The sequence below is a fragment of the Pseudophryne corroboree genome, chromosome 4 (genome assembly GCF_028390025.1).
Source record: "Pseudophryne corroboree isolate aPseCor3 chromosome 4, aPseCor3.hap2, whole genome shotgun sequence".
Lineage (NCBI taxonomy): Eukaryota > Metazoa > Chordata > Amphibia > Anura > Myobatrachidae > Pseudophryne > Pseudophryne corroboree.
In genome coordinates this window covers 537,568,200-537,712,378 of record NC_086447.1, presented here as the reverse complement: position 1 = coordinate 537,712,378, position 144,179 = coordinate 537,568,200, and positions in this window count along the sequence as shown.

The following is a 144,179-nucleotide window of genomic DNA, read 5'->3' as shown; positions in this document are numbered from 1 at the left end:
TACATTCTTTGGCAAGTTACTCTCTTTACATGCATAATCTGATTGCTCCTCCATCTGCTACACTTTGGGCTTGCCAATGATTGAAAGACCTGACTGGACAAGTCTTCTGACCCTTCTGGAATTACCTCCATGGCTTGAGAAACACGTTTTTTGGCAAACGGTACATTGATCTAAGAGAGGTCTGAAGAACCCATTTTACCATTCCGAATCCGAGGATACCTGAGGGCTATGGTACTGATTGTTTGTTTTTCTGACATTCGTTATATTTTCCATGGTTTCCTCATTCGGAACTATTTAATCTGCAACCTGATTTGTTTTCTAATTTTCTACATATTTTTAAACTTTATGTTTGTGATGCTTATACTTATTCTCTCCCAATCAACATCAAAGTCTCTTTCTCGATCTCCAGATATTTTCCTTTTTATGGTCTATATCTGTTGATACCTCACCTCCCTTATTGGGGTGTATCGCCACTAAAGTAAATTTTCTATGGTTAGATGTTAGATTTTTGAATATCGCTGTTTATGCAATACCTTTACGTTGTGATGTCTGTATGATGTCTAAATACTCCATTTTTGTTAATTGCTCTTATTGGGCTCTGTTAGACATTGACTCTCTCTACCCCCTACCCACACTTCTGTATTATGATTATCTGGAACATTGGATTTTTTTCCATTGTATCAGATACAGGTGTTTCATTGTGATTGTTTATGATTTTGTTCTCTGACTGTTTTCTCTTTCACTTTTTCTTCCCTCTATCTTATTGCTTTCCCCTCCCCCTTGTTTTGTCTCAGGAATTAATTCTGACTTTCTTTTTCCTCATTAACAATGAGTTCTACTGACAAGCTCATAGTTTCCTCAATCAATGCTCATGAACGTCCCGAAAAAGAGATCTTCATTCAGTCTTTATCGATAGAAAGGGCCGACATAGCTATGATCCAGGAAAACTCAGTTTAAACATGGTTTATAGGACCCTTTTTTACACAATTCTTGCTTCCTCTTTGATTTTTTTTGCAGCAATGCGGAAGTGGTAGGGCGTTGCGATTTTGTTTATCAAAATACTCCCACTTACTCATGTCTCTGTACATAAGCTAGTGCCAGGACGAATCCATTTAATAACCCACCAGATCTTTAATAAAGCATTTACATTTCTTCACATACTAGCTGTTCTACACGTTCTTCGCAAGGGAGTTTCTAAATTTTCACGGTTGTAAATATAAATGAGTGTTAAAAATTTGTTGAATCTATAGAGGTAGAAATTTGAGATGTCTTAATGTAAGTAAATATTAATCCATGGTTCTTGGCATTACCTGAGGAGCACCTGTAGCAGATACGGTAAAAAGTGACAGAACCATTTTTGTAGTTTATGAAATTCTACATACTGGAGGTGCAATCCCAATTGTCCATTTGGAGGTTATTGTTCACGCAACACAAGCCACACATCGGTAATAACGTCATTATGTCAACCCCCTTTTCAACCCCTTAGGGGAGGTTTATAAAAATTCTAATTATGTAGTTTTTTTTCATTAGTGATGAGTTAATCAGTGAGTGAGTGAGGGAGTGAGGGCTTTCACATTTTTTGTAGTTTCTTAAATTCTACACACTGGAGGTGCAATCCAAAATTTTGATCCGATTGTCTGTTTGGGCATTATTGTTCCTGCAACGCAAGCCACACATCAGTAATGATGTCATTATGTGAACCCCCTTTTCATCCCCTTAGGGGAAGTTTATTAAATTCTAATTACATAGTTTTCCTGTTTCCGACCTGAAGAATACCTATTTTAAATTTCAGCTTCCTAACATATGGGGAAGTAAGAGAATTAGTGATGAGTCCGTCAGGCAGTCAGCCAGTGAGTACTTTCGCATTTATATATAAAATATGCTCCCAACCAAGCTCAACACACTTCTTTAAGTACCACCTTGACCCTCTTGAACCCGCTGTGAAGGGTATTACTGTCTTCGGAGGGGATTTTAATGGGACATTGGACCCTGTGGTTAATACCTCCAATAACTCCTTAAGCTTTTCCAGTGCTAGGTACCATCAAGTGAAACAGATCATTCATGATCACCAGCTGGCTGACTCTTAGAGAATCTTACATTCTACTGGTCATAATTACTCTTTTTGCTCATATCCCCACAAGGTTTATTTGTGACTTTACTCTTTATTTTAAAGCCATAGGCATCTCCACATCCTCTTGGATGCCTCTATCGAACCGATCACCTAGTCTGACCATGCCCCTTCTCTATGATCTTTTCCTTACAGAAATCATCTCCCGGATAATGGACTTTGCATCTCAATGAGGATCTTCTCCATTATGCTTTTTGTAAGATAGAAATTGAATTGGCTCTGACTGATTATCTTGCACAGAATGATATGCCTGATATTTCTCAGATCACACTTTGGGAAGCCCATGAAGTGTCCTCCGTGGCAAATTCATTCAGCTGGGCTCTTTTATTAAAAAGCAAAGATGGCAAGAATAGCTGCCTTACTCCAGCAGATTAAGCTCCTCGAGACCTCCTATAAGTCCTTTTTGTCCGGAACTGTCTAGCTTGAGCTAGTGGAGGCACGTGCATCTCTTAACAAGCTGTACTAAATCAAAATATCGGGCCGACATTGTAGGAACTGATTCCACCAGTGGGGGAACAAGCCAAGTAGATTATTGGTCCATACTTTATGTGCACAACAAGCAACTGGTTTTATTCAAACTATCAAATACAATTAGGTTATGCTTCATTCACAGACATCTTGGATTGCTTCTTGCAATTTTACTCTGCATTATACAATCTAGCTGCTTCCTCCCTTCCTTGGTTGAATTGCCCTTCTACTCCCCTAGAGGTTCTGGATTACCTCTCCTCTGACAGTTTTTCAACTCTTTACGCTTCTGATAGGGACTCTCTGGAACCTCCTTTTGCCCTTGCAGAGGTTGAACATGCTATCTCCTCTTCCAATTCTAGTAAGAACCCTGGTCCTAACGACTGTATAGCTTTCTACAAAACCCTGAAAGATAAACTTGCCACTATGCTTCTCTGTACTTTCAATGCTATCTCCAAGGACACACAATTTTCTAATCCGCCCTTAGAGGCCTACATTTCTACTATTCCTAAGCCAGGTAAAGACCCCTCCTTGTGTTCAAATTACAGACTGATATCACTCCTTAATGTTGACCTTAATATATATGCTAAATGATGGCAAATAGACATCATTCTATTCTCCAAAAATTAATTCATGAGGACCAGGTAGGATTTGTTCGAGTTTTTGAGGCCAAAGACAATATAACTAAGGTACTCAACTTGATTTGAGTGGCTTCTCAGAGTGCAGCTCCTTTGGCAGGGTTAGTTGGACATTCACAGATGCTGAAAAGGCCTTTGACAGGATTAGTTGGACATTCTATTGTTCTATTGTTCTATTGTGCTATATAGAATTCTAACACTCTCTACAATCCCATTGGCTCAAGTTCAAGTGCATGTTACCTTGTCAGATTGCTTCCTTATCAGCAATGGCCCCCATCTGGATTGCCCATTGTCACTATTTATATTTGGTATATGTATAGAAGCCCTAGTGAGAGCTACAAGAGCCAACCCTCATATTTCTAGTATTCAGGTGGGTGATGTAGAACACAAATTAGCTTTATTTGCTTACGATTTGTTATCCACAATCTCACATCCCACTACCTCCCTCCCCCCAATTAATGCTAGAATTTGAGAAATTTGGGATCCTGTCTAATTTTAATTAAATTCTCAAAATCTGGTGCTCTAAGCATTGATTCTTCTCCAGCTATTGTACAAGGACTACAACATGCATTTCCATCTCATGGAACCCTATATTACATATCTAGGGATTAAGTTAACTAGAAATTTATCACAATTATTTCACAGAAACTTTACTCCACTTCTAACCTCTATTTGTGCGTATTATAATATCTGGTATTTAAGACAACTTTTCTGGTTAGGCAAAATTAGTGTTGTTAAAATTAACAAGCTCCCAAAATTACGTTATGTTCTCCATATTCTACCAATCCATGTGCCTACATCTTGGTTCTGTTCACTATGCCTCCTAATCCAGCAGTTCATCTGGTCCCAAAAACGCTCCAGAATTAGGCATAAAATACATTCTCACCGGAAGCATATGGGAAGTCTACAAATGCCAAATATATAATTGTATTATCAGGCTATACTTTTCAATAGAGTTATTGATTGGAGCAGATATAGGGACATAAAGAAATGGTTCACATTGCAGGGCTTCTATATGAAGCAATTTCCTGAAATAGTTTCATGATTACTCTTTTTTCCTAAGATCTGTCCCCAACCAATGATTTCTTTCATGCTTTATACCTGGAAGGAACTGCAACACCTTTTTTTCTCTGCCTTTGGCTGGCTAACTTCTTCATTGGCCAACCCTCGTTTTCCCCAAGGCATTTTTCCCACTCACTTCCATAGTTGGAACTCTGAGGGTCTTTTTAGAGTCGACCCACAGGTGACTGCTTCCTGTATCAAACAATTCTCTGAGATCGGGGATAAATGGGATTTCAGATGTTTGGAAGTACTGTATGTGCAACATAGACATTTTATTACAATGTCCAATAGAATAAGTCTCGCTAATAGAGATCTTACTTCCTTTGAGTCGCTGTGTCTCCCTTAAATTCCCCTCTCACACAGTTTACGCCCTTCACAAGCTGCTACTAGAAAACCAATTCACTTCCATTCCTTCTTACATTAAGACTTGGGGAAAAGATCTAGGCCTAGCTTTATCTAGACTGAACTGGAAAAATATCTTCCTCAAAGCTTCCTCTAGCTCTATCTGTGTGACAATTAGGAGCTTAATCTGCTAGAGTTAGGCATCTGTTCTTGCCATCTTTGCTTTTTAATAAAGGAGCCCTGCTGAATGAATTTGCCACGGAGGACACATTCATGGGCTTCCCAAAGTGTAATCTGAGAAGTATCAGGCATATCATTCTGTGCAAGATAATCAGTCAGAGCCAATTCAATCTCTGCCTTACAAAAAGCATAATGGAGAAGATCCTCATTGAGATGTGAAGTCCATTGTCCGGGAAATGATTTCTGTAAGGAAAAGATCATCGAGATGGGGCATGGTCAGACTAGGCGATTGGTTCGATAGAGGCATCCAAGAGAATGTGGAGATGCCTATGGCTTTAAAATAGTCAAGTCACAAATAAACCTTGTGGGGATATGAGTAAAAAAGAGTAATTATGGGGGGGCGTGGCTAGAGGCCTAACTGAGCAGAGGTGTCCCGAGGGAGCTCCTACCGACTTAAACCCCGTTAACCCCTCAATCCAACTTTTACCCCACCTATCTCTCCCCCATATCACCCCACAGTTGCCCCTGTAAGACAGGGCACCAAGGGAGTGAGCTGCGGAGCCGGAGCGCAGGCTAGCCCTGTGCTTGCAGGTTGCGGCCTTCCCTGTAAAGTGAAGCCGGGGCCTAAATTTATTGCTGCCCCCGCCTGTGATCGTCCGCTGCCCGGCCGCTAAAATACTGCCCCCAGACTTACCCCGCCATCGCAGCCTGTGCCCCTTGCCTGGGGAGACCTGACAGGGCAGCAGTGAAGAGCCTGAAAGCTCTGGAGGGTGCAGGGCTGGAGCCGAACTGAATTACGGAGCTCCGGTGGCGGCGGCCATCTTGGGTGTGGCGTCTGAAAGAAAACAGGCGCTACACCATCGTGAGAAGACCGCCGGACGCAGTGACTGGTGGGGGGGGCGGACGAAGAGTGCTGAGGGACCTGGGGGCACTCAGAAGTAATATAAACCCCTGGGGGCACCGCTGTGAAAGCCCAGCAGAAGTCCCTCCACACATTTTTGATGGCGGCCATCTTGGAGGTGGCAGGACAGACACATTTCATCCTACCTGCACTCTGCTGCCCCTGCTGGAGCAGTGAAAATTCAGTCACCCTATTAACACAAGGAATCCAGCTAAAATCTCTACCCTGCGGCTGCTATTTATCTTTTATTTTTTTTTATCTCCTACACTACATCTTATACAACCACGGAAAGGTGTGTTGTATATTAGGTCGCTCTCCCGTGGACCCCTCTCACCATCTTCATAGATTAATGGGACCTTGGTCCTATAAATAATGTAATTTCACGGATGCCTGACTTCCCCCTCACCCGGACCAACTGTTAAGCACGTAACGTACAGGTGGCCCAATCTTGTTACCACTCCTTAAACGAACGTTCTACTTTCACCAGATATTATGAGCAGAGCGAACACCAGAGCAAAAAAATCAGGAGCTTCACAAGATATCTCACAACACTTCTCACGCCGAGAAAAACCATCAGAAGCTTCGTCTCCGTCCTCAACGATGCCCACCCCCATCATGGACCAGACGGATGCACCCTCAACCAAGGCGGACATCCAGTCCCTCCAAAACATGATACTAGACCTCAAGAGCTCATTTACAACAGCTCTCCAGACAGCGATCGGGGAATTAAAATCCGACATGGCGGCACTGGACTCCCGCACAACCGCACTAGAATCACGGGTGCACCACCAACAAAATCTCCACAAACAGGTGGGGGAGGACATGAGTTACCTATCCAGCGAACTGGAACTCCTTAAGGATAAAGTTGAGGACAGCGAAAATCGCGAAAGGCGGAACAATTTACGCATCCGCAATGTTCCTGAATCTATCACAGCCTCTGAATTGGAACCATACCTCCAACGCCTGTTTCTACACCTGGTCCCGTCACTTTCAAATTCTGCCATCTTAATAGAGAGAGCCCATCGCGCCCTGAGACCTAAACCAAAGGACTCGGAACCTCCCCGTGATGTTATCCTCCGATTTCTGTCCTTCAAGATTAAAAATAACATAACTCTGGCGTGCAGAAACTCAACCTCAATTTTATTTGAAGACTCCCGGCTTCAGATTTATCAAGATCTGTCACCAGTGACCATTGCTAAACGACGCGATTTACGCTCTGTCACCTCCACACTGCGCGACAATGGTTATAAATATCGCTGGGGATTCCCTTTCCGCCTCATTGTGGAGATTGATGGCAAAATTTACACCATTCGCTCTCCTGATGATGGGGACAAATTGCTTCGAAAATTGCAGCTGACACCGGCTGCTACCTCATAGACGTGAAGCTCCTTTCGTTTAATTTTAATGTTTTTATAACGTTTAACCTAACTAATCTTGTTCTCAATCTTGCTCAACTGATATGTAAACCCTGTTTTAGGTACCGCTCCATACACAAATGCTCATTAATTTCCTTCTTAGAAAGTTCTTGTTGGCGGACCCTTAAGCCTCACGTAGCACTAAGTTGTTGTCTCGCTGTGCTAGTTGGCGGCTTGGAACCATTGCCGTATAGATAAATTAACGGATTGGATTTTTTTCTTTTTTTTTTTTTTTCTGAAGCCATGAGAGCTGTCTATGGCTGCCAACCTGTCCAGCGATCATACTATTGGTTTTATTGTTGTTACTAAAATGTTATTATTTGTTATATGATCACTGATATTATCGAGTTTTACATTTAGGAATATTTCGCCCCTAAAACAGGTTTTAGTGGGCTACACAATGGTCCACCCGTTCTGTTCGTTAGTGGTTTTGGGTGGGGGGCGTCAGTGCTTTATCTTGATACCTCCTCCCCCGACTCTTAGGGATTAAAGTTATTATCAAGCATAGAGGGGTGATACCCTCAACTGTTATATTGCATTTGTGTCCCGCCAGTGAGCTCTCTCATTTTTCTTTTCTTTGAGAGCTCAACCTTGGCAGCCGAGTATCCTGCCTACTGGATACTACATCTGCTTTATTCGCTTTTGTTCCTCTTTCTTCTATTCCCCTCCTCTCTTAGACCCCGGTTACAGTACAACTGTGTATCACCATCCTTGTAATCACAGAAAGATTGATTTATTTAACTAATATTGTTCGTATACAAAATCATACACTCCTATTTTATTCTTTTTATTCTATAGTTATTCTTTTTTTTTTTTTTTTTTTCTCTCTTCTCTCTGTCCCTCTTGTTCATATTAGCAGAGTCCGGGACCCTAGTGATCTCCAGCGATTTACCCCCTCCTCAGCTTCAATCATGCCGCTAAAATGCCTGTCCATTAATGTCAAAGGGCTGAACACTCCTCAGAAACGCTCTCATCTCCACAGATCTCTCAGGACATTGAAAGGTGACGTGATTTTCTTACAGGAGACACACTTGAAATCAGATTCCCATCCCTCCCTGACATCTAGACAATTTCCTATGGCCTGGTATTCCAATCATACATCAAAAAAACACGGGGTGGCTATCTTAATAAGGGGGTCCGTCCCTTTCCAACTCCTAGACAGTAAACACGACAATGCAGGCCGTTATGTGATGGTGAGAGGAAAAATTGGACACGAGGAGGTTACCTTGGCTAACCTGTACTCTCCAAACACTGCCCAATCCAAATTCTTTCGTAAGTTTTTCCACGACCTTTACTCCTATAGACGAGGTAAAATACTCGTGGGTGGCGACTTCAATATGGCTCTCACGGGCATGGACAGGTCCGGCCCCTTGCGTAGTAGTCAAACCCCGAATTCCTCCGTATTACACAGGGGGATGGCCGAGGCTGGTTTGTTCGATGTCTGGCGATTCCTTAACCCTACCACCAGGGACTATACCTTCTATTCCAATCCGCACGATGTGTACTCTCGTATTGATATGTTCCTTAGTTGTGCACCTCTCTCCCGCACCGCTCGCTCTTCCTCTATAGTCCCACTCACCTGGACTGACCACGCAGCTTTAATTGCGACATTTGACATTTTTGATATCCCTGACGGTAGACCGACATGGAGACTAAACGAGACACTATTGAAGATCCCTAAGTTCCAAGACTTAATTAAAACAGAGCTTCGGGATTATTTTGCGGTTAACGTAGAAGGCGACTGCAGTATAGCCACTATATGGGAAGCCCATAAGGCGGTTATCAGGGGATCCATTATCCAATTTGCATCCCGCCGTAAGAGAACCCGAGAAAACCAAATTGCCCTGTTAATGGATAATATTGCAACATTGGATCAGGAACATAAACGCACACACTCTAAAAAAACTCTAACCGAACTTTCTAAAGCACGTGATGACCTACAATGTCTCTTGGCAGAGAATATTGAGCGCTCGCTTCGATGGGCCAATCAATCATTTTACGATAAAAGTAACAAGGCACATACCTTATTAGCTAACCAATTACGAGCCAAAAAAGCTAACCAATGTATCCATACTATTAGACAACCCTCAGGTAACATCACCTACGACCCCAAAAAAATTAATAATATCTTCTTTGACTACTATAGGACACTCTACAACCTTGATCCCCCGTCCGACCCCTTAGCACAAGCCGACCAGGCACAACAATACCTAGATTCATGCGCTCTTCCTCATATAGACGAGGAAACTAACTCTACTCTCAATGCTGATATTTCTGCTGAGGAAATTGAGGAGGCTCTGAAAACCCAGAAACCTTCAAAAGCACCTGGTCCGGATGGCTATCCGATGGTGTATTACAAAACCTTCGCTCCTCAACTCATCCCTCATATGATCTCCCTGTTTAATAAAATATTACGGGGCACGCCCTTCCACACTGACTCCACGACGTCCCGTATTATTGTAATCCCGAAGCCCGGAAAAGACCCCTCGCATTGCACAAATTACAGACCCATATCTTTGATAAATACTGATCTTAAACTTTTTGCCAAAATACTAGCAACTCGTCTGAACGCGGTGTTGCCATCATTAATAGATCCTGATCAAGTGGGATTTATCCCTGGCCGTCAGGCCTCGGACAACACCTGACGCACTATTGATTTGATTCACCAAATAAACTCGTCGAAAACACCAGCGATTGCCTTGGCACTGGACGCCGAAAAGGCATTTGACCGCATTTCCTGGCCCTTTTTGTTTTCCACTTTATCTTCATTTGGCCTCCATGGTCATTTCATCACTGCAATAGAAGCCCTCTATTCCAACCCCTCATCTATGGTCCTGACCAATGGATTGAGCTCACCTCGATTTAGTTTGAAGAATGGCACTCGCCAGGGCTGCCCTCTTTCGCCCCTACTTTTTGCTCTATGCATCGAACCTCTTGCGGCCCGTATTAGACTTAATACGGACATTGGGGGGATTACAGTAGGGCAGAGCTCATACAAAATATCTTTATTTGCGGACGACGTGCTCTTGACTTTATCTAACCCTTTGATCTCTCTTCCTAATCTACAAAAAGAGTTACTACTATACGGTTCCCTCTCGGGTTATAAAATAAACCACACCAAATCAGAGGCCCTTGCATTTAATATCCCACCCCAGACCCACTTGATTCTAACCTCCTCCTTCCCTTTTCTTTGGAGACCCTCGGCTATCAAATACCTCGGCATATTTATTACTAAATCCTACACCAGCCTCTACCAGACTAATTTTGTTCCTATGATTAAAACTCTCACCCAAGACTTGGATAAATGGGACAGATTATTAATTTCATGGATTGGACGGATTAACGCCCTGAAAATGAATTTCCTTCCCCGTATTCTTTACCTATTTCAGACCATTCCGATAATGGTGCCCCGAGTGACTTTGACCTCATTGCAATCATTGTGCAACAAATTTATTTGGGCTCATCGTAAGTCTCGATTAAGACGAACACTGTTGACTAAGAGTGCTACCTTGGGCGGACTGGGATATCCTAACCTTCAAGCTTATTTTTATGCCTGTCACCTTAATCACATGGTGTCCTGGCATTCCCCTCATGGGAACAGAAAATGGGTCGATATTGAGAATTCAATATATCAGGGCGTCCCCCTCGACTCTTTTCTATGGCTCCCCAGGTCCTGCAGGCCAGCCTCGGCCTATTCAATCCCCACGATTAAATTTACCCTTGGATTGTGGGACAAACTCCGTAGCACCTATAATTTATCCTCACACCCCTCACCTTTGACACCTATCTGGGGACACCCTGCCTTTCCCCCAGGCTGCGAGCGAAAAATAGCAGCCCCATGGCAATCTCAGGGTATCACGAGATTTATTCATGTTAAAGGCCACTCAGCACCGACCTCCTTTGGGGATTTTCAGGAACGCCTTGGTTTGCCATCCTCGTGTCATTACCATTACATCCAAATTCTTAGCTTTCTCAAATCTCAGCTTAAAACTACCCCTTTGAAACCACCCACCTCCTTTGAACATATGTGTATACTTTCAATTGGCAAAAAGGGTAATATCTCAACAATATACAACTCGATTCTGACCCCAGATCCCCCTGCCCGTGAACCCCATGAACTAGCCTGGGAATCAGATCTCTCCCATTCGTTGGAAGATGATCAATGGGAAGAGATCAGAATGCGCATCGCTAAAGCCTCCATTAGTGTGGCACTCAGAGAAACATGCTATAAGATCTACACCAGGTGGTACTTAGTTCCCTCCAGACTTCATTCCATTTACCCCACGACATCAAATCTGTGTTGGAGACTCTGTGGAGAGGAGGGCACCTTTTTCCACATATGGTGGACGTGCCCGTCTATTCGCCCTTTTTGGAAAATGGTAGGAGCACTTATTGCTCAAACATGCGGACATAATCTAGACCTTTCTCCTGAAACTGCGCTACTGCATGCTCCCATACCGTCACTACCTAAAACCCAAGACAAGCTTACCATGCTACTTTGCATGGCGGCTAAATCTCTGATCGCTAAATGCTGGAAAGACCACAAACCTCCCCCCAAGGCAATGCTGATATCCAAAATTAACTATATAGCCAACATGGAATATATTACAAGCCTGAGGAATAACACTGTGGCACAGTTCCACAACATTTGGTCTCCTTGGTACCTCGCTCGGTCTTTATTGATGCCCGGACTAGGTTGATACTGCTAATACTGCTGACTCTACTGATACCTCCATCACCTCTGTTGTCTCCCCCTCTGTTACTAATACAGAGAACTGTTCCTATTTTCTTATCTCCTTATTTGTAACACCCCCAATATTTCCCTTTTATTATGATACATTCTCTAGCTTCTTCTCCTCCTTCCTTTTTTTTTTTTTCTTTCCTACTTTTACTCCCCACAAGATTACACCAAGATTTGGTATAAATTTTATACTATATCATTAAAAGAAAACGAGAATGGTCAGATACGCGGCTAGAGTTTTGCAGGGTGCATGTTACTAATGCCTGTTGGCCTATAATTCATGGAAATGTCTCTATTGTTCTGATCTGATATGTAAAATGTTTGTTTTCTTGTTCAATATCCTTACCCTGCACAAGTTTGTTCTTGTTAATGTTATGACTTCTGACCAATCTCAATAAAAATTCTAACTTTAAAAAAAAAAAAAAAGAGTAATTATGACCAGTAGGATGTAAGATTCTGTGTGACCATTAAGGAGACAATACAAAGTTCTCATTCACCGGTACAGTGTTAGGATCCTTGTACTCACTTGGCATGAAGACTCTTGGACTTGCATAGAATAGTGGTTTTGGACTTAATGAGTAAGGAAAAACTTGGACTAGATGTAAGTGAAGATATTTAGATGTGATGAACAAGAAGATACTTTGATTTGATAAGTGTGCAGATGTTTGGGCTTGCAGGATGTTGCGGGGAGCATCTTTTTAAAATAAAAATAGAATTTACAAAAATACAATTTACAATAAATAAATAAAAATCATAAATCATGTACATACTACGCAGCACCGGGCATCGAGGGGATTAATATAAATATAAGTAAGATTAAATTACATAAAATGGAAGGTAAAGGTGGCACTGTCCAACCGAGCTTACAATGTAAACTGTTTGTGGAAAAACTGAAACAGGTAGTGGAATAACAACTGTAGCTGCTGGTGGGAGAAGAGTGTATGAGACGGCTATAAGACAGAAGCATTATCAGCTGCCTACAGTGCAATAAAGCTGCCACATACTGTAGCTGTGGTATGGTTAGAATTGTAAAACCTTTCAGACTTAAAGCTGCTGACACCCATTATCAAACATGGGCCCTCATTCCGAGTTGATCGGTCGCAAGGCGAATTTAGCAGAGTTACACACGCTAAGCCTACGCCTACTGGGAGTGTATCTTAGCATCCTAAAATTGCGACCGATGTATTCGCATTATTGCGATCAAAAACTACTTAGCAGTTTTAGAGTAGCTCCACACTTACTCTGCCTGTGCGATCAGTTCAGTGCTTGTCGTTCCTAGATTGACGTCACAAACACACCCAGCGTTCGCTCAGACACTCCCCCGTTTCTACGGCCACTCCTGCGTTTTTTCCGGAAACGGTAGCGTTTTCATCCACACGCCCCTAAAACGCCGCGTTTCCGCCCAGTAACACCCATTTCCTGTCAATCACACTACGATCGCCGGAGCGAAGAAAAAGCCGTGAGTAAAAATCCTATCTTCATAGCAAAGTTACTTGGCGCAGTCGCAGTGCGACTATTGCGCATGCGCACTAAGCGAAATTTCACTGCGATGCGATGAAAAATAACGAGCGATCAACTCGGAATGAGGGCCCTAACTAAATATATTTCTGTTTCTATTTTATTTGAATATGTTAGCTAATATGAAGTATCATGAGAAAGAAGTGACTTGTGCATGGACACCTTTAAAAAAGTCTTGGCTATTGGCCTAGTTTTATTGTAGGGAAAGAGAAGAGAAATGAGCCTGAGAGACTAGAATATCTTGCCAGATCTCAAGTAGATAGGTTGGAATTAAATGCAGTAAGCTCTTACTTCCTTTTCTACAAGTAGGCAGCCAAACAGTTAATAACACTAGTTTGTAAGTCTTCTTATTACCTATTATGGTATATGACTGAAAACAAAAATGTGTGACATACCCGGTGAAGCACTTAATTCCAATCATTAGAAGTTTTACAGGACATAACTAAGTGTACAGTCTAACAATTTGCTCAAGCTGGAATAGATGAAATCATAGGCACCGATTCCGTCGGTGCTCCCAAGCCCAAGCACCCACGTACAATCAGGAGCACCCATGGAACCAGCCGCTGCCCCAGTTACCGTTATCCGCCGCAGCACCCGCAGTGAGATGCGCTGGAGGCTGCGAAAGTGGTTGCATACAGTGCAATGTAAAAAAAAACCCACCAAAAATGGCCGCCGCCAAGGAGGAGACAGACACTAGAGGTCACATTTGACCTCTAGCACCTGTCTCCTCGGCGGCGGGCATTTTAAGGTATTTTTTTACACAGCTATATACGGAAGTGCTTCTGCAGCCCCCAGCGCGTCTCAATCCACTGTGGGAGACTGCAGGAGCCAGCAGCAGTGGCCATAAAGTATAGTTATGATCTGGGAGCCCGCCTCTAAGGACAAGGTAAAATGTGCTAAATCTAATTTAATAACGCCGGCTGTATGGCCACTCCCCAAGGACTCCCTGCATGTGTGTGTCACCATACCCCCCCTCCCCCAGGACCCACTGTATGTATGTATGTATGTATGTATGGGTGTATGACACCATGCACCCCCCTTCCCCCAGGACCCACTGTTTGTGTGTGTGTGTGTGTGTGTGTGTGTGTGTGTGTGTGTGTGTGTGTGTGTGTGTGTGTGTATGACACCATGCACCTGCCCTTCCCCAGGACCCACGGTATGTATGTATACATGTATGTATGTATGTATGTATGTATAAAAAACACAAACAAACAATATCACCACTTTATCCTTCGGTGCTTTTAGATCGGATGAATGACAGTTTCTAAACTCTGGCTCCTCAGGTGTTTCTCCAAAGCGGACAAATTCTCACAGCTTCCATATGCTCAAGAGATAAAGAAGAGGAAATCTCATAGTGTATCACCCCTTCAATAGTTTTCACACACAGGGTTAGTAATATAGCCTCCTACCTGATTTGGTGGTCTACTGACTAAGTAGACAATAACACTTTTACTGGAGCGGCTATAGCCTGTTATGAATCCCCTCCTTCCTTTAATATTCTTTCAATACTCCTCCATTGCATATGGAATAAAAGAAAAGCTTCCAATAGTGTAATAAATTTAATAAAATCCAAAAAAAAGAACACAGTGCAAATAGCAAATTATGGATGGACTCTCACCCGGTCATATGGTCTACCATGTAAAAAGTAGACATAAGCGTATTATTAAACAGTGTCACAGGCGTCCCCGAATACCCACTGTACCATCTGACCTCTGGAGAGCTTCACCAAAACAGTCCTATTGAGGGGGTGATTCACTATGAGATTTCCTCTTCTTTATCTCTTGAGCATATAGAAGCTGTGAGAATTTGTCCGCTTTGGAGAAACACCTGAGGAGGAAGAGTTTAGAAACTGTCATTCATCCGATCCAAAAGCGCCGAAGGATAAAGTGGTGATATTGTTTGTTTGTGACAGTCAGGAGTTTCCAGCATAGTTTGTGAAGATACTCCCTCTTAAGCTCACACTTTGAAAAAGGTGAGGGAGTATCTAGAGTTAAAGACCACACAACGAACATACTGGTTATCCTTTATTGTCATCATTTTAAACACATCTTTGTAAACACTATGGGGTATATGCAATTCACGGCGAATCGCGGCAAATTATCGCCGTTTTTTAATTCGACACAATTCGACAGGTGAATTCCGGCAGGTGGCTGCCGGAATTCACCATATTCAATGAAAAACGGATTCGACATTCCCGCGGGCGAAAAGCGGCCGATTTGCCGGATTTTGCAGCGATTTTAAAAAACGGGGAAAAATGGCGTCGGGTCCCCCCTCCAAAGCATAACCAGCCTCGGGCTCTTCGAGCTGGTCCTGGTTCTAAAAATGCGGGGAAAATTTGACAGAGGATCCCCCGTATTTTTAAAACCAGCACCGGGCTCTGCGCCTGGTGCTGGTGCAAAAAATACGGGGGACAAAAAGAGTAGGGGACCCCGTATTTTTCACACCAGCATCGGGCTCCACTAGCTGGACAGATAATGCCACAGCCGGGGGTCACTTTTATACAGTGCCCTGCAGCCGTGGCATTAAATATCCAACTAGTCACCCCTGGCCGGGGTACCCTGGGGGAGTGGGGACCCCTTCAATCAAGGGGTCCCCCCCCCAGCCACCCAAGGGCCAGGGGTGAAGCCCGAGGCTGTCCCCCCCATCCAATGGCTGCGGATGGGAGGCTGATAGCCTTGAGAAAAATGACAAGAATATTTTTTTTCCAGTAGTACTACAAGTCCCAGCAAGCCTCCCCCGCAAGCTGGTACTTGGAGAACCACAAGTACCAGCATGCAGGAGAAAAACGGGCCCGCTGGTACCTGTAGTACTACTGGAAAAAAAATACCCAAATAAAAACAGGACACAGACACCGTGACTTGTACAACTTTATTACATACTGCCGACACACACATACTTACCTATGTTGACACGAAGCAGTCGGTCCTCTTCTCCAAGTAGAATCCACGGATACCTGAAAATAAAAGATAATTATACTCACCTTCCAGCGTCCAGAGATACATCCACGTCCAGAAAATAATCCAGGTACTTGGCAAAAAAACAAAATGCAATGACCCGATCCTGCGGACTGAAAGGGGTCCCATATTCACACATGAGACCCCTTTCCCTGAATGTGCCGGGACACCACGTGACTCCTGTCACTGAGGTCTCTTTAGCCAATCAGGAAGCGCTACTACGTGGCGCTCACCTGATTGGCTGTGCGCTGTCTGTGCTGTGACAGCGCATCGTAAAGCCTCTCCATTATATTCAATGGTGGGAACTTTGCCGTCAGCGGGGGGGTTACCCGCGGTCAGCCGCTGACCGGCGGGTGACCCCACCGCTAGCCGCAAAGTTCCCACCATTGAAAGTAATGGAGAGGCTTTGCGATGCGCTGTCAGCTCAGACGCGCACAGAGCCAATCAGCAGAGTGCAAGGACGTTGCACTCGCTGATTGGCTGAAGAGACCTTTCTGTGACAGCTGTCACATAGAGGTCTCTGCATTCGGGGAAAGGGGTCTCATGTGTGAATATGGGACCCTTTTCAGTCCGCTGGCACGGGTATTTGCGTTTCTCTGACGTCCTAGTGGATGCTGGGGACTCCGTAAGGACCATGGGGAATAGCGGCTCCGCAGGAGACTGGGCACAAAAGTAAAGCTTTAGGACTACCTGGTGTGCACTGGCTCCTCCCCCTATGACCCTCCTCCAAGTCCCAGTTAGATTTTTGTGCCCGAACGAGAAGGGTGCACACTAGGTGGCTCTCCTGAGCTGCTTAGTGAAAAGTTTAGTTTTAGGTTTTTTATTTTCAGTGAGACCTGCTGGCAACAGGCTCACTGCATCGAGGGACTAAGGGGAGAAGAAGCGAACTCACCTGCGTGCAGAGTGGATTGGGCTTCTTAGGCTACTGGACACCATTAGCTCCAGAGGGATCGAACACAGGCCCAGCCATGGAGTCCGGTCCCAGAGCCGCGCCGCCGGCCCCCTTACAGAGCCAGAAGCAAGAAGAGGTCCGGAAAATCGGCGGCAGAAGACATCCTGTCTTCACCAAGGTAGCGCACAGCACTGCAGCTGTGCGCCATTGCTTCTCAGCACACTTCACACTTCGGTCACTGAGGGTGCAGGGCGCTAGGGGGGGGCGCCCTGAGCAGCAATAAAAACACCTTAGCTGGCGAAAATACATCACATATAGCCCCCAGGGCTATATGGATGAATTTTAACCCCTGCCAGAATACACAGAAAAACGGGAGATAAGGCCGCCGAGAAGGGGGCGGAGCCTTTCTCCTCAGCACACTGGCGCCATTTTCCCTCACAGCTCCGTTGGAGGGAAGCTCCCTGGCTCTCCCCTGCAGTCACTACACTACAGAAAGGGTTAAAAAAGAGAGGGGGGCACTAATTAGGCGCAGTATTAAAAATACAGCAGCTATAAGGGGAAAAACACTTATATAAGGTTATCCCTGTATATATATAGCGCTCTGGTGTGTGCTGGCAAACTCTCCCTCTGTCTCCCCAAATGGCTAGTGGGGTCCTGTCCTCTATCAGAGCATTCCCTGTGTGTGTGCTGTGTGTCGGTACGTTTGTGTCGACATGTATGAGGAGGAAAATGATGTGGAGACGGAGCAAATTGCCTGTAATAGTGATGTCACCCCCTAGGGGGTCGACACCTGAGTGGATGAACTGTTGGAAGGAATTACGTGACAGTGTCAGCTCTGTATAAAAGACAGTGGTTGACATGAGACAGCCGGCTACTCAGCTTGTGCCTGTCCAGACGTCTCATAGGCCGTCAGGGGCTCTAAAGCGCCCGTTACCTCAGATGGCAGATACAGACGCCGACACGGATACTGACTCCAGTGTCGACGGTGAAGAGACAAATGTGACTTCCAGTAGGGCCACACGTTACATGATTGAGGCAATAAAAAATGTTTTACACATTTCTGATAATACGAGTACCACCAAAAAGGGGTATTATGGCCCTCATTCCGAGTTGATCGCTCGCAAGGCGATTTTAGCAGAGTTACACACGCTAAGCCGCCGCCTACTGGGAGTGAATCTTAGCTTCTTAAAATTGCGAACGATGTAATCGCAATATTGCGATTACAAACTACTTAGCAGTTTCAGAGTAGCTTCAGACTTACTCGGCATCTGCGATCAGTTCAGTGCTTGTCGTTCCTGGTTTGACGTCACAAACACTCCCATGGTTCGCCCAGACACTCCCCCGTTTCTCCGGCCACTCCTGCGTTTTTTCCGGAAACGGTAGCGTTTTTTCCCACACGCCCATAAAACGGCCTGTTTCCGCCCCGAAACACCCATTTCCTGTCAATCACATTACGATCGCCAGAACGATGAAAAAGCCGTGAGTAAAATTACTAAGTGCATAGCAGATTTACTTGGCGCAGTCGCAGTGCGAACATTGCGCATGCGCACTAAGCGGAAAATCGCTGCGATGCGATGAAATTTACCGAGCGAACAACTCGGAATGAGGGCCTATGTTCGGTGAGGAAAAACTACCTGTAGTTTTCCTGAATCTGAGAAATTAAATGAGGTGTGTGATGATGCGTGGGTTTCCCCCGATAGCAACTGATAATTTCTAAAATGTTATTGGCATTATATCCTTTCCCGCAGAGGTTAGGGTGCGTTGGGAAACACCCCCTAGGGTGTATAAAGCGCTCACACGCTTGTAAGAACAAGGGCTCTACCCTCTCCTGAGATGGCCGCCCTTAAGGATCCTGCTGATAGAAAGCAGGAGGGTATCCTAAAATGTATTTACACACATACTGGTGTTATACTGCGACCAGCAATCGCCTCAGCGTGGATGTGCAGTGCTGGGTTGGCGTGGTCGGATTCCCTGACTGAAAATATTGATACCCTAGATAGGGACAGTATATTATTGCCTATAGAGCATTTAAAAGATGCATTTCTATATATGCGTGATGCACAGCGGAATATTTGCCGACTGGCATCAAGTGTAAGTGCGTTGTCCATTTCTGCCAGAAGAGGGTTATGGACACGACAGTGGTCAGGTGATGCGGATTCCAAATGGCATTTGGAAGTATTGCCTTATAAAGGGGAGGAGTTATTTGGGGTCGGTCTTTCAGACCTGGTGGCCACGGCAACAGCTGGGAAATCCACGTTTGTACCCCAGGTCGCCTCTCAACATAAGAAGACGCCGTATTATCAGGCGCAGTCCTTTCGTTCCCATAAGGACAAGCGGGCAAAAGGTTCCTCATTTCTGCCCCGTGACAGAGGGAGAGGAAAAAGGCTGCAGAAATCAGCCAGTTCCCAGGAACAGAAGCCCTCTCCCGCCTCTGCCAAGCCCTCAGCATGACGCTGGGGCTTTACAAGCAGACTCAGGCACGGTGGGGGCCCGTCTCAATGAATTTCAGCGCGCAGTGGGCTCACTCGCAAGTAGACCCCTGGATCCTTCAGGTGATATCTCAGGGGTACAAATTGGAATTCGAGACGTCTCCCCCTCGCCGTTTCCTAAAGTCGGCTTTACCGACGTCTCCCTCTGACAGGGAGGCAGTTTTGGAAGCCATTCACAAGCAGTATTCCCAGCAGGTGATAATCAAGGTACCCCTCCTGCAACAGGGAACGGGGTATTATTCCACACTGTTGTGGTACCGAAGCCGGACGGCTCGGTGAGACCGATTCTAAATCTAAAATCTTTGAACACTTACATACGGAGGTTCAAATTCAAGATGGAGTCACTCAGAGCAGTGATTGCGAACCTGGAAGAAGGGGACTACATGATGTCGGGACATCAAGGATGCTTACCTTCATGTCCCAATTTACCCTTCTCACCAAGGGTACCTCAGGTTTGTGGTACAGAACTGTCACTATCAGTTTCAGACACTGCCGTTTGGATGGTCCACGGCACCCCGGGTCTTTACCAAGGTAATGGCCAAAATGATGATACTCCTTCGAAGGAAGGGAATTTTAGTTATCCCTTACTTGGACGATCCCCTGATAAGGGTAAGATCCAGGGAACAGTTGGAGGTCGGAGTAGCACTATCTCAGGTAGTGTTGCGGCAGCACGATTGGATTCTCAATATTCCAAAATCGCAGCTGATTCCGACGACTCGTCTTCTGTTCCTAGGGATGATCCTGGACACAGTCCAGAAAAAGGTGTTTCTCCCGGAGGAGAAAGTCAGGGAGTTATCCGAGCTAGTCGGGAACCTCCTATAACCGAGCCAAGTCTCAGTACATCAATGCACTTTCCAGTGGGACCTGCTGGACAAATGGTCCGGGTCGCATCTTCAGATGCATCAGCGGATAACCCTGTCACCAAGGACAAGGGTGTCTCGCCTGTGGTGGTTGCAGAGTGCTCATCTTCTAGAGGGCCGCAGATTCGGCATTCAGGACTGGGTCCTGGTGACCACGGATGCCAGCCTGCGAGGCTGGGGAGCAGTCACACAGGGAAGGAATTTCCAGGGCTTATGGTCAAGCCTGGAGACATCACTTCACATAAATATCCTGAAGCTAAGGGCCATTTACAATGCTCTAAGCTCAGCAAGACCTCTGCTTCAAGGTCACCCGGTGTTGATCCATTCGGACAACATCACGGCAGTCACCCACGTAAACAGACAGGGTGGCACAAGAAGCAGGAGGGCAATGGCAGAAGCTGCAAGGATTCTTCGCTGGGCGGAAAATCATGTGATAGCACTGTCAGCAGTATTCATTCCGGGAGTGGGCAACTGGGAAGCAGACTTCCTCAGCAGACACGACCTCCACCCGGGAGAGTGGGGACTTCACCCAGAAGTCTCCCACATGATTATAAACCGTTGGGAAAAACTCGACAGGTATTGCACCAGGTCAAGGGACCCTCAGGCAATAGCGGTAGACGCTCTGGTAACACCGCGGGTGTACCGGTCAGTGTATGTGTTCCATCCTCTGCCTCTCATCCCCAAGGTACTGAGAATTATAAGATGGAGAGGAGTAAGCACTATATTCGTGGCTCCGGATTGGCCAAGAAGGACTTGGTAACCGGAACTTCAAGAGATGCTCACGGAGGATCCGTGGCCTCTACCTCTAAGAAGGGACCTGCTCCAGCAAGGACCCTGTCTGTTCCAAGATTTACCGCGGCTGCGTTTGACGGCATGGCGGTTGAACGCCGGATCCTGAAGGAGAAAGGCATTCCGGATGAAGTCATCCCTATCCTGATCAAAGCCAGGAAGTTGCGCGGTGCGAGGCCAGTAAGGCCCGACGGAGGAATTTCAACTGGGTCGATTCCTACATTTCCTGCAAACAGGAGTGTCTATGGACCTGAAATTGGGGTCCATTAAGGTTCAAATTTCGGCCCTGTCAATTTTCTTCCAAAAAGAACTAGCTTCAGTCCCTGAAGTTCAGACGTTTGTAAAAGGGGTACTGTATATACAGCCTCCTTTTGTGCCTCCAGTGGCACCTTGGGATCTCAATTTAGTTTTTGGGTTCCAAAAGTCACATTGGTTTGAACCACTTAAATCTGTGGAGTTAAAATATCTCACGTGGAAAGTGGTCATGCTGTTGGCCCTGGCCTGGGCCAGGCGCGTGTCAGAATTGGCGGCTTTATCCTGTAAAAGCCCTTATCTGATTTTCCATTCGGACAGGGCGGAATTGAGGACTCGTCCTCAGTTTCTCCCTAAGGTGGTTTTCAGCGTTTCACCTGAACCGACCTATTGTGGTGCCTGCGGCTACTAGGGACTTGGAGGACTCCAAGTTGCTAGACGTTGTCAGGGCCCTGAAAATATAGGTTTCCAGGACGGCTGGAGTCAGAAAATCTGACTCGCTGTTTATCCTGTATGCACCCAACAAGCTGTGTGCTCCTGCTTCTAAGCAGACTATTGCTCGTTGGATTTGTTGTACAATTCAGCTGGCACATTCTGTGGAAGGCCTGCCACAGCCAAAAATCTGTAAATGCCCACTCCACAAGGAAGGTGGGCTCATCTTGGGCGGCTGCCCGAGGGGTCTCGGCTTTACAACTTTGCCGAGCAGCTACTTGGTCAGGAGCAAATACGTTTGTAAAATTCTACAAATTTGATACCCTGGCTGAGGAGGACCTGGAGTTCTCTCATTTGGTGCTGCAGAGTCATCCGCACTCTCCCGCCCGTTTGGGAGCTTTGGTATAATCCCCATGGTCCTTACGGAGTCCCCAGCATCCACTAGGACGTCAGAGAAAATAAGAATTTACTTACCGATAATTCTATTTCTCGTAGTCCGTAGTGGATGCTGGGCGCCCATCCCAAGTGCGGATTGTCTGCAATACTGGTACATAGTTATTGTTACCAAAAATCGGGTTATTGCTGTAGTGAGCCATCTTTTCTAGAGGCTCCTCTGTTATCATGCTGTTAACTGGGTTTAGATCACAAGTTATACGGTGTGATTGGTGTGGCTGGTATGAGTCTTACCCGGGATTCAAAATCCTTCCTTATTGTGTACGCTCGTCCGGGCACAGTATCCTAACTGAGGCTTGGAGGAGGGTCATAGGGGGAGGAGCCAGTGCACACCAGGTAGTCCTAAAGCTTTACTTTTGTACCCAGTCTCCTGCGGAGCCGCTATTCCCCATGGTCCTTACGGAGTCCCCAGCATCCACTACGGACTACGAGAAATAGAATTATCGGTAAGTAAATTCTTATTTTTGTTTTTTTGCCAAGTACCTGGATTATTTTCTGGACGTGGATGTATCTCTGGACGCTGGAAGGTGAGTATAATTATCTTTTATTTTCAGGTATCCGTGGATTCTACTTGGAGAAGAGGACCGACTGCTTCGTGTCAACATAGGTAAGTATGTGTGTGTCGGCAGTATGTAATAAAGTTGTACAAGTCACGGTGTGTGTGTCTCCTGTTTTTATTTGGGTATTTTTTTTCCAGTAGTACTACAGGTACCAGCGGGCCCGTTTTTCTCCCGCATGCTGGTACTTGTGGTTCTCCAAGTACCAGCTTGCGGGGGAGGCTTGCTGGGACTTGTAGTACTACTGGAAAAAACAATATTCTTGTCATTTTTCTCAAGGCTATCAGCCTCCCATCCGCAGCCATTGGATGGGGGGACAGCCTCGGGCTTCACCCCTGGCCCTTGGGTGGCTGGGGGGGACACCCCTTGATTGAAGGGGTCCCCACTCTCCCAGGGTACCCCGGCCAGGGGTGACTAGTTGGGTATTTAATGCCACGGCCTCAGGGCACTGTATAAAAGTGAGCCCCGGCTGTGGCATTATCTGTCCAGCTAGTGGAGCCCGATGCTGGTGTGAAAAATATGGGGGACCCCTACTCGTTTTGTCCCCCGTATTTTTTGCACCAGCACCAGGCGCAGAGCAGAGGGGATCCTCTGTCAAATTTTTCCCCGCATTTTTAGAACCAGGACCAGCTCGAAGAGCCCGAGGCTGGTTATGCTTTGGAGGGGGGACCCCACGCCATTTTTTCCCGGGATTTTACCATTCCATCTATAAAAAAAAACAAATATTATTTTTAAAAATATATAAATAATACTTGTGCCTCCAAAAAAGACAAACCAAGTACCTAATCCCTTCTAATATAAATAGATCTGATATTACCAAGAAAAAAAAACACAAAAAAAACATGTTTTAATTTTTTTTTATTGGTTTCACCCTCCAAAGTGTGGCGGATTGAAAATGACGAATTTGCTGTCTAAAAGCACTGTTGTCGAATTTCCAAACTTGAATTGAATACACTTTGGTCGAATTGCAGCACTTGTATCATTGCAGAAAAGTCGAATTTGCAAAAAGTCGAATTTTGAAAGTCCGTTTTTTTGACGGAAAGTACTGAATTGCATTGACGAAATTTTTTTTTTTTTTGGCGAAAATGTCCAGAAATTCGACAATTTCGGGAATTCGACCGCAATTGCATATACCCCTATATGAGGAATTTTATGTGAAAACTGTATTTGTTTTAACATGTGTTATTAAAACAATTTTTGACTAATTGGCCTTGGGCCTCTTGTTTGGGTGACCATCTTGGTGAAGGGTGTCCGTTGCAGGTTCCCAGATACAAATCTTCTCCAGTATTCAATTCTGACTTATGGAAAAAACACTGGAAGAATCATTGTAGATACAGTCTTATTTAGCGCACTTGGGAAACTGTTTTTTATTCTGTATGCTATTGAGGTCCTCCAACAGGGACCTCTCCCATTGTGCTGCTTTGAACTTGGCGCAAGATAAAGATACTGTTGTGTTTTATGTATGTATGTATGTAGGTTTGTGCATTTCTATCACCATGCCCCCCTCCCCCAAGTCCACTGTGTGAGTGTTTGCCACCAAGCCCCCCGCCACCCCCAGTATATATATCACCAAGTATTACGGTGTGTGGCTTAATGTGTAATGGGCATTACGGTGTGTTGCATAATGTGTAATGGGCATCACAATGTGTTGTATAATGTGTAATGGGCATTACACTATGTTATATAATGTGTAATGGGCATTACAGTGTGTTGTATAATGTGTAATGGGCATTACAGTGTGTTGTATAATGTGTAATGGGCATTAGTCATTGCTGCGGCTGCCCGTTCATTCCCGCTGCCGCCTCCTGTGGATGCAATACAGTAAATCGAAATCTAGAACAAACAGCACCAAAGCTAAAATGTAGGTTGCAATGATTTCAGTTATAGCATACTGCAGAAGTGTTATTCTTCTGTTTATAAGCAAGTCTTCTTTGTTTATTTGTTTAGACACCTTTACTGTAAATAACATTTTTTGAAATATATTAATTTTCAAGAATAAATAAACAAAATGTTACAAAAAAGAGACTATAAAGCCTGAGAGACATATTTGGTCATAAGTAAAACAACCTTGATATAGAGATCAAATCTTGAAAGGGCATAATCCAGTATGAATCATGGGGAAAGGTACAGTAATAACCTGCGTGATACAGGCATTGTGGAGATTCCGACAAGTCTTCCTAATGTTTTAAAGTTTCAATCATTTAAAAGCCGAACCAATTTGATTTAAATTTTTAAATGTATTGGACAGACATGCCGCAATATCGACAATGCTTGTATTGCTCAGGCTATTATATTTCCCCCTCTATGTGTGTTTGTGCTTGTGGTTGTTTTGTTGTTTGTTTTTGTTTTTTGTATATTTCTACTTTTAGTTTATATACTTCATACTGTACTGAAATAATTTGGAGCTGCTTAACATCATAAAAAATGTAAAAAAATGTTTTATGTTTTGTAGATTATATTTCACTGCCACCATACTTTAGTTTCCAAATGCATCACACAACTCTCATGCACTATAAGTAATAGTTTCCAAATACAGGATTTTGACAGCTTTCCAACTATACTACAAAGCACTATATATATAGTAAAGCTAAACGATTACCTTAAAAAGTGCTGAAATGTCTCACAGTGTTCTCAGTCAGTTAGTATGGTCCTATAAAATCGATAGAAGTTCCCAAGACATTTTTCTACTAATATTTGCCATCTTAAAAATGTGTTAAATCATTAACTGAACATAATTATTTGAATTAAATATGTTTTGTAAGCTACTTTCACACTAAGTACATAACAGTGATGAAAATTACATTCATTCAAATACATGTGTTCCAACATCCCTTCCTCATTTCTCAAATATAGCATGATTAGAATCTGTTCTTAAACATGATTGAAGAGCACAAGCAATTTATATCCTTTGAGTAAGATATTTTAATGATGTTGATGAGAGGCAGATTTTTTCTTTTACTTTTACTTTATAAGGTATTGCCTTCTGTTCCATCACAAAGAGGAGCCTGAAGAAATAGTATTACTGGAGGCCTTTCCATCAAGGTCATTATGTTGGACTGGAGACAAGTCTGGTTATTGCCAGTTACTTAGACGTTTTTAAGCAGATCTGGAAAGTCTCACCTATTGCAAGACAGCCTAATTTATAAACAACAACACATAACTTACATACTAAACAGAGTGTCTGAGATTCTGAGGATTATCGGGCTACAGATTGTATTTTTATTTGTTAAATTCCTGTCCTTGAACTACATACTGTAATAAATGGAGTGCTGATCCATGTGTTTCTATATGTATTTTAGAATTCTACATTCCTTATTTAGTAATTCAATTTAAAATCTGATGTTCAGGACTATATTACAATTAGATATGGAACTGAATAAAGATGGAAGTTTTATTTTTTACTGTACAATCAATCTGAAAGTACAGGTACTGCAAATCATTACCATGTTAATTATCTATATATATATATACCCACTATTAAAATATAAACACATTAGAAATCACTGATCACATAAAATATATTCTTTAGTACAGGACACAGAACTTCAGAGTCACTTCTATGATATTTTTTATTCTTCAGTAAGCAGATAAATTATTCCTTATACTAAAAATGTCAGGTGTCTTTCATCCATCACTGCTGTTTATATATTGTACTTTGGCCCATTTTCAAACTGAGTCATCAAACACATTTCATCATTATTATTCAAATATACAGTCATTTGTATTTAATAGGTATACAGTAAGAAGGTGTGATATGCAATCCCAGCAATCAGGATGGCAGCGGTCAGAATACAAACACAGGCATCCCGACAGTGCTTTGTAAGGAACGTCAGCCTAATCCATACCCTCCACCTAACCCACCCTTCCCGCTGCCTATCCTTCCCCCTTGCAGCCTAACCCTCACCTCCTGCAGCCTAACCCTAACCCACTTCTCCTGCAGCCTAATCCTAACTCACCCTTCCAGCAGCCTATCCTTTCCCCTTGCAGCCTAACCCTAACCCTCCACTCCTGCAACCTAACCCTAACCCACCCCTCCTGCAGCCTAACCATAACCCATCCTTCCTGCAGCCTATCCTTCCCCCTTGCAGCCTAACCCTCCCCTTCTGCAACCTAACCCGAACCTACCCCTCCTGCAGCCTAACCCACCCTTCCCGCAGCCTATCCTTTCCCCTTGCAGCCTAACCCACCCCTCCTGCAGCCTAACCATAACCCATCCTTCCTGCAGCCTATCCTTCCCCCTTGCAGCCTAACTCTCCCCTTCTGCAACCTAACCCTAACCTATCCCTCCTGCAGCCTAACCCTAACACACCCTTCCCGAAGCCTATCCTTTCCCCTTGCAGCCTAACCCTCCCCTCCTGCATCCTAACCCTAACAAACCCCTCCCACAGCCTAAGCCTAACCCTCCCTCCGTGCAGGCTAACCCTAACCCTCCACTCCTGCAGCCTAACCCACCCCTTCTTCAGCCTCAGCCTAACCCTCCCTCCCCGCAGCCTAAGCCTAATCTCCCTCTCATACTTACATTTGGGATGTTGGCTGATGGGATTCCAGCATGGGTATTCTGACTGGTGTCGGGATTCTTCTTTCCATCAACATACTGAGTATCAGGATGCTAACTATATCCCCTATAAAATAAGTGATGACATCACTAATAATAAAAATTAAGAATAGATTTTGTAGGATATTCTTGATATACTCTTTTGAGTTGTCTATAGTTAAGGGATATAGTGCCTGATTCAGAGATGTACTCTAACCCAATAGTTAGCGCACATCTCTGATGGTGGGAGGACTGCGCATGAACAGGATATGTCCTGCACATGTGTAGCCCTCCATCTGCGAGTTTATTCAGTGTCTCCCAGCCACAGCTTGATTGACAAGCTACAGCATTTGGGTAGCAGAGAGGGGTTGATCCTGGCCAGCGTTCCCGGAAACCCCCCATTTTCTGGGAGGGATGAGGCCAGGGCTGCGTGGCTCCACGGATATTTCCTGGCCTGCAGGCTGAAAGGAACCGGCCAGGCTAATGGTCGTGATAGGCATCCAAGGAAGTGTCTACGAACGCTGCACTCAGAACGCAAATGCAATGCAGGAGATATCTATTTCATATAGACTCCTCTAGCGGTATTTGTATTTTGGTGGACTGAATTGCAAAGCCGTCCATCTCTGAATGAAGCCCATATTTCACATCAATTATACAAATTTACAACATAATAATACACAAAAACAGCTTTCGGAGGCCTTTAACAGTGAAAAGGGAGACAAGGTGTCATTTAAAAGGAGGTTAAAGGACAAAGGTGCCCATTATTACATTAATCTGTTTAATAGCTATCTAATAAAATGTATTTCAGGTGATTCAAAAACTGTTCAAATGTAGTGTTTTCATATATTAACCACATTTTAGATATAATTTGTTAACTCCTCTACATACAGTATATTGAACCCATGTGCATGGGTCTGGTATAGGTTTCAGGTGTCCTACTAGTGCTAAGCAATTTGCCTAAAGGGTTTGACCCACTGATTGGATTCATTTCCCCCTGACTCTATAATTACGGTTTGTTGTTCATCTGTGCACTGCCATAGTATCAGGTCTTTTCCAACAGGCAAATCATTTTGTTCTGCTGATACTGTCTCTGGCTAGACGACCTTACATCTCAGTTTTGTACCATGCACTCCCCTGCATTTACACCATTAGCCACCCCAACCCCTGATATTACCTGCACTCAGCCCCTGCTCATCTTACCCGGCTGTCAAACACATTTGGCCTGACAGGAAAAAACAAACACAAATGCCCCCTGTTAGAATAAAATAAAGCACAATGGCACAATGGCCCCTGACAGAAAAAAACAAGCATATCTGACTCTACAAGAAAAAAATCAGTTGCCCCAATCACCCAGACAGAAACGCATCTGTCACTAGCACTAAAGAGAAGAAAAGACCCCAGTCCCTCCCTTGCCTTCAGCCGCGGGCAGCACCAGGAACTGTTGCAGCAGTACAGCTCCAGTGATAAAGAGTACTATACAGGGGGGATACGCATGCGGCAGCATGTTCTATGATGTCATTACACTGGGTTACCCTAGGTCATGGTCTGGGCCCCATCTGAGCTGCCTAGAAGAGCCCTATGCTATCCGGACCTGAAGGTTGCTTGCTGCAGGCAACTGGCACTGCAGTCTTGATCAGTCCGAGACCCCAGCAGCAGTCTCTCTGTGATTGCACCACTAACTCTAGAAACAGCATTGAGTCTTTGTTTCACGTTTTAAGTGATATTGTATTATTTGACAATTGCAGTGTAGCGTATGATTTAGCATGTCTGTGATTATTAGTCAGCATTACTGTTCTGGTTATCCTTGTGATTACTCCAGTGGCATCAGGAGGGGGATGACACCAAAATGACGACTCCTCTGCAGTGACAGGAGCCAGGCGCTGCAGTGTTAAACTCTCCTGCAGCACCCGGCTCATGCCATAGAAGAAGATCCGATGGTGCAGTTTCCAAGTGCAGTCCAGCATCTCCAGGGATGATGGGCTGCTCCCGGAGTGATGTCATCAGGATTTCCGAGATACCACATCCCCTCCGATTTAGGCCACGCACCGTTTTCACCACGGGCGTGCCTCTGGCTTGCCAAGTGATACAGAGTGCGCACTGGGGGTCACCAGACCTGGTGATGCCTCTGGATTACTCCCTAGGTGCTTAGCACCGGCAGTGCCACTAACCTCTTTAGGCTTTGTCTTTTGCCTAGAATACCTAAGCTTTGGTTAGGCAGTTCAACTCAGGTAGATTAACCAGTTTAGTTTTTGGTTAGGCATTTTGCTTTTGATTAGGCATTTAGGGCATTTTTTGCCACTTGCATTGTTTAAGTGAATTGCATGTAACATCTTCCATATTTTATGTTACTCCTCGCCAATTGCCTACTATAGGGGCCGCAAACTGATCAGTGAAGCAACCAAGCCTTCCAGCCGCATGACAGGCTCAGTGGTGAATACATTTACCAGCTTAGAGTTCATGGCCTATAATAGGCAGAGTCAATATTGGTAGGAGCACGCGTGAAGGGGGGGAGGGAAGGGATTTAAAGTACCTGGAAACTCCCTTTGGCCACTGATCTATCACACAGCAGGTGACCGATTTGTTTATTTATTTTTATACAGTAGTCTACGGTCCTGAATGCCGGAGCTCAGCCACGACTGCAGCAGCTCCATTATATACACTGAGAGGCTCGCCGCTGGCATGTAGGGGGAGCAGCTCCTCTCAGTCAGGCTATTCTCGCGTGCCTAGCTTGAGTGGTAGCAGCGCTGTCTTGTGTGGTAGCGGGATGGCGTCTCTGTATATGCCTGGGGTGAGCAGGCGAGCCAGTAGGCTATAAAAAATGATGCTCTTTGACCAGGATGACCACTGGGAGTAGAGGCGGGGGAGTGGAGGGGTGAGATGAGGCATGTTAGTGATTGTGCTGCTGTCTATGGAGGGCTGGGGGTACTGGGTTGGGAATGATCATGGTGGCTTAGCTGTACTGTCTGTATAATGGAAGGGAGCTGGTGGGGGGGGAGATTCTGGGGTGTGAATGGACTCCATGTAGCTTCCTCTCTCTGTTCATGTAGCTCTCTCTCTCCATGTTACTCTCTCCATGTAGTGCTCTCTCTCTCTGTAACTATCTCTCCATGCAGCTCTCTCTCTGCCCGATGTAGCTCTCTCTCCACATGTAGCTCTCTCCATGTAGCTTTCCCTATTTCACTCTCCCTCTCATCTCTCTCTCTCTTACATGTCACTCTCTGTCGCCATGTCTCTCTCTCGCTCTTGTCATCTGTCTCTTGCTCTCGCCATGTCTCTCTCTCGCCATTTTGCACCATGTCTATTTCTTCCCATGCTTCTCTCTCTCATCATGCCTCTTTTTCTCACTCATGTCTCTTTTTTCCTCCCGTAATGTCTCACTTGCTCTCTCCCATCCTTCATATTTGCACAGATCTGGAAATCCCTTCCCCCCTTCCCTAAAAATAATGTGTTTTCCTCTGAGGAGGTTGCTCGGTGGCTCATTATTATAAATAACTAGCTGAATACCCGTGCTTCGCTACGGGATGAGGATGGTAAATAAGAATTATAGTTGTTTGTTAATTTACGTTGGTGGGAGATCTAGCATATAGGCATATCTTGCTTCCCTGACCCCCTCTGTGTAGTGGCCGTACCCCTTTTTGGTCCCCCAAAGGACCCTGCTATTCCCACTATACAACTCTCAGTCTGTGGCTTCCTACTGCCTCCATTCCCCTCCTCACATCATGTCAGTGACCATGTGAAATGATCGATTTATTTACAGTTTCTTACATAGCGCAGCACATTATGCATCTCCTGATATACTCTGTGCTGCTAGGTGACCCTGCTACTTCCACTATATAACTCTCAGTGTGTGGGTTCGTGCTACCTCCATTTCCCTCCTGACATCATGTCACTGCCTCTGTCACATGCAGTCCTGTCCTGCCTGACATATCATGCATCTCCTAATATACTCTGTGCTGCTGGGGACCCTGCTTCTCCCACTATATAACTCTCAGCATATGGCTTCCTGCTACCTCCATTCCCCTCCTGACATCATGTCACTGCCTCTGTCACATGCAGTCCTGTCCTGCCTGACATATCATGCATCTCCTAATATACTCTGTGCTGCTGGGGACCCTGCTTCTCCCACTAGATAACTCTCAGCATATGGCTTCCTGCTACCTCCATTCCCCTCCTCACATCATGTCACTGCCACTGTCACATGAAGCCCTGTCATTACTGACATATCATGCATGTCCTGATATAGTCTGTGTTGCTGGCCCACCCCTAGGGGTGCTAGGGGTGTGTTACCCCCACAGTGTTTGTTCCCAGATTGTAAATCATATGTGTACCAAGTTTGGTGTGAATTGCACCAGACATTCCAGCGTTATGCTGTCTGCTGAAATACTCTGTGTTGCTGCCTCACCCAAAGGGTCTTAACCCCACAGTGTCTGTTCCCTGATTGTTAGTCATATGTGTAGCAAGTTTGGTATAAATTGGTCCAGGCATTCCAGAGTTATGCTGTCTACGAGAAAACTCTGTGCTGCTGCCTGACCCCTAGGGAAGCTAGGGGTGTGTTACCCCCACAGTGTTTGTTCCCAGATTGTAAGTTATATGTGTACTAAGTTTGGTGTAAATTGCTGTAGGCATTCTGGAGTTATGCTGGAACATACATATACACATATACACATACATACATACATACATTTTTGGCGATTTCCGTGGATTGCACAAAAAGTTATGAGGAAGGTGCGCAATTAAATAAAAAATGCAGCTCACAGTGTGCAATTAGAGTAAACATCCAAATTACTCAAAGAAATACAAAGAAAAATAGAAATATACACACCAATCAAGCGCATAAAAGATAACAAATGTATGCATCCGAAACGCGTTAGAATAGTTTTTTTTCAGATGTGCTGCCAGTAACATCAATTTTATCTCCGCCTATGTGAGGATATCCATTTGTAGGACACCAGAATTATTGCTACGGAATTGTCATCTACTGTATGGTGATATAAGCTTTTCCTATAGGTGTAACCATTGTCTTAAAATCATTCACACATTGGTTATCTTTTATGCGCTTGATTGGTGTGTATATTTCTATTTTCTTTGATTTCCGTGGATGGACAGTGACATTTGTAAAACCGGTTCTTAGCAAGCACCATATAGTCCAAGAAAAGCTAAACAGTGATTTCAGTTCATTTGGGGCCAGTAATTTTGTTTTGTGTTATTGTCATTAGGGGCGGATTGGGATGTAAAACCAGCGTAGGATATTTATGGAAGCAGCCCTACTGGGGTGCGGCCTGATGAGGAAGTGGGGTCTGTGGAGGGGTGCTGGAACCCTCCTCATAGGTTCTGATTGTATGCAGTTCCTTGTATCTTGTACTTCCTTGATTCTTTTGCTGCAGTTGTGTCTGAGACTAGGGACGGATTGGGATTTATAAGTGGCCCTGTAAAATTTTGTAGAAATGGCCAGCGCAAGCAATATAACATACTGGGGGGTATTCAATTGTTTGAAAAGTGAGTTGAGTGTCTGTTTTTTCCTATCTAATAGACAGGAAAAAACAGACACCCAACTGACTTTTCAAACATTTGAATTCCCCCCACTGTGTAGCCATGGCAGCATCACTGTATGGCAGAGTTGTACTGCAGAGATGGAATAAATGGGGACAATGCAGTGTACTGAGGGCCCGATTCAGACCTGATCGCTGTTAGACGAAATCGCACAGCAGACGATTATCGAATGACTGAGCATGCATATGCACTGCAATGCGCAGGCGCATCGCCAAGCAGCAACAGGATTGTGCAAAAATTTCGACCGCATGGTTGTTCGCTAGGCGATTGACAGGAAGCAGACGTTTTTTGGGTGGTAACTGCCCATTTTTAGGGAGTGTCAGGAAAAAACGCAGGCGTTCCCAAGCATTTTCAGGGCATGTGTGTGACGTCAGCTTCGGCCCTGATCAGCCTGTTTCTATCGCACTGTAGAAGTAAGTGTTGGGTTACGCACGGACTGGAAAAAAATGCAGATCTCTGCTGTCTGGCACAGAACAGGTTTCTACTCTTCCTGGGCGGCGATTATAAGATTGCAGACCTCTGCAAATCTGCAGCACAGCGATCAGGTCTGAATTAGGCCCTAAGCGGTGGGCTCAGTAGCGGATCTTGCTACGGGCAAGCAGGATTTTTGTCCAGGACGCCGCCTTCCGGAGGGCGCTGCCACCGTCCAGGGGGAGCCACCGCCATGGCAAAATTCGCTACTGGTGCCACCCAGTGCTGTGTAGATGCGGTGCTGTGCGGTGCGTGATGAAGTCATCGTGCACCGCACTGCATTGTAGGAGTGGCACATAGACGCTAGAGGTCATAATTGACCTCTAGCGTCCATACAGTGCTATACGGAGAGACGTCATGACGTCTCTCCCATAGATCCGAGGAGCAGCGTTGGTAGGGGGCACAACTCTACAGGGGGCACAGTACTGGGGGCAATACTACTGGGAGCACAACTCTACATGGGGCACAGTACTGGGGGTAATACTACTATGGGCACAGCTACAGGGGGCACAGTACTGGGGGCACAACTACTGAGGGCACAGCTACAGGGGGCATAACTGACCACGCCCCTTCTCCATGAAGCCACCCCCTATTTTTTGCCCTGGGCACCACAAGGTCTAGATCCGGCCCTGGGTGGGCTGCCTGTCATGTGGGGGGTGGGGCCACATGACAACACACAAAACAGGCCCCACAGACACGTCTATCTACCAGGAATCTTCATGGTGAGCCTTATGGCCAATCCACCCCTTGCAGATACATCTATAATTTGGTATTTTGTTGACATTTTCTTATTCCAGCGGCCAATCTGGGAAACAATAAACAGAACTGCACTTACGTAGCTATCTCTCCCAGCAGGCATATACAGTACCCTCTTGTTTTATTCCAAGTAAGCAGGAGAATATCTTGACATTTTTACTGTGTATGCATCAGATTAAGTTAAACTGATTGGCAACAATTTGTTAGTGTAAGCTACTTTAGGAAAGACAACTCTATTAATGACTGCTAGCAAAGTTAAAATAACTGGAAGTGATTTTCAGATTTTGAGACTAATAACAGTATATACTGCATTCAGCAAATCAGACCATGTATTTTCACATCCTAAATAATGCCAATGTAATTCTTATTTTCAAGCCCCCTGGTGGGTCCTACTCCCTAAGCACCCACCCATTAACATTATTATACTGCACAGAGCTATTGTGTATATTCAACAGTGCATTCCTTTTATTAACCTGGTACTTTATTATGCATATAGTAGCAGTTTTTACTGTATATATATATATATATATATTTATCAAGGGGCCCAGACAATGCACTCCCTAATTGTTAGTAAAATCTCTCAGGTGGCTGACCACAACCCTTCTGGAGACACCACTAAGCATGTGCCCCTACCACTGCATTACCCTGGTGGGCCCTTTTTTTCCCCCAGTCCTGCACTGAACCTGAGTATTACCATTAGTTCTAGTGCCTTGGTAAATAACAATGGGGATCACTTGTCCCTCTATGTAATAAGAAATTGCAGCCATGTCAATCCACTATTTTCTGAGTTTGAGTTGTTTTTATTGTTCGTACATACAGTATTTGTCAGGAAATCAAATCACAGTCACCGATAAGTGATTGCAAGTTATTATATCATATAGAAGTATGAGTAGATAAGTGGTGCACAATGGTAAGGAACAACAATGTATAAAAACACAACTTTATTAATACTGTACATACAGTACTGTACATACTGTATAAGGGTCCAAATCCAGTTGGAGTGAAATTTTGGTTGCAAAGATTTCTGCAGACCATGTGACCAATTTTTAATTACTAGTTTGAAGATGGTGTTATCGCAAGGCTCCCTCCATAATTATTTAGCAATTTGAGTTTAGTAAATTTTAGCAAATCACATTTTCCATAATAAGTGTGAGAAAATGTGAGCTGCTTCTCAAACAAATGTGATATTAAGAGTTTGGATGAGAATTTTGCGAATTCTCTTCCAAATGCCCCTAGTACTTTCCTTTGATACTAAAATAGAATAAAGGTGTGAAACATTATTTTTATATATGTCCGCTAGTCTCTTCCATTGTGCTCCTGATGAAGTTGAAAAATGGAAACCAGTTGAGTGGAAGTCATCAACTGTAAAATATGCAGTATATAGAAAGGCTGATATAATAACTACAGATGGGTCCATGTTTATCTTGGCCTTTAATGGAATAAACTGAGCCAGGTCAGTCAGATTTAATCCCCTGCTGTAATGACTTAATCCCCTGATGTATTGTTCTCTGTATTACTATTGCATCTGAGAACAATAGATGAAGGTTTTATGTTTAGAGATGTGCACCGGAAATTTTTGGGATTCTGTGTTTTGGTTTTGGATTCGGTTCCGCGGCCATGTTTGGATTCAGACGCGTTTTGGCAAACCCTCCCTGAAATTTTTTTGTCGCATTTGGGTGTGTTTTGGATTCGGGTGTTTTTTTTTCAAAAACCCCTCAAAAACAGCATAAATCATAGAATTTGGGGGTAATTTTGATCCTATAGTATTATTAACCTCAATAACCACAATTTCCACTAATTTCCAGTCTATTCTGAACACCTCACAATACTATTTTTAGTCCTAAAATTTGCACCGAGGTCGCTGGATGACTAAGCAAAGCGACCCAAGAGGGCGGCACAAACACCTGTCCCATCTAGGAGTGGCACTGCAGTGTCAGACAGGATGGCACTTAAAAAAATTGTCCCCAAAAAGCACGATGCAAAGAAAAGAGAAAAAGAGGTGCACTGTGGTCGCTGGACGGCTAAGCTAAGCAACGCAAACACCTCATTATCACAGGAATTATTCGTTCTAATCAATGGTATTATTGGTCCAAATCACTGGAAGAAAATGACAAAATCACTGGAATTATTTGTTCTAATCAGTGGTATTATTGGTCAAAATCACTGGAAGATAATGACAAAATCACTGGAATTATTCGTTCTAATTAATGGTATTATTGGTCCAAATCACTGGAAGAAAATTACAAAATCACTGGAATTATTCGTTCTAATCAATGGTATTATTGGTCCAAATCACTGGAAGAAAATGACAAAATCACTGGAATTATTCGTTCTAACCAATAGTATTATTGGTCCGAATCACTGGAAGAAAATGGAATGGATGGATACTTGCAGTGACACAGAGCTGCAAGATACAGCAATGGCTTACTGTACACAACTATATACTGTTGGGTCACCAAAATGCTGCACTTTAATACTATATATACTGCTCACAAAAATGCTGCGCAGATATAGAATGGATACTTCCAGTGACACAGAGCTGCAAGATACAGCAATGGCCTACTGTACACAACTATATACTGTTGGGTCACCAAAATGCTGCACTGTAATACTATATACTGCTCACAAAAATGCTGCACAGATATGGAATGGATACTTGCAGTGACACAGAGCTGCAAGATACAGCAATGGCCTACTGTACACAACTATATACTGTTGGGTCACCAAAATGCTGCACTGTAATACTATATATACTGCTCACAAAAATGCTGCACAGATATGGAATGGATACTTCCAGTGACACAGAGCTGCAAGATAAAACAATGGCCTACTGTACACAACTATATACTGTTGGGTCACCAAAGTACTGCACTGTAATACTGTATATACTGCTCACAAAAATGCTGCACAGATATGGAATGGATTCTTGCAGTGACACAGAGCTGCAAGATACAACAATGGCCTACTGTACACAACTATATACTGGTGGGTCACCAAAATGCTGCACTGTAATACTATATACTGCTCACAAAAATGCTGCACAGATATGGAATGGATACTTGCAGTGACACAGAGCTGCAAGATACAGCAATGGCCTACTGTACACAACTATACTGTTGGGTCACCAAAATGCTGCACTGTAATACTATATATACTGCTCACAAAAATGCTGCACAGATATGGAATGGATACTTGCAGTGACACAGAGCTGCAAGATACAGCAATGGCCTACTGTACACAACTATATACTGTTGGGTCACCAAAATGCTGCACTGTAATACTATATACTGCTCACAAAAATGCTGCACAGATATGGAATGGATACTTGCAGTGACACAGAGCTGCAAGATACAGCAATGGCCTACTGTACACAACTATATACTGTTGGGTCACCAAAATGCTGCACTGTAATACTATATACTGCTCACAAAAATGCAGCACAGATATGGAATGGATACTTGCAGTGACACAGAGCTGCAAGATACAGCAATGGCCTACTGTACTGTACTGTACTACTATAAGTATAATTAATTATATACTGGTGGTCCCCAGTCCCCACAATAAAGCACACTGAGCACAGATATTTGCAGCACACTGAGCACAGATATGGAGCGTTTTCAGGCAGAGAACGTAGATATTTTAAGCACACTGTGCACAGATATTTGCAGCACACTGAGCACAGATATTTGCAATACACTGAGCACAGATATTTGCAGCACACTGAGCACAGATTACAGAGCTTTTCAGGGAGAGAATGCAGCCACGTCCTCTCCGTTCAATCTCCAATGCACGAGTGAAAATGGCGGCGACGCGCGTCTCTTTATATAGAATACGAATGTCGCGAGAATCCGACAGCGGGGTGATGACGTTCGGCCTCGTTCGGGTTAACCGAGCAAGGCGGGAATATCCAAGGCTGCCTCGGAACCGTGTAAAATGGGTGACGTTCGGGGGGGTTTGGATCTCGAGGAACCGAACCCGCTCATCTCTACTTATGTTAATAAACAACGATGATAGTCAAGATAAATATGGACCCATCTGTATGTGATGTTATCTGGCTAATTCATTAATAATATTTTCATGACTAAATTTTGCCTTGCAACTACTATTACAGAAAGCACACTACCTTTTCTCAGGTTGGGTATGAGTGATCAAAAGTTATCATGTCAACATTCATTATATCTACATGGATGATATGTCCACATGATGAATGGTCAACAAACAGTACCTGGTGGTCTAGGGTTGTCTGTCCTTGTCCTGGCAGCTACAGCATCTTTTTTGGGTTCCTGGTGGACGTGAGGAACAGGGCCGGATTAAGGTTAGTGGGGGCCTAGGGCAATGGAGGTTGTAGGGGCACCCACCAGTAAAGATGCTGGCAAAGCCCCGCCCCCTGCCAAAAACAAACACACTCACTCACTCTTACCTGGCTTTAGAGACACATACAGCCCCCAGTGTCCAGCAGCACCGCACTACAGTGGAGGAGCTCTAAATAAAACTACAGCTCCCAGCAGCCCTTGTTTCCAGCAGCAAGGGCTGTTGGGAGCCGTAGTTTTATTTAGAGCTCCTCTACTGTGTAGTGCTGTGCCGCCGGAAACCGGCACTACCCCAGGACACCGTCGCTAAGCCCCTGTCACTCACGAAGCAGCATGGGATCATGTCTCCCTGAAACAGTAGCAATCTCCCTGACTCCCTGAAGAGTCTAGTACTCTCCCTGATTGCACCCAACCCCATTATGTAGCTGTAATATAAAGTACATGGAAAAAAAGAAAATCACAGCTATATACATTCAAACGGGATCATCAGTGTCAGTTTCCTGCATTGGTTATAAAGCACAATGATCCTGATGGCCACATGCATTTTCAAATAAGGGTTCTCATTCTCATGGCCACATATATGGAACCACATATGAGTAGAACACAATACATGATCAAATCCTGAAATGTATCAGTCTCTTTCATCGACAAGAAATTATTTTGAGCAACAATGCTAATGCTTATGCGCAGCAGTACACGTCCACTTTACCATCATGCTCATGGGTATTGCTTTCACAATCTCCTTGAAATGCTTCCTACAAAAGTAGGGAAATACTGTATAGCAAACATATATATGTGACCTCACCAACACCCCTCCTTGGTATATTAACAGTATATCAACATTTTAACCTTCTAGATAACTTTAATAAACATCTGAATTTCCCTATAAGGTTTAAAAGATATAAACATATTCTCTTTATTCGATTACTTTATGTAAATGCTTAGAGGGATCCCTTCTCTATTGATTACATTTACACTAAAATTCATATTGTGCTCTATACACAAGGGAGTGACGAGAGTTGTCAGTAGGGTATGTGTGTGTTAGCCTCCTGTACCACTAAAATCAACTGTGTTGGCTGGTTACCACATGATTTGAATCAATAATACTCCACCAGGCAAAGCTCCAACCTCCTTCAGCTCCAGTCGGGATCCTGCACCATGCTAACTCTTCTCTCAGAGTCGGGAAATTCTGCATGTTGGACCACCTCAGAACGAACTATCCAGCGCTGTCAGACTGCTGTGGTGATGTCAGGAGACCACGCCCCAATGCATTTTGTAAATCACTCCATCAGAGGCCCTCTGACGAAGTGATTTACGAAACACGTTAGGGCGTGGTCTACTGATGTCACCGCAGCAGGCTGACAGCGCCGGATAGCTCAATCTTCCCGCAGCAAGATCTGCATCCATCTACTCACATGCTGGGGCCCGCCCAACAAAGGGCAATGCTGTCCAGCATGTGTGTGGCATTGCCTCATAATGTTTCTGCAATTTAATTTTGGACGCATCGATTTGAGGTTGATTCGTGCCTGCACAGCTTGGCTGCACTTGCAGGCAGTCCAGCACCATTTCTTTCAGCACAGTTGCCTGTGACATCTTACAGCCATCCCGAAAATGCTCCCGATACACCCCTATTTAGCCCACCATGCCCCTGCAAGGCCCTGAAGGCCGCCGCTGTCAATCACCAGAAGGATGTGACTGCAAGGTCTACGGTTGCGCACTCACACTGCGGCCAGTGCGCAAGCACACACTCTCCAAATGCAGCCGCTGTATAGATGTGAGGCTGCGTTCGGGTTTAAATGACCCCCTAAGTCAAGCACAGCTTTCAGCACATTGAATTACCAACAGCATGTTCTTTATATGATTTTCTCTGAACACTTTAGCAACTAGACCAGGTTGTAGCTGATTACTCATTAAACCAAGTTAAAGTGGTATTAAGTAACACTTCTAATTATAACATCTCATTATAGACTACCATATAATAACCTAGTGAAAAGCCGGCAGTCAGAATACCACTTGGGTGGTGGTCCACGCCACCACCCAAGGTGAAATAGATTAGTATGGTGAACATAGGTCGCCACCGGGCCCAAATCGTGGCAAACGCAGGGCCCTGCAAAGCTGCGATTGCCGCCAGTATTCCGGCAGTCGGGATTCCGGTGTCTCTCTGCTAACCTCCGGGAACTCAAGAGCCGGGATATCATACTGATTCTGTCTGGAATGGTTTTCCTCTCTAGATTTATTATCAGAGTTGCAGTATTTGCCAGATATATTAGACAGCAAAATTAGGAACTGCATCACTTTGCTCCGCCAGATGCTAATGTTACTTTTTGGCGAAGCCTCAAATGTTACTTTTAAGCTGATACAGTTAATAACAAAAGAAAATATCCCGCACCAGAACTATTGATAATTAATATTAATGGAAGGGATTGTATGTTACATTTTTAATATCTATAAAATAACATATATTGAAACATTGGTGCCACCCACTGATCCAAAAGAACGTACAGAAAAAGAAAATGTGGCAGGGATCAGTTTATTGGGTGCACTCAATCCCATTCACTCATGTATGTCTGAGAGATCTATCTCTCAGACATACATGAGTGAATGGGATTCAGTGCAACCAATAAACTGACCCCTGCCACATTTTCTTTTTCTCACAGTTAATAACAGCAAAGTTTCCTCACTGTTTTGTTCCAAAATGTTTTCCAAACAGCTTTGTTATAGGAATGATGTCTGCCCTAGGGCTTACAGGAGGAATGTCTTCCATGCTATACCGTGTGCTGAATAGACGCATGTAAGGTATATTATGCTGCCTTAAGTAGAGCATCTGTATGAAGTAAGATTGTATTATGGATTAAAATTATTTTGCACTTTACTAAAAAAATGGATGTGCTGGTCCTCAATCTCTGGTTTGCTGCAAGGCTGCTGAAGATAACTATATTGAACAGTATATATATATATATATATATATAGGATATATGGTACCAGTCACTCCTTCTGACAATTGTTAATTACCCAGGTGCCCTCCGCAGTCTGCAGTACACATAGAGTTGAAATAAGGCAGCGCCACTCCTGGATTTATAAACATGAAAAAACTCTTATTGGAAACTCACATAAATTCCAACGATTCAAGGCCCATAGCCCCTTTGTTGGTTCACACCTTGACAAAGGGGCTATGGGCCCGACACATTGGAATTTATGTGACTTTTTCAATTAGAGTTATTTTGCATGTTTACAAATCCCGGAGTGCCGCAGCCTTATTTCAACTCTCTCTCTCTCTCTCTCTCTCTCTCTCTCTCTCTCTCTCTCTCTCTCTCTTTATATATATATATATATATATATATATATATACAGTATCTCATCCCTCCCTGTTCTTTACTGTTTTTAGACTCTCTCCCTCATCCATCTAATGCGTCTGTGTCTGTTGCCCACTTTACTTATAGAGGGGCCAGTAATATAATGTAGGGTATAGAGAGGTCAGTAATGTAGTGGTGGGTATAGGGGGGTCATACATACCGATGTGTCCTTATGCCTCTTTGCTGCAGGAGGCTGCGTAGTGTGGCATTGCCGAGATCCTTAGGATCTCGCAGCCACAGTTTCTATTGTTTTGCTAGTGTTCGTGGGAGCGAGCATACGCACACTCCCGTGACCACTGCCGAGCACAATTATCTGTAATTACAGGTAGCGGGAACATACAGTAGCTCCCAACTACACATGCCCACTAACTTCCGCCTGCTCCCCCTCACTGTTTAGGGCATCGGGAGCATTGCTCACCCACTGCCTGCTACTGCACATACTTTTTCTCCTCACTGTGTAGTGGGAGTGTGCTTACGGATGTAAGCCATACTACACCAGGAAACACAGCTCACATGCAAAATCTGTAGGGCCTGATTCATTCTTGTAAGTAAAGCAAACAAGCAAGCAACTGGGCAAAACATAGCAGGTGGGGCAGATTTAATGTGCAGAGAGAGTTAGATTTGGGTGGGGTGTTTTCAAACTGAAATCTATATTGCAGTGTAAAAATTAGACTGTCTAACATTTGTTGGCTACATGCAAATACAGCCAGTATTTACCCTGCACAGAAAAAAATATAAATGTATTTGCTTCCCTTGCATTGCAGCATGGTTTGTTCCAGACATAAAAAGTTACTTACTTGCTTTGTTTGCTTTACATATAAACATGAATCAGGCCCATATATCCAGATGTTACTTAATATTTGCAGGTACCCCCATTTTCCAGCAGTATATACTGTTGCCCCTTTGTATAATTCCCACATAAGCCGTATTGCTAATATAGTGTGTCTCTGGTACTTACCAGTTCTTCCTAGTCATTTACCTCACCACACGTCCCTGCTAAATATGCAATGAGACTTGTAAGCATTATATTTGTTTATAGCTCTTTGACAAAACATTTTTTATTATAATGTAGGTCATTGCCTAATTTAGCCACACCCACATTGTATAAACCACACCTACATAATTTTTTTATCCCAATGCACAAGGGCCTATTGCTTGTGTTTGCCTCCAAGGCTGAAAGTTCCCAGTCAGCCCCTACCAGTAACCTTCAAGCAGGATCCCCTACTAAGCCCCTTTTATGGGTAGAATAAGGTGATTCTCTGACAATATTCTCCAGGGGTTCAGTATGAATTACTGGTGGCCAGGATGCCGGCCGTCAGTATATCGACAGCAGCATCCCAGCCACCAGTATGCCAGCAGCGGGGTTAGCACTAGAAAGCCACTTTCTACGCTCAATCAGAAATTAATAGGGAAGTCCAGGAGCAGAGTGTTGTGTCCCTCCTGGAGAGGGTCATGTCGGGAGGTATGTAATACTCTGGCACTGCTCTAGTGCCAGAGTGGGTTTTAAATAGGATGCTAGGTTTGAAATCAGTGCAAACACATCAGCACCCACATCACCACATACAAATTTAGAAGACAGCCGTGTGTCCGCACCTACAGACAGCAAGGCGCAGACTGTGTAAAAGGAGAGCCGAGTACCCATATGGCTCAGTGCAGGGAGCTGTCACAGAGACCAGTGCGAAGACCAATGCTGTGAGACCCTGAAAATAAAATCACAGCTCTTTATTTTGCGTTTTTGTAGCAGGATTGTTAGAAAGGCCCTACACACTGGGCGATATTAGTGAAAGATATGAACGATCTTGTTCATTAATGAACGAGATACCGTTCATATCTTTGAGTGTGGAGGCACCAGCAATGAACGATGTGCGGCCCCGCGCTCGTTCATCGCTTGTGCCCCGTCGGCTGTGCATGCAGGCCAATATGGACGATTTCATCCATATTTGCCTGCACTTCTATGGAGCCATGTGACAAGGGGAGTGAAGAAACTTCACTCCCCCCGTCACTGCCCCCCCGCCGCCGGGTCGCTCGTCGGCCGTATCCGCAGTCGGGCAGCTCAGCGGCAGATCGTTAAATGTTTGGGCCCATTATCTTTGTGATGGGTTCCAAACCTGTCATTTGGTATGTCCTGTGGTTTGTATCAGAAGTAGTTTCTACCACCGGCTGTCCATGAAGTAGGAAAAGATGACTGAGGAGACCCATTAATTACAATGTGAGTGAAACAATGGGCTACTGATACAAATGGGAGAAAACAGTACTGAACAACACTGATGTAGCTGCTCTTGTATCCACTAACACAGTAGCTATTAACACAATGCATTAGGTAGAGATGAGTGGCCTTTTTCAAGTGTATTGACATGCTGGATCAATCAGCAAAAAACTGTGAACTATGAGTGGATATATAAACTCAAACGGGTATGGATACATAGGTTAGAATGGGGTCACTTTAGCATGTATTGCATGCTTTGAGCTTTCATAACATTTCAGATATAGGCCCTCATTCCGAGTTGATCGGTCGCATTGCGAATTTAGCAGAGTTACACACGCTAAGCCGCCGCCTACTGGGAGTGAATCTTAGCTTCTTAAAATTGCGACCGATGTATTCGCAATATTGCGATTACTAACTACTTAGCAGTTTCTGAGTAGCTCCAGACTTACTCTGCCTGTGCGATCATTTCAGTGCTTGTCGTTCCTGGTTGACGTCACAAACACACCCAGCGTTCGCCCAGGCACTCCCACCGTTTCCCCGGCCACTCCTGCGTTTTTTCCGGAAACGGTAGCGTTTTCAGCCACACGCCCCTGAAACGCCGTGTTTCCGCCCAGTAACACCCATTTCCTGTCAATCACATTACGATCGCCGGAGCGAAGAAAAAGCCGTGAGTAAAATTACTTTCTTCATAGTAAAGTTACTTGGCGCAGTCGCAGTGCGAACATTGCGCATGCGTACTAAGCGGATTTTCACTGCGATGCGATGAAAAATACAGAGCGAACAACTCGGAATGAGGGCCATAGCTTTTTATCCTCATTGAGTAATGGGCCTTTATGCAGAGATGATGATAAAGCCAAGCGTTTTTCAATCATAGGATCACGGAAACAATGAATAAAAGTGCTTGCAGATCACACAGTCAATTGTAGAACAAGGGGACAGTTATAAAACAATTGTTCATATTCTAATCAAAATCATTTTCAAATTCTAATTCAGATAAGTTACCATAAAAGCCACAATATATGCAAGAAATGGTGTAATGTGCAGTTTGAAGGTGAATTATGTCAGAAATAGAATATTCTTGCTTGTCAAAAACCTTCGGTCTAAACATAATCTAATTAGTTTCCTGCTATGTCAGTCAATTTCCAGCTGTCTCCAGGGGTTTATTAGCAATCAAACTGTTCATTTAGAAACAACAGCAATAAGGTGTACCCAGCTGTGCATAGCAAACGGCACAGTTACCCATTCTCTATCATGTACGGTGACACGTCATTTGTAAAATAATATTATTAAAATCAACAAAGAAGTAGAATCAGAGAAGACAGTATACCAAATGGAGACATGGGGGTATGTGTAGTAGAGTGCGATTTCTGGGAACCGGTGTGATTGTAGGGCAGATGTATGGTACTAAGGGGTCTATTTACTAAGCCTTGTATGGAGATAAAGTAACAACCAATCAACTCCTAACTGCCATGTTACAGTCAGGGTTTGAAAAATGTCAGTTAGGAGCTAATTGGCTGGTACTTTATCTCCGTCCAAGTCTTAGTAAATAGACCCCTAAGCCTTGCAAAGTGGAGCAACCAACCAGCTCCTACTCTAACTGCTACTTTTCAAACACAGCCTGTAACATGGCAGTTAGGAGCAGATTGGTTGGTGTTTTATCTCTCTCTCCACTTTCTCTCTCTCTCTCCAAAAGGGATATTCAATTCCATCCGATGACGCTTCAGGTGAAATTTCCAGATGTTTCATCAATGTTTTTTCACCCAGAAAAAACATCCTTTTCACCTGAATACACGCAGGTTCAGCGAAACCTGTGCGTTTTCGGTAGAAACAGTCCCACTTTCATGGGTGAAAACGGGGCTGTTTTCAGGGATTTTGCTTCCCCTGCTGCAGGCAGGAGAAACAAATCCCTGTAAAGCCCACTTTATCGGGGCTAATTTGATAGCCCCCCCCCCCCCCCCGGTGATACTTTTACATCCACAGTCAATGCGGGTAATTGAATATACCTGAGAGGCTTAGTAAATAGACCCTCGAGTCAATTAAACCCGTAGATTTAAAACGGCAATAATTTAAAGCCAAACTATTCAAGATGTGTCAGTTTGGAAATCCGATTATGCAGCTTTGCAAAAATCACACTACCAGTTGATTACTAAGGTCGATGATTTGGAAAATCGCTCAAGGAGATGTAATATCCTCTGTCTTTCTGAGGACATGAAAGGTCCTGCATTATTTACATTTTTTTTTTTAAATCGCTTTTAGACTTGCTGGACATTACTGACTCTTGCACTGGGATTGTGATTGAGCGGGCACACAGATTGGGTCCTCCCCGCACTACACCTAACAGTCTCCCACGTGTTGTGATTTTCAAGTGCCTCAGCTTTGTGCATAAAGAACTTATATGGACAGCATCCAGACGCCACAGGGACTTGCAGTGGGAGGGTTCTCACATCTCCATATTTAAGGATTACTCGTCTGAAGTGTCCAGAGCTAGGAGAGAATTCTCCCCACTTTGCTCCAGGCTAGCCAAAGCAAATAGAAAATTTGCACTACTGTTTCCAGCACGCCTCCGCTTATTCGACGGTTCTTCTTTCAAAGACTTCTCCACTGTGGTGGATGCGGAAGGATACCTCCTGAAGTCCTCTGGGGAGGATCCGTATGCTACACCTGCTGCTTGCTCTCCTACCCATGATTTATAGCTCTTGCACCGCAAGTATTTGCTGACATTGAATCTTCCCTGTTGTCATTCTCAACGCTAACTATTTTTTGCCTCTCATATATGTCTGATTGAGGTTAAAGCCGCTATATTATGGGTTTTTTTTATATTCCTTATGGGTCTGCTGTCCATCCTATCTACCTCTCTGTATAATACTACAGCTGGCCCTGTTGGAATCTCTGCTGTTAGAGGTACTTTACTCATTTCTTTACTGGGTGTTGTATCAATCAGCTCACCATACTATAGGCCTTGTGCCCATTTATTAAATCACTGCAATGCTGCTTGCCTGCAGTATACTGCTGCTTTAGGATGGTCCACTTTATTGTTTTCACTGTATTATTCTCTTTTATAGCCAGGGGATGCCTAGAGCACCCCATATTGTTACTCTTCTGTGATTTGTACACGGATTAGTTGCTGTGTACATTATTGATACCGGTTGTTATACGCCTATGGTGTAGAAATGTGTGTCCATTTCTGGTCATACATTCCTATATGGTTTTTGTGTTTGTATTTGTTTACCCCCCCTCCTTCCTTCTTTTTCCTTCTCTCTCCTCTCTACTGTGTCCTGTGCTGTGTATCTCCATGGTACCTCATTTCGATCCTGTTATTTCAAATAGACTAAGGGTTTCAGACCACCATGCCTGCTTTCCCATTGAGTCATTATGACGAGTCTAAAATTAGGCACATTTAATGTCGGGGGCTTCCATTCCCCCATTAAACGAAAGAAGATTTTAATATACCTCAACAAATTGCATTTAGATGTGGTTTACTTACAAGACACGCACCTGCTCCCTCCTGAGGGTGAAAAGTTAAATGCATTACGCTGGAAAGTATTAGTTTCAGCTAGTGATGAGCGGGTTCGGTTCCTTGGAATCCGAACCCCCCCCCGAACTTCACCCATTTTACACGGTTCTGAGGCAGACTCGGATCCTCCCGCCTTGCTCGGTTAACCCGAGCGCGCTTGAACGTCATCATCCCGCTGTCGGATTCTCGCGAGATTCGTATTCTATATAAGGAGCCGCGCGTCGCCGCCATTTTCACTCGTGCATTGGAGATGATAAGTAGAGGACGTGCAGCGTTCTCTCAGTTTCTGTGTTCAGTGTGCTGCAAATATCTGTGCTCAGTGTGCTGTAAATATCTGTGCTCAGTGTGCTTGCAAATATCTGTGCTCAGTGTGCTGAAAATATCTACGTTCTCTGCCTGAAAAACGCTCCATATCTGTGCTGCATTGTAGTATATAGTAGGAGGACAGTGCAGAATTTTGCTGACCAGTGACCACCAGTATTATATAGCAGTATGGTACAGTGGTCCACTGCTCTACATACCTCTGTGTCGTCAAGTATACTATCCATCCATACCTGTAGTGCATTTTAGTTGTGCGCAGTATATATAGTAGGAGTACAGTGCAGAATTTTGCTGACCACCAGTATATAATATATAGCAGTACGGTACAGTAGTCCACTGATCTACCTACCTCTTGGTCGTCAAGTATACTATCCATCCATACCTGTGGTGCATTTTAGTTGTGCGCAGTATATATAGTGGGAGGACAGTGCAAAATTTGCCAAAACGCGTCCGAATCCAAAACACGGCCGCGGAACCGAATCCAAAACCATAACACAAAACCCAAAAAATTTCCGGTGCACATCACTAGTTTCAGCACCTACTACTCCAAGGCTAGGGGTGTTGTGTTTTTAGTTAGACAAGCTATTGCCACTACCTTACATTCCTCCAGCATTGATCCTCAAGGCAGATGTGTTATTGCCAATGTAACATTGGACCAGACCAGATTGATTTTATGCAACAGATATACCCCTAATGTGTATTCCAGTGTTTTCTTCTTACGTATAATCACTAAACTGCATGCCTTTGGTACTGCCCCACTACTGCTAAGAGGGGATTTTAATATTGTATCTTCTCACATGCTTGATAGATCCATACCCCAACTGACTCAGAAACAATCCCCAAAGATAGGTATCCCATACATTCAACAACATTTACATGTGATTGATGCCTGGAGGGCGTCTCATCCTGTGGAAAGAGACTATACTTGTCTCTCGGCAGCACATGGTTCCCTCTCCAGGTTAGATTATTTGTTAATTTCTGAGTCCCTCTTTACTAGGATTCTTGACACCTCTATTGAACCTATCTGTCTTTCAGATCACGCAGTCACATGGCTCAGTATTTCTTTTAGTGATGAGCGGGTTCGGATCCTCGGGATCCGACCCACCCGAACTTCACCTTTTTTTACACGGGTCCAAGCGACTCGGATCCTCCCGCCTTGCTCGGTTAACCCGAGCGCGCCCGAACGTCATCATCCCGCTGTCGGATACTCGCGAGATTCGGATTCTATATAAGGAGCCGCGCGTCGCCGCCATTTTCACACGTGCATTGAGATTGATAGGGAGAGGACGTGGCTGGCGTCCTCTCCGTTATATTAGAAAAGAACAGAGTAAACTGAGTGACTTAGTTATGTGGGGAGGATTAGGGACGGGGAGCAGCTGTTAGGGAGTACAGTGCAGGGTTTACCACCAGTGAGTTAGTTTAATCCTTTGTTTCTCTGCCTTAAAAAAAACGCTCCACCATATCTGTGCTCAGTGTGCTGCACTGCTGCATGATATATCTGTGCTGAGTGCACTGCTCACACTGCCTAATTGTGGAGACTGGGGAGCAGTTATAGCAGGAGTACAGTGCACAGTTTTGCTGACAGTGACCACCAGTCCAGTATACGTTTGTCTGCCTGAAAAACACTCCTGTGGTGTTTTTTTTCTTCTTCATACTAGTTTAGCAGTCTGCTGACAGTGTCCACCAGGTCCGTTATATACAGTATATTATATATATAAGCAGTACGGTAGGCCACGGCTGTACCTACCTCTGTGTCGTCAGTGCACTCATCGTCCATAAGTAATATAATACTATACTTACTATCCATCCATCTACATTGTATTGTATACCTACCTGTGGTGGGTTTTTTTTTCTTCATACTAGTTTAGCAGTCTGCTGACAGTGTCCACCAGGTCCGTTATATACAGTATATTATATATATAAGCAGTACGGTAGGCCACGGCTGTACCTACCTCTGTGTCGTCAGTCACTCGTCCTCCATAAGTAATATAATACTATACTATCCATCCATCTACATTGTATACCTGTGGTGGCTTTTAATTGTGCGCATTAAAATATGGAGAACAAAAATGTGGAGGTTAAAAAAATAGGGAAAGATCAAGATCCACTTCCACCTCGTGCTGAAGCTGCTGCCACTAGTCATGGCCGAGACGATGAAATGCCATCAACGTCGTCTGCCAAGGCCGATGCCCAATGTCATAGTACAGAGCATGTAAAATCCAAAACACAAAAGATCAGTAAAAAAATTACCCAAAAATCAAAATTAAAAGCGTCTGAGGAGAAGCGTAAACTTGCCAATATGCCATTTACGACACGGAGTGGCAAGGAACGGCTGAGGCCCTGGCCTATGTTCATGGCTAGTGGTTCAGCTTCACATGAGGATGGAAGCACTCATCCTCTCGCTAGAAAAAAGAAAAGACTTGCGGCAAAAGCACAGCAAAGAACTGTGCGTTCTTCGAAATCACAAATCCCAAAGGAGAGTCCAATGGTGTCGGTTGCGATGCCTGACCTTCCCAACACTGGACGGGAAGAGCTTGCGCCTTCCACCATTTGCACGCCCCCTGCAAGTGCTGGAAGGAGCACCCGCTGTCCAGTTCCTGATAGTCAAATTGAAGATGTCACTGTTGAAGTACACCAGGATGAGGATATGGGTGTTGCTGGCGCTGGGGAGGAAATTGACAAGGAGGATACACCTGTTGTCCGTGGGAGGAATATGGCCATTGACATGCCTGGTCAAAATACAAAAAAATCAGCTCTTCAGTGTGGAATTATTTCAACAGAAATGCGGACAACTGGTGTCAAGCCGTGTGTTGCCTTTGTCAAGCTGTAATAAGTAGGGGTAAGGACGTTAACCACCTCGGAACATCCTCCCTTATACGTCACCTGCAGCGCATTCATAATAAGTCAGTGACAAGTTCAAAAACTTTGGGCGACAGCGGAAGCAGTCCACTGACCAGTAAATCCCTTCCTCTTGTAACCAAGCTCGCGCAAACCACACCACCAACTCCCTCAGTGTCAATTTCCTCCTTACCCAGGAAAGCCAATAGTCCTGCAGGCCATGTCACTGGCAAGTCTGACGAGTCCTCTCCTGCCTGGGATTCCTCCGATGCATCCTTGAGTGTAACGCCTACTGCTGCTGGCGCTGCTGTTGTTGCTGCTGGGAGTCGATCGTCATCCCAGAGGGGAAGTCGGAAGACCACTTGTACTACTTCCAGTAAGCAATTGACTGTCCAACAGTCCTTTGCGAGGAAGATGAAATATCACAGCAGTCATCCTGTTGCAAAGCGGATAACTGAGGCCTTGACAACTATGTTGGTATTAGACGTGTGTCCAGTATCCGCCGTTAGTTCACAGGGAACTAGACAATTGCTTGAGGTAGTGTGCCCCCGTTACCAAATACCATCTAGGTTCCACTTCTCTAGGCAGGCGATACCGAGAATGTACACGGACGTCGGACGTCAGAAAAAGACTCACCAGTGTCCTAAAAAATGCAGTTGTACCCAATGTCCACTTAACCACGGACATGTGGACAAGTGGAGCAGGGCAGACTCAGGACTACATGACTGTGACAGCCCACTGGGTAGATGTATTGCCTCCCGCTGCAAGAACAGAAGCGGCGGCACCAGTAGCAGCATCTCACAAACGCCAACTCGTTCCTAGGCAGGCTACGCTTTGTATCACCGCTTTCCAGAATACGCACACAGCTGAAAACCTCTTACGGCAACTGAGGAAGATCATCGCAGAATGGCTTACCCCAATTGGACTCTCCTGGGGATTTGTGGCATCGGACAACGCCAGCAATATTGTGCGTGCATTACATCTGGGCAAATTCCAGCACGTCCCATGTTTTGCACATACCTTGAATTTGGTGGTGCAGAATTATTTAAAAAATGACAGGGGCGTGCAAGAGATGCTGTCGGTGGCCAGAAGAATTGCGGGCCACTTTCGGCGTACAGGCACCGCGTACAGAAGACTGGAGCACCACCAAAAACACCTGAACCTGCCCTGCCATCATCTGAAGCAAGAGGTGGTAACGAGGTGGAATTCAACCCTCTATATGCTTCAGAGGATGGAGGAGCAGCAAAAGGCCATTCAAGCCTATACATCTGGCCACGATATAGGCAAAGGAGGTGGAATGCACCTGTCTCAAGCGCAGTGGAGAATGATTTCAACGTTGTGCAAGGTTCTGCAACCTTTTGAACTTGCCACACGTGAAGTCATTTCAGACACTGCCAGCCTGAGTCAGGTCATTCCCCTCATCAGGCTTTTGCAGAAGAAGCTGGAGGCATTGAAGGAGGAGCTAAAACAGAGCGATTCCGCTAAGCATGTGGGACTTGTGGATGGAGCCCTTCATTCGCTTAACCAGGATTCACGGGTGGTCAATCTGTTGAAATCAGAGCACTACATTTTGGCCACTGTGCTCGATCCTAGATTTAAAACCTACGTTGGATCTCTCTTTCCGGCAGACACAAGTCTGCAGAGGTTCAAAGAACTGCTGGTGAGAAAATTGTCAAGTCAAGCGGAACGCGACCCGTCAACATCTCCTTCACATTCTCCCGCAACTGGGGGTGCGAGGAAAAGGCTACGAATTCCGAGCCCACCCGCTGGCGGTGATGCAGGGCAGTCTGGAGCGACTGCTGATGCTGACATCTGGTCCGGACTGAAGGACCTGCCAAAGATTACTGACATGTCGTCTACTGTCACTGCATATGATTCTCTCACCATTGAAAGAATGGTGGAGGATTATATGAGTGACCGCATCCAAGTAGGCACGTCAGACAGTCCGTACGTATACTGGCAGGAAAAAGAGGCAATTTGGAGGCCCTTGCACAAACTGGCTTTATTCTACCTAAGTTGCCCTCCCTCCAGTGTGTACTCCAAAAGAGTGTCTAGTGCCGCCGCTCACCTTATCAGCAATCGGCGTACGAGGTTACTTCCAGAAAATGTGGAGAAGATGATGTTCATTAAAATGAATTATAATCAATTCCTCCATGGAGACATTCACCAGCAGCAATTGCCTCCAGAAAGTACACGGGGACCTGAGATGGTGGATTCCAGTGGGGACGAATTAATAATCTGTGAGGAGGGGGATGTACACAGTGAAAGGGGTGATGAATCGGACGATGATGATGAGGTGGACATCTTGCCTCTGTAGAGCCAGTTTGTGCAAGGAGAGATTGATTGCTTCTTTTTTGGTGGGGGCCCAAACCAACCAGTCATTTCAGTCACAGTCGTGTGGCAGACCCTGTCGCTGAAATGATGGGTTCGTTAAAGTGTGCATATCCTGTTTTTACAACATAAGGGTGGGTGGGAGGTCCCAATGACAATTCCATCTTGCACCTCTTTTTTCTTTCATTTTTCTTTGCGTCATGTGCTGTTTGGGGAGTATTTTTTGGAAGGGCCATCCTGCGTGACACTGCAGTGCCACTCCTAGATGGGCCAGGTGTTTGTGTCGGCCACTTGGGTCGCTTAGCTTAGTCACACAACGACTTTGGTGCAGCTCTTTTTTTCTTTGCATCATGTGCTGTTTGGGGACTATTTTTTTAAGTGCCATCCTGTCTGACACTGCAGTGCCACTCCTAGATGGGCCAGGTGTTTGTGTCGGCCACTAGGGTCGCTTAGCTTAGTCGTCACACAGCTACCTCATTGCGCCTCTTTTTTTCTTTGCATCATGTGCTGTTTGGGGAGTATTTTTTGGAAGGGCCATCCTGCGTGACACTGCAGTGCCACTCCTAGATGGGCCAGGTGTTTGTGTCGGCCACTAGGGTCGCTTAGCTTAGTCGTCACACAGCTACCTCATTGCGACTCTTTTTTTCTTTGCGTCATGTGCTGTTTGGGGAGTATTTTTTGGAAGGGCCATCCTACGTGACACTGCAGTGCCACTCCTAGATGGGCCAGGTGTTTGTGTCGGCCACTTGGGTCGCTTAGCTTAGTCACACAACGACTTTGGTGCAGCTCTATTTTTCTTTGCATCATGTGCTGTTTGGGGACTATTTTTTTAAGTGCCATCCTGTCTGACACTGCAGTGCCACTCCTAGATGGGCCAGGTGTTTGTGTCGGCCACTTGTGTCGCTTAGCTTAGTCACACAGCGACCTTGGTGCGCCTCTTTTTTTCTTTGCATCATGTGCTGTTTGGGGACTATTTTTTTGAGGTGCCATCCTGCCTGACACTGCAGTGCCACTCCTAGATGGGCCAGGTGTTTGTGTCGGCCACTTGTGTCGCTTAGCTTAGCCATCCAGCGACCTTGGTGCAAATTTTAGGACTAAAAATAATATTGTGAGGTGTGAGGTGTTCAGAATAGACTGAAAATAAGTGGAAATTAAGGTTATTGAGGTTAATAATACTATGGGATCAAAATGACCCCCAAATTCTATGATTTAAGCTGTTTTTTAGGGTTTTTTGAAAAAAACACCCGAATCCAAAACACACCCGAATCTGACAAAAAAAATTCGATGAGGTTTTGCCAAAATGCGTTCGAACCCAAAACACGGCCACGGAACCGAACCCAAAACCAAAAAACAAAACCCGAAAAATTTCAGGTGCACATCACTAATTTCTTTGCAGCACGACAAAGGTCCCTATAGGCAATGGAGATTTCCATCACATCTAGCTAACTCAGCAACCTTCCGCTCTGCTTTAGAAGCTTCCTGGAGCAATTATAAATGTAATAATGGGGACTGTGAACTAGACTCTCCCTTACTATTTTGGCAAGCATTCAAACCCGTCATACGTGGGGAATTTTTTTATTCTTTTTGTGCACATAGAGAAAAATCTCAGTGTGCAGTTTATATTGAGCTGCAAACCGCTCTGTCGGATACATATCATACGTTTCTTACTGCTCCTACTTCTGCTCATAAAGATAAATATCTCTCATGTAAAATAGCGTTTGACACTATGCTTTCAGAATGTGAATCTAAACACTCTTTTTACTCCAGCTGTAAAATTCATCGATACGGTAATAGATCGAGTAAATAATGTCCAGTTTACTACGAGGGCAACTGAGGGAGACCTGGTTGGGAAAGGGAAGGATATTTCTGCTGTCCTTCATTCTTTTTACACGGCATTATATTCCCCTCAACCCTCAGATGAATCTAATAGGGCTGATTTTTGGAAGGACGTCAAATTGCCTTGTTCAGCCTCTCACTAAGCCCTTTCTGGCAAATTTGAAGCCTACAGTATAACCACTGAAAGGATTCCTCCTTATTTCCTTAACCCTCGATGTGATAGCCTCTTAGACGTCCGTGAGTGTAAACCTTTTATGCTACGAGTAACATGCACAACACAAGCAGTAAAGATTCACACTGTTTATTGTTGGTTTAACAAAAGTATATAAAAGAAAGGATTTAGGGCGTGTATATCCAAAGTCAATAACTAATTGGACAGAACACAAAGGGGGCTAACATAACATGATTGGCTAGGAACTGCCGCAGTGGAAGGATATGCATATATGGGCAAGTTGGTACTCAAATAGGAAGGTTATTCACACGGTATAAAAAAGATAACAGACAAGGACAGTAGCAAAAATGTGCTGGAACATTAAGTTCTATAACACAAGCAATTCTATGACATTGAAGCAGAGACGAGCTTTAACCCTTTCAATCCCCTCTTAGAATCATTATTGTTATACTATATGATTCTTGCAAAGCTTACGTCTTTCTGCACACCAATGGCGCAATTTTTAGCCTGAGCGGGAGTTGCAGTAATTGTTGGGCATTTTAAGAAGGGTTAATCGTTGGGTTAATGATGTTCCGTGTTTATCCTTTTCATCTAAGGCTTCAGCGGGCTTATAGCCCCATGGGGTACCTGTGTTCCAGGCAGCCGCGGACCATGAGCTGCAATCATTTCCCCAGTTATGGCCTGTAACGCAAATATAAGGTACCTCGGGGCTTAGGTTGTCTGTGGGGTCAGCGCGGATCTGGTAGTCAACAGACTTTTGGACAGCAGCTAGTTGGGGGAATTGGAAATAATCTAGTATGTAGGTTGCAGTGTATGTGGTGGAAGAGTTATACCATAGTGTCAGTTTCCCTTATTCTGAGTTATATCAACCTCAGTCATTGAGAGGGGAAAATGGGCCAGTAGGGCTATCAAGATAGTCCCCAGGGTAAAGATAGGGGGCATTTTCTTCATCCTCCTCTGGTCTTCTGTCTTCGCTAGGTGGGAGGTCAGGGCTGTCCGCCCCTGTTCGTACCTCACTGGAATCACCTATTTCCTCCTCTAGGTCTGGTCTAGGAATTTTCTTTACTCGGGAAGCATGGATCCAGGTGGGACTCTCTTCTGTCAGGACTGCGGTTCGGGTTACAGCAACGACTTCTGTCTCTGGACCATAGGTGAAGTCTCCCGGAGTCTTGTTCTTTGGGAGTACTTTTACCACGACTCTGTCTCCAACTTTGAAAGGATGTGTTGGTTCCTGTGGGTTCAAAGGATTTTTACAAACAACATCATGTTCAATCTCATCAAGTTTGGTTATGAGGGCCCTGACATACTCTTCCCTTATAAGTTCTAGATCTCCTTCCTGTATTATCAACGGTTTCTTAGCCCAGGGTGTGGGGAAGGGTCTACCCATTAGTATTTCAAAGGGTGAGTATCCTAGAGTTTTCTGTGGGGTCATTCTGATTTCTGCTAGGATAATGGGAAGGACCTGCTTCCATTTGTGGAAGGTACCTCCTGTGGCCTTCCTTAGTTTGTCTTTGAGGGTCCTATTCATTCTTCCTACGACCCCTGAACTCTGCAGGTGGTACGGGATGTGAAACTTCCACTCCACCTGCAGAGCTTTTACTAAGGCCTGTGTGATTTTGGCTGTAAAGGCTGAGCCTTTATCACTATTTATTTGCAGGGGGCACCCCCATCTAGGGATGATTTTCTGTGTTAGGATTCTAGCTACTGTCTTAGCATCCTCTGACTTAGTTGGGAATACCTCTGGCCAGCGAGAGAACATATCTACAATGACCAGGGGATATTCTTGTTTACCTGTACCAGGGATATGGGTAAAATCAATTTGTAAGTGTGTAAAAGGGGTGGTGGGGTATTCAAGATGCTGGTGTTTAGCTTTATTAGGGTTGTTAGGGTTGTTCCTGAGGCAGGTGATGCATCTGCTAACATATTGGTCCACAAGTGATTTGGCATTAGTAACATAAAAATCATTGGTTAGTAGGAGGAGTGTTGTGGCTTCACCACGGTGACCAACACCACGGCAATGGGCAACGAGCAAAGGGGCACCGGACCGGGGCACACAGGGTTTCCCCTCTTTGCAGATTAATCCTGATTTAGGATTTTTTCTGCAGAATTGGGTAAGTCCAGTCGGAGAGATCAGTATTAGTCGCAGCAGCTTGAAGTTGAGTGAGCAGATGGACGTTGTCAAGGGAGGGACATGCTCTAGTGAGTGCAATGAGTTCTGCAGCTTGCGCGGACCGATAAGGTATTGGTAGGGCTTCCAACACAGTGTCAGGGAGGGTGACAATGGCATAGCCAGCCTGGTATGTATTGTCATTGGGCCTACTACAGGAGCCGTCAACAAAAACTATGTCTGCGCCTGGTATGGGAACGGGAGACATGTCAAGTCTGGGAGAAGTTTCAGCTTCAATGGAAGCAGCACAGTCATGTAGGTCGGGTGGTTCATCCTCGGGACCTTTCAAGCCTAAAAGGGCATTGAGAATGGGTGCAGGGCCAGAAGAACTAGCAGTGTACTTAATGGTAAGGGTAGGGTTACTCAAAAGGAGTACTTCATATCCACTAAGGCGTTGTGCTGACATGTGCTGTGTGTGTAAGCCTTTAAGTATTGCCAGGACATCATGTGTGGTGTGAAGTACTGTGGTGTGGCCTAAAGTGAGGGTAGTGGCCATTTCTGCAACCATTGCACAGGCTGCCAAAGCCCTGAGGCAGGCAGGCATACCTTGCACAGACACTGGCATGACTTTGGAAAAAAAATGCCACGGGGCGCAACTTCCCTCCATGAAACTGTGTGAGCACCCCCGCCATGGTTTTACAATTGTCCCTTGCATATAGATGGAAAGGTAGTACATAATTGGGGAGGCCAAGTGCCGGACTTTTCATCAACATACATTTTAAACTTTCATATGCAGTTAACATTTCTTGTGACCATTGTACAGTTTTAGGTTTGTCCTTCAGTGTGGCTTGTCTCAAAATGTTATCATAATAAGAGCAATCAGAAATCCACTGTCTGCAGTAATTTACCATACCCAGGAAGGACAGTAGTTCCTTCTGGGTAGTTGGGGTGACCAGGCCCAATACAGACTGTATGCGTTGTGGACTGATTTTCCTCTCTCCCTGAGTGAGCACAAAACCTAAGTAATCAACATGCTTTTTACACCATTGCATTTTTGTTTTGGACACCTTGTGTCCACATTCACAAAGCCAGTTTAGTAATGAAACACCATCCTCTCGGCAGGCCTCCTCAGTTTGACTACAGAGCAGCAGATCATCTGCATACTGTAGCAGGACTGAACCATGGTGAGGTTGCCAGGGCCCCAATGTGGCCTGGAGACAACAGGTGCGTCAATAATCTGCACCAGGTAAGTTGTTTACCCTCAAAAGAAAAGGCAAAAAGTAATTGTGTCTGTGAATCTACAGGTATGCTGAAAAAGGCATTCTTCAAATCAATTACAGAGAAGAACGCAGCATCTGCAGGGATTGCAGAAATGAGTGAGTTTACATCTGGAACAATTGGTGCAATTGGGACAATTAACTGATTGATCGCTCTGAGATCCTGTACAAATCTTATACTGCCATCAGCTTTGGCAACAGGGTTCACAGGAGTACAGTATGGTGATACAATATGTCTGAGAATACCCTGTTGTAAGAATTGCTGTATGAGACCTTCTATCTTTACTGGTGAGAGGGGATACTGCTTTTGATAAACAGGTTGTGAGTCGGGTTTGAGATTGGCCTTATATGGTGTGCATGAGATTAGGCCAGTGTCATATGGACCTTCCGACCAAAGAGCGGGGTTTACTTGAGCTAAGTCAGGCATTGGTGGGTATCCCATTGACTCCCATTGAAGGAGCAGTCTTTTCCAAATCACCATCATATAGGTCAGAACACAAAACACTGGTTGTTGCACCGCTGTCCACAAAAAAGGGAACTTTACTTCCATTTATAATAAGTGGCAGCAGAGGTGAATCTTTCCCTGACTGCGGGGTTGGTTCTGTCTGTCAAAGCGTCTGGAGTTCTGATAGTTATGAGTGAGTGCAGGTTTCTTTACATCAAAACACCCTGCAGCCTCTTTCTCATACAGATGGTTTTTTTTTAAATCTATCGTACTATCAGAAGTCCAGGAAGAGACGCTTTGCTTAACAGAAACTATGACAGAAGGTAGAAGGTTGTTAATGAAGGTGGAAATGAGTAAGCTTTCTGAGTTAAGCAAAGGTAAGCCAGCGTCATCTGTCCAGCAGTCCTTAAACCTTTTCCAAAACTCAGTAACAGACTATGAAGGTTTCTGTTTACAAGCTACAGCGACAGGCAAAGAAGCACAGGCAAAGGAGCACGGGTTTTAAAGACTTCCTTCATATGTGTATAGCTGCGTCCTTTGCAAGCTTTGCGCAAATAAGATATACAGCCATCGGGGGTAATGGTGGGCTTGGGACAGTGTTTTACTATTATCTAGACTCTGGGTTACTGGTGCGTTAGGGATAGAGCTAGTGGACGCATTTTCTAGCAGTGGAGTTGGAGGCGATCCCATCTGGTGTGAAAGGGTTACTGCTGCTAAGAGATCTGTGTCTTTAAGCGCAGGATATATTGGAATGTAAGGGGGAGGCGAGAGGGATTTCAAAGATTTACAGTTTCTCACTTCTTCGCTTCTGTGCTGTTGGGAACTGATATTTTTAATCCTCCATATAGAAAGGGTAATTACTGCCTTCCCATGGGAATGGGTCCTGTCCTGCTTTCTCTGTCTACCCTGCTAAATTATCCACCCAGGGATCAATCAAATAATAATCAGAGGTAGAACTACGGGCCACGTATTCTTTACATGTCTCGGAGGGGGGTATACAGTTTTCTTACTCTGACCAGAGCCCATAGTAAAAACACAATTTCCAACAACTTTCTATGCATGCATCAGCTAACCAGTTAATTAGTTATTGACAATATCACAATATCATCTGCATAGTACTTTAACAAAAGAATTGATAGTAATAATCTGTACGTTTACTCACCACTCGTACAGGGACTTGGAAATGCAGCGTATTGTGATAGGAAGCAAGAAAGTTATAAGGGTATTCAACAGACGTGCACTTACCACCCGTCAAGCTGAATACATGAAACTTATACTCTAATATCTGTTATGGCCATAACATAATAGACAATCAAATCGAGGTAAAATCTACGTTATGTATAGACTCCCAGGTCTATTTTAAGTATCCCAGATACTAACGTCTTTGGAGAATTGCGCTTGGACCCCCGGTCCCTTCTCAGACGTATCTTTAAGTCCCAGACATTAAAGATGTTTGGTCACGTGTTCCCAGAACACTGACACGGATTCAGCTTCAGTGTATGACCGCAATCCCGTATGGCAAAGACAGACAATAAATTCTCTATCTTACCATCCGGGGACGATCAACTGAATCGCGGACGGAGCCCCCACTTGAAAGGATTCCTCCTTATTTCCTTAACCCTCGATGTGATAGCCTCTTAGACGTCCGTGAGTGTAAACCTTTTATGCTACGAGTAACATGCACAACACAAGCAGTAAAGATTCACACTGTTTATTGTTGGTTTAACAAAAGTATATAAAAGAAAGGATTTAGGGCGTGTATATCCAAAGTCAATAACTAATTGGACAGAACACAAAGGGGGCTAACATAACATGATTGGCTAGGAGCTGCCGCAGTGGAAGGATATGCATATATGGGCAAGTTGGTACTCAAATAGGAAGGTTATTCACACGGTATAAAAAAGATAACAGACAAGGACAGTAGCAAAAATGTGCTGGAACATTAAGTTCTATAACACAAGCAATTCTATGACATTGAAGCAGAGACGAGCTTTAACCCTTTCAACCACCTTTACTTTTCAATAATCTGTTCAGAAGAGGTGTTTGTAGAACGGTGTTTTATTATTCAGTAAAGGGATCACAGATATGATGCGTTGATTTGATGTACAATACGATATGATGATATGTGATAATGAGGTAAAACTGTTAATGAAACAAGAATATGCAATTATGATATGCATGTGAAAAGCAAAATGGATATACACAAGTACATATAACATGGGCTGTGCAAACATGTGATTACATGTGCAAGTATAAACTACAGTGCAGCTAACATTACTCACTGGCTAAACAGGTTGAGATGAGACATTTAATATACAAACTCACCATCGAATGCTATATGAGAGTTGGACCCATGTAAAGCATGACTGTCTGGGACCATGAGGGAAGTAGAAAGGCTGATCCCAGCTTCTTCATCCCAGAATGCATTGCAAGACTGGCTACAAGAGGCTATGAGGGTCAAATTAATTGATGGGACTGACCACCAGATGGGGCAATAATACAACTTTCTGTAGTAAAAGTAATCAGATCTACACAAAGCAAATGCTGAAGGCATGACACTCCCCGTCTGGTATCACTGGTACCATATTTTAAACTCTAAACAGATAACAATAAGAATAGTTCAGTCACTGGTCTGAGGAACAACTTAGTCTCTCCTCGCTTACAGATCTTGACCTCAACCTTACGAACCTTCCCATCCTTGCTTGGGAACGTCTTGGTGACAAGACTTAAAGGCCATTCGTTGCGTTGTGACTGGCAATCTCTGACGAGCACAATGTCACCTGGTTTTAAGTTGGGTTTGGCAACTTGCCACTTGCTCCTTGACTGCAGGGTAGAAAGGTATTGTCTTTTCCATCTGTCCCAAAAGGTGTTTGCAAGGCTTTGAACTTGTCTCCATTGACGTTTGAACAGGTCTTTGGTATTGAATTCTCCAGGAGGAGCATAGGTAATCCCGGTCTTCTGTGTAAGAAGAGTGGCCGGAGTAAGTAGAAGTGGGTCTTCTGGGTCATTAGACACTGAAGTCAATGGTCTTCCGTTGACAATAGCTGAGACTTCAGCCATGAAGGTTGTTAAGCTCTCGTGAGTAAGTCTTGCAGTTCCCACTTGCAAGAATATGGAATCAAGGATTCTGCGTATCATGCCGATCATCCTTTCCCAGGCACCTCCCATATGAGAAGAATGAGGCGGGTTGAAGGTCCATGTACAACCTTGCTCACTGAGATATCTCTCTATGCTTTTAGTGTCAATGTTCGAATTAATTTGTAATTCTTTGGCTGCTCCAATGAAGTTGGTACCTCTGTCGGACCGGATGTGTTTTACTGGGCCACGGATAGCAATGAAGCGTCTAAAGGCATTGATGAAGCTTGAAGTGTCCATTGATTCTATAACTTCGATGTGAACAGCTCTGATGCTCATACAAGTGAATACAACCGCCCAGCGCTTGCTGTTCGCATTCGCACCTCTAGTATGTCGTGTGATGACAGTCCATGGACCAAATACATCAAGACCAACATTGGAGAAAGGAGGGTCTGTACTAAGTCTGTCTGTTGGAAGATTAGCCATCTTCTGAGTTTGGGAAGTACCACGAAGTCTACGGCAAATGATACATTTGAAGATTGTGCTGCTTACACACCTTTTCGCTCCAATAATCCAGAACCCAGCTGATCGTAGAGCTCCTTCGGTAAACAATCGTCCTTGGTGTTTGACTTCGTTGTGATAGTGTTGCACAATTAAAGAAGCTATGTGGTGACTCCCAGGAATGATTAAAGGATTTTTCTCATTTGTCTCCAAGTTTGCTTCTTGAAGACGGCCTCCTACTCTCAATAAATGATTTTCATCAAGAAAAGGGTCTAGCTTTTTTAAGGTGCTGTCTTTGGGAATAGGATTTCCACTGTTAATGCAGTCGATCTCTCCGGAAAAGATTTGGTGCTGCACAACACGGATGATAAGGTTCTTGGATCGTTGTGTTTCTTCTGGTGCGTAAACATTTTGACAGTGGTGCCAACCTTTACATCCATTCACACTTACAGATGCGTTGCGTTTAAATGAATGGACTATGTGAGTTAAGCAGGTAATGACTCTGACAAGTGATTTCCAAGTTGAAAATCTTTGGAATCTGTGAGGCTGAAGTTGACAATCTGAAGTTACGGTATGGATTGTAGTTATTTGTGGACGAATTTCAACATCTGAGTCTGCGTCTACTAGCTTGAATATGCTACTTTCAGGATTGTTCGAATCTGCCTTGTACAGGAATTCAGGTCCTCTGAGCCATGTAGTGTCTTTGAGGATACTGGCTGGGACAGCTCTTGTAGCGTGATCTGCTGGATTGTGAGCAGTAGATACATAGTGCCACTGTTTTGGATTGGTGGATCTTCTGATTCTTAGCACACGATTGCTGACATAAACATAGAACCGTCTGGTCTCGTTGCATATGTAGCCTAATACTACCTTACTGTCTGTGTAGAAATCTGCTTCAGAGAGTCCAATTGGTAACTCAGATGAAATGAGCTCAGCTAATTCTACAGCTAGTACTGCAGCACAAAGTTCAAGTCTGGGCACTGTGTGTTCTGGACGTGGAGCTAACTTTGCTTTGCCCATGACAAATCCAATATGACATTGTCCCTTGATGTCCATGGTCTTAAGATATGCAACTGCAGCAATTGCTTGGGTTGAGGCATCAGAGAATACACATAGTCTCTGGTTTTGTACTGCTGTAGAAGGCACGGGGGCATATGGCGTGTAATGCGGAGGTTGGTTAAGGTAGATAGAGAATCTTTCCACTCTTGCCACAAGTTTCTTTTCTGGGGAGGCAGTGGGGCATCCCAGTCAATTGACTCACAGGTTAGGTCTCTGAGCAAAGCTTTACCTTGGATAGTGACAGGAGCTGCAAATCCTAAGGGGTCGTACAAGCTGTTTAGAGTAGAGAGAACACCTCTGCGAGTGAAGGGTCTTTCTTCGCTGTTTACTTGGAAGGTAAAGGTGTCAGATTTTAAGTCCCACAAGAGTCCAAGGCTACGTTGAGCTGGTGGGGAATCGGTTCCTAAATCCAAGTCTCTTAAATCGCTGGTATGATCTTGGGAAGGGAAGGCTTCCATCACTACTTTGCTGTTGGAAGCTATTTTGTGAAGCCTCAGGTTTGAACAAGCAAGCATTTCCTGAGCTCTTTTGAGGAGGCTGATTGCTGTCTCGGCTGTTGGCATAGATTTTAGGCAGTCATCCACGTAGAAGTCTTTATCTACAAGTTGTCTAACATCAGAACCATACTCTAGCTCACCCTCTTGAGCTGAACGTCTGAGTCCATAGATGGCAACTGCAGGTGAAGGGCTGTTACCAAAGATGTGTACCTTCATGCGATACTCCGTGATGTCTTTTGAGGGGTCATTGTCTCTGAACCAGAAGAATCTTAGGAAATTCCTGTCTTTTTCTCTCACAAGAAAGCAATGAAACATTTGTTGAATGTCAGCTGTGAAGGCAATAGAGTCTTTTCGGAAACGGATGAGTACTCCTAGGAGTTTGTTGTTAAGGTCTGGTCCTGTCAGGAGTACGTCATTTAAAGAAACACCTTCAAACTGGGCACTGGAATCGAACACCACTCTTATCTGACCTGGTTTCTTCGGGTGATATACTCCGAACATTGGCAGGTACCAGCATTCTTCTGTGTCTTTAAGAATGGGAGCTATCTCGGCGTGACCATTCTCAAATATTTTAGCCATAAAGGAGAAGAAATGATCTTTCATCTCTGGTTTCCTGTGAAAGTTGTGTTTAAGTGAAGAGAAGCGTTTGAGTACTTGTTCTCTGTCATTAGGAAGGCGTTGTCTGGGTGTTCTAAAGGGTAGAGGAGCAACCCAGCTGTTGGCATCATCCTTGACTAGTCCTTTCTCCATTATTTCCAAGAATAGTTTGTCCTCTATGGACATTGCCACCTGGTCATCCTTCTTTGTTCTCTGGAAGACTGCGTGTCCCAGATGATCTTGATAGTTGTCACAGATATGGTTGTCACTAGTTGAGTCTATGAAGGTACAGTGTGGTAATTCCTTTATGAGGAAATGGTTATGACATGGCTGGAATAGAGAAGGGCGTCCATTTTCTAAAGTACAGGTAAGCATGCTGTTGACAGAATCTGGTTTATGCACATCTCCAAGACATACTTCTCCTATTATTACCCATCCCAGATCCAGTCTTTGAGCGTAAGGTGCGTTATGTGGACCATTAATCTGACTTCTGGCTTTGTGGACTTGTAGGATATCCCTCCCAATGAGTAGATTTATTTGGGCATGTGGATCCAGTTCTGGTATCAGATGTGCTATGCATTTCAAATGTGTATGGTGTTTAGCTACATCTGGTGTAGGAATCTCACTCCTATTGTCTGGAATCTCGTCACACTCTGTGATAGTTGGTAAAGAGAGACATGTCTTCCCATCCAAGGACTCAATTTGATAGCCAGTTGCTCTCCTTCCTGTTGTCTCAAAACTCCCTGCGCAGGATCTTAAGGAGTAAGGAGTGCTGGGTCCTTTAACATTAAAGGTCTCAAAGAAGATTGATCTGGCTAGAGACCTGTTACTTTGGTCATCTAGGATTGCATAAAGTTTAACGGCTTTGTCTGGATGGCCTTTGGGGTAAACTTTGACTAAACATATTTTGGAGCAGGATCTACCGCTAATGGCATCTTTGCAGACTTCGGTACATTGTGAAGTTATTTCTGGTGTGACTGCAACAGTGTCTTTTTGTTCTACACTGTGCTCCCCGCCATGCTCTGTATCGGTATAACTGTGTTGCAAAGCCCATGGGGGAGGACCAGGGTGTAGAGCGGTATTGTGGTCTGTGCTGTGGCATTCTGTGCAGTTAGCACTAACCTTGCAGTCCTTGGCGAGGTGTGATGTGGAGGAACAGCACTTGTAGCAGATCCTATTCTCCTTTAAGAAGGCTTTGCGGTTCTCCAGGGACTTTTCTCTGAAGGTTCTGCATTTCAGGAGAGGATGCGGTTTGTGATGCAGAGGACATTGCTTGGCTGGATCTTTGTCTGTGGTCTCTTGGCGATTAAAGCTGGTAGACCTGCGGAAAGAATCTGAATAATGCACATTAGTCTTGTGAACTGCAACTGATGTTTTGCGGGGGTTAGGTACCATAGGTGCAGTATTTGTCAAGGTAAAGGCAAAACTAGGATCATTCCTGGTCATAGCTTGCTGGTGTACAAAGTCCACGAAAACTGAGAATGGTGGAAATTGCACTTTGTTCTGCCGCTTATATTTGGAGCCATGGTTGATCCATTGTTCCTGCAGATTATACGGTAGTTTCTGCACTATAGGGTTAACGCCTCTGGCTGTGTCAAGGAAGGCAAGTCCTGGTAAATCTCCCTCACATTTAGCTACTTGAAGTTCTTTTAGTAAGTCACTTAGTTCTCTGAGTCTCTGATAGCCTTTGTTGGGTAACCTGGGGAAATCGTCTATTCTTTTGAACAGAGCACTCTCTATTATCTCTGGTGAGCCATAGCACTCATTAAGTCTATCCCAGATCATCCTAAGTCCATTCTCAGGGTGGTTAATGTTAATCACTCTTATCCTTCTAGTATGTTCTGCAGATTCATTCCCAAGCCATTTAATTAAGAGGTCTATCTCTTCACTATGTGAAAGGTCTATTCCTCTGATAGCATTTTGAAAAGAGGACTGCCAGGCTCTGAAGTTCTCAGGGCGATCATTGAACTTTGAAATACTAATCGTGACTAATTCACGGCGGGTGAGAAATTTAGCAAAGTCTAATGTGTCCTGATTGGCTCTTGGAGATGTCGGTACATTAACACGGTAGGTATATGGTGTGTAGTCATACCTGTTAGTGTTGTCTGGTTCCCGACGGTTGGTATCACACCGCTTCTGTGTGAAGTAGGCTGTGTCTTTCTTGGAGTTTGCAGATTCAGACATCTGAGGTGGGGAAGAGTTGTCCCTCATAGGTTCACAGTGTCTAGGATTCTCTTGCTTGCAAATGTGTGGTCTGTTGTCCACTGGTGGTGGCGCTGTAGAGTGTACTTGATTTGTTTGCATGAGGTCTGAATGCGTACCTTGTAAAGATGGAGGGTTGCTACTCCTTTTTGAGACTTGACGTACGTATTCTGATGTGCGTTGCAGTGAATCCTGAGATCCATTCTCTGTGTCAAGTACATTGGTTCTTCTTATATCAGGGAGTTCTGCAGTCTCCAAGATTTCTGCTTCAGCTATGGCAGCCGCTGCCTCCTTCTCTGCAGCGAGCTTCTCGCCGATTGCTTCTAAGCGTTTGCTCTCGATTTTTAATTGCATCTCCTGCTCGGCAAAGTTAGCCCTTACTTTTGCGGCTTCCGCTTTTGCACGTGCCATGATGGCTGCATTACTGACAGACAAGGATTTGGAGGAATGTGACATGGTGATCTGGTAGAGATGTTTGATTGTGTAGAGACTGCTGTAATGCTGTCTGCAAGTAACTGTTCAGACTGTGTCGCAGATCTCTGAGGAGTCAGTATCTTTGAACTGTTATGAAGCTGCTTGACTGTGAAGAGACTGTTGTGTTGCCTTATAAGCGTGGCTGCACTGACTTGTACAGGTTTCTGTGTAGTCAAATGGCGGTACTCCTATTGCTGAGCTGCCATAGTTGGTAGACTGTATAGAAACTGTGTGGCTGTCATATGCAGATAGCTGTGGCTGGCAGTGTAACGGCTCTGTAAGTCAGTATATGTCCCCACTGCTGACAGGCAATGATTTACTGACGGAGTCAGTGTAAGAGAGTCCATCTGCTTGTAGCATTCGATGTTTTACTGTTCAGCCTCTCACTAAGCCCTTTCTGGCAAATTTGAAGCCTACAGTATAACCACCTTTACTTTTCAATAATCTGTTCAGAAGAGGTGTTTGTAGAACGGTGTTTTATTATTCAGTAAAGGGATCACAGATATGATGCGTTGATTTGATGTACAATACGATATGATGATATGTGATAATGAGGTAAAACTGTTAATGAAACAAGAATATGCAATTATGATATGCATGTGAAAAGCAAAATGGATATACACAAGTACATATAACATGGGCTGTGCAAACATGTGATTACATGTGCAAGTATAAACTACAGTGCAGCTAACATTACTCACTGGCTAAACAGGTTGAGATGAGACATTTAATATACAAACTCACCATCGAATGCTATATGAGAGTTGGACCCATGTAAAGCATGACTGTCTGGGACCATGAGGGAAGTAGAAAGGCTGATCCCAGCTTCTTCATCCCAGAATGCATTGCAAGACTGGCTACAAGAGGCTATGAGGGTCAAATTAATTGATGGGACTGACCACCAGATGGGGCAATAATACAACTTTCTGTAGTAAAAGTAATCAGATCTACACAAAGCAAATGCTGAAGGCATGACATGCCTCTTATCTCCTCTGCCCAGGCGGATTCTTTAATTGCACCTATTACCATTAAGGAACTTAGACAGGCTATAAGTCATCTTAAGACGGGGAAAGCCCCTGGTCCTGATGGTCTCTCCAATGATTTTTATAAAATCCTTGGCCCAAAATTAGAGCACTCCCTACTTTTGGTTTTTAACTCCCTTCTTTCTGGTGCTATGCAGCCTCTTTATTTCAATACTGCTTTGCTGACAGTTTTGCATAAACTGGGCAGAGACCCAGAACTCCCTGGCTCTTATAGGCCTATATCGCTGTTAATTACTGATTATAAGTTATTTTCCAAAATATTAGCGGATAGACTTAAACTTATTTTGCCATTTATTATTCATGACGACCAGTCTGGGTTTATTGCTGGTCGCCATTCAGTCAATGTCCATAAGGTACTTGCTACTATGCAATGGATGGAGTCGTCTGGGGCGCCGGATCATCATGCGATTCTTTCTCTCGATGCCGAGAAGGCCTTTGACCTTGTGTCTTGGAAACATCTGTTTGATGTCATGGGTAGGTTCGGTGTCCCAGACGGCTTCATATCAGTTGTAAAACGCCTCTATCACGCCTCCTCATCACACATTTTAAGCAATAGTTATCTTTCACCTCCTTTCCCAATCTTGCAGGGCACGAGACAGGGCTGCCCCCTTTCCCCCTTATTATTTGCAATGGCATTGGAACCTCTGGCAATAGCTTTACGAAACTCCCAGGATTTTCAGGGTATTATGGTCCGCAATACAGAAGTAAAGCTTAGTCTGTTTGCGGACGATATGCTGCTTTTCTTGTCCAACCCATCGCAATCTATTACTGCTGTTATGCGCATTATTGATAAATTTAGCTCATTTGCTTGCTTTCGGGTGAATTACTCTAAATCCAAATTGTTACCCCTTTCGTCAAATGATTCATTTTTTGCCTCTCATCTGATTTTATCTGAATTTACTATTTGCCAGACCCCCCTGAAGTATTTAGGGGCTCTCACCCCAAGACAACTTTCTCTGCTCTACTCAGCTAATTTCAAACCAATTTTACTCTCTATTCAAAAATCTATAACTAATTGGATGAGGCTACCATTTTCTATGTCAGGCAGGATAACTGTTATTAAAAGTATTCTTTTCCCAAAACTTTCTTACCTCCTGCAAATGCTCCCTTTGATGCTGTCTATTAAAGATGCTTCCTCCCTTAGAAAACTGTTTTCCACTTTTATTTGGAATGAGAAGAAAGCACGCATATCTTACATGAAATTGATACTACCTAAGTCTCTGGGGGGCTTTAGTCTTCCAGATGTGACGGTTTTCTCGCAGGCCTCTTTATTTAGACATGTTATAGATTGGTTTCTCCAACAATCACTTTTTTCCAATTACACTTTAGAAAAAGCTTTATTCTACCCCTACTCACCTAGTGCACTCTTACATATCCCTTTGAAAAAACTTCCCCCAGGCATACTCTCAAATATTCTTTTCACCTACACTTATAAGGCTTGGCGCACTATCAACAATAAACTGAATAGAAATTTTACGTATTCTCCGTATATCACGTTTTGGGGTAATCCTGCCTTCCCCTCTGGTTTGGATAATTTTACCTACAGTATGTACAATGGAGAGACAGAGGTATATCTGCTATTAAAGATGTGTTCGATCCTGGAGGCAAATTGCGCCCATTTACTTATTTTCAAGAAACATGGCAGATAGACCATAAATGCTTCTTTATGTATCTTCAAGTCAGGCACTTTATCCAGCTAGACCTAAAGCCCTGGAGGAAAGCAGTGATGTAGATCAAATAATGGCTGTTATGTCCTTTATATCATCTAAACCATACAAATCGAGGTATTTGTATCCTTACCTAATTGCGCCCACTGCTCATAAAGCGTGGACACGCTCAGTAGATGCCTGGTCTTCAGACATACCTTTGATTCAGTCTCAAGAGGATTTACTTTCCCTGATAGCGACCTCCATAAAATTTCTTACCTCAGCAGCTCTACAAGAGGTGCATCTTAAAGTAGTAAATAGAGCCTACATTTCCCAATCCCAGAGGAAATATATGGTTCCTAATGAATCAGGTCATTGCCCTAAATGCCATGCACAATTTGCTACCTTTTTCCACAATTTTTGGAGTTGTGGAAAGGTGCTACGTTTTTGGAATAAGGTTATACTATTCATCAATACTGTTTTCTCTCTACAATTGAGTAGGCTTCCTTGGCCTTGTTTGCTACTTAACTTTGCAGGTTGGGATCTTGGACCCAACTCAAAGCATATTAGACCTGTAATTATTGCTATTCTCACGCTGGTGAAAAAAGCCCTGCTGAATCATTGGATTTCATCTGCCCCTCCTATGCTTTTAGAAGTCAAGCAGTTGATTTTGCAGGTTTTATATTATGAACGACATTGTGCATATCCTGATATTGAAAGAGGAGTGATCTGTTTTTATAATAAGTGGGAAATATACATCGATCATCTTCCTCATGTGGAACAATTGAGAATACAGAAGATCTTTGAATCTACTAGTTGGTATTACCTGAAACAACTGTCGTAACTAATGTTTTATCTGCTTCCTCACTGTTATTTTCTCTGTAATTTTATGTACCGAAATGGGTCCATGTGATACTCTTCTTTTCCTCACCCCCCCCCCCAGCACTTTCTCCTTGTCTACGTGTATTCTCTCATCCTTGTTGTGCTACCCTCGGCCATCCCCACCCCTCCCCCCCCCAACCCCCCACCTTTTTTCTGTTACAAATTTTGTTGTTATCTGACTGTTCTCCTTGTTTTTATTTTTAATTATATTCCAAAAAATTAATGGTGTATAGAGACATGATGTAATGGGTCACCATAACTTCCATATTGAGACTTGTGGTCTCGGCTATCGCTTATCATGACTGCTGAATTTTTCTGTACCCTATTTCTCATATGTGCCTGTTTACATAATGATCTTACTGTTGTATTGCATCCTTGTCTCCTCCTCATGCACTTAATAAAAATTGTTTATACAAAAAAAAGGTTATCAGAGAGATGTCATCACTGCCATAGTTAATTTAATAATTCCCATTACTATTTTTTTTCTGATATTGCAAGAATGCAGATAATGCCCTTATTCCACTAAAGGTAGAATTATATGGTAATAGTGCTGAGATATTAGGGTGATTTTGTCGAATGCGCTGCAAACCCTTACAGTATACAGTGTCTCACAATAATTTTTATACTGTACAAGTCTGACAATTAAGTTCATGAATTCATCATGGTAAAAGTGCTACATACGTCATTGCTGAATATCACTGTGGTCATCTTCAAAGTTCTGCCCTTGGGAAGCCAATTCCTGCACCAAGTCCACCCTACAAAACTATTCTCAAACTGGTTTAGTGGAATGGTCTTCAGAGCTGCTATTACTCCTGATGTCATATTGTCATCTATATCATCAAAATGCCTTCCTTTCAATATTTCCTTTATCTTCAGGAACATAAAAAAATAAATTGGGCGCTAGATCTTGTGAATAGGGAGGGTATTCCATACGGTTATTTGTTTATGCGTACTAGCTAAAAACACCCTCAAAGACAGTGCCATGTGATCAGTGCAGTGTTGTGATGCAAGATCCATGAGTTGTTGGCAAAAAGTTTTGGTCAGACTCATTTTCGTCTAACTTTTTCAAGATCCTCAGTTAAGATTTTCTTTGCTCTGCTATGCTCCTGGCAGTCAGTCGATGATTTTCACGCACAATTTGCAATGTTTTCTTCTCATTGCTGGCCGTTCTGATCTCTCATCTTTAGTGACCCTTTCTCTTTCCTCAGAATAACTGCTGTTTTCTTTGTAGCATTATCTCCAAAACCTTGCACTAACAGCTCTCTAACTGCACTTCACTCTTTCCAAATTTAACAAGAAATGTAATGTTCGTTCTTTGCTCTTATTCAAGCTATTAGTTGATTGAGGTTTGCTGCTTGCAATCACCCACTGGAATAGGGTGCCCACTCTCTGCCTCTCTCCAATACACTGTATGCCCCCAGTGGCATCTTTGACATATACAACACACAGTTCTGTTTGTCTTCTGGTGCATCTTCCCCTGCCAGTTCTCCTCCACAACCACCAGAACTAACATGATGCTGATGATGACCTAGATGCTGTCTCTTTCCGGTGTTCTCTTGTTCCACTTTTTTTTAACCAGTTTTTCTGACCATCCTCTCCAAAAGCACGTTTTACTCCTCCATCCTGATACTCTGCATCCCCTCCAGTGCTTGCTTGGTGGGGTGGGGGGGGGGGGGGTGACATTTTGGCATAGTCCCTTATTTGTTCACTATTTTGCTTAAGCCCTGTCATGCAACCACTCCTCCACACACTAGTGGCAATGTAGATTACATCTGTAATACAGTTTCTAAATGAGGTGCATCCTTACAAACAACTTGTATCTTAGTAATTTACCATAAGTTATTATACCTCCTCCTATCAGGCAGCTGCCACGTCGTTACCTCCCAAAATATTATAAACCAAAGTAGACACCAACATGCCTACTTACTCATCTTTTTATTCGGAGTAGCAAGGAAGGCAGATGTATGTTTACATGCTAAATGGGTACACCAGGGAGGTGCAGGCAGGGGTGGCAGTGCCTCCCTGTCATAATGATTAAAATAATACAAGAAGATATTTATAACAGATTCTGTGTCATAGATATCTTCTCTGAATTATTCTAATCAATCCCCCCTGTGAAAATGCCTGCATATGGGGATGGGAGGCAGCCAGAGCAATAGTAAAGATCTGGAAACGGCGGGCGGGCAAGGGATGGGGCCAAGCCATGGGCTGTAAAAGCACATTGAAAAAGCACAGAAAAGTAGCACCAGTACATTTATTTATTATTTATTAACAGTTGCTTATATAGTGCAGCAAATTCCGTTGCGCTTTACAATTAGAATTAACAATGATATAACAAAACAAAGATATAACAAAACTGGGTAATAATAAACAGTTATAGAGGTAGGAAGGCCCTGCTCGCTAGCTTACAATCTATAGGATGTGCCTCAATGACAAGGACGTGCCTTCATTCCACATGAAAGCACGCCCCTGTCGGCTAGGCAGATGTGATTGGACCAGCGGATCCAGTGTTGGATCCACTGGCCAGTGGGCACATCCGGCGGGGAGACACAGCGGAGGTTGTGGGTGTTTGTGGCAGCGGGACCCGGCAGATATAGTTTGGCTGGTGGCAGACCTGGATCCGAGAGGGTTCAGTCCATGGCAGCCATTCTGCAGACTTCGACAGTGGATACCCATTTCAAAAATGGCGCATCAGCATAATTTTTTAAATTCAAGATGGCCACCGTGAGCCAATCACGGCTTGCTGCATCATCACGCTGCCCCCTGAACTTGCTTATATAATCCAGCGCAAGGCAGCAGCTGGCAGTCCGCTGGCGGGGAGGGAGCAGTCAAGAGCTCCCGAAGATAGAATACCCCAGAAGCCCTGGGGAGGTGGCGGCCACGAAAAAGAGCTTATAGGCCACACCCTCCTGGGTGAAGATGCCAAAAGCCCTGGAGAGGCGGCAGCCATGAAAAAGATCTTATAAGCTGCCACCCCTAGGTGAAGATGTAGTATAATAAACTATTAACACAATAGGTGTTGTGTTTTTATTTTAATTGTTTACAGTGGACTACAGGTACCTTCCGGCCCTTAATTCTCCAAGTGCTGGCATGCCTGTACAGGCTTGCTTTGACCTGTAGACAGCATGTAAAGAACAATATTAGCATACCATGAACCCCGCACCCACCGCCACCAAAAATGCGGGGCATAGCACTGGGTGCTGGTTGTTGCTCAGGAGGTGGGGACTCCATTTTAATTTTTGGGGTACTCACTTTCTCAGGAATTCCAGCCCTGGTCTGACTGGTTTGGGGAGTGTTTAATGTTATAGCAGAGGGACTCCACACTAAGTGTCTCCCCTGCTATGGCATTATTTTCTTTACTGCGACTATGGGTGCCTGCGGGTCCTGAATTCTCCAAGTGCTGGCATGCCTGGACAGGCTTGCTGGGACCTGAAGACCACCTGTAAAGAACAATATTAACATACCATGAAACTTGCACCCACCACCACCAAGGATGCGGGCCATAGCATTGGGCTTTCAGCCCAGTGAAGGTTGTTGCTCATGAGGGGAAGGGGGAGGGGGGGGGGCAGCTCCATTTTAATTTTTTGGGGTACCCACTTTCTGAGGAATTCCAGCCCTGGGTTGACTGGCTTGGGCTGGTGTTTGATGTTATAGCAGAGGGACCCCACACTAAGGGGTACTAAGATGGGAGTTCTATTTAAGATGGGATATTGCCAATAGAAACCATTCAGATTCCAGGTATTATCTTCTAGACGTTGCTAGATAAATGAGAAGTAGAATCCAATTGGTTGCTATGGGCAACATCCTATCTTAAATAGAAATCCCATCTTAGTAAATTTACCCCAAGTGTCTCCTTTGCTATGGCATTATTCTCCCCCTGGCTGGTTCAGCCTGGTGCTGGTTTTGCTTAAATGAGGGGAACCCTGTGCTTTATTTTTTATTTTATTTCTTGGTGTGGGGTGGGGCGGTGGCATGATCAGCCAGTGCCTCACTAGTTACTGACCTCACCTACTGTAGCTTAGAATTTTCTAGCTTTCTATTTAGGGCCAGATAGTTCAATGAATAGAGTATCTGACTGCAATGCCACAGACAGTTGGTTTGAATCCTGGGTATGTCAGCATCTCAAAATGTAATAAAGGACAGTGTGACTGAATAACAAAGACCTCTCAAGTTAGGTTCATAAATGTTCTATAGGTATTAGCGTTGTGAAGGTTTGGGAGAAGGAGACAGGGTGGTTAGGATATGCTCTGCTTCAAAAAGGGGGAGGCTACAAGTGAAAGTAATTAAAACAGATAATTGACAAGTGCCAACAATAGCAAGTCCTACCCTGCAGCCGTATGTGTGGTGACACACTCAGCACACACCTAGTTACAGCCCTGTACAGTGGGGATAGAGCTGGAAAGGAGCTAGATGGCACAGAGCAGTGGGAAGACTTAGGTGTCCCAGCATGTGCCTGATCCAAAATACTAGTGAGCATAGGTGCTGGAACGGGAAGGGGGGGGGGGGGGGGTCAAGGGGGTGGTTTCCCCACCAAAAAAATATTTGAGAGGCACCAATGTACTGGGTCACAGTGCACAGTGCGGCCTCCAACTATAGTTAATACAGGCAGTGTCATGATGGAGATAATACCCTTTTCGGCTGCTCCACCAACCCCCTCCCCACAGCCCTTCTCCACCTGCCTCCAGGACCCAGCTCCAAGCTCCAACCCCTACTTCCCCCTGGACCCAGCTCCCACCCATACAGTGTGTGGCTAGTTACTGTGAGCTGGCTCCTCCTCTGGGATCATCTCTGTGCCCTTCTCACCTACCACTTCATATGTTTCTCACCTCTTCTCCCTCAGCTCCCCTTTGTCTTCCCACACCCTTTTCTCGCGGCACCCTTTGACCACACTTCCCCCCTTGTTTTCAACCAGTTTCAGCTGAGTGGATCCTGGCCCTCATTCCGACCTGATCGCTAGCAGGCTACTTTTAGCACTGCTGCGATCAGGAAGCCGCCGCCTACAAGGGAGGGGTGCAGAGCTGCGTTCGCTTGTGCAGAGAGCTGCACAAACAAAAGTTTGTGCAGTTTCTGCACAGCTCAGGACTTACCAGCTGCGATCATCCAGGACAGAGCTGACGTCAGGATCCCTCCCTCGAAACGGTTGTGCAAGCCTGCGTTCGGACGGACACTCCCTGAAAATGGTCAGTTGACGCTTCCGGCCGGCCTCTTCCTGTCAAACTTCTTGCGGTCGCGGGTGCGATCGCTTTCTTCGTTAGGTCTGTGGCTCCCTGGCGACGGCCGTCGTCAGGGAACGACGCGCCTGAGCTTTGCAGTTGCGGCGCATGTGCAGTTCAGACCCGATCGCACCGCTGCGAAAAACTGCAGCGTGCGATCGAGTCCCCCCTGACTCTTGGTATTCTACATAAAGTCACTCACACAGCTATGTTTTGGGCCATATTTATTATACACATTTTGTGGGAAATCAACTGAAAATTCAGGATAACCATAAAATTGAATTGTCCCCTGAAAGTAATCCAGGGGAACTGCAGTAGAAATCAAAGTACCCCAGGAAATATAGACATACTGTAAATATGATACTTTATGTGACTGATTGGCCTCTTTATGATTTCTGTAATATGCAACTTTGAGATTCAGCTGTATTTTCATAATACCAGGATATATTTGTCCATCTCTATTACTGATGTGATGCACCAGGGGGAGTGAACTGCTGAAATTAGTGATTCAGATGTGATCAATTTAAGATTGTTTAAGAATAACATTCTGCTAAATATTTTTGTTTCACATAATAAACAATTACATTCTAATGAGAGAGAGAGAGAGAGAGAGAGAGAGAGATACTACAGGTTGAGTATCCCTTATCCAAAATGCTTGGGACCAGAGGTATTTTGGATATCAGATTTTTCCGTATTTTGGAATAATTGCATACCATAATGAGATATCATGGCAATGGGACCTAAATCTAAGCACAGAATGCATTTATGTTTTATATGCACCTTATACACACAGCCTGAAGGTAATTTTAGCCAATATTTTTTATAACTTTGTGCATTAAACAAAGTGTGTCTACATTCACACAATTCATTTATGTTTCATATACACCTTATATACACAGTCTGAAGGTCATTTAATACAATAATTTTAATAACTGTGTGTATTAAACAAAGTTTGTGTACATTGAGCCATCAGAAAACTAAAGTTTCACTATCTCACTCTCGCTCAAAAAAGTCCGTATTTCGGAATATTCCGTATTTCGGATATTTGGATATGGGATACTCAACCTGTACAGTATATATCTATTTATATTTTTTATAAAAGGCAAAAAGGGAGATTGACTCACTGATTGACTCATCACAAAATCTCTTAAAGCACAAGGCCTACAATCTTGAAACTTAGCAGTTAGCTTCACCTTAAGTTCCAGGTGCTTGCTAAGAACCGGTTTTACAAATGTCATTGTCCAGCCACGGAAATCGCCAAAAATGTATATATGTAAGTATGTGTATATGTATGTTCCAGCATAACTCCAGAATGCCTACAGCAATTTACACCAAACTTGGTACACATATGACTTACAATCTGGGTAAAAACACTAGGGGTAACACACCCCTAGCACCCCTAGGGGGACAGCAGCACAGAGTATATCAGGAGAGAGCATAACTCCGGAATGCCTGGACCAATTTACACAAAACTTGCTACACATACGACTTACAATCTGGGAAAAAACACTGCAGGGGTAACACACCCCTAGCACCACTAGGTAGGACAGCAGCACAGAGTATAACAGGAGAGACCATAACGCCAGAATGCCTGGACCAATTTACACAAAACTTGCTACACATACGACTTACAATCTGGGAACAAACACTGTGCAGGTAAGACACACATAGCACCTCTAGAAGTGAGGCAGCAGCACAGAGTATTTCAGCAGACAGCATAACTCTGGAATGTCTGGTGCAATTCACACCAAACCTTGTACACATATGACTTACAATCTGGGAACAAACACTGTGGGGGTAACATACCCCTAGCTTCCCTAGGGGTGGGCCAGCAGCACAGACTATATCAGGACATGCATGATATGTCAGTGACGACAGGGCTGCATGTGACAGTGGCAGTGACATGATGTGAGGAGGGGAATGGAGGTAGCAGGAAGCCACATGCTGAGTGTTATATAGTGGGAGGAGCAGGGTCCCCAGCAGCACAGAGTATATTAGGAGATGCATGATATGTCAGGCAGAACAGGACTGCATGTGACAGAGGCAGTGACGTGATGTCAGGAGGGGAATGGAGGTAGCACGAACCCACACACTGAGAGTTATATAGTGGAAGTAGCAGGGTCCCCAGCAGCACAGAGTATATCAGGAGATACATAATGCGCTGCCCTGTATAAGAAACTGTAAATAAATAAATCATTTCACAGAGGCACTGACATGATGTGAGGAGGGGAATGGAGGCAGCAAGAAGCCACAGACTGAGAATTGTATAGTGGGAAGAGCAGGGTCCCTTGGGGACCAAAAAGGGGTGTGGCAACTATAAACATCCTAGTGATATTTGGTGGACCCCTTTCTTTGAAAGTAAAGCATTCATAACCTAGAACCAGAAATAACGACACAGAGACTTGAATTTTGGCAGAAAATTGCTAGCTATTTATTTGTCCCTATCCATTAGCAAACCTGTAATAAAGAAATTAATTTAATATGCCGCTCCAGCCGGCATATGGTGGCGGCCCAAAAGAACGGCTCAATTAACCTAAATTAACCTTAAATAACTAATCCTATAAATTTACTAAAACTTATCATAAACCGGTAATAGGTGACAACTCAACCCCCACAGTGACTACCCACCGCTCCTGGGTGCCCTGCCGCTGCCTTCCCGGACGGGTGGTTAAGCGGCCATAAGTCGATGGAGGTGAGTGCACCTAAACCACAACAAACTGTAAAACACTACAGTTTTCCCTACAATACAAAACTGCCGTTCTTTTCCGCCAATAAATAGCCAACTTTACACCAGCCAACAACTTAACGCCAAAGCACCACGTGCCAGAATCCCTTAGTACCAGGGCGGGAGGGTGGGAAAGCAAATCCACCAAGAGAACTAAGATGGCCTCACCTTCCCTATATATATCAAACCCTCCCCCTAAAAGGCTGTACTTTCCTAACAGCTAGGTCCACCCCTCCCAAGATGTTTAACTCTTTCCTTTCCTATGCAGTCAATTCTCTCTCCTAAACATCCTAGTGATATTTGGTGGACCCCTTTCTTTGAAAGTAAAGCATTCATAACCTAGAACCAGAAATAACGACACGGAGACTTGAATTTTGGCAGAAAATTGCTAGCTATTTATTTGTCCCTATCCATTAGCAAACCTGTAATAAAGAAATTAATTTAATATGCCGCTCCAGCCGGCATATGGTGGCGGCCCAAAAGAACGGCTCAATTAACCTAAATTAACCTTAAATAACTAATCCTATAAATTTACTAAAACTTATCATAAACCGGTAATAGGTGACAACTCAACCCCCACAGTGACTACCCACCGCTCCTGGGTGCCCTGCCGCTGTCTTCCCGGACGGGTGGTCAAGCGGCCATAAGTCGATGGAGGTGAGTGCACCTAAACCACAACAAACTGTAAAACACTACAGTTTTCCCTACAATACAAAACTGCCGTTCTTTTCCGCCAACAGCGAAAGACTCATCCCCAAAGTCTTTCGCACCGCCACCATAAACCTACCCTAACTCCTGCAAAGCGAAACCTAGATCCTCCAGAAAAAACATCATCCCCTCATTGGATAGATGTACTCCATCATGCCGGAAAAGGTGGCTGTCTCTGAACCGAATCCTCGGGTGGCGAACCACCCTCCCTCCGTGGGACAGCACCCACTTTGCCACCGCCCCGTTCACCTTTTTCCGGGCCTCGTCAATCTGGCGCCCATCCGCCACACCCCTCCAACACAATCTTGGCACCATCATTGAAAAAACCAACACACAATTGGTCCATGTTGCGGCCACACTTGCCAGATCATGTATCATGGCCCACCGCAGATCCAAGGATGTCCTCTTCCCCTGGTCGTTGCCACCTAGATGGACAACCAAGACCCTAGGGACTCCCATGCTTGCTGGCCTGACTCACTAACCTACTCCTCAGCTCACCCCACATCATTCCTCGCCAGCCAAGCCATCTGACACCCTGTGCTCCAAGCAATGCCTGAGCCCCCTCCGAGGCCACAAACCTGGCCGCCCAGTAAATGTAAGAGTGGCCAACCACCCAAATGGCCAAATTGTCGTCAAACCATCCTGAAGGGGAAAAGAGGGGTAAAATTGATTACTAAGAGGCTTATTAATTGTTTACACTGAAGGATCTGCCAAAAAGAAAAAACTTTAGATCTCGCTATCGCAGCAGTCACGGCCTAGCCGAACTGCACCATGCTTCGTTGCCAATTTAAAGCGCAATTGAAGACACAAAGGGGAAAGATCAAATAAAACAAACGAAATAAAACAGGGAGGGGGGGGGGGAGGGGGGTATAAAATGGGAAACACATGTAATAACTCAGCTGGAGGTGAAAGCGTAAAGACCTGCTGAGGGACTCTGATTAGACCAGATTAGCCGAATTGTAGATTAGAATTCAGTCCGTCGAGTCAGGCAAAAAATCGCAAAATAACTCCAGACCCCCGCTGCCGACTCATGCCAGCAACGGCGAGTAGCTAATCCCTGAGTAGGATAACAAAAGGGGAAAACACCAACAGACGCACAACACCATAACTCACAGAACTGGAACAACATAATACATTGCAAATAAAACAAAGCACTAAGCGCAATCCGACCTCTCATGCAACGGGGCGAATATATCGTCTGTAACTTGACGACTTCCCTCGCCCCACCGCCTGGATTTCAGATCTGGAGAAACCCGCCGCAGCAGCCGACGTCGCCGCGCCTATTCGAAAGGAATGGGTACCGAACGCAGCGGGTGGGAGGCCCAAGCTCGCTAAACAACGACTCAGCATCCAACGGAACTGGTATTTCGTCACTGGCAGCCCGTCATAATGCAATAGCCATGACCCCTCCCTAACGGGTCGCACCGCCACATATTGCATCGCCAGACCTACTGGGCAAACGCTCTCCTCTTGCGCTGGAACCATAGTGACCCAGCGACCTCTCCCCACTTGGTCCGTCTTAGAGCGCCTTAATCTGCACAGCAAGGACCTCTCACACACTACTACGTCTCCGACCAGCATGCGCGACTCTGCTCTCTTGGAAGGCGCTACCAACTCCGAAACCCTAAAGGCCCCGTGGTAAGCCAATGAGAACGCCAAACTGCACAAAAGTGTCTCAAACCTGGACGACGCGACTCGCCCCACCGCCGCGATGACGGCCGGCAACAAAGCCGCATCGATGGGCCGCCTCCTATCCGGTGGCGTCGGCGCCACTCGCGTCCACCCTTTCATTGCCTTCCGCAGAACATCGCTTTTTGTCACATCGGGGACGCCCCGCAGCTTGCAGAAAACCAGACCCCAGCCAAGTACCGGGATACCACCGCTCGGGACCTACCCGAAACATACAGCTGCCAAATAAAAGAAAGCATCAGCCGATGCCTCCTCTTACCTTGTTGCTGACGACCTTGGACAAACTCCTCCCACTCATTCCAAGCATGTCCGTAAGCCTTGAGCGTGGCTGGCGCGACTGACCGCAACGCTATACCCTCCAGTCCGGCCCGATCACCTGCCAAACCTAACCGGGACAATGAAAACCTTGCTCGTTGGCCTCAGGTGCCAACAACCAACACCTCTCCCACTGTCCTCGCGACAAAGCGTCGACAATCCCATTCTCCAAACCGGGCACATGTTGCGCGCGGAACCACAGGTTCCTACGCAAGCATGTCAAAAGCAATTGCCCTAGCACCCGCATAACCACCAACGACTTTGCCCTCTGGTTATTAATCGCATGCACCACGCCCAGATAATCGTATCTAAACAAAATGCTGCGATTAGCCAGCCGATCGCCCCAGACCTCCAACGCCACCATAATGGGAAAAACTCCAGAAGCAAAAGGTCCTTCGTAAAACCCCCGCGATGCCATTCTGCCGGCCACGAGGCCGCGCACCAAGATCCCTCCAGATGGCAACCGAATCCAGAGGCGCCCGCTGCGTCGGTGAACAGCTGCAACCTAGCGCTGTCCGCCATTGGGGCCTGCCATATACACACCCCGTTGAAGTCCTCGAGGAACGAGGCCCATATTGCCAACTCCCTCTTAATCTCTGAGGACAAACGCACGAAATGGTGCGTTCTGGCACACCCCGCAGTCGCCCTTCACAGCTTCCGGCAGTACACACCTAAAAGCGAACTCAAATGAGCCGGAAGGCGCCTGGAGCCTTCTTAGGAACCACCCCCACTGGAGAGATGACCAAGTCATCCCCCGAAGGAACACGCCGCGTTGTTAAACGCGAAACATTTTCCTTTTGTGGTGGCACGCCCCCCTGTGCGGACTGCCGACCTACCTGACTTGGCCAATCCGCCGTCCGCGCCGAACCCCTGGGAGGACGACCCTGCGTGGTGCCCGTCCGCCCCCGGCTTCCGGGACTCCTCCGCCTGTAGCGAAGCCCGGGTGACCTTGAGCCCAACCTCAACGTCCTTGAACCCGAAGTCCATGACCTGCAAACCTTCCTGTTGTTCCCTGAATTCCTGATCGTACCTGCGCCACTCCGATCCCGAAGACGTGCGCTGCATGTCATGTACGAGATGCAGGTACCTAATTATATTCGTGTGCTCTGCCGGCCTGTCCTCCAGGTAAGATGCCGCGAAGACCCAGAACCCGGCCAGGCAATTATCGAAGGTACGGAATGCCTCAGCCCCGATGCCCTTCTTTGCGCCGCCACCTTATACTCTTTCTTCGCGACCTTCGTCAATACGAACACGTCCACGAAGTCCCCCCTCCAAATCTTCTTGCGGCAGCTATCTCGCAGCCCCCGCAGTACAGCAGTATAGACGAATCGCACGACACCGGGCAAATTGCGAGCGTCTTGGCCCTACGCGCTTCCTCGCTAAGCCGCTTGCGCCTGTTCCGCTGGCCCGCTGCCCTCTTGGCGAATTTAGTTGCCCTAGTTGTGCTACTGACTTCGGACGCCTGTGACGACATTGAAGATGAAGAGGAGGAAGAGGAAGAACTACGCGAACTAGAGCTCGTGGAGGAACCCGAATACCGACTGCACCACCTTACCTGATGCCGCCGACTGCCCCGACATGGAATCTTCCGGCGCGTCCAAATCGTTGCCTTCCTCCTCGAAATCTGCCATCGCCTCATCCCCGAGCTCCCTTGAAAAAGAGGAAGAAGCGGAGGACCCCTCCAGCACTCGCGGCACATGCCGTGAGCTCCCCCGCGTCCTGCCCTTGACCCTGTTGTAATTCTGCGGCGACCGTCCCGAGCTCACGGCAGGCGCGTGCCACCCGCTGCGCCGCCATAGCCCGCAGCCCGCCGGAACGAACAGCCGTTCTAGGGGAGGCAGCCGCGGCTAGCGGCCCTAACACCTTCACCGCTGTGGCCAGGGCCGAGCCAGCGCTCCGGAGGGGTCGTGACTGCCCCAAAACGCGGTCCTGGGTCCTTCGCCGGGGCCCGCGTGCGACCACGTGCTCGCCGCCCGACATGCGTGTGCCGGGCATCCGACGCACGCTGCCCTTGCGGGAAAGCGGAGGCACCGCTGTCGGCGCCCGCACTGCCCTCGCCTCCGAATTTGTCCCCTCTTCCCGTGTATCGGAACTATCCGATGCCGCAGAAGGGGGGGGGGGACCGCCGCGAGCTCCTGCGGTGCGTGCAGCAGCCCCGCGGCCACTAACACATTCCCTGTCCCCCCTCCTCCCCCGCAGGCCGCTAGATTCCGGCCCGGGGGGAGTGATCTGAAAAGACCGGGAACCCCGCGGCGCAGCAGAGCGCGCGCGCACCGCTCCGCTTGCAGTGGACACGGGCTCGCGCACCTCCCGTGCGCACACCCCGTGACCTCTTGCTGCCGCACCCCTTCTCCTTGGTATCGCACTGCCCTGCCAGTGATCATAATTGCCCTGTCTCCCCCCGGCTCCCGCCGGACTCCGGCTGCCTGGGAGATAGCAGGGGAGACAGCAGGGCCGGCGGCGCTGCTGCGCACACACGTGCGTGGCTAGCGGCGCCAGAGGCGAGCGTGGGCGCGCGCGCCCCTCGGGCGCGCGCCCCACTGCTCTCTGTCACCACAAGGCCTCTTGTCTGGGCTCCTGCATTAAGAGCCCCATTAGCTTAACCTGGTTGATCACTGTCTCTCCCCCTCCCTCCCCGCTCCACACCGTGTTCCGGCTGCGGGGGAGAGGGCTGAGGAGACAAGGAGGAAAGCGGCGCCGCCGGAGCCGCGCGTGGGCGCGCGCGCGTCCCACCGCTTCCGGTCCGTGCTCTCTCAGCCGAAGCGTTTGGGGATGACGCCGTGCGAGGCCCTGCGACAGGCCTCGCTCGGCTGGCCACGTCCCCCGCCCAGTGCCCTCCCCCCGCCTGGAACCACTAGCCGGCCCCGGCAAGGGGGAAGAGCTGGGCATCGAACTCAGTCTCCGGTCCCTGGATGAGCGCCCGGCGCGGCGCGCTCCCACGGGCACCCGGCACTGGGGCTTCCCCGGCCATGCCCGGAGGCAAGGGCTGCTGCCCGCCCACCTCCGGGCGGCCTGACTCCCTCTCTGATCCTCCTCGTCGGCCGCTCCCGCCAGTCACAGCCGGCCCGGCTTCCGCCAGATCCCTCGAGGAGGCCCTAGGGGACGGGACGCCGTCCCCAGGGCCAGCCAGCTCGCCCCCGGAACCAGCCTCCACCGCCAGATGAGCGGTAACGGGCTGGGGTCCCGGCGGACCGTCATGGGCGAGTGGCAGCCAGAGCACTGATGTGTGACCTAAATGCAGGGAGCTGACAATAGAGATGGCTACTGACTCTGTCTCAACACAGTGACTCGAATCATCAGGAAGTGTGAATGATTCGAGTCACTCACTGTTTCATGAGTCGAGACAGCAGCAGCAGCAGCTTCTCTCAGACAGAGGGAGGAAACTCTGTGTCCTGTGTCCTTCAGTCAGTGTGTTCTGCTGTCTTTAGCTGTGATTGGCCAGAGGCTATACCAGGTGACACCCAGTGGGAGGGGGGAGGGAGCAGTCACGACTCACCAGTCAGTGAGTGCTGTGCTGCTGTGCCTGATCCATGTCATGAATCATGATTCATCCTGAGTCTGCCAGTGAGTTGAGACAGTTGTACACTGTGTAGACTCAGTGACTCAGTGAATGAATCTGATTCATGCAGCAGGAGGTGGAGCCCCTGTGGTACAGGGCTCTCGGCTCAGTGCTCACTGATCCTGCTCAGTGTGATTGTGGGTGGCAAACTCCCTGGAGGCTAGATAGTGTATAATATAATAAATCCAAGGCCACCTAAAATCATCCAATTAGCAAAGTATGCAAAATAAAAAAAAAATGTTTTTATTTGGTTTAGTTACAGAATGAATGATGTGTTTCATGGCTGTTAAGCTTTCTCTCCTCAGCCAAAAGTAATGTCATATTCTATAACTAGTATGCAATAAGTGGTTATTAATAATATATCAACATAACAGTAAATCTATGTTAACATATTATTAACAATCAGGGCATAAGCAGCTGCCTCCCCCAGATACACTGTACAATCACTGCAGCTGAATAACTCCATGAGTCCAGCACTGATCCTCCAGCACTGGCAACTCACTGATTCATGTGCAGTCTCTGCAACACATTCCACTACAGATGAGTCATGACTCATGTGCCGAGACACTGACTCCAGACACTTCACTGAACTGAGTCATGTGTCTCAGCTCAGTTCAGTGAATCACTTTGCCCATGACTAGCTGACAAAACACTGAAATGTATAAATCCGGAAAAAAAATGGGGGGATTCTGCAAAGCAGCACTCACCCCAAAGCAAATCCACCAAGCTAACTAAGATGGCCTCACCTTCCCTATATATATCAAACCCTCCCCCTAAAAGGCTGTACTTTCCTAACAGCTAGGTCCACCCCTCCCAAGATGTTTAACTCTTTCCTTTCCTATGCAGTCAATTCTCTCTCCTACAAAGTGGGTCTGGGAAGCAAGATATGCCTATTAGAGATGAGCGGGTTCGGTTTCTCTGAATCCGAACCCGCCCGAACTTCATGGTTTTTTTCACGGGTCCGAGCAGACTCGGATCCTCCCGCCTTGCTCGGTTAACCCGAGCGCGCCCGAACGTCATCATGACGCTGTCGGATTCTCGCGAGACTCGGATTCTATATAAGGAGCCGCGCGTCGCCGCCATTTTCACACGTGCATTGAGATTGATAGTGAGAGGACGTGGCTGGCGTCCTCTCCATTTAGATTATAAGAGAGAGAGATTTACTGGAGCTTAGGACTAGGAGGAGTACTGTAGAAGTGTAGAGAGTGCAGAGAGTTTACTAGTGAGTGACCACCAGACAGTGCAGTTTATTTAATATATCCGTTCTCTGCCTGAAAAAAGCGATACACACAGTGACTCAGTCACATACCATATCTGTGTGCACTGCTCAGGCTCAGCCCAGTGTGCTGCATCATCTATATATATTATATATCTGTCTGACTGCTCAGCTCACACAGCTTATAATTGTGGGGGAGACTGGGGAGCACTGCAGTGTCAGTTATAGGTTATAGCAGGAGCCAGGAGTACATAATATTATATAGTGAGTGACCACCAGACAGTGCAGTTTATTTAATATATCCGTTCTCTGCCTGAAAAAAGCGATACACACAGTGACTCAGTCACATACCATATCTGTGTGCACTGCTCAGGCTCAGCCCAGTGTGCTGCATCATCTATATATATTATATATCTGTCTGACTGCTCAGCTCACACAGCTTATAATTGTGGGGGAGACTGGGGAGCACTGCAGTGCCAGTTATAGGTTATAGCAGGAGCCAGGAGTACATAATATTATATTAAAATTAAACAGTGCACACTTTTGCTGCTGGAGTGCCACTGCCAGTGTGACTGACCAGTGACCTGACCACACTGACCACCAGTATAGTTAGTAGTATACTTATATTGTGATTGCCTGAAAAAGTTAAACACTCGTCGTGTGACTTCACTTGTGTGTTGTTGTTTTTTTTATTCTATAAAAATAAAACTCATTCTGCTGACAGACAGTGTCCAGCAGGTCCGTCATTATATAATATATAATATATACCTGTCCGGCTGCAGTAGTGATATATATATATTTTTTATATCATTTATCATCCAGTCGCAGCAGACACAGTACGGTAGTTCACGGCTGTGGCTACCTCTGTGTCTGCACTCGGCAGGCAGTCCGTCCATAATTGTATACCACCTAACCGTGGTTTTTTTTTCTTCTTTATACATACATACTACTACGACATCTCTTTATCAACCAGTCTATATTAGCAGCAGACACAGTACAGTACGGTAGTTCACGGCTGTGGCTACCTCTGTGTCTGCACTCGGCAGGCAGTCCGTCCATAATTGTATACCACCTAACCTTTTTCTTTGCATCATGTGCTGATTGGGGAGGGTTTTTTGGAAGGGACATCCTGCGTGACACTGCAGTGCCACTCCTAAATGGGCCCGGTGTTTGTATCGGCCACTAGGGTCGCTAATCTTACTCACACAGTCAGCTACCTCATTGCGCCTCTTTTTTTCTTTGCGTCATGTGCTGTTTGGGGAGGGTTTTTTGGAAGGGACATCCTGCGTGACACTGCAGTGCCACTCCTAGATGGGCCCGGTGTTTGTGTCGGCCACTAGGGTCGCTAATCTTACTCACACAGCTACCTCATTGCGCCTCTTTTTTTCTTTGCGTCATGTGCTGTTTGGGGAGGGTTTTTTGGAAGGGCCATCCTGCGTGACACTGCAGTGCCACTCCTAGATGGGCCCGGTGTTTGTGTCGGCCACTAGGGTCGCTAATCTTACTCACACAGCTACCTCATTGCGCCTCTTTTTTTCTTTGCGTCATGTGCTGTTTGGGGAGGGTTTTTTGGAAGGGACATCCTGCGTGACACTGCAGTGCCACTCCTAGATGGGCCCGGTGTTTGTGTCGGCCACTAGGGTCGCTTATCTTACTCACACAGCGACCTCGGTGCAAATTTTAGGACTAAAAATAATATTGTGAGGTGTGAGGTATTCAGAATAGACTGAAAATGAGTGTAAATTATGGTTTTTGAGGTTAATAATACTTTGGGATCAAAATGACCCCCAAATTCTATGATTTAAGCTGTTTTTTAGTGTTTTTTGAAAAAAACACCCGAATCCAAAACACACCCGAATCCGACAAAAAAAATTCGGTGAGGTTTTGCCAAAACGCGTTCGAACCCAAAACACGGCCGCGGAACCGAACCCAAAACCAAAACACAAAACCCGAAAAATTTCAGGCGCTCATCTCTAATGCCTATACTAGATCTCAAACCAATGAACCAATGAAAATTAAAGAACAACTATAATTCTAATTTACCATCCTCATCCCATAGTGAAGCACGGGTATTCAGCTAATATTTGTTAGTAGTTTATTGTTGGAAATACTGATTTTTTGACCCCCTTCTTATCTAGCACAACTTATATTGGCATGTTTGCGAGTGGTTCTGCATACCGCCACACTGTATCTTGTACACTTCATGAATTACAACCTTGTCACAAGCTCACTAGTAATTGTTTGTATTGGTTTGCCCTTTATATATACATCTTCATTCCCACTGGATAAACTATTAGAGATTTATAGCTTTATTTTATGATTGAATTGTGCTATAAAGTGCAGGATCATGGAATTTTGTGACAGTTTTATATAACCATGTCTTCCAGTGGGGAACAGTGTGACCCTTTAACTCTATTAGTATTTGTGACTTTAATAATGCCAAACATTTGGGAAAATGGGGATTACATATACTGTATAAGGCTTGTTTAGGCTTAAAAGAAAAAAATATAATGATGATTATGATAATACCAGAGCAATAGGCAGCAGGCTTGTGCTGCTTATCAATCTAATTATTGTGAATGTTTTCTATTGATCTATTGCTGGCAGTACAGCATGTAGACCCCTCTAGAATCTAGACTGTCCCAAATCTTTGGTTTGGACCCCACTGTTGGCTCATATGTCTTAATCTATGTACACTATGTAGACAAAAGTAATTGGACACTCCCAAACCATGCCGCACAAGCAAGGGGCAATGATTAGCTCATTTGCTAATGAAATGGCTTGTCGGAAGAGAGTTTGAAAAGGGAATCATCGCAGGCTGCGCGATGTCATGTTTCCAGGGTGACGTTGGATAGGAATACAAACAAATTGTTTACCCGTATGGACTGGCCAGCTCAGAGTCCAGATCTTAACCCCATTGAGAACCTCCGTGATGAATTTGAAAAACAAGTGCATTTTACACTGACTCAACTTTCTTCAGTGTCACAATTGGTCTTGTACTTAAGTCAGAATGACAAAACATACCACCTGCTGTTGTCCAGGAACTTGTGTACAGTTTCCCAAGAAGGGTGTCTGCAGTAATCACTGCATATGGTGTACCTACTGTATAAAGTACTGATATCAATAAAATCTTGTTGATCTATTTGCTGTCAGTGTGCAACTACATTTGTCTACATAGAGTATAATTCTCCACTCTGTTGTTATGTTGCAAGTTTGTAGTACAATTATTTAACATTTTCGTTCAAAGTAATATTTCTCTTTTAGTGAATGTAATTAATACAATATTGATATCTTTTTGAAATATTTCCCTTAGCTGGTAAATACTTAGATAACAAAAAAGAACTTCAGCCAAAGGGAACGCATGCCGATAGTATGGAGAAGTTCTCAGTAATGGTGCAGGAAAAATAGACTTTCCAAATATCTCTTTGGCCATGACCCTTTCCAATCCAGCAACCAAAATTCCCTGATATTTATTTTGTTATATGATCAATTGTCATGCAGTTTTGAATTTACTGTAGCATAATAAAGCCCGAGCAACAAGGAAAATCTTCTGTACATTGTTAATACACATATTATTCTTGAGTAAATCAACTGAAAATGTGCACCTCCCTTCCCAAAGCTCATTTTAAGAATTATGCTTTGTTGCTTATTTTGAGCAACGTCAGGACTGCTTCGATAATATTATGTTTCAGTGAATTTGTCAGGTGACTGGGACGCTGCATCTCTGACTATGTTCAAGGTTGCTAGGCAATTTTAACCAAACAGCTCCTGGTCCTCAGTCCTGACAAGGTGGACGTGCAGCAGTGCAGCTGCACGCCACTAAACAGTATAACTCCCTTCTCACTACCTTCTTCCTGATTGGTCATGATACCCTTTATATACCTTGCTGGCCACTCCTTCTGTACTGGTTATACTGTAGTTTACCTTTGCCATGTAAACCACTGGTCCCTGTTTCCACAGAAATCCTTATCCTGTGGATACTCTGCCGGAATCTGCATCTGTCAGTGCCCTGTCAGCCAAAGCCCAGTCTTGGAGTGATGTTTATCATCTGCAACCATAGCTTCCCAGCTGAGAGCTTGCATACTTCCTGCACTGTTAAACAATTGCTAGATGGAGACTTATCCAACTCATGCCTCATTCCTCGAAAGTCATGTGCCTCATTCTCAGCAGTCAATCAGTACAACTTGGGGTCTTCAGACCATTGGGTGAGCTCCTACTGCAGGAGGTAGTAAGTCAAGGTGGCCCCCTAAGTACTGGTGTACATGTCCTGAACTAAGGGAACAGCAGGGGGGTTGTTATTAGTGGAAGACCCTCTAGGAGTCTCACCCCAATAGTTCTGGAGTTCCCCACAACATTATGTAAGTCCAAGTGATTCCCCACTAATCAAATCCAAAACCACAATTCTAAGGAAGTCCAAGAGTCTTGACGCCAAGTGAGTCCAAGATTCCTAACAATAGGACAGGTTCATACTTTTCTTGCCTTTCATGAATATTTATATCTGCCCAGAAGATGGTTAGGGGCAGATGTACTGAACCTTGGAGAGTGATAAATTTAAATAATTTACCAACCAATCAGCTCTTGTCATTTTACAAACAGCCTGTAACATTGCAGTTTGGAGCTGATTGGTTTGTACTTATCACACTCTAAGGGGTACATTTCTGAACATCTATTTTTGATCAATTTAAAATCGATCTAAAATTGATCAACATTGACAGGGTGTTTCCAGGACAAGATTCCATATCTACTACAAGTAAAGTAAGATTTTTGGTACATTTTTAAACCGGTGGCGATGTTGCTCGATTTTTAAAGCCTAACATCAGTCAGTTTTTTTTGGCAGTTTCATTCAGAGATACCAACCAGAGCCATCACAAAGACCCAGCAACTGCATACACATTCACAGTGCAAATGCAGATCTTTTAATAATTGTCAGCTTGAATAACTGGGATGCAGTCAGTTTACCAGGTGTTGGTTTCTGGCATACAGGAGACTGAGGCCAGAATCCCGACACCCGCCGATAAACGAACAGCCGGCATCCCGACACCCGCCCTCACTTTCCACTCGGTTGGTGGGTCCATGCCACCAACTGAGTGTGATTAGAACCTGTGGTGACCAAAGCAAGCTTTGCTCGCAAGTGTGGTGAGGAAAGCGAGCCTGCAAGGGAACACGCTGCCTTATCGCCAGTATTCCTGCAGACGGGATGCTGCGGTCAGGATACTGACAGCCAACATCTCGTCTGCCGGGATATCGTATGCGATCAATGGCCAAACAGCATCCGCCATCTCTACTTTTATAGATATCATAATAAGGTTCCAGCCAATTGCACATGTTTTAGAAGTTATATAGACATGTTTCAGATATGTCTATTCATTTTAGTGATTTTGGGCCGATTTTGAGTCAGTTTTCAAACCAACTATTAGTAACTGAGAGATTTATATAGAAGTCTGTCAAAGTACAGATGGTCTACTTGATGATCTATTGTAGTCTAAAGTCTGTTATCAGTTCATTTTGAGTCAAGTTTACCTTTAGAAAATACTGGATTTTCAAATTGATTGAAAATCTATTTAAAATCGCCAGAAAATAAAAATGGACTCTTAGTAAATTTACCCCCAACGTTTGGTACATATCCCCCTTAATATATTCAATGCATGCAAAAAGGGAAAATCATAAGCAAACTGTATTGCTGTAACAGATACAGTAAGTAACATATATTTAGAGATGTGCGGCTGGCACTTTCGTGTTTTGTGTTTTGGTTTTGATTCTAATTCCACTTTTGTGTTTTGGTTTTGGCTTGGTTTTGCCAATACCAACTTTTCACGTTTTGGTTTTGGTTTTGGATCTGGATAATTTTTGGAAAAAACATAAAAACAGCTAAAAATCACAGAATTTGGGGGTAATTTTGCTCCTACTGTATTATTAACCTCAATAACATTCATTTCCAATCATTTCCAGTCTATTCTGAACACCTCACACCTCACAATATTGTTTTTAGGCCTTAAAGTTGCACTGAGGTGGCTGTATGACTAAGCTAAGCGACACAAGTGTGCGGCACAAACACCTGGCCCATCTAGGAGTGTCACTGCAGTTGCAGACAAGATGACACTATTCAAAAAACTAGTCCCCAAACAGCACATCATGCAAAGAAGGAAAAGAGGTGCAATTAGGTAGCTGGATGGCCAAGCTAAGCGAGAAAAGTGTGCGGCACAAACACCTGGCCCATCTAGGAGTGGCACTGCAGTGTCAGACAGGATGGCAGTTTTCAAAAACTAGGCCCCAAACAACACCTCATGCAAAGATGTAGAAGAGGTGCAATGAGGTAGCTGTATGACTAAGCCAAGCAACACAAACAATTGGCCATCTAGGAGTGGCACTGCAGTGGCAGACAGGAGGGCAGATATCAAAAAAAGGCCCCAAACAGTACATGATGCAAAGAAGAAAAAAAGGTGCACTGAGGCTGCTGTATGACTAAGCAAAGCGATACAACCACCATCTAGTAGTGTCACGCAGTGGCTGAATGTCGAGAGCGGGCCGCAATTGTTCGGTCCACTGACGGCATCTCCAGCACGATCCTGTCATTTTTAAAAAAATCTGCAATTGGTGGACTTATATGGCAGTACCCCAGGACTAATAGAGCAATACCCCTGGAAACATACGGCAGTGTCAGACAGGATGGCACTTTTCAAAAACTAGGCCTGACACAGCACATCATGCAAAGATGTCGAAGAGGTGCAAAGCTGTATGATTAAGCCAAGCGACACAAACAATTCCCACTGGAATTATATGTCCAAATCACTGGAATTATACGTCCAAATCACTGGAATTATACGTCCAAATCTCTGGAATGAAATGGCAAAATCACTGGAATTATACGTCCAAATCACTGTAATTAAATAGCAGTACCACTGGACATATACGGAAGTGTCAGACAGGATGGCACTTTAGAAAAATAGTCCCCAAACAGCACATAACGATAATAAGAAAAAAAGGTGCAAGATGGAATTGTCCTTGGGTCCTCCCACCCACCCTTATGTTGTATAGGACATGCACACTTTAACAAACATATAATTTCAGCGACAGGGTCTGCCACACAACTGTGGCTGAAATGACTGGTTTGTTTGTGCCCCCACCGAAAAAAGAAGCAATCAATCTCTCCTTGCACAAACTGGCTCTATTGAGGCAAGATATCGATCTCATCCTCATCCTCCGATTCCTCACCCCTTTCACTGCATACATCTTCCTCTTCACAGAATATTAATTCATTCCCACTGGAATGCACCTTCACAGGTACCTCTGTACTTTCTGGAGGCAATTGCTGGTACAGATCTTCCTGGAGGAATTTATAATTAATTTTGATGAACATCATCTTCTCCACATTTTGTGACGTAACCTACTACGCCGATCACTGACAAGGTTACCGGTTGCACTAAACACTCTTTCGGAGTACACACTGGAGGGGAGGGGGCAACTTAGGTAAAATAAAGCCAGTTTGTGCAAGGGCATCCAAATTGCCTCTTTTTCCTGCCAGTATACATACAGACTGTCTGACAGGCCTACTTGGATGCTGTCACTCATATAATCATCCACCATTCTTTCAATGGTGACAGAATCATACGCAGTGACAGTAGACATGTCAGTAAACGTTGGCAGGTCCTTCAGTCCGGACCAGATGTCAGCACTCACTCCTGACTGCCCTGCATCACTGCCAGTGGATGGGCTAGGAAATCTTATCCTTTTCCTTGCAGCCCAAGTTGCGGGAGAAATTGAAGGAGGAGCTGTTGATGGGTTCATGTTCAGCTTGAGTTGACAATTTACTCACCAGCAGGTCTTTGCACCTCTGCACACTTGTGTCTGCTGGAAAGAGAGATACAAAGTAGGCTTTAAACATAGGATCGAGCACGGTAGCCAAAATGTAGTGCTCTGATTTCAACAGATTGACCACTCTTGAATCCTGGCAAAGTGAATGAAGGGCTCCATCCACAAGTCCCACATACTTTGCGGAATCGCTCTGTCTAAGCTCCTCCTTCAATTTCTCCAACTGCTTCTGCAAAAGCCTGATGAGGGGAACGACCTGACTCAAGCTGGCAGTGTCTGTACTGACTTTGAAGGGTTTGAAGGGTTGGAGAACTTTGCACAAGACAGAAATCATTCTCCACTGCACTTGAGTCAGGTGCATTCCCCCTCCTTTGCCTATATCGTAGGTGGATGTAAAGGCTTTAATGACCTTTTGCTGCTCCTCCATCCTCTGAAGCATATAGAGTGTTGAATTCCACCTCGTTACCACCTCTTGCTTCAGTTGATGGCAGGGCAGGTTCAGGAGTGTTTGCTGGTGCTCCAGTCTTCAGCACGCGGTGGCAGAATGTCGAAAGTGGGCCGCAATTTTTCGGGCCACCGACAGCATGTCCCGTACACCCCTGTAATTTTTCAAAAAATCCTTCACCACCAAATTAATTGTATGTGCAAAACATGGGACGTGCTGGAATTCCCAGATGTAATGCACGCACAATACTGGTGGCGTTGTCCGATATCACAAATCCCCAGGAGAGTCTAATTGGGGTAAGCCATTCTGCGATGATGTCCCTCAGTTTCCGTAAGAGGTTGTCAGCTGTGTGCCTCTTACGGAAAGCTGTAATACATAGCGTAGCCTGCCTAGGAACGAGTTGGCGTTTGCAAGATGCTGCTTCTGGTGCCGCTGCTGTTGTTGCTGCGGGAGGCCATACATCTACCCAGTGGGCTGTCACAGTCATATAGGCTCTCATTCCTAGTTGTTCGCTCGCCAGCTGCTTTTAGCAGCATTGCAAACTCTAGGCCACCGCCCTCTGAGAGTGTATCTTAGTTTAGCAGAATAGCAAACGAAAGATTAGCAGAACTGCTACTAAATAATTCCCTGCAGTTTCTGAGTAGCTCCAGACCTACTCCTAGACTGCGATCACCTCAGCCTGTTTAGTTCCTGGTTTGACATCACAAACACGCCCTGCGTTCGGCCAGCCACTCCCCCGTTTCTCCAGCCACTCCTGCGTTTTTACCTGGCATGCCTGTGTTTTTTAGCACACTCCCTGAAAACGGCCAGTTTCCGCCCAGAAACACCCACTTCCTGTCAATCACACTACGATCACTAAAGCGATGAAAAAACGTTGCTCGAGCTTGTGTAAATCTACAAAGTTTTGTGTGAAAGTACTTAGCGCATGCGTGCTGCGTACCATGCGCATGCGCATTTTTGCTGTTTTTTCGCTTGATCGATGCACTGCGAAAATCGGCAGCGATCGAACAACTCGGAATGACCACCATAGTCCTTAGTATGCCCTGTTCCACTTGTCCACATGTCCGTGGTTAAGTGGACACTGGATACAACCACATTTTGTAGGACACTGGTGACTCTTTTTCTGACGTCATTGTACATTCTCGGTATCGCCTGCCTAGTGAAGTGGAACCTAGATGGGATTTGGTACCGGGGACACAATACCTCCATCAATTGTCTAAGGGGGTAATTCTGAGTTGATCGCAGCAGGAACTTTGTGAGCAGTTGGGCAAAACCATGTGCACTGCAGGGGAGGCAGATATAACATGTGCAGAGAGAGTTAGATTTGGGTGGGTTATTTTGTTTCTGTGCAGGATAAATACTGGATGCTTTATTTTTAGACTGCAATTTAGATTGCAGATTGAACACACCCCACCCAAATCTACCTCTCTCTGCACATGTTATATCTGCCTTCCCTGCAGTGCACATAGTTTTGCCCAACTGCTAACAAAGTTCCTGCTGCGATCAACTCAGAATTACCCCCTAAATCCCGCTGCACTAACGGCGGATACCGGACACCAACATAAGTGTCAAGGCCTCAGTTATCCGCTTTGCAACAGGATGACTGCTGTCATATTTCATCTTCCTCACAAAGGACTGTTGGACAGTCAATTGCTTACTGGATGTAGTACAAGTGGTCTTCCGACTTCCCCTCTGGGATGACGATTGACTCCCAGCAGCAACAACAGCAGCAGCAGCAACAGCAGGCGTTCCACTCAAGGATCCATCGGAGGAATCCCAGTTAGGAGAGGACTCCTCAGTCTTGACAGTGACATGGCCTGCAGGACTACTGACGTTCCTGATTGAGGAGGAAGTTGACGTTGAGGGAGTTGGTGGTGTGGCTTGCAGGAGCTTGGGTACAGGAGGAAGAAGGGATTTAGGTGTCAGTGGACTGCTTCCGCTGTCACCCAAAGTTTCACAACTTGACAATGACTTTTGATGAATGCGCTGCAGGTGACGTATAAGGGAGGATGTTCTTAGGTGGTTAACGTCCTTACCCCTACTTATTACAGATTGACAGAGGCAACAGATTGCTTGACACCTGTTGTCCGGATTTGTGGAGAAATAATTCCACACAGAAGAGGTGGCTTTTTTTGTAGTTTGCCCAGGCATCACAATGGGCTTCTTCATCCCACAGACAACAGGTGTCTCCCCCAGTGCCTGACTTAAACAAACCACATCACCATCAGAATCCTCATCGTCAACTTCCTCCTCAGCGCCAGCAACACCCATATCCTCATCCTGGTGTACTTCAACAGTGACATCTTCAATTTCAATATCAGGAACTGGACTGTTGGTGCTCCTTCCAGCACTTGCAGGGGGCGTACAAATGGTGGAAGGAGCCACCTCTTCCCATCGAGTGTTGGGAAGGCCAGGCATCGCAACCACTGACACACTTGGACTCTCCTTGGGGATTTGTGGTACCATCTCAGAACGCACAGTTCTTTTCTGTGCTCTTTCCAGCTTAATTCTTTTAATTTTTCTAGCGGGAGGATGAGGGCTTCCATTGTCATGTGAAGCTGAACCACTAGTCATGAACATAGGCCAGGGCCTCAGGCGTTCCTTGCCACTGCATGTCGTAAATGGCATATTGGCAAGTTTGCGTTTCTCTTCAGACCATTTCAATTTTTGGGGGGGTCTTTTTACTGAACGTTGGCTTTTTGGATTTTACATGCCCTCTACTATCACATTGGGCATCGGCCTTGGCAGACGACGATGGCATTTCATTGTCTATGTCATGGCTAGTGGCAGCAGCTTCAGCACTAGGAGGAAGTGGTTCTTAATCTTTCCTATTTTATCCTACAAATTTTTGTCCTCCATTATTTTTTTGGAGTTATATAACACAATATGCGGCACAGGAATGACTGATGGCTGATGGCCAGGCCACTACCACTGGTCTGATGCAGCACAACACAGCAACACTGTAAGGGAATTGTTGTTGTTGTTGTTGTTGTTATTATTATTATTATTATTATTATTACTATTATAATAATATGGCAGCAGTGGACATATAGCAGCAGTATATACCACTGTGACTGCCTGGTCACTGGAATGACTGATGGCCAGGACACTACCACTGGTCTGATGCAGTACAACACAGCAACACTGTAAGGGTCTTGTTGTTGTTGTTGTTGTTGTTGTTGTTGTTGTTGTTGTTGTTGTTGTTGTTGTTATTATTATTATTATTATTATTATTATTATTATTATAATACGGCAGCAGTGTACATATAGCAGCAGCATATACCAATGTGACTGCCTGGTCACTGGAATGACTGATGGCCAGGACACTACCACTGCTCTGATGCAGCACAATACAGCAACACTGTAAGGAACTTGTTGTTGTTGTTATTATTATTATTATTATTATTATTATTATAATACGGCAGCAGTGGACATATAGCAGCAGCGTATACCACTGTGACTGCCTGGTCACTGGAATGACTGATGGCCAGGACACTACCACTGGTCTGATGCAGCACAACACAGCAACACTGTAAGGGACTTGTTGTTATTATTTTCTCTTACGTCCTATAGGATGCTTGGGTCCACATTAGTACCATGGGGTATAGACGGGTCCACCAGGAGCCATTGGCACTTTAAGAGATTGAGAGTGTGGTCTGGCTCCTTCCTCTATGCCCCTCCTACCAAACTCAGTTTCGAAAATGTGCCCGGAGAAGTCGGTAACAGCTAGGGGAGCTCTCCAGAGTTTTCCTAGTAAAAAGTTTGTTAGAGTTTTTTATTTTACAGGGAGGCTGCTGGCAACAGCCTCCCTGCAGCGAGGGACTAAGGGGGAAAGCAGTGTCCGCAATGCGGGGTCTGAGCTCCGCTGACTGGACACTTTGCACCAGATGGTTCGGATCGCTTCCCACCACAGGAGATCGCTCACCCCAGCAGCATTCTGAAGAGCTGAAGAAGTGGCGAGTGAGACACCGACCCCCTAGCAAGCGGGGGGCCAGTGTGAAGATGGCGGCAGTGGGGAGGGAGCACAGTATTAACTGCGCTCCTGGGAAGGCTCAGCGGTACATGGTGTGGCACTGTGAGGGGCGCCCTGGGCCAGCGCTTACCCCCTACACTGGTCCAGAAGCCTGTCGGGGTCCTCGGATCTCATCCAGCACTAATTCCTCGGGCCAGTATAATCTATGAAGAGCGGGAAGACAGCGCCATTAAGGGGGGCGGAGCTTCTCCTCAGAGCGGACCCATCAGCGTTTCAGCGCCATTTTCCTGCCTGCAGAGCGCTGTGAAGGAGAATCAGGTCCCTCCACAGCAACTCCAGCTATCTGTAAATGATACCAGGGGGTTGTAGAAGGGGGGGGGGGGGGGGGGGGGGGGAGGCTATAATACGACTGTGTGTCCTATTAAGGTGCACAATCAGCGTTGATAAGGGGTCTCCCTTTGGTGGTCTCCTTTAGCTATGTCCAGGGTCACTGTGTCATATGCTGCAGAGGATTTGTCCTCCCAGGATGATCCCATTCCATGTAATCAGGATAGCATTGGTTTAGCACAGATACCAGCAAGGGAGCCTGAGTGGTTTTCCTCTATCAAATCGTGGATTTCAGGGTTGCAGGTAATGAATCTGCAACCCAGGTATTACAGAACTCTATGGCAGTATGGCCGGTTTCTGGTACCTCAGGAAGCTCCGCTATATACCCCCATAAGTGTGTGCTTGTGCATGTCACACAACATGACACAGATACCGATTCTGACACCACAGACGGTGATGGGGATGTGTCGTGGGGGTCCGCATCTCTTACAAAGGGGGTGCAATTGATGATAGAGGTTATCAGGGATGTGTTAAGTATTAATGATACCACACCTGACAAGGCTGTGGAGGCCTTTTTCACTGACAATAAAAAAGCCTTGCTAACCTTCCCTGCGTCAAAGGAATTGAATGCAATATTTGAGAAAGCATGGGATAACCCTGAGAAAAAATTCCAGATCCCTAAACGGGTACAGCTGGCGTTTCCTTTCCCTGAGGAGGATAGGAAAAAATGGGAAAACCCGCCGATTGTTAAAGAAGATAGTTTTACCTGTTCCAGGATTTACCGCCTTAAAGGAGCCGGCTGATCGGAAAATTGATAACACACTTAAATCTATGTACACTGCTTCAGGGGCCATATTACGTCCCACTATTGCTAGTGTATGGATTGCAAAAGCTATAGTAAAGTGGTCGGCTACCTTACTTGAGGATTTGGATACGATGGATAAGGATGATGTTGCATTATTTTTACGCAACATACATGATTCAGCAGGTTTTATGGTAGAATCCATGAAAGACCTGGGTTTCCATGGCTGCAGGAATATCTTCCATGTCTGTTTCAGCTCGTCGCGGACTGTGGCTGCGCCATTGGTTGGCCGACGCAGAATCCAGAAAAAGTGTGGAGTCCCTACCCTATACAGGTCAGGCTCTCTTTGGGGAAGCTCTAGATGCATGGATATCCACGGCTACAGCGGGTAAGTCTCCGTTTCTTCCCTCAGCAGCACCTGCTTCGAAGAAATCCTTCACTTCATCTACAACACAGTCCTTTCGGCCTAACAAGCTTAGAAAGGCCAGACCGTCCAATACCTTCTTTAGGGGAGGTCCGAGTTAAGTCCAAGAAACCAGTCGCTGCAGGTTCCCAGGAACAAAAGCCTGCTTCAGGTACGCCAAAGTCCTCCGCATGACAGTGGACCGCATGGCCTGGAGGTGGGGCCAGTGGGAGCGAGACTCAGACAATTCAGTCACGTCTGGGTATCATCAAGTCTGGATCCCTAGGTGATAGATATTGTATCCCATTGATACAGGCTGGAATTTCAAAGTCTCCCTCCTCAATGTTTTTTCAAATCAGGCTTGCCAGCTGTGTTAGCAGACAGCACTGTATTACAAGAAGCTGTCCAAAAGCTGGGGCAGGCACAGGTCATTGTGCCAGTTCCTCCTCCTGCGCAGGCTACAGGTTACTATTCGAACCTTCTCGCGGTACCGAAACCGGATGGTTCGGTCAGGCCCATTCTGAACCTAAAATCATTGAATCCCTTTCTAAAGGAGTTCAAGTTCAAGATGGAGTCTCTCTGAGCGGTGATATCAGGACTGGAAGAAGGGAAATTCCTGGTATCCCTGGATATCAAGGATGCTTACCTCCACATTCCGATATGGCTGCCGCATCAGGCTTATCTCCATTTCGCATTGCTGGACTGTCATTTCCAGTTCCAGGCCCTGCCATTCAGCCTCTCCACAGCACCGAGGGTGTTTACCAAGGTGATGGCAGAGATGATGGTTCTCCTCAGCAAACAAGGGGTGAACATCATTCCATATCTGGACGATCTGCTGATAAAGGCATCATCCAAGGAGAAGCTGCTGCACTCCATTGTTCTCACAACACGCCTCCTCAAGAGTCATGGTTGGATTATGAACCTTCCAAAGTCACATTTGGAACCAACCCAGAGGTTGTCCTTTCTGGGAATGATCCTGGACACAGAAGTGCAGAAGGTGTTTCTTCCGCAGGAAAAGGCATTGGTAATACAGACTATGGTCCGGGATGTCCTGAAGCCAGCCCGAGGGTGTCGGTTCATCAATGCATTCGCCTGTTGGGAAAGATGGTGGCCTCTTACGAAGCTCTCCAGTATGGGAGGTTCCACGTTCGGACCTTCCAACTGGATCTTCTGGACAAGTGGTCGGGATCTCATCTCCACATGCACCAGAGAATTCGTCTGTAGCTGAAGGCCAGGATTTCGCTCCTCTGGTAGTTACAATTACCTCACCTTCTGGAGAGCCGCAGGTTTGGGATTCAGGATTGGATTCTTCTAACCATGGATGCGAGCCTCCGTGGCTGGGGAGCAGTCACTCAAGGAGTAACTTTCCAAGGATGGTGGTCAAGCCTGGAAGCTGGCCTGCCCATCAACATCCTGGAACTAAGAGCTGTCTACAGTGGGCTTCTTCAGGCGGCCCCTCTTCTAAGAAATCGGGCCATTCAAGTGCAGTCGGACAACGTAACAACAGTGGCTTACATAAACTGACAGGGCGGAACGAAGAGCAGAGCGGCAATGTCAGAGGTGACAAGAATACTCCTCTGGACAGAAAAACACGTGTTGGCGCTGTCAGCCATCTTCATTTCGGGAATAGACAACTGGGAAGCAGACTTCCTCAGCAGACAAGATCTCCATCCAGGGGAGTGGGGTCTCCATCCGGAGGTATTCAAGGAAATAACAGACCTTTGGGGTTTACCCCAAATAGACATGATGGCCTCTCATCTCAACAAGAAGCTTTGGCATTTTTGTTCCAGGTCGAGGGACCCACAAGCAGTGGCAGTGGATGCCCTGGTGTCTCCATGGGTGTTCCAGTCAGTGTATGTGTTTCCACCACTCCCACTCATCCCAAGAATTCTAAAGCTCATAAGGAGAACAAGGGTTCGAGCGATCCTCATTGCTCCAGACTGGCAGAGAAGGGCTTGGTACGCGGATCTTCTGGATCTACTGCAAGAAGAACCGAGGCCTCTTCCTCTTCGGGACGACCTGCTGCAGCAGAGGCCATTCGCCTATCAAGACTTACCATGGCTACGTTTGACGGCATGGAAGTTGAGCACCTGATTCTTGCTCGGAAGGGCAATCTGAAGTAGGTCATTCCTACCCTGATACAGGCTAGGAAAGGGGTAACATCTAAACATTACCATCTTATTTGGAAGAAATATGTCTCTTGGTGTGAATCCAAAGATTTTCCTACGGTGGAGTTTCAACTCGGACGTTTTGTCCTCTTCCTGCAGGCAGGTGTGGATATGGGCCTGAGGTTTGGATCTGTGAAGGTACAGATTTCGGCCCTTTCTATTTTCTTCCAGAAACAATTGGCTGCCGTCCCTGAGGTTCAGACTTTTTTTAAGGGAGTTCTGCACATCCAACATCCCTTTGTACCGCCTACGGCGCCTTGGGACCTTAACGTAGTGCTGCAATTCCTCCAGTTGGATTGGTTTGAGCCTCTACAGGAGGTTGAGGTCAAATTTCTTACATGGAAGGCGGTCACATTGTCAGCCTTAGCTTCTGCTAGACGCGTGTCCGAATTAGGGGCTTTATCCCATACAAGCCCTTACTTGATCTTCCACGAAGATAGAGCTGAGCTCCGGACAAGTCAACAGTTTCTTCCAAAGGTTGTGTCGGCATTTCATATCAACCAACCTATTGTGGTGCCAATGGCTACTGACTCAATCACATCAAAGCACTTGGATGTTGTAAGGGCTCTGAAAATATATGTGATAAGAACTTCTCATCACAATAAGTCGGACTCTCTGTTTGTCCTATATGATCCCAAGAAAATTAGGTGTCCTGCTTCTAAGCAGACTATTTCTCGCTGGATTCGGTTCACTTATCCAGCATGCTTATTCTATGGCAGGACTGCCGTGTCCAAGATCTGTTAAGGCCCACTCTACTCGTAAGGTGGGGTCTTCCTTGGCGGCTGCCCAGGGTGTCTCAGCAGTGCAACTTTGCCGAGCTGCAACTTGGTCTGGGTCGAACACGTTTGCAAAGTTTTACAAGTTCTATACTTTGGCCTCTGATGATCTGAATTTAGTCAATCAGTTCTGCAGGAGCCTCCGCGCTCTCCATCCCGTTCTGGGAGCTTTGGTACAGCCCCATGGTACTAATGTGGACCCCAGCATCCTCTAGGACGTAAGAGAAAATAGGATTTTGGTTACCAGTAAATCCTTTTCTCGTAGTCCGTAGAGGATGCTGGGCAGCCGCCAAGCACTTCGTTTTCCTGCAAATGTTATTTGGTTCGGTACTACTTTGTTTAGTTCTGTACTGCATTGTTACTTGGTAAGTAATGTTACAGTAGTTGCTGAATGTTTCAAGCGAGGGGTGTAGCATGGTATGCTGGCGGCCGGGCTCCCGGCAACCAGCATACCGGCGCCAGAATCCCGACCACCGGCATACCAACAGCTGGGCGAGTGCAAATGATCCCCTTGTGGGCTCGCTGCGCACGCCACACTGCGGGCTCGGTGGCGTGCCACGTGCGCCACGCTATCTATTCTCCCTCCAGGGGGGTCGTTGACCCCCAAGAGGGAGAAAAGATGTCGTTATGCCAGCGGTCGGTATGCCGGCGGTCGGTATGCCGGCGGTCGGGATTCCGGCGCTGATATGCTGGTCGCCGGAAGCCCGGCTGCCAGCACATAGAAGACCACCCTCAAGCTAGTTAGCTTGATGTGCTTTGTATGTGTGAGCTGGTATGAATCTTGCCACTATCTGTATTAAATCCTTCTCTCAAAAATGTCCGTCTCCTCGGGCACAGTTTCTAGACTGAGTCTGGTAGGAGGGGCATAGAGGGAGGAGCCAGACCACACTCTCAAACTCTTAAAGTGCCAGTGGCTCCTGGTGGACCCGTCTATACCTCATGGTACTAATGTGGACCCCAGCATCCTCTACAGACTACAAGAAAAGGATTTACCGGTAGGTAACCAAAATCCTATTATAATACGGCAGCAGTGGACATATAGCAGCAGCGCATACCACTGTGACTGCCTGGTCACTGGAATGCAGTGCCGTAACTAGACTTTTTAGCGCTGTGTGCAAGTAACCGCAACGGCGCCCCCCCCCCTCTGTCATGTTTTGAAATTAATGCTACCTCTCCCCCCTCCCCATCCCTTCCTATAATTCACACACCGCTAGTTACGTCACTGCCAGAGCGGCAACTAGACATTTTGGTGCCCTCTGCCAGAAAGAGAATTGCCCCCCCTCCGTTAGCCAGATTACACTGCATGGTCACATTACACAGCACGGTAGCTTTCGCCAATTACATTACACAGCACGGTTGCGTCCGCCAGTTACAGTAGTTTATCTAATAAGTCACTGAGAGAAAGTCCAGAATTTCCAAACACAAGAAAAGTATTTCTTAATGTTGTTTTACTGAAATAAGTAGTAACTAGGAGTAACCAGCTCTTCTCCCAGCCATTCTTTCCCACTACCGCCATTCTTACCCCCTTTACCTCATAACTACTTCAGAAGCTTGCATACAAAATTCCTCACTCACTTTCTCTCCTCTTACTTCATTCTCCACTCATTGGAACTTCTGCCTGGGATGAAAATAATGACTTAAAAGGAAAATGGTACACATAGTGGGAAAATAGAAACATGCCCTTCAGGTTCAATCCATCTATCCAATGGAAGACAAAATAAAGCCCCCAGTGTGACAGGTGCCAAATTAGCCTTACAGGCAGGAAAAATGCTTATGGGCTCCAAAAGAAAAAAAAGACAAGTGGCCAAATGGAAGTTATTTCATGTAACGTACAGTGTCTGGGGAAAGTGTTGAATTAGTTCAGCTTAACAAAGCAAGGAAACAATTATGAGGCATTTGAAGTGATATGAATGTGACTGCACTATGGGGGTCATTCCGAGTTGTTCGCTCGCAAGCGGATTTTAGCAGATTTGCTCATGCTAAGCCGCCGCCTACTGGGAGTGAATCTTAGCATCTTAAAATTGCGAACGATGTATTCGCAATATTGCGATTACACACCTCGTAGCAGTTTCTGAGTAGCTCCAGACTTACTCGGCATCTGCGATCATTTCAGTGCTTGACGTTCCTGGTTTGACGTCACAAACACACCCAGCGTTCGGCCAGACACTCCTCCGTTTCTCCGGCCACTCCTGCGTTTTTTCCGGAAACGGTAGCGTTTTTTCCCACACGCCCATAAAACGGCCTGTTTCCGCCCAGTAACACCCATTTCCTGTCAATCACATTACGATCACCAGAACGATGAAAAAGCCGTGAGTAAAATTCCTAACTGCATAGCAAATTTACTTGGCGCAGTCGCAGTGCGGACATTGCGCATGCGCATTAAGCGGAAAATCGCTGCGATGCGAAGATTTTTACCGAGCGAACAACTCGGAATGACCCCCTATATACTTCTGCTAAGACTTGAGACTAGGCCACTGAGACAATGGCCTCACGTGTGATCAATGATCTACTTCCAGTTTAGTCCTCCAGGACATCTATGACACTTTGCACACTGTTGGTCATACCTTTTACTCTACTGGGGTTATGACACAGTTTTTGGGTCACTTCTTATGTATCCAAGTGCTCCTTCAGTGTTGCCACATCTGCACCCCTTCCACTTTTCCTATCTGTTGGGGTTCTGTTCTTACCTCTTTATTTTTATCACTATATTTGTTAATAACCTTAATATAGTAATATGGCTATTCTGCATTCAGTACATACCTACAATATAAGGAGCACTTGCACGAGGGGTGGGAGGGAATGGAGGGAGAGACTTCACTTGCTGTTATAAGCATCAGCTGCAGCCGTCGTCTCCCCTGTACCCGGAAGTCAGTGTACAGTGCAGGAGAGCAGGAGGAGGGGGGGGCAGAGCAGAGCCCAGCAGCACACGGAGGATGAGACTCACAGACACAGATTGCCCAGCGCTGCCTGCTGTGCCTGTGATCTATATTAGCAGCGCTGCCTCCGGCGGGGAAGGAGCCGGGCGCAGCGCTACTAATATACTGTACACTACAGCGGGCAGCGCAGCAGCTGGTGGCAGCTAATCAGTGTGGATGCTGATGGTGCGCCCACAGCGCGATTGCGCTGTGTGCAATGCCCCCTCAGCACACACCTAGTTACGGCACTGCTGGAATGACTGATGGCCAGGACACTACCACTGGTCTGATGCAGCACAACACAGCAACGCTGTAAGGGACTTGTTGTTATTACAGGTTGAGTATCCTATATCCAAATATTCCAAAATACGGAATATTCCGAAATACGGACTTTTTTGAGTGAGACTGTGATAGCGAAACCTTTGTTTTCTGATGGCTCAATGTACACAAACTTTGTTTAATACACAAAGTTATTAAAAATATTGTATTAAATGACCTTCAGTCTGTGTGTATAAGGTGTAGATGAAACATAAATGAATTGTATGAATGTACACACACTTTGTTTAATGCAAAAAATTATTACAAATATTGGCTAAAATGACCTTCAGGCTGTGTGTATAAGGTGTATATGTAACATAAATGCATTCTGTGCTTAGACTTGGGTCCCATCACCATGATATCTCATTATGGTATGCAATTATTCCAAAATACGGAAAAATCCGATATCCAAAATACTTCTGGTCCCAAGCATTTTGGATAAGGGATACTCAACCTGTATTATTATAATACGGCAGCAGTGGACATATAGCAACAGCATATACCACTGTGACGGCCTGGTCACTGGAATGACTGATGGCCAGGACACTACCACTGGTCTGATGCAGCACAACACAGCAACACTGAAAGGGACTTGTTGTTGTTGTTGTTGTTATTATTATTATTATTATACGGCAGCAGTGGATACATAGCAACAGCGTATAGCACTGTGACTGCCTGGTCACTTGAATGACTGATGGCCAGGACACTACCACTGGTCTGAAGCAGCACATCACAGCAACACTGTGAGGGACTTATACAGCAGCACTGGACATATGGCAGCAGAGGACACCACCACTGTGACTGGACAGATTCAGCCCAAGACACGGACACTGAGAGAATGGAGACACGTCCTCTCTCTACACTCTCCAATGCCGGAGTGAAAATGACGGGGACGCGCGTCACCTTATATGGAATCCAAACCCCATGAGAATCCAACAGCGGGATGATGACGTTTTGCCTCACTCTGGTTTCCTAGTCAGGCGAGAAAACCGAGTCTGGCTCGGAACTGGACTCGAATAGTGAAGTTCAGTACGGTTCGATTCTCTGAACCGAAACCGCTCATCCCTAATATTTATCGATCTACTGTCTATTCAGACATCTGTTCCTGACAGCTGCAATGTTAGACAAATCCTAGAAAAACACAGGAGGTGAAGAGTCAGTGGGACATACTGTATGGTAATGGATGGGACACTGTACATTTCTCTTACGTCCTAGAGGATGCTGGGGACTCCGTAAGGACCATGGGGTATAGACGGGCTCCGCAGGAGACATGGGCACTCTAAAGACTTTAGAATGGGTGTGCACTGGCTCCTCCCTCTATGCCCCTCCTCCAGACCTCAGTTAGATCCTGTGCCCAGAGGAGATTGGGTGCACTGCAGGGGATCTCTCCTGAGTTTCTCTGAAAAAGACTTTTTGTTAGGTTTTTTATTTTCAGGGAGCACTGCTGGCAACAGGCTCCCTGCATCGTGGGACTGAGGGGAGAGAAGCAGACCTACTTAAATGATAGGCTCTGCTTCTTAGGCTACTGGACACCATTATCTCCAGAGGGTCGGAACACAGGTCTCACCCTCGCCGTTCGTCCCGGAACTGCGCCGCCGTCCCCCTCACAGAGCCGGAAGATAGAAGCTGGGTGAGTATTAAGAAGAAAGAAGACTTCAAAGGTGGCAGAAGACTTCAGATCTTCACTGAGGTAACGCGCAGCGGTAACGCTGCGCGCCATTGCTCCCACACATACACACAACAGCGGGCACTGTAAGGGTGAAGGGTGCAGGGGGGGCGCCCTGGGCAGCTATTTTAATCTCCAGGGACACTGGCATATGGATTAGATACTGCGGAGGCAGTATATTAAAGAAAACCCGCCAGTATAAATATTTTGAGCGGGACCAAAGCCCGCCGGTGAGGGGGCGGAGCTTGATCCTCCAGCACTAACCAGCGCCATTTTCTCCACAGCACACTGCAGAGAAGCTGGACTCTCCCCTGCTGAACACGGTTACAGAGGGCAAAAAAGAGGGGGGGGGGGCACATTTAATTGGTGCAGTGAGTGTAATTATATATTTATATAAAAGCGCTGCACTAACTGGGATTTTATTCCAGTGTCCGGTGGCGCTGGGTGTGTGCTGGCATACTCTCTCTCTGTCTCTCCAAAGGGCCTTATTGGGGGACTGTCTCCATATAGATATATTCCTGAGTGGGTGGGGGTGTCGGTACGTGTGTGTCGGCATGTCTGAAGCGGAAGGCTCATCTAAGGAGGAGGCGGAGCAGATGATTGTGGTGTCTCCGTCGGCAACACCGACACCTGATTGGCTGGATATGTGGAATGTTTTAAATGCAAATGTGTCTTTATTACATAAGAGATTGGACAAAGCAGAGTCCAGGGATAAAACAGTGAGTCATTCCATTGCTTTGGCTGTGTCACAGGGCCCTTCAGGGTCTCAGAAACGTCCACTGTCCCAAGTAGCAGACACTGATACCGACACGGATTCTGACTCCAGTGTCGACTACGATGATGCGAGGTTACACCCAAGGGTGGCCAAAAGTATTCACTATATGATTATTGCAATACAAGCTGTTTTGCATATCACAGATGACCCCTCTGTCCCTGACACGAGGGTATGCATGTTTAAGGAAAAGAAACCAGAGGTAACCTTTCCCCCATCTCATGAGCTGAACGCGTTATTTGAAAAAGCTTGGGAAACTCCAGACAAGAAACTGCAGAGTCCCAAGAGAATTCTTATGGCGTATCCTTTCCCTGCACAGGACAGGTTACGGTGGGAATCTTCACCCAAGGTGGACAAGGCTTTAACGCGCTTGTCCAAAAAGGTGGCGCTACCGTCTCCAGAATCGGCAGCCGTCAAGGATCCTGCTGATTGCAGACAGGAAATTACCTTAAAATCAATTTATGCACATACGGGAGCTTTGCTCAGACCGGCAATAGCGTCGGCTTGGGTGTGTAGCGCTGTAGCAGCTTGGGCAGATACCTTGTCAGCTGACATTGATACCCTAGATATGGATACCATTTTATTGACCTTAGGTCACATTAAAGACGCAGTCTTATATATGAGAGACGCTCAGAGAGATGTTGGGCTGCTAGGTTCGAGAGCCAACGCCATGGCGATTTCTGCTAGGCGGGCTCTGTGGACCCGCCAATGGACAGGTGATGCCGACTCAAAGAGGCATATGGAAGTTTTGCCTTACAAGGGTGAGGTTTTATTTGGGGAAGGTCTCGCGGACCCGGTTTCCACAGCTACCGCGGGTTAATCTACTTTTTTACCTTATGTTCCCCCACAGCAAAAGAAAACACCACAATATCAGATGCAGTCCTTTCGGTCGCAAAAGTCCAGAAGAGGTCGAGGCTCTTCCTTCCTCGCCAGAGGTAAGGGTAGAGGGAAAAGAATGACTGCTAGTTCCCAGGAGCAGAAGTCCTCCCCGGCTTCTACTAAATCCACGGCATGACGCTGGGGCTCCACTTAGGGAGTCCGCGCAGGTGGGGGCATGTCTTCGACTCTTCAGCCACGTCTGGGTTCAATCAGACATGGGCCCTCATTCCGAGTTGCTCGCTCGTTATTTTTTTTTAGCAACGGAGCGATTTGTCGCAAACTGCGCATGCGCAATGTTCGCAGTGCGTCTGCGCCAAGTAAATTTGCTAAAAAGTTTGGTATTTTACTCACGGCTTAACAAAGAAATCTCTTCGTTCTGGTGGTCGTAGTGTGATTGACAGGAAGTGGGTGTTTCTGGGCGGAAACTGGCCGTTTTATGGGTGTGTGTGAAAAAACGCTGCAGTTTCTGGGAAAAACGTGGGAGTGGCTGGAGAAACGGGGGAGTGTCTGGGCGAACGCTGGGTGTGTTTGTGACGTCAAACCAGGAACGAAACTGACTGAACTGATCGCAGTGGCAGAGTAAGTCTCGAGCTACTCAGAAACTGCAAAGAAATTTATTTTCGCAATTCTGCGAATCTTTCGTTTGCAATTCTGCAAAGCTAAGATTCACTCCCAGTAGGCGGCGGCTTAGCGTGTGCAAAGCTGCTAAAAGCAGCTAGCGAGCGAACAACTCAGAATGAGGGCCATGGATCCTTGGGCGATGGAAATTGTATCCCAAGGATACAAGCTGGAATTCGAAGAGTTGCCTCTGCGCCGATTTTTAAAATCGGCTTTACCAGCTTCTCCCCCAGAGAGGGAGATAGTTTTAGCTGCAATTCAAAAGCTGTATCTACAGCAAGTAATTGTGAAGGTTCCCCTAGTTCAACAGGATGGCTCAGTCAGGCCCATTCTAAATCTAAAATTCCTAAACCTGTACTTGAAAAAGTTCAAATTCAAGATGGAATCGCTCCGGGCGGTTATCTCCAGCCTGGAAGGGGGGGATTTTATGGTGTCACTAGACATAAAGGATGCATACCTTCATGTCCCCATATATCCCCCTCATCAGGCGTACCTGAGATTCGCTGTACAGGACTGTCATTTCCAGTTTCAGACGTTGCCGTTTGGGCTTTCCACGGCCCCGAGGATTTTCACCAAGGTAATGGCGGAAATTATGGTGCTCCTGCGCAGGCAGTTATCCCGTACTTGGATGATCTCCTGATAAAAGCGAGATCGAGAGATCAGTTGCTGAAAAGCGTGTCACTCTCCCTGAGAGTGCTGTAGCAACATGGCTGGATTCTAAATCTACCAAAGTCACAGTTGGTTCCAACGACTCGACTATCTTTCTTAGGCATGATTCTGGACACAGAACAAAAGAGAGTTTTTCTCCCGATGGAAAAAGCCCAGGAACTCCAGAACATGGTCAGAGACCTGTTAAAACCGAAAAGAGTGTCAGTCCATCAATGCTCTTGAGTACTGGGAAAAATGGTGGCAACCTACGAGGCCATCCCCTTCGGCAGGTTTCATGCAAGGACATTTCAGTGGGACCTTCTGGACAAGTGGTCCGGGTCCCATCTTCAAATTCATCAGAAAATAAGCCTGTCCCCCAGGGCCAGGGTGTCTCTCCTGTGGTGGCTGTAGAGTGCTCACCTTCTAGAGGGTCGCAGGTTCGGCATTCAAGACTGGGTTCTGGTGACCACGGACACGAGCCTCCGAGGATGGGGAGCAGTCACACAAGGAAGATATTTTCAGGAAACATGGTCAAGCCAGGAGGCTTGTCTACACATCAACATACTGGAATTAAGGGCCATTTACAACGGCCTATGACAAGTGGAGAATCTTCTTCACTACCTACCGGTTCTGATTCAATCAGACAACGTCACAGCCGTGGCTCATGTAAACTGCCATGGCGGGACAAGGAGTAGAGTGGCAATGGCGGAAGCCACAAGGATTCTGCGCTGGGCGGAAAATCACGTAAGCGCTCTGTCAGCAGTCTTCATTCCGGGAGTGGACAACCGGGAAGCAGACTTCCTCAGCAGACACGATCTCCATCCAGGAAAGTGGGGACTTCATCAAGAAGTTTTTGCAGAGATAACAAATCTTTGGGGACTTTCTCAAATAGACATGATGGCGTCACGCCTCAACAAGAAGCTTCGGAGGTATTGTGCCAGGTCAAGGGACCCTCAGGCAGTAGCGGTAGACGCCCTGGTGACACCATGGGTGTTTCAGTCGGTCTATGTATTCCCTCCTCTGCCTCTCATCTCCAAAATATTGAGAATCATAAGAAGAAAAAGAGTGCAGACAATACTCATTGTTCCAGATTGGCCGCGAAGGGCCTGGTATTCAGATCTTCAGGAGATGCTCACAGAAGATCCATGGCCTCTTCCTCTCAGGAAGGACCTGTTGCAGCAGGGGCCCTGTGTGTTCCAAGACTTACCACGGTTGCGTTTGACGGTATGGCGGTTGAACACTGAATCCTATCTGGGAAAGGTATTCCGGAGGAAGTCATCCCTACACTGATAAGGGCTAGGAAGGACGTGACGGCGAAACATTATCACCGTATCTGGAGGAAGTATGTTTCTTGGTGCGAAGCCAAGAATGCTCCTACGGAAGATTTCCACCTGGGCCGTTTTCTCCACTTTCTACAGACAGGAGTGGATATGGGCCTGAAGTTAGGCTCCATTAAGGTACAGATTTCGGCCCTATCTATATTCTTTCAGAAGGAATTGGCTTCTCTCCCAGAAGTCCAGACTTTTGTAAAGGGAGTGCTGCACATCCAGCCTACTTTTGTGCCCCCAGTGGCACCATGGGACCTTAACGTGGTGTTACAGTTCCTTAAGTCACACTGGTTTGAATGTCTTCAAACAGTTGAGTTGAAATTTCTCACTTGGAAAGTGGTCATGTTGTTAGCCTTGGCATCTGCGAGGCGGGTGTCCGAATTGGCGGCTTTGTCTCACAAAAGCCCTATCTGATTTTCCATGTGGATAGAGCAGAGTTGAGGACTCGTCCTCAATTTCTGCCTAAGGTGGTTTCAGCGTTTCATATGAACCAACCTATTGTGGTGCCTGTGGCTACGGGGGACTTGGAGGATTCCAAGTCTCTTGATGTAGTCAGGGCCTTAAAAGTTTATGTAGCCAGGACGGCTCGGGTTAGGAAAACAGAGGCACTGTTTGTCCTGTATGCAGCCAACAAGGTTGGTGCCCCTGCTTCTAAGCAGACTATTGCCCGCTTGATCTGTAACACGATTCAGCAGGCTCATTCTACGGCTGATAGCAAACAAAGTAGCAGCGCTATATTCAACAATTGAAATATAAATCAACACAACGATAAATATCGATCTGGAACAAAATGGAGATGGGTGGACTGAAAAGAAAGGTACCAATTATTTATTAGCATAAATGATTAAAAGTGCACAACATTCATTCTACGGCTGGATTGCTGGTACCAAATTCGGTAAAGGCCCATTCCACTAGGAAGGTGGGCTCTTCTTGGGCGGCTGCCCCAGGTGTCTCGGCATTACAACTTTGCCGAGCAGCTACTTGGTCGGGTTCAAACACGTTTGCTAAATTCTACAAGTTTGATACTTTGGCTGAGGAGGACCTCATGTTTGCTCAATCGGTGCTGCAGAGTCATCCGCACTCTCCTGCCCGATCTGGAGCTGTGGTATAACCCCTATGGTCCTTACGGAGTCCCCAGCATCCTCTAGGACGTAAGAGAAAATAAGATATTAAACCTACCGGTAAATCTTTTTCTCCTGGTCCGTAGAGGATGCTGGGCACCCGTCCCAGTGCGGACTAAATTCTGCAAGACTTGTATATAGTTTTTGCTTACATAAGGGTTATGTTACAGTTTGGATCAGTCTCGGGCTGATGCTGTTTTGTTTCATGCTGTTAACTGGTTCGTATATTCCATGTTATACGGTGTGGATGGTGTGGGCTGGTATGAATCTTGCCCTTAGATTAACAAAAATCCTTTCCTCGTACTGTCCGTCTCCTCTGGGCACAGTTTCTCTAACTGAGGTCTGGAGGAGGGGCATAGAGGGAGGAGCCAGTGCACACCCATTCTAAAGTCTTTAGAGTGCCCATGTCTCCTGCGGAGCCCGTCTATACCCCATGGTCCTTACGGAGTCCCCAGCAGCCTCTGCGGACTAGGAGAAAAAGATTTACCGGCAGGTTTAAAATCTTATTTTTATAGGTCCTCTAAACTTGGTTAATTATGCCATATATATAGAAGGGGGAATATTGGGAAAGGGAGTGTGCAGTATATTACCCTCCTCAGAGACTTTAAGTAAATTTAATACGACACACTAGGTTTACTGCCTGATATTATTGCTGAGCTTCAAAATTAGCAACATTTGTTGCCAATATCTGAATAAATACTAACACATATTGCAACAGTTATTAATAGAAGTTATACTACAGTTGCCTACAACATTGGAAGGATTATACACAATAAAGATGCTGAGGCTATTTTAAATCACTTTATTCACATTTTTTCTCTAGTAGTCACATCGGTTTACACTTAGGCACAATTTTCAGTTTTTAACCAATATTTTGCATAGATGTTTACTTGTTTAGTATGATATATTATCCACTTTTAAAAATCAACCAATAAATGTTATATTTTAATTCTAAGTGCACCAAAACAGATCCTTTCTCTCTCTTTTGTTCCCTTAATTATGCCATACAATGTCTTAGATGTGGAACCGCTATGTCAATAGCAGTTGTTGATGGCTAATAGAGGGATTTATTGATCCAGAGAGGACCTTGGCTACATTAAGGAACACTGTAAGAGAGTAATGGCTTGTGATATGATTAAAGATGTGTGCAGATTGAGGCTAGGGCCTGCAACACAGATGCAAAACAAAGCAGATGATAAGCAGTATGAGATATTTGTGAAAGCTCTACTCAGTTGCAGGTGGATATTTCATGTTAAAATCAAGACTCTGCGCCCACAAACAGCGGGAAAGGCTAATATATGTGTGTGGGTAATGAATCTTATTCCATAAAATTCATACTTAGTGGTAGTAAAACAAACGTTGCTTCCAATCAACACCCGATCTCCGATCTGCTGCCATCTATCCCAGGGCTATACTCTTCCCTGGCAATAACGAGACTCAGTAAAAACAAGAAAAATACAGCTCTGATGGGAGATTCAGATATAGATAATTTTTAATATTGGTAAAGCACATTGATAAAACACAATCATATAATAAACATACAAACACCAGCCAGTATTATAAAACACTTGACATAAACATGTAAAACTTCCCAAAATTATATATGGGTGAACAGCAAACATACATTTAAAAAGGAGCATGCTTTCTCTTTCTTAATTAACTGTGCAGTCTCTCAAGATTCACAGATAAACGGACTCCTACAATATGAACCAGCTGGGGCTAATCAAGATAATCTCTTATTTAAGAGGCTTCAATGCACTAAATGTGCTATGATTAAACATCACGCTTTTTGCAGCAGTCCTTAGTCCTGGCCAGGACTTAAATTACAGTTATACAGTTCTCGGACATAAGCCCGCTCACATCCGCTGGAGGGGTACTGATGTCTCTGCGTTCCTTGCGGGTCCCCATTTTTAGGTCACCTGGAGAGACAGCTGTTCAGGGATATTATCCTCCTCGCAGTTGGTGAGATAATGCCGGCATGTGCAAAGGGGCTCCTGACGCATTTCTCTGCCTCCTCTGGAAGTCAGCGGATTCCTCAGAGGTCATGACCTCAAGGTCATATTACCAACATTTAAAATGTCAACATGGTCAAAATACCAACATGTAATATGTCAACAGGTCAAAAAGTCAACACAAGATTTAAAGTTGTGTATGTCAACATAGGTCGACATGGACACTGTATAAGTGTACCGCATCCCCTGGCATGGCTCACTCTGCTCTCCATGCTTCGGGAACACTATTATATTCCCCCTCCATGTCCACTGGGATGGTAAAGTATGAACAAGTCAGTTTCAATTAAAAAATCATGAAAAACTCATGTTGATTTTTTAACCTGTCAACATTTTAAATGTCGGTATTTTGACCGTGTTGACATTTTTTAATGTCAGTATTTTGACCATGTTGGTATTTTTACCATCGGACAATGGTTGTCGGTATTTTGACCATAAGGAATTTGATTGTAGGTAAATTGACTGCATCCCGCACACAGGCCCCTCCTCTGTTAAAGCACCTCTGTTTGAAAGGTCTATATCTTGTGTATTAGGGACAGAGCTCGGGGGCTAGGCATGGCCACAGAGCTCCCTTTACACATTATGGCAGGTATAGCTCCCTTTTAAGCATAACGGCCGGCATAGCCCCCTTTTACACAGTACAGCAGGCAGAGCTCACTTTTACACATTATAGCAGGCAGAGTCCCGTTTTTTTATTTTACACATTAAAATAGGCAGCGTCCCCTTTTTTCACATTAGGCAGACAGAGTCCCCTATTTTACATATTAGGTAGGCAGGGTCATCTATGTCGAAGTCAGAAAAATGTCTTAATGCACACTGCCATATTTGCACCGCACACTGGTCCGTGCTGCGCATGCGTACGCTCTCCCGTGGAAGCGCATACCCGCAATAGCGTGCACTCGCACGCGCAGTATGCGCATTTACGGTAGAGTTTATGTGATCGTAGCGTGCGACTCATTCGTTACAAATATTCACAATTAATGTATTTCATAGATCATGTTCCCCTCAATAGTTTCTGTAAGTTTGGTTTAGATAGAATGTCCCTGAGCGGAGGAATCCCTCTTTGTATTGCACGAAGGGTCTAACAGGAGTCATACAGCAGTGTTTGATACCCATCGGAAGAGTATTTAATTAGCAATATTCCGGTGTTGGTTTGGAGCGTATTAATCGCTCGTGCGAATAGTTATGGACATAAGAAGTTTATGTCCATTTCTATGATTTGCACATACTCAGGTATACGGCGGGAAACCCAGTTCCCCACCCACCTGAGCTGTTGGAAATCAGCACAGCCCACCTGTATGAATCAACCTATGACCTTTGGTTACAGTACAGGGCCGAATTCCTGTGTCCAATAAACTGTAGGATTGTAGGGACTAGGAGATTGCATTGTGTGTGGGGCATAAATAGGCAGACCGACCACATCCAGCTCTCACTCTCTCATCAACGGTTATCTGCTGATAATCGGGAGCTGGATATCGAGGCGCTGGCGATCATACCCTTTGTGCGTAAGTTCTCTCCGTAATCATTGTCTTTCTGTGAGCCAATATCTCTCTTTCTCTCTCTATCTCTCCTCTCCTCTTTTTCTCTTAAATACTTCGTAGTATTATTGTATTATATTGTGTTAGACCAGGATAGCATTGTAGTTTATCCCTTAGTTAGGTGTTTGGTTAGGAAGTCTTTGTTATATTGTAGTGTATCATTTGTACTGTGTTACTCTTTTACAAGTATACTAGATATAATACAGATTATAGGCTTTGGAACCCTAAACCAGTATCAGTGTATTTACTATAGTGTTAAGTGTTCACTTGAGCGTCGGTGACGCTCAAACAGCTTTGTAGATAGTCAGGTTACACAAGGTTGCATTTACACCCTGTACTCACATTAAGGTATTCTGTGTGTTTCATCGGTATAAGGTTTAACATAAAGGTATAGTGTTGTGAGCGTCTGCATCGCTGGTGACCTCCTCGTGGTCTCTAGCGTACGCTACGTTACAGCGAATCTTTCCCCTAGACATAACCAATAACGTGTCCTGTGATCACTGGGCCGTGAGCGAACGTGACGCTTGAGCGTCTCGCCTACGGCTGAGCGATCGTCACGCAAATAGCGTATCATTACGGTATTTCTTAAGTAAGCAGCGTACAGTGTTCTTAGCTTCATAAGGGTTGATTATACGACAAAGGAATTTAGAATTGTCAATTGCGGGCTCGCCCGGTCCTTTTCACATCTGCACTAGGTAGATCAGCAGACTTTATCCCCCAGCAAAAGGGTGGGAGGTTGTCTCGCAGTTGCTGACGGGATAAGCGTCTGCTTCGCTTAGGTAAAAGAGTGCTGAAGGAACCCGGTAACCGGAAGTAAGAACAAAACGCTTGTGTCTTTTTAAAACTGTTTATTTTTTTCTTTTGTCTTGCATACGCACGCATATATACCTGCATTTCTTTTCACTTGTGTATTTCATTTTTCGTATATCACTATTCCTGTTTGCCACATTTTTATAGTTGATAGAAAGGGCTAAAAGGAGATTTGCTGTTATTTAATAATAGAGGTAATAGTTAAAGTATAGAACAACACACGGCTTGTCCGAGAGACGAGGCAGCCAGTGTGCAGTGTGGATTGCGGTAGATGATCAGGGATCATCTACATTGATAAAATATATATTGTGTTACGGTGGATCCTTTGCATTGCGTACACGTGTCGCTAACAAAGACTAGCGTACGCAATCCAAAAGGCAGACGCACGCAGCGTACATTACGCAACGTAGCGTCTGGTTACGCCCACGTAGCTCAAGTTGTGATAAAGTTGGATTTTAGCGCAAAGCGATAATTAACGCACAGCGATAAATAACGCGAAGCGGTAAATAACGCAAATCTATTTTTGGAAAATCTGAAATTTAGTTTAACAGATCCTGCTCCTAATTGGTAACACACTTGGCCTGAAGACAATTTCTGCGCAGAAATAGATATAGAAACAAAAGTGTACATGTGTTGAGTGAGTGTGTTTTGTATACAAAAGTTTATACAATTTTGAAGGTGGAACCAAAAGGAAAGTCGGGTACTCGTAAAGGGACATACGTGTAAGTGACATATACGGTGGCTAGGGAGGCATCCCTGGTTAAATAATATTTGAGCATTAGAGTATAGCGGACCATAAGGTAACAAGACCAGGAGGTCATAAGGTAAAAAGGTCCGCTATAAAAGTCCAGTGGCACAACGCCTGGGGTGTTGGTGCAGAACCCATATAGGCCATACAAGCTCTGGTTGAAGGAATCGCAGCCGAAAACATCGATTCCATTGATCTTTCAGTACATGACAAGTAGTGCTCGTATACTGAACGATTGGACCGCACGTTATTGTGTGCAGTAGTTAGTAATCTGACCTAATACCATTAGAGTAAAGTGGTCACAAACGCTATCTGTACATTTTGACGTGATTTGTGTAATTTTTTATTTTTGGAAGGGAAGTTCGCTGGTCACTCAGGAACTATCTAACAACCCCAACTTTACTGGAAAGAGTAAGTGTCCTGCGGGTAACCCTCATATGTTCCAGTAAACTAAAGGTTCACAGGGGCCCTGGGTTGGGTACCACAGCTCTGGTTTACAGTGATTGCGGCACAGGCCAACGTGGGCGAGAAGTAAGTGGGGTACTTGATAAACCACCACCGCCGGCCTGCCCAAGGACATCTTGGTTTGTTTGTAAGGGTTCGCTGAAAACCTTGAGATAAAAGATCCAAGGAGGAATAAGCAACGCCTACAGATTATGGGGGCCATTTGTTCCGGTAGGGGGCGATCAACCCAGGTTCAGGTTGATTCGGAGGACCGACCAGTTGGGTCGGCAAGATACATTATGTGTGAAAAATACGGTAGTCACACAGAAGTTTTTTGTGATGAATGGGAGAGAATGACTGTACAAGACAGGGACAAGTTCCCAAGAATAGGTAGCTTCAGTCCAGAGGTGTTACAAAATTTAAGGAGGAGGATAAGTCTCGTTGAACTAACGAAGAGACAAAATAAACATTATGAATATTTACAGTTATGGCAACAGGAAAGTGAATTACAAAGAGAGTCTATTGACTTTTCTGACTCTTATCTTGAGAGGAGAGACATGGCATCGGGAGAGGAGTTGATTGCGGAGAGAAAAGCACAAGGGTGGAACAATAAAAATGCACTTAGTAACTGTATTAAGAATGAAAGTGTTAAATGTAATAATGTTTATGAAAATGAAAGTGTAAAAATTACAAATGTTAACCTGTGCAAGTCGCACCCCATGTTAAACTTCCCTCAGGATTACCAACAAGAAAGTGAGCCCAGAACGATGTCGGCACCTCTTCCAGAAGCCATCCTACAAGACATCCAGGTGGACACGACCAAATTGGTAAAGGCAATAATCAAACCCCCTAACGGAGGGTCAGGTGAGGTCGTGTCCACAGGTACGTACAATGTTTTATATCACGCACAAACAAATGTACCCCATATTGTAAGACCAAAACAAGGTGATGTAATTGAGTTTAGTCCTGTCAGGGTGATCACAGTCCCCAATGGGAAGACTGAGGATCAGGGAACCATTCCCGTCAAGGACAGTGCAATGCGCTGTCTCTTGTCCCGGACCGAATTGAGATCAATTGTGTCTGAATTTCCTGATCCTAGGAAAAATCTAGCCAAATGTCAAAGGTTTATAAAAGAACTAGGAAACGCCACAGAACCCACCAACAAAGAGTGGCGGACAGTGCTGAGGGCATGTTTGCCCTCCAGGGTTGACCCTGAAAAGTTCATTGCTGATTGTAAATTAAACACAGAGGTACCTAGTACGGAGGAACACAATCAGGAATGTATTAGGCAGATTAACCGACAGTTAGGAATATATTTCCCAGCTGCTGTCAAGTGGAATGAAATTTTCTCCATAAGACAAAACGAAAGGGAAAATGTTTCTAATTATTTCAATCGAGCACTGCAAATAATGGCTGGAAACACTGGGATCACGGACATCAAGACAAATGCACAACATAGAAGAATAGCGGTTAAGGTATTAATGAATGGTTTAAAAGATGAATTAAAAACAAGGGTACAGACCACCAACCCAAACTGGAGAGATATCTCGGTGACTGCACTAAGAGAGGCCGTCATCAATCAGGATCAGAATATCACCAGATACAGAGGGTCACAAAGAGATAAGTTAATGGCAGCAAAAATACAGGCCCAAACCACAAGACCACCCCAACAAAAGCCCCACACCCCTGCGAGAAATCCAGATATGGTAGTCTGTTACCATTGTCATAGAAAGGGACACATTGCAAGAGATTGTAGATCACGAGAAAGACAACACCATAATCATAAAAACCAAGGAACCAGGGAAGCACAGGGGAAACGATTGATGATGATGAGCATCCGAGCGTTTGAGGAGGCATCAAATCAGCCAAGACCCCATTTCACTGACACTTGGAGGAAGCCCAGGGTTTGTTATCATTGTAGAAGAGAAGGGCATTATGCCAGTAACTGTAATAACCCACATAAAGTTAGACCCCCTAGACATGAAAATGAGCATGAATATGACACACCAAATTATAATCAAGAATCACATAGGCAGGAAAGGTGATTGTTAGGAATGGAGGCAAGCCTGAGGTAACGGTTAATGAAGTGGGAGGTCATTCACTGAAGACACGGGAATGACCAGGTTAAACGTTGTAAATGTATTTGTGAAAAATGTTTTTCCCTTTTCTCACTCTCTATCCCCATCTCTGATGATTATTGGTAAGAATTCAAACATTGCATATTCGCCTGGTCCTTGCAGAAGTCTACCAAACCCCAGCATGACCTCCGCCACAATGTATTTCTGGCCAGATACAGACAGTGGAGTAATGCAGGTGCTGGTGGGGAGGGACTGCTCAAGGAGACCAGTAGACACGTAGATACGACAGCCTAATAAGTCTGACAATGTTTTTCTAATGCTAACAATGTTTTCTTAATGTTGACAATGTTTAAAAATGTTTTGTTTCTCTTTTCTCATTGGTGGTTATTGTCGAGTTATGTAATGTATATATACACATGAATTGTTCTCTATCTCTTTTGTTTTTTTTTTATTTTCTCTCTCTTCTCACTCATGTTTCCATGGTTTAAAGATGGTATGTCACCCCTCAGTTGGACCAATGGTAATGCCAGATTTTTTTTTTTTTTCTCCTTACAGAAAGATCGCCGGTTAGGAAGGAATATTGCATCACCAGAATGTTCGTTTGGAAGACTGAGAGACAGCACCTTTTGAGAGGACAGCAGAACAAGAAGAACAACAAAACGAGAGAACTTATTATCGTAACGAGTTCTCTCCCCCTCAAACTGATTTTCTTATACCCCCTTTACAAATTTCTTCTTTTCTCCTCCTGTAAGATGGACTTGCCCCAAGAGACTGTGATATGGATTTTCCTGTTGACCATGATGTTGACCAGAGCAGTCTGTTTCGGTGAGAGTACCAGTGAGGTCGAGAAAGGATCCAGAAAGGTCCTGATGACTGAGACGGAGGTGTAAATTTCCAATAGCAACCCAATCACCAAGCAAAGGCGAGTACCGGGCACGATCTAACAACCATGTTATTTGTAAACAACTGTGAAGGAATGTTAGTTCAAAAAAAAAAAAAAAAAAAAGAAAGTTGTATCTGTAGGCTCTGTAACAAAGTAATGCCAATCCAGTTTTAATATCCATATGGACCGGCATCCATTGAGTGACTATCACTCTCTAGTGGGTAACGTGTTAAACCAAACAGATTGTTGGGTATGCTCTCAAGTACCTCAGGGTCACAGCAAATCAGGGCTAGTACCATTTCCTTTAACGTTAGGGGAGGTACTTGAGCTAAGTGGTGGGAGACCGGTGGACCGGAGGTTTAACATCTCCAGCCCTCCTAGTTTGAAGCTCCACCAATACCATGTGGATAGGTCCCTCATATGTTTTAACATCTCCAATCCTAGAAAACCGGGAAATTGGGAAGTGTCATGGAGCAACCTTACCATGACCTTTTCACACAGAGCAGATAGAATGCCTACAGATACAGAACTCGTACGCCACATAGCCAGTAGAGGAAAATCTTTTCGGTATCGATATACCTTAGGAAATAGGATTACTAAAGTTGGAGAGGTATCACCAGGATACTGTGCACATATCGTACAAACTGATACGTGCATTAGACAGATGGAAGAATTAGGGTCAGGAGATTTCACCTGGAAGGTTTGTAACATGGTCATGTCCTTCTCCGTCCCTTATGTTCTCCCCGATGATGCATATTTCATATGCGGGAGAAAGGCGTACAAGTGGCTTGCCCCAAACTCTGAAGGATTGTGTTATATTGGAAAAGTATTGCCTGAAGTGATGACTGTAACACATGACAAAATGAAAGACATACACCGTGGTGCCCAAGCTCCTTATACTCACACTCACTACGAACACCGAGTTAAAAGACACCTGTCAGAAAGGTTAGAGCATCCGGCCTCTGATCTTATCCATGAATCCACCGGGATTCAGGTTCTGGTAGCGTTAGATTTCACTCGTACCGCTCGAGGAGTGATGAATTATAAATACATTTCCGCACTCGCCAATTTGTTAGATAATATCACTGAAATGTATGATGACACGTTTAGATACACCGGAAGAGAACTCCAAGCTTACAAAACGGAACTAGTTCAGCATAGGATGGTTCTTAATTACCTTACAGCAGTAACAGGCGGATATTGTGTTACATTGGCAACACAGTACGGCATAAAGTGTTGCACGTACATCACAAATAGTACCGAGGATCCGGTAGAGGTCATAGACCAAAAGATGGATGATATTCTGCAATTAAAATGGGAATTTCGTCGAAAACACAATCTCACCCTTGTTGCTGTAGGTAATGAGCTGACTGGTTGGGTGTCATGGTTGAACCCGCGAAATTGGTTCTCCGGTTTGGGAGAGTGGGCTCAAGGAGTCATAATGGATGTTGGAAAGTTTCTACTGTGTATCTTGGGTGTCGTTATATCGATTGGATTGATATTTAGATGCGGGCAGGCTTTGACGAAGTGTAAACAAAGTACGAAAGTGATGAGCTTGAGGAGTGAGGAAACTGTAATTAACCTGGATTTGATTTATGACCCAATGCTAGAAACCATGACGTAATGATGTAATGAGTATACGGTCCGTCTTTCACCCATTTCTATGTTTTCCTCCGAGGTACAAAGACCCACGTAGACGAAGGATTTGATGAGCCAAGGGGCCGACAACGGAAAGATGGAAAGAGGAAGAGCAGACGACCTGATATACAAGATTTTGATGGACAATGCCATGGGTACCCCAGTTTCCCTAGGAACTTTAAAATCACGCTAGCCCAACATTTTTTTGTAAATCCATGGACGTTGATTGCTTTACTCACGATTTATGAGCAAAAGCACAAAGAAGAAGACTCCAAGCAAATGACACCAATCAAGACCTCAATCGACGAATGTACATTTCCCTGACATAGAATATCATTGCATTTTCCATAAGTGTTCTTTATCTTCATCTCTACAACCCTCAGGTAATGACACACATAGTCGATAGGGAATACAGGCACAGATATCAGCAACCACATACCTCCCCCATTCATGTATCATCAACTAAAATGTGCATCCCCATTTTGTTGCAACCACAGCCGAAATGAGCTCGGTAGAGTTTGACAGCCCATCCACAGACCCTTAGTACGGGATAAGAAGGAATTCAAATGTATACTTCGCAATACCTCGAAGCTTGATTTACCACACGTACGGCACGATGATACATGACCCCCCCAAACATGGACTCATACACACATGCTTCTACTTTCTCACTAGGTCATACCCTCTTCACACCTTCTCCTCTCTCCTCCCCTACCCAACCATGGAAATCAATTAACCCCTGACTTACATTTTTCTCCTTAAATGTTTTGTGGCAGTTATTATTGACTGCCAAAGGGTGGACTGTCGAAGTCAGAAAAATGTCTTAATGCACACTGCCATATTTGCACCGCACACTGGTCCGTGCTGCGCATGCGTACGCTCTCCCGTGGAAGCGCATACCCGCAATAGCGTGCACTCGCACGCGCAGTATGCGCATTTACGGTAGAGTTTATGTGATCGTAGCGTGCGACTCATTCGTTACAAATATTCACAATTAATGTATTTCATAGATCATGTTCCCCTCAATAGTTTCTGTAAGTTTGGTTTAGATAGAATGTCCCTGAGCGGAGGAATCCCTCTTTGTATTGCACGAAGGGTCTAACAGGAGTCATACAGCAGTGTTTGATACCCATCGGAAGAGTATTTAATTAGCAATATTCCGGTGTTGGTTTGGAGCGTATTAATCGCTCGTGCGAATAGTTATGGACATAAGAAGTTTATGTCCATTTCTATGATTTGCACATACTCAGGTATACGGCGGGAAACCCAGTTCCCCACCCACCTGAGCTGTTGGAAATCAGCACAGCCCACCTGTATGAATCAACCTATGACCTTTGGTTACAGTACAGGGCCGAATTCCTGTGTCCAATAAACTGTAGGATTGTAGGGACTAGGAGATTGCATTGTGTGTGGGGCATAAATAGGCAGACCGACCACATCCAGCTCTCACTCTCTCATCAACGGTTATCTGCTGATAATCGGGAGCTGGATATCGAGGCGCTGGCGATCATACCCTTTGTGCGTAAGTTCTCTCCGTAATCATTGTCTTTCTGTGAGCCAATATCTCTCTTTCTCTCTCTATCTCTCCTCTCCTCTTTTTCTCTTAAATACTTCGTAGTATTATTGTATTATATTGTGTTAGACCAGGATAGCATTGTAGTTTATCCCTTAGTTAGGTGTTTGGTTAGGAAGTCTTTGTTATATTGTAGTGTATCATTTGTACTGTGTTACTCTTTTACAAGTATACTAGATATAATACAGATTATAGGCTTTGGAACCCTAAACCAGTATCAGTGTATTTACTATAGTGTTAAGTGTTCACTTGAGCGTCGGTGACGCTCAAACAGCTTTGTAGATAGTCAGGTTACACAAGGTTGCATTTACACCCTGTACTCACATTAAGGTATTCTGTGTGTTTCATCGGTATAAGGTTTAACATAAAGGTATAGTGTTGTGAGCGTCTGCATCGCTGGTGACCTCCTCGTGGTCTCTAGCGTACGCTACGTTACAGCGAATCTTTCCCCTAGACATAACCAATAACGTGTCCTGTGATCACTGGGCCGTGAGCGAACGTGACGCTTGAGCGTCTCGCCTACGGCTGAGCGATCGTCACGCAAATAGCGTATCATTACGGTATTTCTTAAGTAAGCAGCGTACAGTGTTCTTAGCTTCATAAGGGTTGATTATACGACAAAGGAATTTAGAATTGTCATCTATTTTACACATTATGGCAGGCAGTCCCCATTTACAAAAAAAACTATTATGGAAGGCAGTGTTACGGTCCTGATGCTCAGAACTAGAGAGATGTTGCATAGTGAGTCCAGAGCACCAGGACGTGACGCTGAAATAAGGGGTGGTACGAGAATAGCCCCTAGCACCCTACCTCTATTGTTTTACCCGTGTGGTCAGTTCACGCCTGAGTGACTATGGTTTCTTTGGCCCACGGCAGCCGCGTTTGAAGGGCAGATTAGGTCTGCCCAACTCCGATGCCCCCAGGTCTTTGAGTGAAACAAGGCATGAACCGAGACAGGAAAATAACAAGGGGACCTCTAACTAAAGCAAACAGAAAGCTAGGGGCTACTAACTACCCTAAAACTAAATATATGTGTGGCACACCACCAAAGGAAAAGAACAACAAAAGATACCACTGTCCACTCCCCCACACGGCACCGCCGAGTTCCGGGGAGGACAGTGAAAAGCAGAAACCTCCGCAAAAACCACCAATACAAAATTAACACAAGGACTAAGCGGCCTAGGCCGCAACACGCAGCAGAAGCCGCTACTCACGAAACCGGGAGAGAACGCCAACAAGCGAGAACCCCCAGATGACTGCAACAGGTTCACTTGGACAGGAAGGATTCCCAGGACCGGCTTCAGAACTCCAGAACTCCGGAGAACAGGGAGCAGGATCGACCAGATACAGCTGACCAGGAACAGACGTTTGCAAGGCAGGAACAGCATACAGGAAGCTATCACCGGCGAGGCTGCAGTGTGCTGGCTCCCATAAAAAGACCCTGCTGGCCAATGACAGGAGGGCCAGCAAAACCAGCCCCCAGACCCTAATTACTAGTTGCCGTGCAGCTGCCCTGCTGCACGAGCAACTAATCAATCCTATCTGGCAACGGGGAACGCGGTCCGCCAAAGGCGTCCCCGTTGCTATGGACCCAGTGGCTGAGGACGCCCGGCGTCCTAGCGTTGCCAGGGATCCGGCGGCTACAGTACGCACGGCGTCCTGGCGTTGCTAGGTGCCGGGCGGGCAGGGAGGAAGGTGCAGCGGCCGTGAGCGTTGCTCGGAAGCAGACCGAGCGGTGCCGCGGACCGTGGCACCTAACAGGCAGTCCCCTATTTACACATTATGGCATGCAATCCCCATTTTAAAAAACAAACAAACATTATGGCAGACAGTCCCCCTATTTACACATTATGGCAGGCAGTCCCCATTTTAAAAAAAAAACAATGTCAGGCAGTCCTCCTATTTATACATTATGGCAGGCAGTCCCTCTATTTACACATAATGGCAGGCAGTCCCCATTTAAAAAAAACACAAAAAAAAACATTATGGCAGGCAGTCCCCCTATTTACACATTATGGCAGGCAGTACCCTTTTTTTTTTTTTTTTTTACACATTATGGCAGACAGTTCCCCTTTTATGGGAGGGAGAGAGGGGGACAGAGGGAAAGAGGGAGAGGGAAAGAGAGAGAGAGACTCACCTGTGACCTGGCATCCATCTGCTGTGTTAATTCGGCAGGCTGGCTGCAGAAAGAGGCAGAGACCCGGGAGCTGGCTGCAGCGCTCCCGTGTCCCCTGCAGAGGCGGCGGCACTGGGAGACAGGCACCGGCAGGACTTGGAGCCCAGCGCTCAGAGTCCCTTCAGAGGTGGTGGCTCTGGTCTAATACAGGTAGCACTGTGGCAGTGCTGGGGGGAATGCGGAATGCGGAGCTCACAGTCCTTCAGAGGCAGCAGCTCCGGCGGGCGTCGGAACACAGGTGGCAGCGATGTAGTGAGTAGTGACGGTGGCTGCGACCATGCCAAGGGGGCAGGGGGGGTTTGGGTGCCCGGCGATGGTGTTCCTTCAGTGCATGTGCACTTTGGGCAAGGCACCATCGGCACACACCTAGTTACGGCCCTGGTATGTCATACTGCCCGACTAGTATCGTATTTACCACTATGCTACCAAAAAGCAGTTGCTTAGGGCCGACAGGGCTCAAACATGGCAGACCACAAGCTCATATCCAAGCGCTGGGCAGGCTGAATACTCCTGGCAGGCTGTCAGTAATCACAGCTTACGGGTGCCGGCTCAGACTCCATCGCTTACATGTGTCTCATTCAGTGTGCTGTGCATGTGACCTGTCATGACATTACACGCATGGAGAGACTAAGAGGAGCTGGCCCAGGACACACCCAATGAAGAGTGAAGAGGATGAGGAGGTATGTGCTTGTGGAACAGAAACTACCTGCCCTGCATTCCTGCAAAAAAAATATTTTTAGTAAACAGTAGGGGTGTGGTATAGAAGGTCGACCACACAAAGGTTGACAGTGTCTAGGTTGACCACTATTGGTCGACAGTAACTAGGTCGACAGGGATTCTAGGTTGACAGGGCAAAAGGTCGGCTTTTTATAATTTTTTATTGGAACCCCAATTAGTGCACCATGTCCCCTTGCATAGCTCGCTTTGTTCGCCATGCTTTGGGCAAGGTGCCTTGCTCCGCTACGGCCACGCTCAGCACAGGCTACCATTCCCAATCGTAGTCCATGTGGATAGTAAAGTATGAAAAAAAAAAGACTTAAAAAAAAAAACCTCATGTCGAACTTTTGACCTGTCGACGCAGAACATGTCGACCTAGAGACCCTGTCGACCTAGAAACCCTGCAGACCTAGTCACTGTTGACCAATAGTGGTCAACCTAGACACTGTTGACCTAAGTCTTGTCGACCTAGATACCGGATATCATACAGTAGTGCCATCTTGCTTGCTTCAATCGGGGAAGGGGGGGGGGGGATGTTTGAGGTGGGGTGGCATAAACTGACTGACTTGAGGGAGAGGTTTGGCATACACTGACTGACTGGGGGTGTGTTGGATTTGGCATACACTGACTGACTGGGGGTGGGGTGGCTTGGCATACTCTGACTGGGGAGTGGGTGGGATTTGGCATACACTGACTGATGGGAGTTGGGTGGGGAATTTGGCAAACACTGACTGGCGGGGGGAATTGGCATACACTGACTGACTGGGGGATTTAGCATACACTGACTGACTGAGGGTAGGGTGGGGGGGATGATTGTTAGATGAAGGGGGAGTCCAAATTGTTTTCTTGCTAAGGGACCCATGAGGTCTAAATCGGCATCTGCGCCCAACCACCATACCATTGGTGGGACACAGTTTGTTCCACTGTCAAGTCTGACATGAAAACCGGACAAACTGCAGGAGGGAGAGAGGAGGCAACAGAACCCAGAAAGCCAGGCTGGGCAGGAGGCGGCAGCAGAATAATGTTTTTTGGGGGGGGTTTTGTGATGAATGCTCCCAAACTGATGAGAAATGTGTGGCATGTCATGCTGACATGTCCACATTCTGCGCGGCCATGCCCCCTGTAAAGCGGTCCTGACCATTTTTTTTTTGCATAGAGAACCACTAAGAAATTTTCTCTACCTACACCACTAGGGCAGAGACAGTACTATGATTACAATCTTAGCTGACCAAAAAATACTTTGCTTTGTCTGAGTGATCTGCACCCCAAAGAAACTATTTTGTTGTTTTGTACTTTATCACTGTGCAATTTATCACTCTCCAAGGCTTGATCAATTTGGGCATTGACAGTGTATATTACTGTAATTACTGGGTGTTTAGCCCCATCAGCTACACCCCAAAATAATAAAAGCTGAAAGAAAACTTTTTTCTAGTTTAAAAAAAAGAAATCTGAAGTCTTTAAGAATTAATTTTAAATAGTTAGAGAAGATTGTGTGCATTTGAGAAGCAGTGTACATTACTGTAATTGCATGGTACTATCAGCTTCGACCTCAAATAATAAAAACTGAAAGAAGACTTTTTTTTTTGTTTTACAAAGTTCTCAGTTTTTTATTTAAACTTTATAATATATTATTTCCAGGGAAGATTGTGTGTGTACTATATATTAGTATTAGCAGTCAAATACTGTACTTACTGGGTGATGTGGCTCTGTCGGCTGCATGCAAAATAATAAGACCCGAAAAAAGGTTTTTTTTATCTATTTTAAAAAGAAAATCACAAGTCTTTTAAAGGGTAACAATCACTAATCTCCCTATCAGTGCCGTTTCTAGCGGCGGGCGAGCCGTGCAACCGCACGGGGCACCCGCCGCTGCACTTTGTGTGTCCTTATCTCCTCTCCTCCCTCTTCCCGAGCGCTCCAGCTCGGGGGGCGGAGTTTCGCAGAATGAGGCGTTTGCGTCGTGACGTCACGACGCAAACGCGTCATTCTGCGAAGCCCCGCCCCCCGAGCAGGAGCGCTCGGGAAGAGGGAGGAGAGGAGATAAGCCTGGAAGGAGGAGGCGGCAGGCGCGAGGGACGTGAGGCGGCCGGACCCGAAGAGCGGGAAGATGTAAGTATTATCTCTATCTCTCTCTCTCCCCCTTCCTTCCCCCCCCCCACTTGACACCTGCCTGCCGCACTGTGTAAAATGGGGATACCTTCCTGCCGCACTGTGTAAAATGGGGACACCTGCCTGCTGCACTGTGTAAAATGGGGGCACCTGCCTGCCGTGCTGTGTAAAATGGGGGCACGTGCCTGCCGCGCTGTGTAAAATGGGGATATCTGCCTGCCGTACTGTGTAAAATGGGGATACCTGCCTGCCGCACTTTGTAAAATGGGGGCACCTGCCTGCGTACTGTGTAAAATGGGGATATCTGCCTACCGTACTGTGTAAAATGGGGATACCTGCCTGCCGCACTGTGTAAAATGGGGATACCTGCCTGCCACACTTTGTAAAATGGGGACACCTGCCTGCCGCGCTGTGTAAAATGGGGACACCTGCCTGCCGCGCTGTGTAAAATGGGGACACTTGCCTGCTGTAATGTGTAAAATGGGGACTTTTTTTATTTGTATTTTTTTCCCCTGTGGTGGGCGTGATGATATCAGACGAGACCACGCCCACTTTAATGAGGCCACGCCCATTTTAATCAGGCCACACACCCTTGTCGGGAGCGCGCGTGCCTTCGGCGCGCGCATGCTTTTTCTTTTTATAGCTTTATGGGGGGGGGACACGCAATTTTTTTTATAGCAATGGGCGGGGGCGCATTTTGAAATCTCGCACTGGGATCCAAATTGTCTAGAAACGGCCCTGCTCCCTATCTCATTGTATGGTCACAGGTGAAGTGGCATTTCAAAGTTCAAGTACAGAAGCTTTACTCCTGTCCTGGTGTAAATCAATTACGAATTGGTCTATAGAACAACAGGAGTATCCCAGTAGTACTGTTGGCAGTTGTAGGGTGATATTCCCCGTACATTTTTTGCACAGAAAAACAGCATTATTGCCATTTTTGCCAATGTTTTGCTTCGAGCTATTCAATTATACTCGATAGTAAAAGTAATAATGATGATGGATTAAACATAGAAATTAAGGGTGCAACTTTGTAAATTGTAAATATGCAAAAGGATGAGGGGATAATTGTGTACAGCGCCGTCTCTTTGGGCAGTACCATTACCGCACAACAGCCCTTGCTTCGGACAGCCAGTATCACTGTGGCAGTTGCCCTCAGAAAGTAACTTGAACCCTCCATACAGGCACTTGCCCACCTTTGCCCATCTTGCTGTATTGGTGTAAAGACTACTAGCCTGTTACTCCATCTCCATTTACCTGTATTAGCCTGAGATTTGCTGTTTGGATGCAGTTTGTATTTGAAAACTCACATTTGGAAGCTTGGTTTCTAGTCATTTGTAACATTTTTCAGATTTAGAGATGTGTCCTCATACAGAGGGGTATATTTACTAAAATTCGTATCTGTGTCGATTTGGAGTGTAATTAAACACGAATGACATTGAATGTGTGAATTTGCAACTTTATGTTTTTATTACGCCTCATTTACTAAGCTGTCGTATTTTGATTATTTTCATTTATCAATGTCGATGTCATTCGTGGTTTTTAATGGTAGAATGCGGCCGATTTTGTGTTTTTGCGGCCGTGTTTTTTTTTTAACGAATGCGTCATTTGAATGTTACAGCAGTGTTTTTCCGTTCCCGGACGCGATTTTGGTCTAACTTTCGTTTTTGTCACTCGTCCGTGATTGGTTTGTTTAGTGATGGAGGAGTGTCTGTGCTCATTACTATAAAAACGCCCCAAACCATCCGTACCTCGTGGGTTTAGCTAGTGGAGAGGTGAGAGGAAGTGGTGTTTGGTGTTGGTGAGTAGTTTGGAGTATTTTGTGGTTTGGAGGTGGTTTTTTGAGATTGGTGAGTGCTGTACTGTGTGTGTAAGTAGTCTTGTCATACTTGTTGTGTAGTTATTTAAAAGTCAGTTTTATTTTTTGTCTTTGTAAAAAAAAATTACAGTCTATTGTCATTGTGTGTGTGTGTGTGTGTGTGTGTGTGTGTGTGTGTGTGTGTGTGTGTGTGTGTGTGTGTGTGTGTGTGTGTGTGTGTGTGTATAGTGGTAGTGGAGGAGTGTGTTGTGTGTGGGTTTTTTTATATTTGTTATTTGTTGTTTGTCCTGAATATGTCCCAGTCAAAGGTGAGTGAGAGGGAGGAGGTGAGTGAGGTGGAGGAGGTGAGTGAGGTGGAGGAGGTGAGTGAGAGGGAGAAAGTGAGTGAGGTGGAGGAGGTGAGTGAGAGGGAGGAGGTGAGTGAGGCGGAGGAGTTTAGTGAGGAGGAGGGGAAGGTTGTTGCTGCGGCCTCGAGTGATAGTGACAGTGATGGTGCTGTGGCTCCGCAGCCACGCACCACTACAAAGACTGGGCGCAATGTTAAATTCAGCTATGCAGAGAATATGGCATTGGTGCGGGAGCTGATGAAACATCATCGTCATCTGTTTGGGCATGATGCTGCCAAGGTACCTTCACGCAGGAAGAGTGTTCTGTGGGGGAAGGTAGTAGCGGCAGATAATAGTGAGGGTGTGGTGAGGAGGACCGAGGACACGTGTCGTAAGCGCTTCTACGATATCAAGCGCCGTGTCAAGGCGAAGATGGCCAAGGAAGCAAAGTCTGCCAGGCAAACAGGGGGTGGCCATCCCTTCAGAGCGTCATATCGCGATTGGGAGGAGCCTGTGTGGTCCATTATTCCGCCTGAAGTGGTTGGTGCGACTCATATCCGGGAATCGGATCGTCCAAGGCAGGATGGTGAGTTTGTGGTTCAATATTTATATTATTTTAACATATTTACTTTGTCCTTAGTTGTGTGAAATGTATTGTAGCTGATTCTGTTTGTAAGTGGCTTAAATATTGTAATGTGTTGCTGATGTTTTTTTTAACATAAATAGTTATGTTATTTCCCATTGTTTTGTGAAGTTAGCAGTTGGCCTGTCCCTTTTGCAGCATTATTTTTTTTTTTTAAATGTATATATATTTTTTCCATTTAAATGAAATATGACTCATGTGTTTTCATGAATGTTTAATCCATTTTTTTTTTTTTTTTTTGGTTAATGTATGTTGTTGTGGATAAAGATTTGTGTGGAAGATGTGATTTTTGGCGACTAAAAATTGGATACTTTTAAAATTTAAATAATCTATTTGTTTATTGTGAGTTATTTGTGGCTAAAATTTTTATGTTTCTAACAGACTAATATTCTTGTTGTTTAAAAGTTCCACGGTTGGTTTTGTAGTTGTATAATATTGTTAATTATGCATCTTAGGGCAGCCATGTCCAAACTGCATCCCACCAGCTGTTGTGAAACTACATATCCCAGCATGCCCTGACACAGCTTTAGCATTCTCTGACAACAAAACTGGGTCAGGGCATGCTGGGATATGTAGTTTCTCAACAGTTGGAGGGCTGCAGTTTGGACATGCCTGCCTTAGGGTATGGATTGTTTGTTGTAATTGGTTCATGATTAAAGTATACACACCCAATGAACTCATCCATAAAAGCATAAGCCAAGTTTAGTGTAATAGTCTTAATGTTCTTCATATGTCCACATCACAATAATGTTTTGGAATAAATATGTATTCACAATTTACTGAACATAAGGTCAAAATTCCTATTTCAACAGTACGAAAGAGAGCCAGCACAGCCAGGTCACAAACCACACAGGCAAGAGATGCGGATGCTGGCGATGCAGGTAAGAATGTTGTGGGTACACATATTCTGTGAAAAGAGTGGAGCAGTAAGTCAGTTGAGAAGTTGCCCATGGCAACCAATCAGTGGCTCTGTATAATTTTAAAGTATGCAAATTATAAATGTTACGTTAATGCTGATTGGTTGCCATGGTCAACTTCTCCACTGGCTCACTTCTCCACACTTTTCACTTCTTCATGAATAGGCCCCATATAAATACAGAATTATAATGTTTTTATTATCCCATAGGAACTTCATCATCGCACCGCACTCCACTAAGACGACATTCGCAGGGGTCTGGTAGTCTCCAGAAGATGGGTAGTAAGAGACGCCGTCTTGAGTCCGTACCTACACCAGCATCCTCACCACCACAACGGCGCATCTCAACTGTGTTGCCTCAGCCACCCGATGCCATTTTGGCATGTCCACAAACCGATGAGCCTCAATCCCCTCAGCTGTCTGGTGAGTAAACCTTATTTGTAAAAATTCAATGATTTTACACAGTGTTTACCAAATTTAAACAAAAGCACACACTCATCCTTGTAGTAAGCAACACCAGCAAACACATGTGGGTAACGTTACTACGATGGAACTTCTATTTAAGATGTGATGTTGCCCATACCAACCAATCCTATTCTCCGTAACATTAATACAGCATTTTCTCCAATATAATCCCTGCAATGTTATTGGTTGCTATGGACAACATCCTATCTTAAAAACAAATTCAATGTTATTAATTTGACCCCATGGTAAGCATTCTTTCGTGGTACACATCTCAAATTAACAATGGGGGTAATTCCAAGTTGATCGCAGCAGGATTTTTTAGCAGTTTGGCAAAACCATGTGCACTGCAGGGGAGGCAGATATAACATTTGCAGAGAGAGTTAGATTTGAGTGTGGTGTGTTCAATCTGCAATCTAATTTGCAGTGTAAAAATAAAGCAGCCAGTATCTACCCTGCACAGAAATAAAATAACCCACCCAAACCTAACTCTATCTGCACATGCTATATCTGTCTCCCCTGCAGTGCACATGGTTTTGCCCAACTGCTAAAAAAAATCCTGCTGCGATCAACTTGGAATTACCCCCAATATGCGCTACATAGGTGTTGCCACTTAAGCCAAACATATTTGTAAGTATATGTTTTTTCACTATAATTGAAAATGTTTACTGGGAAAGACTGACAGCCTTTAACAATGTATGAGTGCATTGTTGTACACATTTAATGTATTCTGTTTTTTGGCCAAAAGGAAGCTTTAAACAGAATATGTAAAGTGTGTAATATAGCATTTTTACAGTTCAACGTGTTTGACCATTACGTTAAGCTCATAGCCCAACATTTACCTTAAAGATTGTTGTAATGAGTAGGGAACCAAAGAAGTGACATTTTGAAAATATAATGCCCAATATCATCATAAGTTTAGGCCACACTCTATTTATAATTATCTACATGCATATTAAGAAGTAATGCATGTTGTCATAAAGCACAATAAAAGCAGAAGCCCAACAGTAACTAAATTGTGGCTGTCTTCAACCCCATACAGATCCAGACATCATGCCGCAGGATACCCAGCAGGAAACTGACTTGCAGCAAACTTACACACTACACCTGCAAGCAGTTGATCTTAACCAGCCACCCACACCGGCTGACATTACTCCCCCACCCCAAACAACCCCCACCCAACAAGTGAGCCCAACACCACCCCAGCCACAAATGGGACAAGACTTTTGGTCCAGTTGGACCACACAACAGGCCAAACATTATGCCTGTCTGCAAAACCACAGCCAATACCTTGCCAGTCTGCCACATCATCTACCGAGACTGAGTAGAAACTCAGGCAGACTGATTGTTCAACTTGGCAGAGTGGCCAATAGCATGGAACAAATGAGAGCAGACAACAGCCAAATGATAGGAAGCTTTCAACGCATCATGGATGAACAAAACCCCAGCAACAAGCCCTCATACAACTAATCCAGAACAATCAGATGATCACAGAAAGTATGTCCAGAATAGTTGCCAACAACACAGCCGCAACAACACAACTGACAGCAAGCATCAACAACTTGAGCCAAAACATCAATTTGTTGGCAGCACAGCAACAAGGCTCAAGCTCAGGGACAACCACACCTAGCCAGACCCCAATTTCCTCCCCGGTTAGGCAATCAAGCAGAACACGGCCCAATGTGCCTACAGAATCCTCTGCTGCCAATACTGCGTTAGAGTACATAACAGAAGCACAACTTAGACATAGAGGAGTATGTATGTGTTAACTTACCTGATTTTAAAATTTAGAAAAGGTGGCCTGTGAGATAGCAATTACATCGCCAGTCACAGCGTGAAAGCTGCCAGTAGCCATAAAGTGCATCCTGATTTTAAAATTTAGAAAAGGTGGCCTGTGAGATAGCAATTACATCGCCAGTCACAGCGTGAAAGCTGCCAGTAGCCATAAAGTGCAACACAGGCAGGAGTTTGTCCAGGCCTGAGACAGAGCGAGAGCGTGCTGTCTCAGGGTCTAAGTCCAGTTTGACAAGGTCATACATACAGGAAATTATGTTTGTATGTAGCCAGAACATCTGTATGAGGTGGTCAACGGCCAATGTATTAAAGTTTAAACGCCCCCTAAAAAACTAGCCCTGCGCAGCCTCCGCGGAACATGGACAACCTGCTGACCATGGTCAGTTTCGTGGCCCTGGTTTATTGTAGCCTGCTGGAGCACTCTCAGGTATCCCACAGGCAGAAAAAAATAAAAACTACACACGGCAGCAGCCATTTCAGAGTGAGAGATGTTAAAAATTTGCTTGTTTCCTTTTTAAAGGGGCCAAAATGAAGGTGTGATTAATGTAGAATTGTAAACACATGTAAACACGCTTCTCAAAAGCAGGTCTATTTTTTTCCTGCCTTTTTTTACGATTCGTTTTTTTTCACGGCCGCCAATGCACTTTCACGGTAGAGATTTAAAATACGAATGCATAGTAAATTACCGAGTTGTATACCTAAACAACCGCGTTTGACCGATGATGTATTCATTCGTATTTTTTTACTTTGACTTCAAAAAAAATACGAATGCTTTCAACACTGCCGAGATTTGAGTTTAGTAAATTCCCGAGATGACACTTTGAAGAAAAAACACAAAATCAGTCAAAATCGGGAGCTTAGTAAATATACCCCAGAGTGTCTGACTGGGGCATGAAGGGCCCATTGTGGGAATGCTGTGGAAGGGGTCCATCATGTTTGTGGCCTAGGGACCCTTGCTAAAAATATATAGTAAATGTTGCCAGTCCAAACAGCAAGTCACTGTAGAGAATACACCATATTCCTGTGTAGTATAAGGTAACATATGTATAATGTATAATTCAAATGCACAGTCTGGAACCTGATATTTCAAAGAAGGAGTGGTCTTCTGGGTGGGGAGGGGTGTGTGGGTATCCGTTTGGATGGTCGACCATGTTATGGTCGACAGTCATTAGGTCGACCACTATTGGTCGACACTGACATGGTCGACATGGACACATGGTTGACCCATGAAAATGGTCGCCACGTGAAAGGTCGACACATGAAAAGGTCGACATGAGTTTAAAAAAAAATATATGAACTCTTCCATACTTTACGATCCACGTGGACTACGTTTGGGAACGGTATGCGAGGGGACGCCATGCGAGGGGACGCGGTGTACTAATTGGGGTTCCCCGTCACTTTACGCAAAAAACGACACCAAAAAAGTTAAAAAAAAAGCTCATGTCGACCTTTCCATGTGTCGACCGTTCATGTGTCGACCATTTTCATTTGTCGACCGTTTGTCCATGTCGACTATGCCAATGTCGACCAATAGTGGTCGACCTAATGACTGTCGACCATAACATGGTCGACCATTCATACTGGAACCGGGTGTGTATCGGGGGAGCATGAGGAGTTTCCCTTGTATCCCTGTGGGCAGGTCCGACCCTGCACATACACTATTGCTGCAATCATGCCAAATGGCTCTTCTCAGCGTGAGCAGGTACCGCAAGACTTGGCTTATGCTGAGTGCCTGTTTTGTATTTTTATTTTAGTCACAATGTGATGCCATAAGTCTGCTTTATGAGACTGCAGTGATTCATTTGATATCTTGTTCATCTGTATGTGAATGAATCTGTACATGAAGTGCTATGAGTGATTGCTGCACCTGCGTTGTGTGGTTAAGATGCACATTTAAAGAAAAAGTCACTACGTTACACTGCTTGGTGTGGCTACATGACGTATTGAGGGTAGGTGTATGAGGACACATCTGTATGTGCACACATCTGTATCATAACACTGGATAACTTGTACGTGTACACACACACACACAAAAGGACATTCCTCTATAATAAACTCATATATACCGTATGCTGTGTCACAGTGATTGGCATACCTAGCAGCAGTTGCTGTCTTGTGATGACAGGAGCACTCCTGCGACAGCTGGCACATAGTAACAGCTTGGATCCAGCAGTTTACCATTGGTGCCCAGCTGTGAGTATGTGCCTACAGCCACAGAACCGCTTCTGTTACTCTTACATGCTGCTCATTAAAGGGAATATCAGGGGTGGAGGGGCAGGGAGAAGAACAGACCTTAAAAAAGTTTTATCTTCCCAAAGAAAAAAATCAAATTGCAAACTTTTTATTTTAATATATACTCTATGTGTGTCATATTGTTAGTGTCACCATACAGTAGAATGTCCTTTTTAAGCATAAAGCAATATAATATTAATTTTAATATGGACTTAGAATAAATGTAGCTACTGGAAAAATGTCCATTATCTAGGTAGCTGTTTGCATTCTATATCAGTGTATTTTATTTCTACAGCAATGCAAAACAATAGGGTTTTATCTTTAATAGTGATGAGCGGGTTCGGTTCCTCGGAATCCGAACCCCCCCCGAACTTCACCCATTATACACGGGTCCGAGGCAGACTCGGATACTCCCACGTTGCTCGGTTAACCCGAGCGCGCCCGAATGTCATCATCCCGCTGTCGGATTCTCGCGAGATTCGTATTCTATATAAGGAGCCGCGCGTCGCCGCCATTTTCACTTGTGCATTGGAGATGATAGGGAAAGGACGTGTGCAGCATTCTCTCAGTTGTGTTCAGTGTGCTGCAAATATCTATGTGCTGCAAATATCTGTGCTCAGTGTGCTTGCAAATATCTGTGCTCAGTGTGCTGAAGTGAAAATATCTACATTCTCTGCCTGAAAAACGCTCCATATCTGTGCTGCATTGTAGTATATAGTAGGAGGACAGTGCAGAATTTTGCTGACCAGTGACCACCAGTATTATATCAGTACGGTACAGTAGTCCACTGCTCTACCTACCTCTGTGTCGTCAAGTATACTATCCATCCATACCTGTGGTGCATTTAAGTTTTGCGCAGTATATATATAGCAGGAGGACAGTGCATAATTTTTTTGACCACCAGTATATAATATATAGTAGTACGGCACAGTAGTCCACTGCTCTACCTACCTCTGTGTCGTCAAGTATACTATCCATTCATACCTGTGGTGCATTTAAGTTTTGCGCAGTATATATATAGTAGGAGAACAGTGCATAATTTTGCTGACCACCAGTATATAATATACAGCAGTACGGTACAGTAGTCCACTGCTCTACCTACCTCTGTGTCGTCAAGTATACTATCCATCCATATTCCATACCTGTGGTGCATTTAAGTTTTGTGCAGTATACATATAGTAGGAGGACAGTGCATAATTTTGCTGACAACCAGTATATAATATATAGCAGTACGGTACAGTAGTTCACTGCTCTACCTACCTCTGTGTCGTCCAGTATACTATCCATCCATACCTGTGGTGCATTTAAGTTTTGCGCAGTATATATATAGTAGGAGGACAGTGCATAATTTTGCTGATCACCAGTATATAATATATAGCAGTACGGTACAGTAGTCCACTGCTCTACCTAGCTCTGTGTCGTCAAGTATACTATCCATCCATATTCCAAACCTGTGGTGCATTTAAGATTTGCGCAGTATATATATAGTAGGTGGACAGTGCATAATTTTGCTGACCACCAGTATATAATATATAGCAGTACGGTACAGTAGTCTACTGCTCTACCTACCTCTGTGTCGTCAAGTATACTATCCATCCATACCTGTGGTGTATTTAAGTTTTGTGCAGTATATATATAGTAGGAGGACAGTGCATAATTTTGCTGACCACCAGTATATAATATATAGCAGTACGGTACAGTAGTTCACTGCTCTACCTACCTCTGTGTCGTCAAGTATAATATCCATCCAGCGACCTTGGTGCACCTCTTTTTTTCTGTGCATCATGTGCTGTTTGTGGACTATTTTTTGAAGTGCCATCCTGTCTGACACTGCAGTGCCACTCCTAGATGGGCCAGTTGTTTGTGTCGGCCACTTGGGTCGCTTAGCTTAACCATCCAGCGACCTTGGTGCACCTCTTTTTTTCTTTGCATCATGTGCTGTTTGGGGACTATTTTTTGAAGTGCCATCCTGTCTGACACTTCAGTGCCACTCCGAGATGGGCCAGGTGTTTGTGTCGGCCACTTGGGTCGCTTAGCTTAACCATCCAGCGACCTTGGTGCACCTCTTTTTTTCTTTGCATCATGTGATGTTTGGGGACTATTTTTTGAAGTGCCATCCTGTCTGACACTGCAGTGCCACTCCTAGATGGGCCAGTTGTTTGTGTTGGCCACTTGGGTCGCTTAGCTTAACCATCCAGCGACCTTGGTACACCTCTTTTTTTCTTTGCATCATGTGCTGTTTGGGGACTATTTTTTGAAGTGCCATTCTGTCTGACACTGCAGTGCCACTCCTAGATGGGCCAGGTGTTTGTGTCGGCCACTTGGGTCGCTTAGCTTAACCATCCAGCGACCTTGGTGCACCTCTTTTTTTCTTTGCATCATGTGCTGTTTGGGGACTATTTTTTGATGTGCCATCCTGTCTGACACTGCAGTGCCACTCCTAGATGGCTAGGTGTTTGTGTTGGCCACTTGGGTCGCTTAGCTTAGTCATCCAACGACCTCGGTGCAAATTTTAGGACTAAAAATAATATTGTGAGGTGTGAGGTGTTCAGAATAGACTGGAAATGAGTGGAAATTATGATTATTGAGGTTAATAATACTATGGGATCAAAATGACCCCCAAATTATATGATTTAAGCTGTTTTTGAGGGGTTTTTGTAAAAAAAACACCCGAATCCAAAACACACCCGAATCCGACCAAAAATTTTCAGGGAGGTTTTGCCAAAACGCGTTCGAATCCAAAACATGGCCGCGGAACCGAATCCAAAACCAAAACACAAAACCCGAAAAATGTCCGGTGCACATCACTAATCTTTAATCAGTTGATAGTTATAACTTTGTAGTGTACATGCAGTAATGTTTAAAATTGAGCAACAGTGAGGCTGATACGGAGTTTGGCTTACAGAAGAATACTCAGGGCCGGCCCAAGCCTAAATTTTTTGGTAAGCAAATATAAATTTTGGCGCCCCCAACCCCCCCCCCTCCCCCATGGTTGATGGAAAATATTATACACACAAAAGCTTAAAGCGCATTAAGCGAAATATAGGTGAAATCAACTGCCTACCATAAAGTTAAAACTTAAAGGGCAAAACCGTTAAGTAAGTGTTTTCTAATTAATCTAACTTTTAAAAATTGGGGTCCTACCTGTCCTTTTCTGAGTCCCATTTGAATGAAGGTTTTTATTAATCTTATTAATTATTCAAATATAAAAACAGAGACTTGATTTGGACACTACAAAGTGTTGAAAGGGGGGGGGGGACTATGCTGCTGGGCTGTGTAGCATACAGGACACTGCACCAGAGCTGTAACTAGACATTTCGGTGCCCTTTGGCAGAAAGTAAATTGGTGCTCCCCCTCCATATTCGAGTACAAGGATAGTGCACGCAGAAGGCACGCACCAAAAATTTAGGGGCGTGGCTTCATGGGGAACGAGCATGGCCACATAATAGTACCAATTCACATTACACCACACAGGTAGAGCACATTACACACATTGCACCAGGTAGAGCACGTTACACACATTGCACCAGGTAGAGCACGTTACACACATTGCACCAGGTAGAGCACGTTACACACATTGCACCAGGTAGAGCACGTTATACACATTGCACCAGGTAGAGCACGTTACACACATTGCACCAGGCAGAGCACTTTACACACATTGCACCAGGTAGAGCACGTGACACACATTGCGCCAGGTAGAGCACGTTACACATATTGCGCCAGGTAGAGCACGTTACACATATTGCGCCAGTTAGAACACCCTATACACATTGCACCAGGCAGAGCACTTTATACACATTGCACCAGGTAGAGTACGTTACACACATTGCACCAGGTAGAGCACGTTACACACATTGCACCAGGTAGAGCATGTTACACACATTGCACCAGGTAGAGCACGTTACACATATTGCGCCAGTTAGAACACCCTATACACATTGCACCAGGCAGAGCACTTTATACACATTGCGCCAGTTAGAGCTCGTTAAACACAATGCGCCCGGTAGAGCACGTTATACACAATGCGCCCGGTAGAGCACGTTATACACATTGCACCAGGTAGAGCACATTATACACATTGTACCAGGTAGAGCACATTATACACATTGCACCAGGTAGAGCACGTTATACACATTGCACCCGGTAGAGCGCATTATACACAGTGCACCAGGTGACTATTTAGACACATTGTAGCCACCATCTCGGACCCCCAGTTGTCATCTCCAGACACAGTGATCGCGGGTGTCAGTGGAGGGGGTGTCTACAGTGATTGTGGGTGTCAGCAGGAGAGGGTGGTGTCCACAGTGATTGCGCGGGAAGAGGGTGCCCATAGTCATCGCATGTATCAGTGGAGGGGGTGATCGCGGGTGTCAGTGAGGGAAGGGGGTGCCCACAGTCATCACGGGTGTCAGTGGTGGTGCCGAGGGGAGCAGTGATGACTGAAATGCAGTGCAGCAGCTCTGGTCCTCTTCCTGCTCTGGTGCTGCAGCGATTGCCACTGAGCCCAGTGTGACAGATGTAGGAGCCTGCTCTAAACCCCCCACCCAGCACATATAAAGCAAACAGCTCTCACCTCTCCCACCGCACACCGCACACACAGTCACCGGCGCTCACTCTTCCACTTCCCCGCAGCACATACTTAGCACCAGCTTTCCCCTCTCCCCCCGCACAGCGCACACACAGTCACCGGCGCTCACACCCACACTTCCCCGCAGCACATACTTAGCACCAGCTCTCACCTCTCCCCCCTCACAGCGCACACACAGTCACCGGCGCTTGCCCCCCCTTCCCCGCTGCACATACTTAGCACCAGCTCTCCCCTCTCCCCCCGCAAAGCGCACACACAGTCACCGGCACTCACTCCCACCCTTCCCCGCAGCACATACATATGCACCACCCCTGACTTCCCCTGCCGGAAGAGCACATATAGTCTCCGGTGCCCGGCGCCCCCCCGGTACTCACATAGAAGGAGGGCGCTGGTGACACTGTGATGGGTGAGTGGGGCCAGTATCTGCCAGTGCTGCAGCATAGATACATGGTGCTGGCAGCGGAGCCTAGGATCAGCGCGCAGCGGCAGTGGGAGGAGGATTCAAAGCCGCAGTGTGCCGGACTGGCGGCCATTGAGAGGGAGACAACGTCCGCAGGGCAGGCTACGATTCACTGGAGACTACAGGAGGTGACTGGCTGGGGAAGCAGCCAGTCACCTCCTGCGTACAGCTGATTGGCTAGGGCACTGACACATAGCTCTAGTCTAGAATGAGCTGACGGCATACAGCAGGCAGCATGGGCTGGGAGCGTGGTCTACGCTGCCGGCGCCCTCCACAGTGTGTCACCTTACTCTTACGCGTAACCCGCGTAACGGGTGGGCCGGCCCTGAGGCTTCTTTGTGTCAAATATTTAGCACAAGCCTGAAATATGCCACACATGTATACACGTATGCAGATTTGCACAAACCTGACAATTGCTACCACCTATAACTGGAGAGTTGTGATGGAGGAGAGATCCATCTAACCAGGGGTGTTTTAACAGAGGAGGTGGCCCATGTGCAAACTCCAGGTGGGCCCCCTCCTCTCCATGGCGTAGTAGACTCTGGCATTGTGACAGATCTACAGCACATGCGCAGGTCTCCAGAAACATGTGCGGAAGCCAGTGCCGTAAGTAAACATTTTAGCGCTGTGTGCAAGATACAGCATCGGTGTGTTCAGAAATATCAAAAATCCCTGAGGAGAGTCTATGTTTGTCCAGTGCTGACTGTGAGCCTGACCTTTCTAATGCTGTATTCATAGAGAAGCCTTCTTCCACCATTTCT